The sequence below is a fragment of the Eschrichtius robustus genome, chromosome 3 (genome assembly GCF_028021215.1).
Source record: "Eschrichtius robustus isolate mEscRob2 chromosome 3, mEscRob2.pri, whole genome shotgun sequence".
Classification (NCBI taxonomy): Eukaryota; Metazoa; Chordata; class Mammalia; order Artiodactyla; family Eschrichtiidae; genus Eschrichtius; species Eschrichtius robustus.
In genome coordinates, this window is record NC_090826.1 from 127,568,514 (window position 1) to 127,690,409 (window position 121,896).

The 121,896-nt window shown below is 39.2% G+C and overlaps 3 protein-coding genes and 1 pseudogene across 7 annotated transcripts; 1 reads left to right on the plus strand and 3 right to left on the minus strand.

The window, feature by feature from the left end:
- Window positions 1-27,470: 27,470 nt before the first annotated feature.
- Window positions 27,471-29,916, minus strand: METTL18 (methyltransferase 18, RPL3 N3(tau)-histidine). 2 transcript variants are annotated; one of them, XM_068538376.1, is made up of 2 exons: window positions 29,792-29,916; window positions 27,471-28,851 (listed from the first exon to the last, which is right to left on the minus strand). In XM_068538376.1, exon 2 carries the CDS (start codon window positions 28,638-28,640, stop codon window positions 27,519-27,521), a length of 1,122 nt encoding a protein of 373 aa, XP_068394477.1. In that variant the 5' UTR covers window positions 28,641-28,851; window positions 29,792-29,916; the 3' UTR covers window positions 27,471-27,518. The 2 variants fall into 2 exon arrangements, with proteins under 2 accessions (XP_068394477.1, XP_068394476.1); XM_068538375.1 differs by having other exon boundaries at window positions 29,750-29,916.
- A 100-nt stretch (window positions 29,917-30,016) lies between these two features.
- On the plus strand, window positions 30,017-73,557 carry FIRRM (FIGNL1 interacting regulator of recombination and mitosis). Its single transcript, XM_068541218.1, has 24 exons — window positions 30,017-30,168; window positions 33,653-33,692; window positions 34,867-34,955; window positions 36,530-36,634; window positions 37,353-37,493; window positions 39,784-39,949; window positions 41,682-41,766; window positions 43,509-43,647; window positions 48,471-48,551; window positions 50,535-50,599; window positions 53,642-53,790; window positions 54,393-54,522; window positions 55,618-55,804; window positions 56,661-56,743; window positions 57,099-57,150; window positions 58,759-58,848; window positions 63,546-63,731; window positions 65,527-65,649; window positions 66,773-66,868; window positions 68,279-68,392; window positions 70,094-70,198; window positions 70,854-70,934; window positions 71,861-71,980; window positions 73,195-73,557. Exons 1-24 carry the CDS (start codon window positions 30,058-30,060, stop codon window positions 73,384-73,386), a joined length of 2,730 nt encoding a protein of 909 aa, XP_068397319.1. The 5' UTR covers window positions 30,017-30,057; the 3' UTR covers window positions 73,387-73,557.
- SCYL3 (SCY1 like pseudokinase 3) lies at window positions 73,533-113,409 on the minus strand. 4 transcript variants are annotated; one of them, XM_068541221.1, is made up of 15 exons: window positions 112,960-113,409; window positions 107,424-107,641; window positions 98,524-98,709; window positions 96,554-96,667; window positions 94,538-94,594; window positions 93,334-93,436; window positions 92,011-92,122; window positions 89,991-90,068; window positions 87,711-87,850; window positions 86,869-87,053; window positions 78,873-79,044; window positions 76,263-76,421; window positions 74,750-75,447; window positions 74,152-74,219; window positions 73,533-74,035 (listed from the first exon to the last, which is right to left on the minus strand). In XM_068541221.1, exons 2-14 carry the CDS (start codon window positions 107,586-107,588, stop codon window positions 74,160-74,162), a joined length of 2,229 nt encoding a protein of 742 aa, XP_068397322.1. In that variant the 5' UTR covers window positions 107,589-107,641; window positions 112,960-113,409; the 3' UTR covers window positions 73,533-74,035; window positions 74,152-74,159. The 4 variants fall into 4 exon arrangements, with proteins under 4 accessions (XP_068397322.1, XP_068397321.1, XP_068397320.1 ...); XM_068541220.1 differs by having other exon boundaries at window positions 73,533-74,219; window positions 113,075-113,409; XM_068541219.1 differs by having other exon boundaries at window positions 73,533-74,219.
- LOC137763108 (5S ribosomal RNA) lies at window positions 79,424-79,541 on the minus strand (annotated as a pseudogene).
- Window positions 113,410-121,896: the final 8,487 nt, after the last annotated feature.

A 121,896-nucleotide genomic window follows, 5' to 3' on the forward strand; every position in this document is an offset into this window, starting at 1 on the left:
GAAATTAAAGATGATACAAGCAGATGGAGAGATATACCATGTTCTTGGATTGGAAGAATCAATATTGTGAGAATGACTATACTACCCAAAGCAATCTACAGATGCAATGCAATCCCTATCAAATTACCAATGGCATTTTTTACAGAACTAGAACAAAAAATCTTAAAAGTTGTATGGAGACACAAAAGACCCCTAATAGCCAAAGCAGTCTTGAGTGAAAAAAACAGAGCTGGAGGAATCAGGCTCCCGGACTTCAGACTATACTACAAAGCTACAGTAATCAAGACAGTATGGTACTGGCACAAAAACAGAAATATAGATCAATGGAACAGGATAGAAAGCTGAAAGATAAACCCACGCACCTATGGTCAACTAATCTATGACAAAGGAGGCAAGGATATACAGTGGAGAAAAGACAGTCTCTTCAATAAGCGGTGCTGGGAAAACTGGACAGCTACATGTAAAAGAATGAAATTAGAACACTCCCTAACACCATACACAAAAATAAACGCAAAATGGATTAGAGACCTAAATGTAAGACCGGACACTATAAAACTATTAGAGGAAAACATAGGAAGAACACTCTTTGACATAAATCACAGCAAGATCTTTTTTGACCCACCTCCTAGGGTAATGGAAATAAAAACAAAAATAAACAAATGGGACCTAATGAAACTTCAAAGCTTTTGCACAGCAAAGGAAACCATAAACAAGATGAAAAGACAGCCCTCAGACTGGGAGAAAATATTTGCAAACGAGTCAATGGACAAAGGATTAATCTCCAAAATATATAAACAGCTCATGCAGCTCAATATTAAAAAAACAAACAACCCAATCTAAAATGGGCAGAAGACCTAAATAGACATTTCTTCAAAGAAGACATACAGATGGCCAAGAAGCACATGAAAAGCTGCTCAACATCACTAATTATTAAAGAAATGCAAATCAAACCTACAATGAGGTATCACCTCACACCAGTTAGAATGGGCATCATCAGAAAATCTACAAACAACAAATGCTGGAGAGGATGTGGAGAAAAGGGAACACTTTTGCACTGTTGGTGGGAATGTAAATTGATACAGCACTATGGAGAACAGTATGGAGGTTCCTTAAAAAACTAAAAATAGAATTACCATAGGACCCAGCAATCCCATTACTGGGCATATACCCAGAGAAAACCATAATTCAAAAAGACACATGCACCCTAATGTTCACTGCAGCACTATTTACAATAGCCAGGACATGCAAGCAACCTAAATGCCCATCAACAGATGAATGGATAAAGAAGATGCGGTACATATATACAATGGAATATTGCTCTGCCATAAAAAGGAATGAAACTGGGTCATTTGTAGAGACGTGGATGGATCTAGAGACTGTTATACAGAGTGAAGGAAGTCAGAAAGAGAAAAACAAATATCATATATTAACGCATATATGTGGAACCTAGATAAATGGTACAGCTGAACCGGTTTGCAGGGCAGAAATAGAGACACAGACATAGAGATCAAATATATGGACACCAAGGGGGGAAAGTGGCCAGGGGGAATGGTGGTGTGATGAATTGGGAGATTGGGATTAACATATATACACTAAGATGTATAAAATGGATAACTAATAAGAACCTGCTGTGTAAAAAAAAATTTTTTAACTTCCAAAAAATAAAAAAGATATACATATAAAAATTTGCTCATTGCAGTACTATTAGTAACAGCAAAAAGAAAAAATCAGAAACAACCTAAACTATGGTACATATAGGTCATCAAAATACTACACCACCACTAAAAATGTTAATATAGACATACAATTTGGTGAACTTGGCTTAGGTCTTCAGCAACTGACTTCTTAACATTGCACCTAGAATTGGACTTACCCACTTAGTCTCTGACCTCACATGTCCAACACAAGTCCTGTCCTGAAGGGACAACACCTTATACCATATATCACAGAGTAGGACACAAGTTCTCTGTGGGCAAGCAGATCCCAAAGAGAAGGGAGGGAGGGACTGAAACACTGTGGGGTCAATTCCTTCTCCTGATCTCTCCAGTGTAAGGAGGTGGACAGTTGCTGAAAGAATTCCTCCAGTGAACCTCTCATCATAATAACACAATAGCCTTTTGCCTGCATCTCTAGTGTAGCACTCATTTCATGCCCTTTCAAGAATAACATCCATTTCATCTATTTTCTACAGCAATTAACACAGTGGCTGATACAAGGAAAAAAGGCTCCATAACAGCTGGGTGAATTAACTAATAAAAACCATCGAAGATGGGAATAGCAGACCTCATAAAAAGAAAACTATAGCCAAATATTGACATCATCCTGAGAGCAGATTTAATATATGCAGATAGCATGTCTTTAGAATGTAGGAAATATGGGTTTTATGGTCAGTAAGAAAACATCTTTGTATTATCTTACCCAACCACATTATCAGTTCCACAAGTCACTGAGCCTTTTTTTCTTTTTCTTTCTTCTTTTATTTTTATTTATTTATTTATTTTTGCTGTGTGCAATCTTTCTGTTCTTCAGATTGAGTAATGCTTATTTAGCTAACTTGAAGTTTAATAATTCTATTTGGTCATCGCCAATCTACTGTTAAGTCCACCCAGTGAATTTAAGAATTTTAGACACTATATTTTTTAGTTCTAGAATTTCCACACTTTATTGTAGTTTCCATTTCTCTGCTGAGATTTCCTATTTGTTCATTAATTATGACCATATTTTCATCTACATTTTTGAGCATAATTATAATAACTGATCTAAAATCCTTGTCTCAGTTTCCAACACCTGAGTTATTTTGGGGTCAGTCTCTATTACATTGCCTTTTTTAAAAGTGTGGGTCACATTTTCTTGTTTATTTAGATGTATAATAATTTTTTGTTGCCACCTGGACATTTTGAACTGCTCATTGTGGAGATGCTGGATTCCCTGAAGATTATGGAATATTTTTTCTACCAGGCAGGTAACTCAACTGAACTCAAACTCCAAACTCTAACTCCTTCATAATGGGCAGCAGCAGAAATCTTTGTTCAATTCTTTGAGCCTTAGCCATATGCTTGACCTCTACCATCCACACAGCAGTTCATGAGCAGCTAGAGATTTGGGCACATTATATACAGAATTTGGGACTCCTTTCTCTGGAGTTCTCCTTTTCTAGATTTTTTCCCTCTAGCTGCTATGGTTGCCCTGAACTTTGCCTTCTGATTCTTCAGGTCAGTAAGATTTTGGATTTTCTATCTAAGTTTTAGCCTTGTCTGAGGCAAAAATTTGACAAAAATGGGAAAATTTTTCATCTTGGTGCTATTCCCTTCTTCCAAGTGTAGATGACCCCCCCCCCAATGTCTACCTGGTTTGGGTTGCTCTCTGGAGTCCAGAGTTTATGGTTGTTTTCTCTTGGAGAGTTGGTTTGATAGGGACTACTTCCCTGTAACTGGAAGTTGGAATCTTCCAGATATAACTGGCCTTTGAACAGCATTCTTCTCTGGAAAGGACTTTTAGCTACTTCCTGTGTAACTCATTATTTTCCGTTTTTCTCAGCCATAATCTTTTTATTTCCTTACTTCTTAGTCAGGTATTTTTTCTGCTTGAAGATTCAGTGATTGTTGTCGTGTCCTCCATATTGTTAAATATAATGCCCCCCCTTGTATTTATAAAAAGGAATATATATTCTTGTTTATTAGTGAAAATGATATCATAAAAAAAGTACAGGTCTTTGCAGCCAGGGAATCAAGGTTAACATCTCAGATTCTCACTTATTAGCTGAATGACCTTGACAAACTCGTTTATTCTGGACAAAAAAACAGTTTTCTAATTTGTAGAATAAAGTTAATAACACCTATTTTACGGATTGCTGTGAGGACAAGAAATGGCTAACATAGCCTGGCCTGGTATCTGGCACAAAATAGGTGCTCAAAAAATAGTAGCAATAGCATTTTTAAAAATAGGGTTTATTTTTAGAGCAGTTTTAGGTTCATAGGAAATTTGAGCAGCATGTACAGAACTCCCATATAACTCCTTACCCCTCCCCATGCATAGCCTACCCCATTATCCACAGGCCCCACCACTCTGGGGTACATTTGTTACAACTGATGACCCTGCATTGACACATCATTATCACCCAAAGTCCATAATTTACCTTAGAGTTCGCTCTTGGTGTCATACATTCTATGGGTTTGGATAAATTTCTAATGAGAATGGACTTGAGGATATGGGGCGGGGGAAGGGTAAGCTGGGACAAAGTGAGAGAGTGGCATGGACATATATACACTACCAAATGTAAAATAGATTGCTAGTGGGAAGCAGCGGCATAGCACAGGGAGATCAGCTCGGTGCTTTGTGACCACCTAGAGGGGTGGGATAGGGAGGGTGGGAGGGAGGGAGACGCAAGAGGGAAGAGATATGGGGACATATGTATATGTATAACTGATTCACTTTGTTATACTGCAGAAACCAACACACCTTTGTAAAGCAATTATACAACAATAAAGATGTTAAAAAAATTTCTTTTAATTTCTAATGATATATATCCACCTTTGTAGTATTATACACAATAGGTTCACTGCCCCGAAAAGCCTCTGTGCCTCCAAACCCATGGCAACCACTGAACTTTTTTCTGTCTCCATAGCTGTGATTTTTCCAGAATGTCATGTGGTTGGAATCATACAATATGTAATTTTTTTTAAGGGAACTTTATTATTTTTTATTTATTCTTGGCTGCGTTCGGTCTTCGTTGCTGCATGGGCTTTCTCTAGTTGCTGCGAGCGGGAGCTACTCTTCGTTGCGGTGCATGGGTTTCTCACTGCGGTGGCTTCTCTTGTTGCAGAGCATGGGCTCTAGGCACACGGGCTTCAATAGTTGTAGCAGGCAGGCTCTAGAGTGCAGGCTCAGTAGTTATGGCACACGGGCTTAGTTGCTCCGTGGCACGTGGGATCTTCCCGGACCAGGGCTCGAACCCGTGTCCCCTGCACTGGCAGGCAGATTCTTAACCACTGCGCCACCAGGGAAGCCCACAATATGTAATTTTGAAAGATGGCTTCTTTCACTTAGTAATATACATTCACGTTTTCTTCATATCTTTTCATGGTTTGATAGCTCATTTCTTTTTAGCACTTTTCCATTTTCCAAGTGTACTATAGTTTATTTATCCATTCACCTACTGAAGAACATGTTGGTCATTTCCAGGTTTTGACAAATATGAATAAAGCTGCTATAAACATCTGTGTGCAGGTTTTTAGGTGGACGTAAGTTTTCAATTCATTTGGGTAAACACCAACAAGCAGGATTGGTGGATCGTATTGTAAGGATATATTTAGTTTTGTATGGAACTGCCAAACTGTCTTCCAAAGTGGTTGTACCATTTTGCATTCCCACCAGCAATGAATGAGAGTTCCTCTTACTCCACATCCTCACCAGCATTTGGTATTGTCAGTGTTTGAGTATTATATTTTGTGTAATTTTTCCTAGATTTTCTTTTTCAAGGAAGATAACAGATAACAGAGAAAGGATATATAATGACAATACTATCTTTTATTTGTAGTCCATCAATTAATGAGATGCTCTGGCCACAGTTGGTATTGAGAACTCTGATCCTTCTCTCCCACCTCCACCACCACCCCTGCTGGTGACATACACAAGAAGGAAAGGAAGTTTTCCTACATCTCAAGCTTGCACTGGTTGTGCCCTTCTTAAGCTCCCTGTAAGTGAAGCATGACTTTTGCTTTAATGAAATGCAATATTGCATTGTCATCAAACTATTTGAAGTGCCATATCTCCTGAATTAAATTGTAAGCTCTTGTAGGGAAAAAACTGTATTTATGAACGCTAGTGTGACAGCATAGCACGCATCATAAGCCTTTATGTATTGTTACAGGAATTGATTCTTGCTGAATTAAAGATAACTCCCACAATATACATCCACATCATTAATTCCTCATTTCACACCCAGCCCCTGATCTGTGAAAAGTGAACTGAATCAGCATAGGAGTTAGAGATGGATGACCACGCACCACAATTATGGTTGTCTGAGAGTCTCCTATGTTGTCAGTTCCCTCCCAGGCCTCTTCTCCTTGTAGACAATATGTGGCACAAGAGAAAATTCAGCAGATAAATTTGCTCAATGCACAAATTCTTTATCACCTCTCACAGTTCACAAGTGAAATAGGACAGAACATCCAATGCCTCGTAAATTTTCTGGTATATAGTAGGCACTAAATAAATATTTGTTGAAAAAAATGAATAAATGAATAAGTCAATGAATGAATTTTTACCTTTAGATAATTTAGTAGGCACAGTAATGGACCTCCCAAAATGCCCAAACTCTAATTCCTGGAACTTGTGATTATGTTGCATGACATGGCGAGAAGGAATTTCCTGATGTAATTAAGGGTACAGACTTTGAGACTGTGAGATTATCCTGGATTACCCAGGTGGGCCCAGTCTAATCACATGAGACCTTAAAGGCAGAAAACCTTTCCTGGTTAGGTTATAAAAGGATGAGATAGAGGAAAAAAGAGAAGAGATTCAAAGTGAGAGAATGAATTTACCCACTATTGCTAGCTTTGAAGATGGAGGAAGCGGGCCACAAACCTAGGAATGTGAGTAACCTCAAGAAACTGGGAAAAGCCCTCAGCTGACAGCAAACAAGAAATCAGGGACCGGGACTTCCCTGGTGGCGCAGTGGTCAAGAATCCACCTGCCAATGCAGGGGACACGGGTTCGATCCCAGGTCCAGAAAGATCCCACATGCTGCGGAGCAACTAAGCCCGTGCACCACAACTACTGAGCCTGCGCTCTGGAGCCAGCGAACCACAACTACTGAGCCTGCGCTCTGGAGCCAGCGAACCACAACTACTGAGCCCACGTGCCACAACTACTGAAGCCTGCGTGCCTAGAGCCTGTGCTCCACACCAAGAGAAGCCACCGCAATGAGAAGCCCGTGCACCACAACGAAGAGTAACCCCCGCTCACCACAACTAGAGAAAGCCCGCGTGCAGCAATGAAGACCCCAACACAGCCAAAAATTAATTAATTAATTAATTAATTAAAAAAAGAAATCAGGGACCTTAGTCCTAAAACCACAAGGAACTGGATTCTGTCAACAACTCAGATGACGGGCTTCCCTGGTGGTGCAGTGGGTAAGACTCTGCGCTCCCAATGCAGGGGGCCTGGGTTTGATCCTTGGTCAAGGAACTAGATCCCACACGCATGCCGCAACTAAGAGTTCACATGCCACAACTAAGGAGCCCGCCTGCCACAACTAAGTAGCCCACGTGCTGCAACCAAGACCCAGCACAACCAAATAAATAAATATTTTAAAAAATAATAATAATACTCAAATGAGCAAGGAAGTGAATCTTCCCCTAGAGCCTTCAGAAAGGAATGCAGCCCTATGACACCTTGATTTTAGCCGGGTGAGACCTGTGTCAGACTTCTGACCTACAGATTTGTAAGATAATACATTTGTGATAATTTATGACTGCATCAATGAAAAGCTAATACAGGAAGACTTAAGCAAGAGAGAGTGAGCTCTTCCCTGAAAACTTTGCAGGTATATGGGCTTACACTGGACAAACTTTTCAGAAGATTAGCTGATTCCATGGCAAACTATTATGTGTAGTCTTCCAGCCTCACTTTCTTAGACTCACTGTATGTCCGGTATATCCATAGGAAAGTCCAAGCTGGACCCTGCCTAGCTGGGAAGAAAAGATGGGGATTGGAAATGAGCTGTGCTCCAAGCGACAAGACAAACGGTCAGAGTCTGGCCTCTCTTTCTCATGTCTAAGGCTGAAGTCTTGTGAGTGTTTCTCCTTCGCGACTGTTGTTGACAGTCCAGTAACCTGATGGAACTTGGATCATATGAAGGATATGACAGTGATAATGGCTCTGACTTCCAAGGATTCCAATGTCCCATAGCACTCATTGAACAAATCTGGTTGGAAATGAGCTTAAATGGGGAATTTCCTGAACATACTCCCTATTGTTACAAAGCCGGTTTGGCTTCCTCACCTACAATTATGCCAAGCAGTCACTACACAGTCTCTAGGGACATGGTATTAGTGATTCCTTTCAAACTAGCAACTTCTTAATAGACATTTATAGTAAATGCAAAAGAGTTGATGGCTTTTCCACCAGAAGTGGAATTGGCTACCCAACTGGAAAAGAAGACAGGGTAATCTCCAAGAAGCCACTAAATGGATTGGCACCTGACTCTGCATTGTACATTTCCTTATTTTACTTCTCAGCACTGACAGGGCCTTTATTTCAGAATATCAATTTGATGAGTATTAAGTCATGTCTCTGAGAATTTGGAAAATTTGTTCCTTGGACAAGAAAGACCTAGTTTGGGGTCTGGAGTCATGTGGTTGACCTAACTAGATAAGTATAGTGAGTAACAACAGTGAGTTATGACTCTCAAATTCTGTTGAACAGCCAGAGTGCTGACCAGAAACAAGTGTGCTCTGGCCCATCTCACAAACAACTTGAAAATTTCCTTCAAAAAAAATTTTTTTTTTATAAGTTTTTTTTTAAAATTTATTTATTTATGGCTGCGTTGGGTCTTTGTTTCTGTGCGAGGGCTTTCTCCAGTTGTGGCAAGTGGGGGCCACTCTTCATCACAGTGTGCGGGCCTCTCACCATCGCGGCCTCTCTTGTTGCAGAGCACAGGCTCCAGACGCGCAGGCTCAGCAATTGTGGCTCACGGGCCTAGTCGCTCCGCGGCATGTGGGATCCTCCCAGACCAGGGCTCGAACCCGTGTCCCCTGCATTAGCAGGCAGACTCTCAACCACTGCGCCACCAGGGAAGCCCCCTTCAAAAATTTTAAATGTAGACACTTAGTAGCTAAGTCATCAAGGCACAGTTACTATTAACTAGACTCCTCGGTGACTTTAACAGACTTTTACACATTATTATAGCTAACAGTGGATCCAAGCCAGCAGACTATGCCATATATGATTGACAGTCTCCACACTGCTAAAATACTTGTTTCATAAATACAGTAGAACTCATTTGCAGTTTTGAACCAGATGTTGGGCTAGAACTCTGCCCCAAATAAATTTGTTTTCTAATCTGCTACTACGTAGAGGGATTTGAGTTCACTTGGCAACTTAGACCTGCTTATATGTGACCAGCTAATCTATTTCACTTCTCCAAGCCTTAAGCATTAATGTATCAACCAACTCTAAAATACCTGCTCTTAACTTGACAAAAAAATACCCCAAGCTAGGACATCATTATGCGAATGCTTAGATAGTTATAATTCTTGGTGGCTGATAATGATCTGTCTTCTCTGTTTGAGAGATACGAGATAAAATGGGCCTATCCAAGTGATGGATTTAATGTGGGAATAGGTGAGAGAGAGGAATCTAAGGTGGCTCTCAGTGTCTGGATTGGGTAATAAATGGTTATATTAGTGAAGACAGAAAATAAAGGAGGATTACTGGTGTGTAGGGGAAGATAATGAACTCACGTTTTAGCATACTGAGTTCCAGGCTGTGAGACATCCAGGGCGATTCACCCAACAAACAATTGGAATCAAAGGTCTGAAGCATAACCTAAAGCTGATGGGACTGTAAAATGGAATAGACACTCTGGAAAATAGTTTGGCAGCTTCTTAAACTAAACATGTACTCACCATACAACCCAGGAATTGAAGTCTTGAGCGCTTATCCCAGAGAAATGAAAAAACATCTGTTTACCAAAAACCCATAAATGAATGTTTGTAGAAGCTGTATTCATAAAAAACTGGAAGCAATCCAAATGTCCTTTAGTGGGTGAATAGTTAAGCACATATGGTATATCCATTCAATATATACCATGGAATATTTACTCAGCCTTACTTAAAAAAGGGAATGAAATTTTGCCATTTGCAACAACATGGATGGACTTGGAGGGCATTACACTTAGTGAAATAAGTCAGACAGAGAAAGACAAATGCTATATGTTATTACTTACGTGTGGAATCTAAAAAATAAAACAATTGAATGGATATAACAAAACAGAAACAGATACAGTGTACCTGTACACAGGTACAGTGGGGAGAGGGAAGGAGGAGGGGAAGATAGGGGTAAGGAATTAAGAGGTACAAACTACTATGTATAAAATAAATAAGTTACAAGGATATATTGTACAGCACAGGGAATATAGCCAATATATTTTAATAACTTTAAATGGAGTTTAAAGTTCTTTCACAAATGAAGAAACTGAGTCACCAAAAGGTTAGGTAATTTGCCCAAGATCACACAACCAGTAACTGGTAGAGTTGGGTTTCTCAGGAGCCAGGAAAAACTGGACTCAGCCCCTCTCCCTGTCTACCAGCTGTGTGACTCAGAGAGTCCTCAGTTTGCTCATTTGTAACATGGGGACAATAATCCCACCGTGAGCACTAGTGACAGACAGGCAACAAAAGCTATGAGTGCTGTACCAGTGTGCCCAGGATTGCTGCTTCTAAAACCTGTCTTGATGATATATGTGTGGGCTGTCCCCCATACCCCCTCAGAATGCAATGGAAATGTCTTTTGGCCTCTTTTCTGTACTGTGGATGCTTGGGTGCCCATTCTCATCCCCATCTCCTAGAGCCAACAACAAAAACCATTTATCGAGTACCCACTTATGTGCCAGGCACTGTGCTGAGTCCTTTATTCACATTATCTCAACTTGGTCCTCACAACAGCTCTACGGGGTCTTGTCTGACTATAGACCTGGAACCAAGGTTGAGCCCCTTTGGGCTCCTTGGCTCTCAGCAGAACCTTGTGTCTTTCCACATGTGGAGTAACAGACCCAGCAAAAGGAAATGGCCTGCCCAAGGACACCTAGCTGGTAATGGCAGAACCAGAATTTGGCAGATCTTTCAACTCGGTCTGCTGACCTTTCCACAGCACTAGCTTACGGTTATCCTTCCTTGGCTCACAAAACTTGCCAAGGATGAGCAGAGGGAAGTGGTGCCTGAGAGGCTGCCTTCTCCATCTGCCTCTCCAGTGCCTGGAACCTCCCCCTCCCCAGCCCACCCCATTCCACTCCCACTCTCCTCTCAAATGTGAATAAAAGGAAGTCACAAAGTGTCAAAAAAAAAAAAACTATAAAAATATTGAATCACTATGTTGTATACCTGAAACTAATATAATATGTAAATCAACTGTACTTCAATTTTTTAAAAAAAGAAATGAATTGTAGTTATGAACTATAATATGATTAATACACGCAAGAACATGGATGATCTTAAGGTCATTCTCAAAATGGTACGTGTTGTATGCTTTCATTTATATAACATTTTCAAATAACAAAATCATGGAAATAGAGAACAGATTGGTGCTTACCTGTGATTCGGGATGGGGAGTGGGAAAAGTGTGGGTGTAACTATGAAGGGGTAGCAAAAGAGAGCCTTGTGGTTGAAGAGTTCTGTATCTTGATTGAGGTGGTAGTTACATGAATCTACACTAGAACAAAATTACATAGAACTACTCACACACACAAGCATGTAAAACTGGTGAAATCTGAATAAGCTCTGTGTATTATACCAATGTCAACATCCCAGTTTTGATATTGGACTATAGTTATACAAAATCAGTTGATTTTAAGTAAAGGAGATTACTTTCAATAACGTGAATGAACCTCATGCAATAAGTTGAAGGTCTAACTTAAGAGGAAAAACTGTGGTTTCCCAGAGAGGAAGAAATTCTGCCTCAAGCGCAACATCAAGTCCTGCCTGAGTTTCGGGTCCACTGGCCTGCCCTACAGATTTCAGACTTGCCAGTCCCCGTGAACACATGAGCCAATTCCTTAACATAAATCTCTTTGTACATGCTGGTACAATGATGATTATAACAGCTTCATTTGTAATAACCACAAACTGGAAACAACCCAAATGTCCATCAATAAGTGAATGCATAAACAAATTGTGGTTATCCATAAAATGAAATGCTACTCAGCAATCAAAAGAATTAAATTATTGATACACACAGCAAGGATGGATCTCAAAACAATAACAAAGGTAAATGAGAAAGAATACATACTGTATGATTCCATTAATATGAAACTCTAGAAAGTGGAAACTAATCGATAGTGACCAAAAGCAAAACAGTTGTTGTCTAGGTGGGGATAGGGGTGAGGTTTGCAGAATTTGTGAGGAGGAAGAATGGATTAAAAAGGGGGCACAAGAAACTTTGGGGGCAATGGATGTGCTCATGATCTTGTTTGTGATGAGGTTTCGTGGCTGTACACATGTGAAAACTCACCAAGTTGCAGACTTTAAATTAAAATATTCAGTTTGTCATATATGTATTCTTCTGTAAAGTTGTTGGAAGGAAAGAAAGAAGGAAGGAAAGAAGGAAGGGAGGGAGGAAGGGAGGAAATTCCTAATCTTAAGAATTTTAGAGTCTTGATTTAGAATTGATGAAGGACGTTGAGACTTGGTGTGTATAAAGAATATAGGGAGAGGAGTCCACAAAAGCACCAGAAGTCCAGCACATTTACTCTTTTAAGGAAAGGACTTATGGACCATCTCCTCCCTAATGTGTTGCATCACCACCATTGGTGGCTATCCTTCTCCTCTGAATACTTTTTTCCAAGCCACTTGCCTAATTTAAGCCTTCCCCTTACTACTTCTTACTACTACTACATGAGACACTTCCAGCTAGTTTCTTCACCTCTAGTTCCTCCTCCTTCCAATACAGCCTGCATTCCATGACAAGATAAATTTACCTTAAATTGAATTTGCAGTATATTACTTGTACAGTTAAAGATTTTTAACATTTTCCAACTATCTATGGGTAAAAGGCTCTGACCCCTTAGCCTGGACATCAGAGCTCTCCCTAAGCAGACCTCAAGCTGATTTCATGGCCCTCATTCCACTGCAGTACTTATGCCTCTTGCTTAAGTTTGCTCTGCCACTGACTGTTTCTAGAGTAGTGTCCTTTCTCCATCTGGGTTACTCAACTGTATTCAACCTCCAAAGCCATTTTCTTATCCCACCTCCTACAAAGCCTCCCTTGACTACTTCTGCCCACAGTGATTTTTACCTATTCTGAGCTTCGGGACATTCTTCTGACTCTTTAATTCACATTTACCCATAGATGATCTTATGATATTCCATGTTGACCTGTTTAGTTTCAATTTTCATTCAATAACCCATACATTCAACAAGTATGTATTAAATTCCAAGTCAGAATAAGATTACTGCCTTTAAGTAGATTACAGACATGTTTGAGATTTTATCTGCTAACTGACAAGTAGAAAAATAATTATAATGTAGTAAGTTTTGTGATAGAAGTATTAATGAACAGAGCAGGGGAAACAATCCAGTCTGGAAGTTGAAGATACTTGTAAGATTAGAGTGCACTGGTATATATGATGATATTTGCTTGTTTTTTCCTCCTCAGTTGTCTTCCCTGAAGAGATGTCTCATTCTTAAGTTCAAGGATATTTCCTGGTTTAAATTAATCGTATGTCTGACTTTGACTTAGAAATACGCTCATGAAACTTGGTAATTAAAGACCAATTCCTGAAAACGACCACTCCTTAGAAAACATGCAGTGAACAGCAAAGGGGCCCAAGGGCAGAGGGGTAAGGAATTAAAACCCATCAATTTGCACAGGAAACATCTTGCTCAACCTAACCTTCAAAACTTTTATTACTATATTAGTCACTACAACTATTTTCTGATTGCTATGGTAATAGACTATTTAAAACAAGCCTTCATTAAGAATTGTTACAACGGGCTTCCCTGGTGGTGCAGTGGTTAAGGATCTGCCTGCCAATGCAGGGGACACGGGTTCGAGCCCTGGTCCAGGAAGATCCCACATGCTGTGGAGCAACTAAGCCCGTGCGCCACAACTACTGAGCCTGTGCTCTAGAGCCTGCGAGCCACAACTACTGAGCCCACCTGCCACAACTACCGAAGCCCATGTACCCAGAGCCCGTGCTCCACAACAAGAGAAGCCACCGCAATGAGAAGCCCATGCACCACAACAAAGAGTAGCCCCCACTCGCCACAGCTAGAGAAAGCCCACGCGCAGCAACAAAGACCCAACACAGCCAAAAATAAATAAATTTATAAAAAAGAAAGAATTGTCACATCATTGTCTCAGTCAAATCTATCAACATTTTTCTTGTTATTGACATTTATGGAAATATTCAATTCCAAGAAGACAAGGAGACCTCTGAACTTTCTAAATGAGGACTCCAAGCTTTCTGGTCTGAATAGGAAGCAGTTTGGCAAGATTATCAACCACCATCACCAAGGAAATGAACTCTAAGCTAAGAGTTAAAAGGTAAGTAGAAATGAGTCAGGCAAAGATGAATATAGAGGGGGAAGAGCATCCAAGGAAAGAGAACAACATACATGAAAGTCCAGAATTGGTGGATAGTTGACAGTATATGGTCAAAGTCAAGAAGAGTTCGGAGAATCTGGGTAGTGAAAGATAAGACTAGATAAGGAAGCAGGGACCAGCTTGTAAACCCTGTGAAGTACCCTGAACCTAATCCTAAATGCCATAGGCAGCAGCTGAAGAGTGTCAGTCAGTTGTTCAACAAATATTGATTGAGAGCCTTTTATGTGCAGGCACCCTCCTAAGCACTGAGGATATAGCTGTGAATAGGACAGATAAAGTCCCAGATCTCACGAAACTGACATTCTGAAGAGGGAGAGGAAGACAACAAATAAGTAAACATATAATTGAACAAGGTGATTTCAGGCAATGATATCTATTGTGAAGAATATAAAACAAGGCTATGGACAATGAGAAGGTGAGGGAAGGAAAGCTACTTATCTTTGGATAGTTAGAATAGGTCTCTCTGAGAAGGTGACCACATTTGAACTGAGACCCAAAGGATATCAAGAAGCTAGGTGTGCAAAGATGTGCGACAGACATTTAGAGTGAATAGTAAGTGCAAATGCCCTGAGGTGGGAGCAAGCTTGGCCTGCTCAAGGAACAAAAAGAAGTTCAGTGTGCCTATAGTGTAGTGAGCTAGGAGGGAAAAAATTGGATGCAATTATTTGCTTAGAATTTCAAAAAGTGAACATTGATATTAACATGTTTCTGGTGGAAAAGTTTTGGTGTTTCATTGGTTGTGGTTAATATCTTGCAAAGTTGTTTCCTGTTCAGGATAAAAATCTGGAACTCCCATTTGGAAAGTCCCAAGGTTCACCAGAGTCCTTAGGATTAACTGTTTCCAAAACTCTGTCAGTAACAAGAAAATCGTTGATATACTTGACTAGTCTAGATGATGGACAGATAATTCTCAAACAAGATTTGTTCTAAGACATTTTCCATAGCAATCAGACAATAGTCCTCAGTGACTAATATGGTAAGACAAAGGGTGTTAGCTGTTTCCCCCAACCTCTTGGCTTGCTGTATCTTACTTTTCCACCCTTTGTTCCTGAAATTGTCAAATCCATAAACTTACCAAGGGTTGACTAGCCTCTGGGGAATTGCTGTACATTCAACAAACTGACAATGGACAGATTTATATACCATGGTGATAACTAATAGGAAATAGCTTGAATGGAAAATAAGAGTTTTTCATTTGCAAATGGGTTCCTTTTCTCAGAGCAACTACCGGAGAAACCGTCATGCAAGCAAAATTAATCTTTGGAGTCCCCTTTCCCTTTTTTTGTGTGTGTCTTCTCTTTCCATAGGCACCAGAAGTATTGTGGTCACTGAATCTCACCTTTACAGAAAAAAAAGTGATTTGATAAAATAATTTACATGAAAGTATTATTGTTCTAATGTAATTGTATTTTCAAAGGGATCCCAAGGAGAGAGACAATCTAAGTGTCCATCAATAGATGAATGAATAAAGAAAATGTGGTACACACATGCACACACACACACACACACACACACACACACACACACACACACACTGGAATACTACACAGCCATGAAAAAGAAAGGAAATCCTGCCATTTGAGACAACATAGATAAACTATGAAGGCATTATACTAAGTAAAGTAAGTCAGGCAGAGAGAGACAAATACTGTATGATCTCACTTATATGTGGAATCTTAAAAAAAACCTAATAGAAAAAGAGATCAGATTTGTGGTTGCCAGAGGTAGGGGTGGTGGGCCGGGTGGGAGAATTGGATGAAGGTGGTCAAAAGTTACAAACTTCCAGTTTATACCTACCTGGAAGATAAGATAAATAAGTACTGGGGATGTAATGTATGACATGATGGTTATAGTTAACACTGCTCTATGGGATATTGAAAAGTTGCTAAGAGAGCAAATCCTAAAAGTTCTCAACATGAGGAAAAAAAATACTTTTTTCTTTCTTTTTTTCCATATTTATATGAGATGATGGATGTTAACTAAACTTGTAATCATTTCTAAAAGTATGTAAGTCAAGTCATTATGCTGTACACCTTAAACTTATACTATGCTGTACGTTAATTATATCTCAATGAAACTGAAAGAAGAAATAAAATTTTTATAAAGAGAGAGAGAAGGAAGCCCAGGTAGTCGTAATGGGGTAAGTAACCTTTGATAATGAAAGATTGCTTTAGGAGAAATAGTTATAGCAGTGTTCTAGAGACACGATGCAAATGGTAGTTTTGGCTAAATTAAGGAGAGTCTTGAATGTAGACTAAGAGATTTGAACTTCACCCTTGAGATAATAAAGAGTTACTGAAAGTTTTTGAGTAAAGGAGTGATGTAATAAAATACTGACCCATTTCTCAGGCACTTAGGCCTTTCTCCAGAAGTCTGGTAGGGGGAGGTTGCCCTTGGAATAATCAGGGCTACCAGAGTAAGTTCTCAAAATTTCCCCCAGAAAGTCTTTTATGGTGACCCCAATTTTACCACTTCTTTATGAAGACATCCTGAGTCCTCTTTTCCATACACATGGTCCTTATGGTTCTGAGATAATGTAAATAAAGACAGAAACAGTTATGTTGACAGAGTATTACGAGATTATGGTGAACTCCTGGTGTGTTTTATGCCATAGGAGATAAATCAAGAATTAATTTCTTTCTTTTGTTTTAGATTTTAAAAAAATGAATGCAAATGTATGGTCTAATATTTTCTTCCTTTCTCCTTACAATGAGGGGTCTTATATACCCACTTTGGAGACCACAGTCTTTGAAAATGGGAACCTATTAAAGATTTTAATGAGGGGAGAGATGAGAAGATTTTAATCAGGTGTGCTATGAAAACTATTATCTGGTGGTATGGGTTGAATGGATTAGGATTGGTCAAATTAGCATTGGGTGAATGGGGGAAATCCTTGATTAGAGAGAAAAACAAAGGAAGCAATTAACTAAATAAGGGCAGTGGCAGCTCTAGAAAAGTTTGTTTTAGCCAAATACGGGTATGAAAATGAAACATGAATCAAGAACAGTGGTTTCAAATAAGACTAATGTCACATGTTTATATGAAACTTTAATGTACAATATTACATTTGAAACTCAGAGCTCAGTGCGGATAAACAGAACAAATACCCAATATTTTACTGAAGAGGAGATATTAGAGAGATTTTGGTCATTTGCTGAAGGACATGCTCACAGTTACTCAGGGCAAGGGTCAGGTCCAGGACTCAGGTCTGTCTGACTTCTATTCCAGTGGCCTTCCCACAACACCATGCTACCTGCTGCTTCCTTGTATGTGTGTCTTTGCTGTGTGCTGCTGGCTCTGAGACGTGCTTAGTGATTAAGAAACAACAGAAAGTCACAACACTGGTATGAAGATGCCCCCAAGAAATATTCAGGCGTGTAAGGTTTCTATTGCTTTCCCTGAGAATTTTATGGATGTACGAACGAAATAAACACATCTTCACAGATTGATTATTATGTGTGGTAAGTAAAATCCAAGGACTTATGCTCAGAGGTCTATTACAGGCTTAACAGGTAGGAAGGGCGACATTTTCCTTGAATCTTGGGTGTAGGTTTTTAAAAAAAACCCACTCTCTAAAATATTTTTTTCTCAACACAATTTAAAACTACAGTAGTAAACTGTATTAGCTTATTTTAAAAGAATGCCAATTTGTAATGTGCCCATAGAACATGTAATTTAGATTGGTAAGATCAAGTTCTGAAGAAATATAATTGATGGCAAATTTTAACAGGAAAAGCATTGAATTTAAAAGCCTTTACCTGGGGCTTCCCTGGTGGCGCAGTGGTTAAGAATCCGCCTGCCAATGCAGGGGACACAGGTTCGAGCCCTGGTCCAGGAAGATCCCACATGCTGTGGAGCAACTAAGCCCGTGCGCCACAACTACTGAGCCTGTGCTCTAGAGCCCGCGAGCCACAACTACTGAGCCTGCCTGCCACAACTACCGAAGCCCATGCACCTAGAGCCCGTGCACCTAGAGCCCGTGCACCTAGAGCCCGTGCTCCGCAACAAGAGAAGCCACCGCAATGAGAAGCCTGTGCACCGCAACGAAGAGTAGCCCCTGCTCGCCGCAACTAGGGAAAGCCCTCGCGCAGCAATGAAGACCCGACGCAGCCAAAAACAAATAAATTAAAAACAAAACAAGAATTACCTGTTACCATGAGTCAGCTTCACATCTGACTGAGGTTATGTAGCGCCATGATTTGGAGCTTTGCTTCACTATGGTGCCAGCCATAGTCTAGCAGCAGCAGCGCCTGAGCTTGTTAGAAATCCAGAATCTCCCCCTACCCACCTCCCGCAGCACCTAGAAATGTGCTTGCCAGATAGTAGGTGCTCAGTGAATATTCAATGAGTCAAAGAATTAACATATTCTCAGCGTTCAGTGCTTTTTCACAGACCAATCCTTCTGCCCTCCCAGCCCCACTCCTCTAGCAATCTGATAAAAAATCTACTCACATTTGAGTCTGAGATCAAGTGTTATCTCTTCTGAGAAGTCTTCCCTCACAGGCCCAAAGGAATTTCTCCTGTGTGTTAGCCCTGGCTCAAGGGTGACTGCTAGTATTGCTGCTCTCCTCTTGCATGTTAACTGTTTGTTTGCATATTTATGTAAGGAAACTAGTAACTTCCTCTAATGAAGTAAAACCCCTAGCCTTTAGGATTGGCAATGGGGAAACTCTTAATTAGGAAGGGAGGTCGTACTCACCCCACATTCCCCTTATGAGATCTAGGTTACTCATCTTTAGCCTATGGTCTCCCTTTTCTTGCCTCCACTTGGAAGAGGCCACCTGTCCCTGCAGCACTGTCTCAATTTTTGAAGGTAAGATTAAAAAAAAAGAAAGGCAGGATTTCCTAGCTCTGTGACCAATCTTTCAACTTCTGTATCTATCTGAAAATCTACTAAGTCACCATCAGATGATTGACACTAGGAAATATCCACCTATCCTCTTCCCCATCCACTTTCTCCCTTATACACCCCATTACAGGCAAATGGTCTTAATCTAGAGCTTGAAAAGACAACCCTGTCAGAAACCCGCACAGTATGTGTGACATTCGCACAAGAGGTTCCCTAGTTGTGTTACTATATCTACCCCAGATTGGAAGCTCCCTAAAAACACAGAATGTATCATTTTATCTTTACATCCTGTTGTCAAGCTCAGTGTCTGACATATGATAGGAAGAGGGGCATTTTTCTTGATTCTCGGGTGTAGGTTTTTTAAAAGACTGAACTTGGAAGTTAATACTGATTTATTGAGTGATTTTTTTTTTCGATTGTGACTTATTCCACAAAAGTATAAGGTTAAGGATAGTGCTACCAAATTGGTATAAATGGCTAACCATACAATTATCATCCAAATCAGCAGAGGTTTGAGAATGCTAGAATGTTAAACTAGATGGGACACTGGGACAACAGGTATGGACCTGGGACTGTCTCAGGTAAACTAGGATGTATGGTTATTCTAGGTTTGAAGCTCAGCAGTGTTGCCCCATAAACCAAATCTCCACCTGGGATGAAATGCTAGGGGTACAGCCAGGTCACTTGGGCTGCCATAAAATGCTTCTCCTTGGCCTCTTACCCTGGTCACATGACCCAGTTCCTTCAGTGTCTTCTCCGCTGTGAGTCACCAGCAGTCCCACTTTTAGTCACTTGTTTAAAGGTTCAACTATTGTGCAAATTCCAGGAAATCTCTTGACTCCCTGATTGGTCTTTTTCCTTGGGCTCCAACATCTTACCTTTCCCCAGACTCTTTCTAGTGCTCTAAATTTTAATTGATATAATTCCATATATGTCTCTCTATCATTCTTCATTTCTCTCCTTTCCCTCTTACCTTCCCAACTTTGTTTGTGTTGCTTTCATACATCTCTCTTCTTCTGAGGCTTGAATCCTATCAGTTATCTATTGTTCTGTTTCCCATTAGTTAATCTCTGACCCTTCATAAATTAAATTTGACAAAGCCTCTTGATTAACAAAGGAAATGCACAAGTCACAGTAAAGGGGGCACACAGAAGTCAAATATAATTGGGGACTTGTTGACTCATCACACCATTTCTATAAAGATCCAGGAGAAAAGGGGGGTAACTGGAAGTGTGTTTGGTTACCAAAGAACCCAAGAGTAAACTTTTCTTAGAAGTATTACATGTCTTTGAGAGAAATTATTACAGATGGAAATAGTCTTTTCTACATACAATAAGTACTTGATGAATTCTTGTTGGCAAGAGAATGCATTTGGGCTTTAGAATAGAGCAGAATTCTGTTTGATTTGTTAAGTATTGGACAAGATTAAACATGAATGGATTGGCATCTAGGAAGTGGCTTCTAGCGGGGGTCTCAATTCTTCCTATTACTACAATACTCCTGAGAGGTAAAAACTTCACGTGCATGTTTATGTGTGACCAAACAGTGGGATCATACAAGGTGACTTTTTTTTTAATGGAAATATTACTGACATACAACATTATATAAGTTTCAGATGTAAAACCTAATGACTCGATATTTGTATATATGTTGAAATGATCACCACAATAAGTCTAGCTACTATCTGTCACCACACAAGGTTACAAAATTTTTTCTTGTGATGAGAACTTATAAGATTTATTTTCGTAGCAACTTTCAGATTTGAAATGCAATATTATTGACTATAATCACCATGCTGTACATTACCTCCCCATGACTTATTTATTTTATAACTGGAAGTTTGTACCACTTGATCCCCTTCACCCCAACCCCCTTCCCCTCTGGCAATTTGTTCTCTGTATCTATGAGTTTTGTTTTGTTTACTTGTTTGTCTTTTTTAGATTAACAATGAACTGTCAGAAAGAGAAATTAAGAAAACAATCCCACTCACAATTGCATCAAAAAGAATAACATATCTAGGAATAAATTTAACTAAGATGCCTCTTTAGACCAATTATGGGTAGAGCAATTTACATTCAGCCTCTGACATCTGGCTTTGTCCTTTATTATTAAGGAATTGGGTAAAATGTCAATATGATAGTAATAGATGTTAGGAAACTAAAATTATCAGAGACATAAAAATGTCTAATGATTTTGACTCTAAAGTTATTTCTCTTTATGCTGAATTATAGGATTATAGGAGACAGGACAGAAGAGTTTCTGAAGTGTTTTGGGAAGAGAATTAGATATTAATTACAGAATAAGATATTTTTCCTACTCTGAGAAAATGAAAAATATTTAAAATAAATTAAACATTAAAACATTTAACGTTTAAAATAAAAGCCGGAACACATTTCCTGTTAAAGGTACTAAAATGTCTCCACATTAGAAACATGTGGGCCACTCTTCCGAGAAAATGTTTCTCTGAGGTATTTTCCTTAGAAGAGAGAATCTTTTTGGTTCTTATTGTAAAAATCTTGGAGAAGCTTGAAAACAGCAAAGCAAACAGGAAACAGAATTCAATTTGTGGAAAGCTCGGAGAAGAAAAGCAAATCACTGAAAATGTAGCTCCCTCTGAAGATTCTTTAAACACAGAAGGTAGGAAAGCAATGTTAATAAAAAAGCTGGCATAGAGATAAGTTAATGAGAATATGGTGTGCCAGTGACTGACTGGTGTGTTTTTCTAGGGCTTTATTCTACCCTTTTACACAAAGTCTCCTCTAAAAAATGCACCCCAAACACTCTTTTTCATGCTATCTAAAACAAGTTCAGAGTCAAGTTTATAAAAATTCACCAGAAATAATTTAGCCCAGAACAGCAAAGATCTAGAAGAATTTTGAGTTCTATGACATTATAGACACACATAAAGAATGTGGTCAAGTCTTGACCTTTCCTACCTCAGATTTCCATTAATAGAATGAGGATGATAAATTTTTCTATTTACCTCTTTGACTAAATAATTTTCTTAGGGTGGGTGGGTTTGTTGTCAACAGGTTCTGAGGCACTGAGTTCTCTGTAGCCTCAGATCTGAAAGATGACTGGGCTGGTTGAATGATTGTTGTTCATTACATTGGGACCAGGAGTTGAACCTCACTGACCTGTTGAATTTCAGAATAAGCTGAGAAAATTGCTAGAGCTACCCTCGTGCTATGTGGCTAACTAGATATGTTAGGAGGCTTTCAGAACTGTGCAGCTGCTACTGTGCAGCTAGGGCAGCCAAAGGCCTCTGAGACTCCTGGATGGGGTGCTAGGGACAGGTCTCTGAGGCATCTGCTTCCAGTACTCATGTTGATAACGTCCGCGGCAGTGTCCAGCGTGCAGGGGGAGGTTACGTGGGAATTCTTGTCTCTGTAGCTCATACCCCAGTTCAAACATTCCTTCTGAGTTCACCTGCTGTAAAATAAGATCCCTAAGACCTTACTCCATAGAACTGTGCTGGTTGCTCCTGACAGAGAGACTGTAAATCACCGTGAGAAGAGAAAAGAAAAGCACCGTATCTGACAGCCTCCACTTCCTGGATTTAGTGGATGTTACATGATCCTCTGGTGTTCATCAGTTTATTGCCCATTTTTCAATATTTTATCAGTCAGAAAGTTGTGGAAGTTTGTAAGGCTAAGGCACAGGGCTACTAAGAAGTGCTGAGGGGGCAAATGGAGCTGAAAACAGCCCTGTTCTACCTGCCCCATCCTGTTCTCTAACCTGAAGCTGTGTCTGCCTGGAGGGCAGAGTGTCTTTTTCTTTGCATAAAGGCACCACAGTCCAGCAGCAGCATGGCCGAGGCACTGGGGGTTCTGTGACAATGAGTACATCTGATTCTACTGCAAAAGCTTATGATACACACACACACTGTATTTTATTTTTACAAGAGATAAATAGACTGACACCAAGCATTACATGGATGACCACAACAAAAGCAACAATGACTGCAATTACCAAACACGAAACACACTCATACTATGTCATAATATTGACATTCAGTCCAGTAATCCTCCACTGTAACAGCTCCTTTACTTTGCAGTGAACATTGATTTATATATTCTTTGCCTCTGAGTCCTTGTGGGATTTTTTTTTTTAAATTCAAACAGAAAGTCACAAAAATTATACTCATCCTCATTAGGATGAGTATAAAAAATAAATAAATAAATTACAAAAAAAAAAAAGCTTATGATACATACTGCCAAAAGCAAACCTTCACATCGACTTTTTCCATCCCATCAGTATACACCACAGAAAAAGATAGCAGCAGCATTCCCTTCATTGTATTTTTAAAGATCATAACCTTCTCGGCCACTAATCCTGTTGTGTAAGGGGTAAGAGTTGTCCTTTTTGGATGCTTTGGCATTGCAGAGCATTAAGGATGAAGATGAATGCATCTTGTAAATGTGTTGCTAAAATTCAGTCACATGCAGGCTATGTTCTGCCTTTAAACTTCCCGTTTCTCAGATGTGCCTGTACCCTTAGTTCCATTTCCCTTGCCCCACAGAGGCTCTCTGCCCGTAGCTCATAAACTGGGGAGGCTGAGGTCTCCATGCAGACCAGGAGCTGACACACTTCCTTTACAATACTTTCTTTAGTAATCTTTAGGTTACTAAGTTGCTTGTTATTATTGTAATTTTTACTGTTTCTTTCAAACAGAGTATTAATCTTTCTCCTGAAAAAGCACTTTGACAACTTCCTGTATAGATGATGAAGCTACTTTTAAGGGTTATCTGAGTTCACTTTTAATTCCTTAAGAAAACAGCAATCGGAATTGTGAGAGACTATCTAACGGTGATAAGGGTACTGTAGCTTCCCCCAACCAACCTGGTTGACTAGAAGCTGCATCCCACGGCTACAAAAAAGTATTCTTTTATGGCACAGAGAGCTTTCTCTGCTGGGCTGCACCCAAGTTATGATGGTGATTTTGAATGTGTATTTTCACCCATAGAAAAGACTTAATATCAGCAAGCTCAGTGCCACCACAACACAGTATGAGAAGTTCAGGAAATTCTAGCTGAGGTGTAGGCAAAGAATCAAGTTTATGTTGTCACATAGCTTACTTGCTATTTCTTTTTTTTCAAATAGCTATGTATTAAGCTATAATAAAACCTGAATAAAACACTATGGAGGGTACTGAAAAGTGAAGGCATATTTTCTCCTCTAGATGAGCAGCTGACCCCATCAGACCTCATCTTCCCTGAGGACAGTACAGCACATGTGTCATTGGCAAATGCATTTGACAAAGGAAGTGTGTCAGCTCCTGGTATGCATGGAGACATCCCCAGTTTCTGAGCTACAGACAGCCTCTGTGGGGCAGTGGAAATGGAACTAAGCGTACAGGCACATCTGACAAATGGGGAGTTTAAAGGCAGAACACAGGCTACATGTGAATGAGTTTTTAGAAAAAAATTTACAAGATGCATTCTTCTTCATCCTTAATGTTCTGCAATGCCAAAGCATCCAAAAAAGACAACTTGGAAACTGCAAGGTGAAGTTTGGGGAGGGTTGTGGAGGGAGAGAACGGGGGTGGGCCTTGGGCAGTGAAAGTTCTGGAATCTATTTGTTTCTCCAAGTTCTGAACTGGGATTTGTAAACTGTAAAGTCACAAACCCAATTTTTAAGAAAAGTGAACAAGGCTTCCTATTTGATTGTGAAAACAGGATGACAGGATGAAAAATATTATGAGAATTCATGAACATAATAATTTCCATTTATACCTAGGAACCAGGTGGAAGGAACCATGATAAGTGCTCAATACTACCTTTATTTTTTTTTTTTTTTGTAGTGAAGGAAAGTGCAGCATTTATTGTAAGGCACCAGTGCAAGGAGAATGGGTGGCTCATGCTCTAAAACTCCAAACTCCCTGAAAGGTTTCCAATATTAACTATTATTCTTTAAAAGAATTCTGTTAGGGAGATATTACTATAAACCCCATTTTGCAGTTGGGGAAACTGAATTTTAACCCAAGTATTGGACTCCAAAGCTCATTGTCTTAACATATATGCCTCTTTAAATGATTAAGCTATTTACATGAGAAAGTGCACTATGCATCCTTCTCCTGGATTTATATCCATAATTTTCTCTCAAGTCTCTTTTGCTGCCAGCTATCTTGGGTAGATGTGTCCCTGTTTGGCTGTCACCTCCAGAATTATCTTTAATGCCCAGGATTATCTAGTTCCTAGGACTGGGCTTCTGCTTTGACTCCTGCTGTTTTCACTGGACCACCCTCCTGTTCAGGGCCTGTGTCTCTTCTACTCCTGGAGATGCCTTCTAGATGACACCTCTTTGGGTATCTAATTTGTCATGGAGAACTGAGAGATACCTGTTTGTCTCAAAATTATTGATGCTGACTATTGTTATGGGGCTCTATCTAATGCTTTGTATGTCCTCAATTAGCCAAACCTGCTGTCAGGGCCTATTCTACCTTATCTAGTAGGTGGGTCTGGAATTGTAGCTGTGATACTTGCAGTAACAGTATCCTAGGTACAAGCATCTGACTACTACATGTCCTCTCAGCAGCTACACCTGTGCATTTACCTGATGGAATACAAATTATTTGATTATAAATGACTTTCTTCATATTATAGTTTTATTTATATATATATATATATATGTACATACACACACATATATGATATATATGCATTAGGGATTTATGTATAATACATATAATTTTTAATGATGTGTGTAAATAAGTTTCTTTAACAATGACTTTCATTTTGGAATAATAAGAGGGTGCTAAGAAATATATGTGATGAAAAATAGGCATTGTAAGACTATTGGGGTGGTGAAGAGTGAAGCTTTTAAAAAGATTTCAGTTCAGATTCTGATTCCGAATGTGAGGAATGTGATTGGGATCAAGTTACTTACTTTCTTGAGTCTCAATTTCTTTTTTTTTTTTTTTTAGTTAATTAACTTATTTTTGGCTGCGTTGGGTCTTCGTTGCTGTATGTGGTCTAGTTGTGGCGAGCGGGGGCTTCTCTTGTTGTGGAGCATGGGCTCTAGGCACGTGGGCTTCAGTAGTTGTGGTGCACAGGCTCTGTAGTTGTGGCTCACGGGCTCTAGAGCATAGGCTCAGTAGTTGTGGCGCATGGGCTTAGTTGCTCTGCGGCATGTGGGATCTTCCCGGACCAGGGCTCTAACCCATGTCCCCTGCATTGGCAGGTGGATTTTTAACCACTGCACCACCAGGGAAGTCCCTCAATTTCTTTATAAAATCTAGATAGTAATTATAACTTAATTCAGGGCTGTTACGAATATTATATGTTAGTATATGTAAATCTCTTCTACCCTGCATATAGTAAATGCTGAAAACTGTTAGCTATTATGATCATTATTAAAATGGGGATGATATATACTTTATGAGGTTATAAATATTAAGCAAGATATATACAAAGTGCCTAGTTAACAGATGTCCAGTAAATATCACATTTCATTGAATCCAAGTCGTACCATTATTTTAGGTACCTTCAAGAAAGAAAAAAATACTGCCAGTTGTACAATAATTATTAGACAGTAAGGTAGACCCCAATTTTAGATATGTTAAGTGTGAACATTTTTGCATTAGAATCAAAATACTTTTTCTCCCCTTCTTTGCCCTACTTAACTAGTGAAGAGTCTTTACTCCCCAGAATCCGGAATTCTGTTTCCTATTCTTTTTCCTCCTACCAAGACCCTAGTGTCTCCTACTTCCTTGGCTAAAAAGGGCTAAAAGCACTGTAAGTTTTCTGTACCACCTTTATATTCTCTATCATGATTCCCCTTATTTCCTCCATCTTAATGTTGAATTCAACTGCTCAGCATTCTAATTCTTATTATACAAGATAAATGAATATGAAAATAAAACAAAACAAAAACTTCTTCCTAGTTGCCCAAGGCCTTCAATCTAATATTTAGATTCAGAATCATTTAGTGATGCATATGTATGTCTTTAGAATTAACAGCATGGTGATCGATCAGGCACTTCATGTGAACAGAAACTGACAAAGACTGGGAAGAAATTCAAACTTGAGGTAAGAAATGGCAGATTTTCCTGGGAACAAATTTATATGTCAAAGGTGGTAGAAAGGTCAAATAGAATGAAAGTGGAGAACAGAAAACTTTCCCACAAAATGATTTCCTAGGAGATCTTTTCAAATACTGAGGAACACTATTTTTTCAGTCTCACCTAGCAAGTACAATGTCGCTAATATAGTTGGTCTCTTATTTGGATAAACAAAACTAAACAAACACCATAATTTCAGAAAAAAATAATAGCAAAGCAGAAATGAAACATTCAAAATAAGGTTTTGGTTATTTTGTTTATTTCACTTAGGACACTCAGTGGGCATTAACTGGGGTACTTAAAATTCATCTCAATTAGGAATCTCTTTAGTCCTTCATCAATTATTTCAAGTGTTCTCATCTCAAATACATTCCTTTCTTCAACAAACTTCTGAAAGAGATGAGTACCTCCACCCACACCAAAATAATGTGCTTTGCTGGCCAAAAGCACCCGTCCATTTTTATCTAACAATCTAAGGAATGTTTGGTGCAAAGGACCGTAATAATCTGGATTGTAAATGGTTTCTGAGGTAAGAATGAGATCATATTTTTCAAAAAGTTTTTCACTGCTTAGTAAAAGCTTACAAAACTCTGACCACTCCCCAGAAAAGAACCGGAATTTACATAGTTCTTGTGCTACTTTTGATTTCCTGCACCTTTTCACATCTGGTTCGTTTACATCATTTTCTTCATCTTCCGAAGTGGAGTTAGCCACTACATTAGGTAAGGTTACTTCATCAATCACCACACTGTTATAATCTTGAAAATGAATTTCTTTGGCGCCTCCCTTGAACGCCATTATACCCAGCAACCCTGATCCACAACCAAGATCCAACACTTTTTTCCCAGCAAATTTCACTTTGGCCTTTGTAAAATACGCCAGGAGGTCAAAGGTACATTCCCAGATTTTTAAGCCTCCTTCATAAACACCTGTAATCAGATCAGAGTGAGAAGAAAAGCTTTTTGAAATGATGTTTTCTCCAGGGAAGTTCTCTTTCAACAAGATGGTTTTCACTACTGATATGTTCATATGCTGGAGACCTGGTAATGTTTCTATGACTTTATTTTCTAACACTTTCTTTAAATCTTTAGGCATAGCATGCTCTTTGGCAACTCTCAAGCAGGGCTGTTTTTCATGTGGCTCCAAGCTACTTGAACTGTTAGCTGCATTGAGTGACCTGTCTGTGTCTTGAGAGGGACCTGCATTTCCTGCTGACTTATGTTCCCACAAATGATCCTGAAGCAGGTCAAACTGTTCTGTAGAACATTTTTTGTCTCTATGTGTACCTTTTTGTCTTTCTGAGACTGAAGACTCTTTTGAGGAATCTAGGGCCAAGGCTCCGTCTCCAAGGGATGTTAATTCATCTTCCAGACGGTCTTCTATAGTGAAATTAAATTGAAAAGTCATTCTCTCATAAAATGAACACAATCGTTAAACTCAAACGAAGATTCTTCAACTTCTGGATAGAACTGGTGACACACACGTAAACCTGCTTTCAATTATTCTGTTAGTTTTGCTGGAGATCCATTTCTTTTTAGCTGCTTATACACAGTTACAAATATTCAGAGATATTTCCAAATGACTTTTAAGAGGTCTTTGCTCTTTTTTCAATTTAGCTCTGGAGAAAAAAAAAAGGAAAATTGTTATTAAAAAGCAAAATGACACATTTTATGTAAATGTAATATTAAACAGTCCCCCGCTCCACCCCCAGCAGCTGCCTTTTCTATGAAAGCGGTGGAGGGACAGGGAGATAAAGGAGACTTGGAAACACACACACCCTTCAGGTTTCAAAAGCTGGAGAAGAGAATAAACCGTAAAAACAAACAAAATAACAGCAGCAGCAACAACTAGAAATAACGTAAAGTCCAAAATTCTCAGGCAGGAAATGACAAGCCTAGCTATTTAGTGTGTTTCATCTGTCACGACCCTGCCCAAACATATTAACCTCCTAAACTGCCAGAATCTCTTCAGTCTGTTACCGTTTCAAGTAACAGGACTTCAAGATTGTATTTTGATAAATGAGCATCCCTTTAAAAACAGGAACAGGTATGCTCTGATGTGTGTAAATTCATTCAGATGACCTCACTACAAACATTTCGCGGAGACCAGCAGCCCTAAGTGTACTGGGAGTGAGTGAGGTAACTGTGGAGTAATTAGTAAAGATTAGCTTGACACAGAATAAGGGCACTGAACTGTGCGGGGAGGTCCGTAGAAAATGGAAGCAAGTTAATAAAGAGACTCTTCTCTGTATCTACTGTGCTAGACACTTAAAATATACCGTCTACTTCAATTTGCACAACAATTCTGGCAGGTGGGTCTTTATCCCCATTACATAGGATGTACAGAGTAGGGTCAACACATTAAATGAGTAGGAAGGCGCCTGTTTCTATCCCACTTCACCGCGGGACTTGGAGTCATTTCTGGCTGTAGGTCCCAGGTCAAGCCCGACACCAGATGTGCCACCTCAAAGCCCCAAGGGACGGAGTGTAGCAAATCTGGGGACCTCCGGCACTCACCTCCCCCAAAGCGTCTCAAAGCAACGTTACAGCGATCCAGACCTGGGGACGCTAGCCCCCCGGCAGGTTCCCAGCTCCCGAGTACTCCGGCCAGACCCTCCGGACTGAAAGCGCGCACCAGTGAGTCGAGTCCTCCGCGGGCCAGACAAGCCCGGCTTTTATGCCCAGTCGTGTGGGGCCCGGGCTCACTAAGGAAAGCGGCGCCCTTCCTCTCTATGGTTTTGGCTCGCAAGGCCTGCCGGGACGGTGGGAGTTTCCGGTCTTGGCTCTGGCGGGAGTGTTTCGAAGCTTTGGTCTTGGGCGACAGCATGTCTCAGGAACGCGCTGTCCCGGCGAGCGCGGTTCCCCTGGAAGAATTAAGTAGCTGGCCGGAGGAGCTATGCCGCCGGGAACTGCCATCTGTCCTGCCTCGTCTCCTTATATCCTTCATTGTCACTTCCACCTAGAGAGGGGTGTGGGGCCTGTCTCCAATCTTCTCTCCTGTCTCATCACACCCGCTGCCGGGCCGTGTTGGGGTCCTGCGGCTTCAACCCTCTCCTTTCTCTGTTGATGAGCGAGATGAGTAAGCGAGGGAAGGAAGGGCGAGCGAGAGCCGTGGGTGCCGGGACCGAAGGCATGCCTGGCTTTGGCATCCGAAGGGCTCGCAGAGATGTTCTGCCAGTGGTTTTTGGCAGTGGATGTGGCGTTTTCTGCCATTCCTCTGGGCCTTTGAGTTGCTCTGTACGTGGTTAAGCGTGAATACTTTTCCATGGGGCGGGGGGAGCGGGGGCAGGCAAGTACTCAGGCTTGAGCTGTAAGGTGAGCTGACTGGATGAAGTAGAGAGAGCGAGGTACTCTGAGCTCTCATCTCTAAAATGGGTGGTGAAAATGAATACCTTCCTCACTATTTTGAGAATCAAATTAAAGGACGTAGTTCTGACATGGTGCCAAGTCTGTAAGATGTTCAGTAAATGCAAGTGTTCTTCCCCTCCCCTTTTTGAACCTCTTTCGGTTTATCGCTGGTGAGAAGGAGTTGCTTCCTTTGCTAATTGGCTTTCATCTGCTGGGTGTGAGGTACTTAATGTCTCCGTTGTCCAGATGCAGGCCATTTAGTAGTCGAATCCCTTTTTGGTTTAAGTGTACCTGGAGTCCTAGCCCTTCATGTTAAGGGGTAATTTTTTTTTTTTTTTAACAGCTTTGAGCACATAAAACTACGCTCAAACGAAAAAAAAAAGACCTTCACTTGAGAGAGTCTTAACACTGCAAAAATAATTTTTTTTACAGCTAAAGCCAAATTTAAATATTACGGTCACGTAGAAATCATTCACCTGGGCATTGGCAAAGTCCCACTTAGGTACCAAAGCGCTTTCTTAGTTATCGAGTAGATATGGAACTGCTGTCCTCAAGGATTTTTGATTTCGGTAGCAAATAGCCATCCTCCTCCTCAAAAAATTTTACTAGGTACAGAATATTATATGTACCAGGCAGAGTGTTAGGCTTCGGGGGGAACGAAGATAAGAAACACGGTTCCTCTTTTTCTTGTCAAGCTTATAGGGGGATTTCAGTAATTGAAAGTCAAGCTTTTTTTTTTTTTTTTTTTTTTTTATTTATTTAGTTTTGGCTGCGTTTGGTCTTCGTTGCACATGGGCTTTCTCTAGTTGCCGCGAGCGGGGGCTACTCTTCGTTGCGGTGCGCACGCTTCTCATTGCAGTGGCTTCTCTTGTTGAGCACGGGCTCTAGGCGTGCAGGCTTCAGTAGTTGTGGCTCGCAGGCTCTAGAGCCTCAGGCTCAGTAGTTGTGGCGCACGGGCTTCGTTGCTCCGCGGCGTGTGGGATCTTCCCGGACTGGGGCTCGAACCTGTGTCCCCTGCATTGGCAGGTGGATTCTTAACCACTGCACCACCAGGGAAGTCCCAAGCTTGTTTATTTACATCAAAAAAAAAAAAAAAAAAAGTCAACATTCCCACCTGGTTTTGCATCTCAAACTTAAAATTCAAAAGAACCCAAACCTGTTCTTCCCCCAGTCTTCTTCATCTAAATAAATGGTTTTACAAGCCAAAACCTTCAGTCCTCTCTCTCTCTCTCACATGCAATCAGCAAGTCCTTTTGTTTCTGACCTCAGACTGTATCTTGAATCCGAATGCTTATCTCCATCCTGGTTGCTACCACTCTTTCAGACTTCCATAACCTCTCACCTGAACTATTGTTAATAGCTCCCTTGCTTCTACTCATGTCCTCTTATAATCCATTCTCCAAAAAAAGTTCACAGTGAAAAATATGTTATTCCTTTTTAAACCACTCCCTCCACCCCAGTGGCTTCTTAACAAATTAGGAAGAAAATCTAAACTTTTACCTTCAAGGAGCCTCATGGTCTAAGCCTTTTCCTCGCTTACTTAGCTCACTACATTGTGTCCACAAATACATGAAGCTCACCTGCCTCAGGATCTTCATTTTTGCTGATCCTTCAGCGTAGTTTGTTCTTCTCTCAGCCTTTTGTCCATCTCATTATTCAGGTCTCAGCTCAGATGTCACGTCAGCAAGCCATTTTCAGCGTCCTCAGTCTTAGGTGGTTCTCCCAAACCCAGTCTGTAATACTTATCTCATTGCCCTGTTCAGTTTTCTAAAGAGCAGAAGTAACCTTAATAGAAATTATCTTGTTTACTTTGTTTCCTTTTTACTTTTCCTCGCTATACTGTAAGGTTCATAAAGGCAGGAATTTTGTTTTCTCCAGCACCTAGAATAGTGCCTGGCACATAGTAAGCATTCAGTGAAGGGCTAAAAAATATTGTCAGGTTTTAAAACTGCCTGAAAATCTCATTAGATAACTTTTTTTTCAGCTTTTGGTTTTACTTCAACACTTTTTCAACAAATGAAAGAAATTTTCAGTAACTCCATCACCCAAACGTAATTATTTTCATGTTTTGCATTTCACACGTTATTTTCCAGTCTTTTTTTGGGGGTGAGGGGCCGCGCCGCTCGGCCTGCGGGATCTTAGTCCCCTGACAGGGATCAAACTTGTGCCCGCTGCAGTGGAAGCGTGGAGTCTGAACCACTGGACTGCCAGGGAAGTCCCTTATTTTCCAGTCTTTACGTGCATGTCTGCATAATCATAACATGTTTAATTTTGGAAGAGGCTAGAATTTTTTTGACCTTTACTGAAATTTATCCACGAGGCAAATTCTACCCTACTGAACTAAAATGAGTTAATGACTATATCTCATTTTGATTGCTGCTGTAAGATATGTATATGCAAAGTAAGATTTCAGAAAAAGAATCAATTCCTGTATTACTGTGACGGAGTTATGGCTTATTCATTTTTCTTATTGACACATACTTTAATAATTCCTATATTATTTTTACAGGAAAACATTTCTAACAATTATTCTGAATGGTATAAAAGTGTATAGTTTATAATGTGATTAACATTTGTAATGAACATAGCATAATTTATTATGACATTTGTAAGCTTCTATGTGCAGAAGAGTTTCTGTCTGATAAGGTGGTAAGATAGATATGCTAGTAACATGAAAAGAAGATAGGAGGTGATCAGTGACTTAAGACAGGTGCAAATAAAGTACTGTAGAAGTGCTGAGGAGGAAGAAATTTCTGTTTCAGAAACCAGAAACCCATGGATTATTATAGACTGTTTCTCATCTGTCAGAAGTAAGTCATAAGTACACATAGTTTGAAAAGATAAGTTTATCCCTGAGCAATTTTGAAGACATTTCCTTAAAGTATTTTCATTATATTTCATTATACCTAGTAAACATTATATTTTTTACAGCAAAATTAAGCCAGTAATTTGAGTCTAATTTCAATCTCTTACTGATCATTGCTTAAACTTCAAGAAGGGTCCTTTTAAAATCTGTTCTCAGTAGTGAATATCTTACTACTATAATACTAGTATCTTCCTTAATTTTTTTACTCTATGTATCAGCATTCTGACAGTTGGATTGAGCATATTCGTAAGTAAAATTATCTTAATTGTATGGTTACTTTGATGTCTTTAAGGCCTGAGTCCCACATATCCCAGTTTCGTATTCCCTTTAAGTTTATTCTTCCTATTGTAGCGTTACAGCCTTTGTAATCTTCAGTTACTTAAAATGACCGAATTACTTCAAATTACAGTACTTAAAGTTTTAAATTCCATTTTGGATAGATACCAAAAGTTCTGTTTGATAATGTGTGTATAAGCACATTGTAAATTTTAAATGTTAGTTGTTAAACTGGTTAGACTAATATAAAACATAATTTGCAGTCTACTTAATAACTTTCAGCCTCTTCACATATTAGTGTCAATTAGAAAATACTTTCTAAGTTACAAAAGGCTGATTGTTTAGGCATGACAGATTTGTCATTTGGAAAAGTTGACTTTCTTCATCTGTCTTCACTAATCTTACTTGACGTAATTTATTTATTTAGCTAGGAGGAGAGGTAGAGAGTTAAGACTATCCTGCAGAGTTTACTCATATATTTTGAGTTTTCTATTTACATTTCACTTGGTTGTGGAATATTTGTTTATAATCTTGAATCTGTGTGCTGCCTGTGGGGTCTGATTTTTTTAAGGAACAGTTACTTTTTATCCTGTGTATGAGAGTTGTACATATTCATTATAGAAAATTTGTAACATGGAGAAAAACAGAAAAGATAATAAAACAATCATTAATCTGAAATGTTTAAGATTTTGGCATAGGACATTCTCATCTTGATTCTATATACTCCTGCCAGCCTATCTGTTATTCTTTGTATATACATGTTTATATATATTAAGATTGGAATTACACTATTTGGAAGTTTTTTTTATTTTAGCTTAATGTATTGTGGACATTTTGTCATGGTTTTAAACAATCTCTAACAATCATTTTAATGATAGCAGATCCTATTCAGTAGATGTACCCACATCCATTAACTGATGTTCAGTTGCTGGACACATACATTGTTTTGTTTTTTTAAATTTTTCTAGTTTTTCAGGTTGTTTAATTGTTAATAGTTTCTCTACATAGAATATGGCATTTTGAAATTATACAAAGCTTTTGATTGCTAGTACTTAATATGCTCAAATCTGGGAAAGGGTAGTGATCTTTGTTGGCTGACATGACTTAATATTGCTACAAAATATGTTACTATTTTCCTTTATAGAAATTCTGAAAATTATTGTAGAAATGTTTTTACCTCATATGAACCACCTGACACTGGAACAGACTTTCTTTTCACAAGTGCTGCCAAAGGTATAGTACTATTATTATCTTAATCAATTTACTTGTTATAAAGGCTGTTAAGATCTGGCCTCAGTTTTAGACCATTTATTCTTAATTTCTTAATGTATCACTTTTTTTTTTTTGGCTGCGCTGTGAGGCTTGTGGGATCTTAGTTCCCTGACCAGAGATTGAACCCGGGCCCACAGTGGTGAAAGTGCTGAGTCGTAACCACTGGACTGCCAGGGAATTCCCAATGTATCACATATTTGAAATACAAATAAAATAGTTAAAAGTAGATCTCATATGAGAATATGATGGTGTTAGTATGATTATTAGGTAATTAAAAAAACATTTTCAGAGAGTATGGATCCTTTACTAATTGAATTTACATTATTTGTAGTTGGTTTTAAATACTCTTGTATTTTAAAGCTATTCATTGAAAATTGGGATGGATGATGAAGTTAAGTCTCTTTATCTTCTCTGTAGAATTTATTAATAACTGTTAAATTTCATTGTATGGAAAAATGGAGCCAACATTTATTAAAGAAGCCTTAGAATAAAAATGGCTGGAAAATTGGTAAAATCAAGTAACTTAAAAGAAAATATCAGATTCACCAACTGCATTGTTATCTTTTAGATATATGTGGTATAACTTTTCTCTGAAAAGCAGAGTCATAACTTTTTTTTTTAATTGTGGGAACTAAACATACTTTGGTGACAAAATGAAACATTTTTTTTATGATAACTTATCTCTTACTGGAATGGATTTCTAAGTTTAGCTTTGAAACCAATAATTATCAGAACTCCTTTTACTCATATTCACTCGATTGTTCTCTATCTAAAAAGTTTCTTAAAATTTGTTGTTGACCGCCAAAAAAGGTCCCGCTAATATATAGATGAAAACGAGATGTTGAGTGTTAACAGGCTTATGGGAAACAGCACCCTCTTTAATTACAGTGTGCTGCTGACTGTGGTTATTCTTGTAGTGTAGTGTTCAGGCCATTTAACTTGTTTAGAGTATTAAGATCTTAGGTTGGCTAATGTTTCACAGACAAAAACACTTAGTTCTGAGGTCACGTACTATGTCTCTAACCCAGGAATAGTATTTTGAGTTGGTCAGAAAGGGGAACTGGTTAGAAAACAAGTGAATAGGTAATTCAGCACAAATTCATTACCACTACCAGAAAAGATCCATGTAAATGTTCACATGGATGTTGATTGGTTAAGATCATCATCTTTTATTTATTTAAGTGTAAGAGTAGCACTTTTGTTACATCACCAAAAAATGAACTTTGATCTTTTTTTATGGATGTTATTAAGTAGATTCAAATCACAGAAGTGGAAGACAAATCAATTTTTGTTGGAGCCTTTTTTTTTTAAGGAGATTCTATTGTAGAAAAATAGTATACAAAAAATAGAAATACTATAGAAACATTATATAAAATATATATTTTATTAACTTTATTAGGTACAGTTGTTACACCAGACAATATCCCGTGGCTGTTAATAATGCAAAATCAAATTAATTTATTTCTTTGAAGATATGCCTTTCCTTTTTTAGTGACTTCTGTTACTACTATTTATGACCTGCTTTGTTTTCACAGACTGTGAGATTATTTGATGACATGATGTATGAGTTAACCAGTCAAGCCAGAGGACTATCAAGCCAAAATTTAGAAATCCAGACCACTCTAAGAAATATTTTACAGGTATGTCAAATATATTAGAAAGGGGGGTGGGAGAGCTTAAAGAGTGTGAGATATTAATTAGCTTTATATTCTCTATATAACGCCCCAATGCTAGAATTAAATTTATAGAATTAAAGATATAAAGATATTGCAAAAAACATAAATTCTGAATTTCTTATACAATTTCATGCTTAGTAAATATCTAAACTCCTATAAGAAGACAAGTAATCAAGATAGCATGCCCTACCTGTAATTCTAAAGCGTATGTATGTAGAACACCTGCCATATACTTTGATGTTGTGGGTTAGGATTCCAACTTCTTCTTCTTTTCTTTTTCTTTTTAACCAAATGGCTAGCCAGTTTTTTTTGGTTTTTTTTTCTAAGATTTTTTCGATGTGGACCATTTTTAAAGTCTTTATTGAATTTGTTACAGTATTGCTTCTGTTTTTTAATTTTTGGTTTTTTGGCTACAAGGCATGTGAGATCTTAGCTCCCCGACCAGGGATCGAACCTGTACCCCCTGCGTTGGAAGGCGAAGTCTTAACCACTGGACTGCCAGGGAAGTCCCTAGTCACTTTTAATATTTGTAGTTCTGACAGACTGAAGTTTATGTGTAAGGAGGAACAGAGAGAGGGTCCATTTTGCTCACTGCTGTATCCCTAGCACTCAGCATATTGTCTGACACCTTTTAGGTACACAGAAAATATATTCTGAATGAAACTTCTTTCCGTATTTCCAGACAATGGTACAGCTATTAGGAGCTCTTACAGGATGTGTTCAGCATGTCTGTGCCACTCAGGAATCCATCATTCTAGAAAATATTCACAGTCTTCCCTCCTCGGTCCTACATGTAATCAAAAGTACATTTGTACATTGTAAGGTGAGTGATGGGTCTAAGTACACTTTATTTTTTTTTTAAACATTTTTTTAAAATTTTATTTTGTTTATTTTTTTCTGGCTGCGTTGGGTCTTTGTCGCTGTGCGCGGTCTTTCTCTAGTTGCGGTGAGCGGGGGCTACTCTTCATTGTGGTGCGCGGGCTTCTCATTGCGGTGGCTTCTCTCGTTGCAGAGCACGGACTCTAGGCACCCGGGCTTCAGGAGTGGTGGCTCGCGGGCTCTGGAGCGCAGGCTTAGTAGTTGTGGCGCATGGGCTTAGTTGCTCTGTGGCATGTGGGATCTTCCTGGACCAGGGCTCAAACCCGAGTCCCGTGCATGGGCAGGCGGATTCTTAACCACTGCGCCACCAGGGAAGCCCTAAGTACACTTTAAATGGCCTAGAATCCATGGGCAAAGGGGCTGAGTTTGTGGTGCTTATAGTATTTGTTCATAAGTTTACATTTTAACCTATATTATTGCAGTGCATTTTTCCATAGAACAAAGAGCATGTATGTAAATATTTGTTTCAAAATAAGTAGTTATAAAGAAATCGTAAGAAGGGGGCTCTTGCAGTTTTGCTGTTGTTGTCTTATTCTATTTCCTCTTGATAAGGAAAGAAGTGATACAGATTTGTGTCAAGTCACAGGGATCCTCAAATAGTTCTGTCATGGCATTGGTGGCTCAGATGAATTGCTTAACAATTAGGTGCCTATTAAAGGGACACTGACCCTTATTTAGTCCTGAGACAGCTTTAAAGCACAAAAGCTGGCCTAGGATTTGTGGGTCACAGGAAGTTTTGATAGTGCTGTTTGTTGGGTGAATGAAAATTGCTAGTTAACTCATGCTTCTCTTTGGTGACAGGATATTGAAATGTCATGCACCGGGCCTAACGTTATTTAGCTCCCTTTTAGTTCTATATTTGTAAGATCTTGGAAGTCAGAAATCATATTTTATACATACCTGCATCTCTCAAAGTACACTATATATAATGGAGGTTCACTAAACATTTGCTTAATGAACGAATATGTCATTCACTAAGAAGCATTACATTTTTTTTTTTTTTTTTTTGCTGGTGAGAATTCTTTTCTTTAATTGAAGTATAGTTGATTTACAGTGTTGTGTTAATTACTGCTGTACAGCAAAGTGATTCAGTTATATATACATGCACCTTACTCTTTTTTAATATTCTTTTCCATTATGATTTATCATAGGATATTGAATATAGTTCCCTATGCTATACAGTAGGACCTTGTTGTTTATCCATTCTATATATGAAAGTTTGCATCTGCTAACCCCAACCTCCCACTCCACCCCTCCCTCACCCCCCTCCCCCTTGGCAACCACCAGTCTGTTCTCTGTGATTCTGTTTCTGTTTCATAGACAGGTTCATTTGTGTCATATGTATATATTTTTTATTTTATAAATTTATTTATTTATTTTTGTATGCGTTGGGTCTTTGCTGCTGCGCACAGACTTTCTCTAGTTGCTGCGAGTGGGAGCCACTCTTCATTGCGGTGTGCGGGCTTCTCATTGCGGTGGCTCCTCCTGTGTCAGAGCACGGGCTCTAGGCGCGAGGGCTTCAGTAGTTGTGGCTCGCGGGCTCTAGAGCGCAGGCTCAGTAGTTGTGGCTCACGGGCTTAGTTGCTCTGCGGCATGTAGGATCTTCCCAGACCAGGGATCAAACCCATGTCCCCTGCATTGGCAGGCAGACTCTTAACCACTGCGCCACCAGGGAAGTCCCTGTGTCATATTGTAGATTCAACATATAAGTGATATCATATGATATTTGTCTTTCTCTTTCTGACTTCACTTAGTCTGATAATCTCTAGTTGCATCCATGTTGCTGCAAATGGCATTATTTTGTTCTTTTTTTATGCCTGAGTAGTATTCCATTGTATATATGTACCACATCTTCTTTATCCATTCATCTGTCGATGGGCATTTAGATTGTTTCCATGTCTTGTCTATTATGAATAGTGCTGCTATGAACATAGGTGTGCATGTATCTTTTTGAATTATAGTTTTGTCCAGATATATGCCCAGGAGTGGGATTGCTGAATCATGGTAATTCTATTTTTAGTTTCCTGAGGAACCTCTGTACTGTTCTCCACAGTGGCTGCACCAGCTTACATTCTGATGCTATTCTGCACCCCATGTTTTGCATATGCTCCCCACCCACCCACTCTCTAAAAGCATTACATTTATGAGCTCTGATAGAATGAATTAAAATAAATTTGGCTCTTGAGCTTTTTTATGATTGGCTTTTTCTCTCGTTTTTATTTCTTTGTGATCAGAATAGTGAATCTGTTTATTCTGGGCGTTTACACCTAGTCTCAGACCTTCTGCAGGCTCTTTTCAAGGAGGCCTATTCTCTTCAAAAGCAGCTAATGGAACTGCTGGATATGGTTTTCGTGGACCCTTTAATAGATGAGAATGATGACATTTTGAATATGGTAGTAGGTGAGTGAAGAAAACTTACTACTTAGTATATGATGTATATTGACTATAAACTGTACATCAGTTAAGTTATTGAACTCAATGTTGTTTCTAATGATTCATGATATTATGTGTAAAAAAATTTAAATCCTACCCAATAAACTTTTAATCTCTTAAATTTTAGATTTTGTAAAATTGATATTTGATGCATTAACATAGATTTATACATTTAGTCAATGTTCAAAGTAGGTTGTTTCTCCACAATGATTAACAAAGAAAGTTATGCAATTTTATACCCTCTAAAGTAGCCCAAATTCTGAAGCAGTAGCTTTCAGAGTTTTTAAACCATACCTTCATAGTAAGAAATGAAGTTTGCATTTCTTCCCGGAACGCATATAATTACATACTTGTATGTATGTTTGTGAATGTGTATGTATATACTACATTTATTTATTGTACTTGAAATAACATACTCTATTATAGTCTATTTCATTTTTAAAGAATTGCTGATTGCTACTTTATTAATTTCATCACTTACCAATGGATCATGGCCCAGAGTTTGAAAAGCAGTACTCTAATGAAAAGATTGCATTCATAGCTTCAGCATAAAGAGAGTAAGGTGGTTTTGTGCAGTATTATCAGGTATCTTTTGCTCTGTAACAAACCAACCCAAAAATCTATTACATTAAAGTAACTACTAGGGAGTTCCCAGGCTGCCCAGTGGTTAGGACTCGGTGCTTTCACTGCTGGGGCCTGGGTTCAATCCCTGGTCAGGGAACTAAGATCCCGCAAGCCGTGTGGCATGGCAAGAAGGAAAGAAAGAAAGAAAGGAAAAAAGAAAGAAAGGAGGGAGGAAGGGAGGAAACAGAGATGGAGGGAAAGAGAGGGAGAGGGAGGGAGGGAGAGAGGAAGGAAGAAAGAAATCAAGCAACTACTGTTTCATTTATTCATGATTCTGAGTTAGTGTTTTAGGCTGGGCTCAGGTAGAACAGCTTTCTCTGCTTCACATGGTGTAACTGGGTCACTCGTGTGTTTGTGGTCACTGACCTTATTCATGGTCGTTTGTCGGCAGAGGGAGAGATAATGTCCTGAGCCAGTCCCGTGTAGCCCATCATGCAGCAGGTTAGCCCAGGCTCAGCTACCTGCTGATGGCCTCAGGGGTCCTAAGAGCAGCAAGAGAGGGCAGGCCCCAGTGTGCAGGCACGTGTAAAGTCTCTGCTTGGTTTATGTTTATTTTTGTCCTGTTGACCAAAGCAAGTTATGTCGCGAAGCCCAGGGTCTTTGGAAGCGAACTGACTAAGACCGTGGACACAGAAAGGGGGTTTATTGTGCTCATTTTAACAAGTAATCTACCTCAGGCAGAGTACAAGCCTTAATGAGTACTGTACAAATTCATTTTGATTCTTCCTTGTTAGGTTTTCTTTCCTTAGCAGTATATTTTGTCATTTTTGATTCGAATATCTGTAGAATATTTCAGTTATAATAGGGCATAATTTTTAGTCCACTGAACATTTTTAGTTTTATTTAGGTCATAGAGTAGGTGTAAACATCAAACTTAATTTTCTGTAATTTATAAAAACCCTAAATCAAAAGCCTGACACTTACTTTCACTAATTATTTTGAGATAATTTTTTTCAAACTGTATTGCCTGTTTTAGCAAATGTCAAAATTGTTCAGTAGATATTTTTAAATATAGAAGAAACTCACCCCATATGACATTTGAATGTCCTAAGAGTTCTGTTATCTTTCTTTGTAGTTATTCATTCATTGTTGGATATCTGCTCTGTTATTTCCAGTATGGACCATGCATTTCATGCCAATACTTGGAAATTTATAATTAAGTAAGTTTCTGTTTTGTTTTGTTTTTACTTTTTGTAATCTATTTTCCTTATCCAAAGTCTTAATTATTTGTAAGTTTTCTTAGATTGCATTTAAAACATTTTGTATGGGTGTGTACAATATTTACTGACACTGCTCTCTTATAATCCAAATGTTGTACATGTAGCTCCCAAACTAAATCATACTTCTTTATCCTGCTCTCTCTAAAATTAAAAAAAAGTTCTACTCAGTTAGCTAGTACCTCTGAAATAATGGGCCATGAGTCTTAACCATTTGCCTACTGCTACTATTGTTTAACTGACTATCAAGTATCCTATTTCCAGGCTTAGATAAATTAATAATCATAATTAGAGCTGAATATAATCCCCTCATTATATACTTTTGAGTTGTTCAATTTTAATTCCATTTATAATTTTAACTAGAGCATTATGAAGGGTTGCTAGGGAGGGTGTCCATAGCATTCATCAGATTCTTGGGGGTGGGAGGAGATATAGTTGAGATGTAAAAATGGTTAAGAACCTCTACTTTATACATATGCATAAAACATTAAAGGTAGTGTAATACTTTCAGGTCTTAGGTGTTTTTCTTGCACCACCAGGTCATTACGTTGCCAACAAGTAATAGTGCAGTGGTTCAAAGTGTCAACTCAGAGCCATACCGCATATGCTTGAATCCATTCTGAAATCACTTACCCCTCTGGAACTCTTAGGCAATTTGGTTAACTTCTCTGAGTCTTAGTTTGCTCATCTGAAAGTGGGAGTTATAACAATAGCACCTTCTTTGTGGGGTTATAGTGAGAATTGAGTTTATCAGTGTGAAATGCTTGCAACTCTGCAAGTCACATAGTGAGTGCTCAGTGGATTAGCCACACCATCACCATCGCCATCGCCATCGCCATCGCCATCACCATCACCATCACCATCACCATCACCATCACCATCACCATCATCATGGAATATCTTCCAGTCTTGCCCCGCTCTGATTTATTTTCTATCCAGCATTCAGACTGATCTTCTAAAAATGTAAATCAGATCATGTCACTCTACTGCTTAAAATCCATCCCAGTTTACTAAAAGTAACAACCTAATCCTCTCTGGCTCCCGCCTTCTTCACCAGCCCATCTCCATCGCGCTATCCCTGCTCTCAGCTCCTCAAACATAACACACTCTCCTGTCCCAGAGCCTTTTCACAGCTTTTCCCTCTGCCTAGGATGCTTCTCTCGTGTACTCTACACCTTGCTAATTCCTGCTTATCTTTCAGTTCTCAGTTTAAGTGTTACGTCTTCGTGGTAGCATTCTTTTCATCCTCACCCTGAGAATCAGTTAGATTAGATCTCTCTATTGTAGCACCCTGGACTTTTCCATCTTGGCATTCATCACAGCTGTAATCAATTAACTACTCTTACATTATTTAATGTTCTCTTTTGTGCTAGACCAGAAATTCCATGCAGGCAGGGCAGAGGTTGTGTCTTTTCATTCACCCCTTTATCTCCAGGGCTTCACAGAGTGCCTGGCATATAGTAAGAGTTCAATTAATATTTTATAAGGAGAAAAAAAAATTATCAACTTACTCAAACTAACATGACAGCTTCAGAGGTAACGTCAACACATCTTAATTATGCCGTGTCTAATATATATGATGCATTTTGATTTTTTACATGTTCTTTCAAGTCATATTTTTATGGTCCTAAGTTACTTGATGTGTTACTTGTGGTGATTATATTCTTTTCTTTTTATTCATTTAGGCAGAGCCTTAAGCACCAGTCGGTTATAAAGAGTCAGCTGAAACACAAAGATATAATTACTAGCTTGTGCGAAGACATTCTTTTCTCCTTCCATTCTTGTTTGCAGTTAGCTGAGCAGATGACACAATCAGATGCGCAGGTAAAAATATGGTCTAACAACACTGTGAACTGTAGCTCTTTTTCTTTTGGCAGTTACTAAATCTCATTTAGATCTACGGATCAGTTTACCTAAAAGGGTTTTAATTTGTTTTGTTTTTGTTTTTAATCTGTGGGATTATTTACAGCCCATAATTACTTTTCACTCAGAGCATTGCATTAGACCCCTATCTGCTTTTGTTCCATCTATAGTCTATCTGTCCCTGCCTTTTTATATACTCACTGGTTGGTCAAGGCATTCTCCTCAGAATCTTTTCTACCCTTTGGACAAAAATCTAATTCCTTAGTCCTGTATTTATTTAAGGTCGTCTTGATGATATAGCCACAGTCAACCTTTTCTTCACCAATCCATTACAACCTGTAGAGATGCAGTATACAGCTGTGTGTATACTTGGTGTATACTTACATTTATATTGATTTCAAAAAGTTATAGTGTTGAATTGGCATCCCTTTTATAAAGCAGATTGTATTCTAAAAATCTGTAATATGCTTATTGGGAATTACAGTATATTTTCCTATAACAGTGTTTTATACATAGTGCCTTCTGTTCTCAGACTAGCTCTTTAAAGTTTGTTTAACTCGTAATAGTCCTAAATTATAGGATTAATAGTACTCAGGACCTAACAGTTATAAGCAATAATTTCAGTGGGAAAATGAGTTAAATATTTCTCCGTAGAATAACAGTAACATCCCTTCCTGTTGTGGACCTGCAAACTGATACAGGGTATTCCTTTGTACCTGTGCTCTTCCCTGCCCAGCAGCTATGCAGGTGGACATGTAAGGATTCATCCAGTTCCTAAACACTGGTCACAACTCATGGGGCAGGGCTGATCTGGAAAGACAAACCTGAGAGGAGGGTGGAAGTTTGAAAAGGGGTCCTGAAGTTGGTAAGAGGGAGTGAGGAGTAACTTTAGGAAGGGGCAAACCCTTTCCTTCTTGCTTCTCTTCTATTTCTCTTTATCTATCCTTCCCTTACATTCTTTCGTTCTTTTTTCCTTTTCTTTTGTGTCCTCACTTCCTTCCTATACCCTTTCTGATTCCCCTCACCTTCCCGAAAGGAGAAGGCATTTTGCTGGGTATCCTGTGTCAGTGGCAGGAAGGACGTTCCCCTATCCACCTTTATCCTATACATCTGTATCCTCAACCTCCACCTCCTCTTTTTCCAATTTCCATCTTGCTTATCTTGACACCACAGATCCCCCAGCTAGAGTTACTTGGAGAGTAAGATTAGACAGAGATTCCTGGACAGGAGTAAGTTGGGGAAAGCCCAAGCCACAGTATAGTCTATAATGGAAGAAGAAAGAGAAGTCCCGAGGGTACCTGACCAGGATGGCTATTTGTACATGAAGTATTGAATACATAAGTTCAGTGTATATAAACTGCGTGTATATGAAAATCAGAGAATTTAAATCGTAAACTTTCCTAACTGTCCAAGCAAATTTTCATGTTTTGCCTTACTTGTTTTTCCTTACTTACTTGGTACTGATAAACGAAAGTAGCACTACTTACTGTCCATTGCCTGAAATGGAGCTTTGAGAAGGTCTGTGTAGTTTCTCCATTCTTAACTCTAAATTTTGATTAGCATCGCCCTCTGCTGTTCACTATTGATATTTGTTGAAGAATCAAACTATTTCATTAAACTCTTCCAAGCAGTTTTTTCACCTTGTTTTTAAAAGCATCAGAATAAAACCTCTAGATTTCATAGGTAATATGCTATTTATGGAAGCATGTAGATGTATCAGTCCCTAAATTAGGTTCCTGAGGCTGCTATAACAAATTACCACAAATCAGGTGGCAAATTTGTTCGCTTGCACTTCTAGAGGATAGAAGTCTAAAATGTGTCAGCAGGGCCCTGTTCTCTTGAAGGCTCTAGGGGAGAGTCTGTTCCATGCCTTTCTTAGTTTCTGCTATCACTGGCATTCCTTGGCTTGCAGCTGTATAACTTCAGTCTCTGCCTCCATCATCACGTGGTGTCCTCTCCCTGTCTCTTCTTATCATCTTCATAACAGGGACACCAGTCATGTTAGATTAAGGGCACATCCTACTCCAGTATGACCTCATCTGAACTAATTGCATCTACAATGTAAAGGTACTGGGGGTTAGGACTTCACCCTGTCTTTTTAGGGGACACAGTTCAACCCGTGACAGCCCCTAAAATAGATATTTATTCTCTCTTAAGTCTTGAACATGGTTTCAAAATGAGACTGTTGTATTAGACTTTGTAACAAGCTTTTTAGCCACAAATAATTTAGTTTTTCTATAAAGATAGGGAAATTTATTTGTAACGCTCTTAGATATAAATTTAATTTGCACTGTAATTCCTACTTTTGTTCATATAATGCTTACTGAAAGTTATATTCAGAAAATAAACTCATATTTTTATATCTGTTGCCTACACTTAGATTCATTGCTCACTACATTCAGATTTTATCGGTATTTTTCTTGTTTTATTTAAAGAAAGGAAGACTGGATACTCAATATTTTGAAACATTAAAAATGGTTTTCCTTGTTTATATCCCCACCCCTTTTTTATTGGCATTGAGATGCAAACTTTCTGACTTAAACAGTTGAGTAAATCAAGGTGGGATAGTATTTGTGTTGTATACTTGCTTTTTGAAAATGTGAAAATCAGTTCTAGATTTAATTGGTATGCTATTTAGTAATGAAGTAAAACCAGAGTCTTCAACCAAATCTTATACAATTTCCTCTTGAATGAGAAAGAAAAATTTTAAGTAGGCAAACATGATAAGTTGTGTGTCAACATTTATTCATTTAATTCATTTATCAGCTATCTCCAGAGTCCTTACTGTGTGCCAGAAAATGTGCTGGGTACTAAGCCAGCCACATCTTTCTGCCTCCAATAACTTATAGTCTAGGTTGGGAGATAGTATAAGCAGGTAATTATAGACTAGTGTGATCTTCGGAGAATTGCGGGTTGGCCTATGTGAGTAAAGGTAGGAACCCAATCATGAAGTCAAGAACAGTTTCTTGTGATATGACATCTAAGCCAAATAAAATTTCTTATTGAGTATCTTATAAGTATCTTAGATTCATTTTTAATCTCTGTCCTTTTAAACTTCCATAGCAGTGTATGAGACAGTTCATATTCATAATTATCAAAGAGGTGAATTTTCATCTAACTTACTCTTGCTGAGGAAAATTGACTATTTCCAAATATTTTTCTAAAAGGTAAAAATGAAGGGTCATACTCAATTAGTGGATCATTCAATTCCATTTTGATTGGTTTAATTAAGGTTTTGATACATTTTTGGAAAGAGATTGAACATACACAGTTAATAAAGTTATTTCATTTGAAATTATTCTCCAAATTAAAGATAATAATAATAATAAAAAAATAATAATGTATCTGTTTGACTTAATTTTAAGGTACTAATTTAAAGCTCTTTGGATTATAGTGTGTATTACACATTTGGATGACATAACAACCAATATTTATTAAGCTAAGTTGCCTAAGTGTCAGACACTATTTAAACCTCACAGTAACCTTAGTGTAAGCCACATTGCACCCTCATAGAGAGGCTTGGTAGCTTTCCCACGATCATGCAGAGGTAGTGGTAAGGCCAGGATTTTAATCCAGGTAGGGTGACTCCACTGTCCTCTACATCCCCTGTATACACATAGATATCTTGGCATTACCCAGTGTTTTATCAACTTACAAATGCTCAGAAAACCCTCACACATTACACAAATACCTAACATGAACAGTGAAATCCTACTTTCATCTGCTACAGAGAACCACAGGTAAGATTTCGATTTATTTTGGGAGGGTTAGGGAGGAAATATTAACACATAACACACATTTAAAAATAATAATAGGATGATATTATACATATTGTTTTGCAGCATGATTTTTTTACTTAATCTGTCTTAGGGCTTTCTATATTCGTGAAGGTATATCTACCCAATTCCTTTTAATAGCTCTATGCTACTACATTTTATGAATATACCTTGAATTTTTTTTTTTTAAATAATGAATCTGTGTATTCATCATCCAATTTTATACCTTGAATTTATTTAACCATTCTCCAGTTGATGGATACTGGATTTATTTCCATTTTCATTATATAAGAAAGATTGCATTGCATACCTGTGCTGGTATTTCTATAGGATACATTTCCAAAAGTGGGATTGCTGCTGGGTCAAGGAATTTATAACACTCTAGCTTTTAATAGTAATGCAAAGAGTGTATTATTTTATGCTCCCATGAATGTTAAAATTAAGTGCTTACTACTCCACTTCCTCAACTTTGGGATATTGTCAGTCTTAGATCTTTGCTAATCAAATAATCCTCTCCCCTCCCCCTTCAAAAGATATGTAATTAGGTTGTAATTTAGAGTTTTTCAATTTTAGTTTATTGGAAATTTGTATTTTCTGTGAACTGCCTTCTCATGTCTTACCTGTTTTCTTTTATATCTCATTCTTTTATTTGTTTGTAAGACCTTTTTCTTTTGACCATCTACTGATCCCCATACAGCAAAAAACAATAAGGTATTAAAGTTTCTTTCACTTTCAGATCAATCAAAAATGATCACCTCTTTTGCTGTTATAGATTAAGATTTCTTTTCAGTGATGTAGAGTTTAATTTTTTGACATATCTTTATCATCATTTGTTGTGTGTTCGTATTGCTTCTAACAACTCAGAGAAGAATTACTTTTTTATGGAAAATGTTTACACTCTGTTTATTAAGAGATCTTTTTAGAAAATATTGTCTCATTTACAAGTTTAGCTAATTTCATGTTCTTTTCCTATTTATTGTGCTTTCTTATTTCCTTTTTTTGGAACAGGATAATACTGACTGCAGATTATTTCAGAAAACACTCAAATTGTGTCGTTTCTTTGCCAACTCCCTTTTGCACTATACTAAGGTAAGGCTTATTTTTTTTAATAATGCGTGAATGTGAAATCAACAATACATTGTAAGTTATCCTGTTTTTATTATTCCTGCCAAAAACAATCTTTTGAAGTTATTTAGTCAAGAGTATATTTTGTAGGGTTTTTGGTTTGATATTGTTAATTGTTAAACATTGAGCATCTGTTATATCATTTAAGTTGCTACCATCATATTGTTACTAGATTTGTTTTTTTTTAATTTTTTTTGAAGATTTATTTATTTACTATTTTTGGCTGCATTGGGTCTTCGTTGCTGCGTGTGGGCTTTCTCTAGTTGCGGCGAGCAGGGGCTACTCTTTGTTGCAGTGCGTGGGCTTCTCATTGCGGTGGCTTCTCTTGTTGCAGAGCACGGGCTCTAGGCACGTCGGCTTCAGCAGTTGCAGCACGCGGGCTCAGTAGTTACGTCACACAGGCCCTAGAGCGTGCGGGCTTCAGTTGTTGCGGCACATGGGCTCAGTAGTTGTGACGCGTGGGCTCTAGGGTGCACAGGCTTCAGTAGTTGTGGCACGCGGGCTCAGTAGTTGTAGCTCATGGGCTCAGTAGTTGTGGCTTTTGGGCTGTAGAGCACAGGCTCAGTAGTTGTGGCACACGGGCTTAGTTGCTCTGCGGCATGTGGGATCTTTCTGGACCAGAGCTTGAACCTGTGCCCCCTGCATTGGCAGGCAGATTCTTAACCACTGCGCCACCAGGGAAGTCCATATTGTTACTAGTTTTATTCAGTTTTCTGAAAAACTTATTTCTGTAAGCATAAACAAAATTATTTCTATAAGCACAGATCAGTTTTCAGAAGGTAATTCAATTTGCCTTTAAATACTGTTTATAAATTATTTCTACCATATTTCTAAATTAGGTTGTTAAAGTTTAAATGTTCAAACTGTGTGATAATTTTAAGAAGACCTGTCTATTTGGGAGTCATCAGGATAGCATAGTGATTGTTGAAGATATATGAATAGAATAGATAAACTGTCTAGGCAGATTATTTGGAAAAAAGAGGAGAGAATACTTATAGCAGCCAGTGAAAGAAATACCAATAGTAATAAATATTTGTAACTAAAAGAAAAAAACAAAACTATTGTCCATGTTGAATTTGTTTTTGACCTTGTCTTCCTCCTTTCTGAGGAAAAGATAAGGATCTCTGATGACTGTTTATTAGTCAGAACGCCATGGCAGGCTCACTGACTACTGGCACATTGCCGTCCTTATCGGTGTGCTGTCCGAGTTCATCCTTCGGGGCCACTACCACTTACCGTAGTTGGCTGCTCTAACACCGGGCTCCCTACAGCTCTCAGGGTGTGTATTTCAGTGGCAGAGGTACAGGGTGGGAGGGTCCTGGCGCCAGTGGCACTTGTTGAGCAGTTACCCATCTGATATTTGCCGGAGTTGTTAGGAGGCAAAATTGTGCCTAATTATACCATTTTTAAACCAATTCTTTTCTTTCAGGGGAATTTAAATTTTTTAAATAATTAACTATCAGCTTGTTTTCTATATCATATAATACAGTTAAAACTATTTCTTTGACATTCTAAGAGATAGCATAACCATAATGGATAGAGCAGTCACAACTGTACTTGAATCCCAGCCCTACTGGTTTTTAGTTATGTGGCTCAGGTTGCTTGATACCTTAGCTTCAGCTTTCTAGTCTATAAAATGGGGACAGTAATATGTCATAATATTTTTGAGAGGACTAAAATAATGTACGTAAAGTCACTACATGTCTACTGAGCACTTGGAGATATTCAGTAAATGATAGCTCCTAATTGTGGTTGCGTTGATAGTTTTAACAGTAAAGAATTTGAGGTGCTTTTAGCCTCATCCCCTTTTTTCTTCTCATGCAAGAAAATTTTTTCCCTATGTAGCACATCTGGGATTTTATTTTATTTTGCATGCCTTTGATGAGATGATCTATTTTAACAAAGCACATTGTGTATAAAGAGTGAATAGAGTTGCTTTATTTTTAGGAATTTCTTCCTTTCCTGTCTGATTCTTGCTGTACATTGCACCAGCTTTATCTTCAGGTACACAGGTAAGAAGACTGCTATATGACCATTAAAATGGAATAGAGCCATTTGAGCCATGCAAACATTAATGTATATCATTTAAAAATAAAATATCACAGTAATTTTTTCTTAATGTTTTAGTGAATTTTTATCTGCTTGCTTAAAATTAATGGAGACGGAAGCTTTTAAGGAATAGGTTCCGTATGAGTTTTACTTACCTTTATATTCTTAACTAGTACTTTATACCCAAGTGATGAATATTGGTATGATGATAAATACCGAAGGAAAAAAAATGGAGGTTATATATACGTGCATACATTTTGTATCAGCATACCGTTTTTTATCTTTCTTAATTTTTATTTTACTCCTGTGAGATTTAATTCAAGTAGTAGTTGACTCCATCTCAGAAAAAAAGTGAGTTACAGAAAGGGTGTCATAATTTAGATGAGGGCTAAATGACATCTAAAATTGATAGTAACCTCAGAAGAGCCCTTGATTTGACACTGAAAGACTCTGTCAGCTCATTCATCAGCAACCCTCTTATACTTCCTTAATCCATTTAGTCTCCCAGACAGCTTTTCATACCTCTCCCTCTTCAAACATCCTAAATCTCCAGCACCACCTCCCCATTTCTCATTGTCAATTAATGTCCTCACTGTGTGTGTCACTGAGAAAAGTGGAAGCAATTGAAAGAGAGCTTCCATATTCTCCTTCTGACACATCAACTATTCTATCTGTATCTAGGCCCATATATTTCCTTGTCCCATGAGTGAGCTGTCTGTGTGCCTATCTAAGGCCAGCGTCTATTTATTCATTGGATTTCACCCTGTCTCACATGCTCAGAGACCTTGCTTTAGCAGGTGTTCCTTTTCCCTCTTGCATCATCAATCTTCCCTGCTTTCTCGGTCATTCTCATGAGTATACCAACATGCTGTTATTTTTCCCATCTTAAGAACAATATAAAACAAAATCTCTTGACTCTACGTCCTCCTCCAAATAAACACCTTCCCATTTTTCTGCATGTGTTTAGAAAGAGTTGTCTTTACCACTGTCTCTACTTTCTTTTTTGAAGCTACTCCCGTCAGGCTTTCTATTCCACTATTTCACCAAAATAGCTCTTGTCAAGGTCATCAGTGACTCCATGCTGCTACATCTAGTGGGCAGTTTTAGGCTTCATCTTATGTAACCTGTCAGCAGCACTTAACCCTTTCATTTGGACTCTTTCTTCTGTTGGCTTCCAAGACACCTCTCCCTCCTCAGCAGGTTCCTCCTCATCTCTCCAGCTACTTTAAGTTGGGTGTGCCCCAGCACTCCGTCTTCAGGCCTCTCCTCTCCTCTATGGTCATTTAGTCTCAAGACTTTAAATTTCTGTCTCTCCCCTTTAATGTCTAACTGCCAATCAGGACATCTGTACTTAAACTGACGCAAACCAAACTCCTGATTCCAGCCCATTTCATCTATCCCCCACTCCCCAACCCCCCAGAATCTGCTCCTCTTGTAGCGTCCTCATTTCAGTTTAAGTGGTAATTTGGTTCTTCAAATTGATCAGGCCAGAAACCTTCCTGTCATCTTTGATGTTTGTCTTGCTCCCATACCCCTCATCTAGTGCATTAGCAAATTCTGTCAGTATCACCTTCAGTATAAGTATGTATATGCAGTGTATATAAACAGAATCCAGCCACTTCTCACCACCTAAACGGCTACCATTCAATCGCATCCACTATTATTTTCTTGCCTGCATTTTTGCAAAAGAACATCTTATCTGCTGTCTCTGTTTCCACCCTTGCCTTGCTCTGGTCTTTTCTCCATACAGTAGCCGAAGTGAGTGATAAAATATAAATTAGATCATGTGACTTCTCTGCACAAACTCTCAAATGACCCATATTCAAACAGAATTCAATAGAATTTCAAATAGAAATTCAATGGAATTTCCTGTCCACCTTAGCAATTATTAACATCTACTGTATTGTGTATTTACTTACTCACTTACTTGTTAACTTCTTCCCTTCATTAGAGTATACACTCGGTAAAGGCAGTAACTTTGTATATTCTGTTTACTACTGTATCACACTCCTAGAAAGGTACATGGCATATACATAGGCACTTTATAAACATTTGTCAAATAAATTAATTTAAAAATGTATCATTTGATTGAAAAACACATACTTGCTTTGATGTTAAGTAGCTGTAGTTCAAATCTATGGAGTTTACTTACTTTTGTTGTATTTTATATGTCTTTCACCTTATAATTTCACTTATAATTTAGTCCTCACAACTCTGAATCAGTGTTACAAGTGAAGAAAGTGAGGCTCAGGGAGGTCGAATGAATGAACCAAAGTCACATAACTAGTAATTGACAGACTGGTGCTTCTTCCATCACACTACAAAGGCCTCAAGTGTTAAGTGCTTCCTTTTAAATGCTGTCATCCCCTGCTAGACAGGGTTTTCTCATGTACTATCAAATTTGCCACAGTTAAAATAACATGGCAAAAAATACTGAATACATATCTTATTTCACATAGGTTTTGATCGAAGTTTAGTTTAAACCTCAGTTACTGAGACATTTTCCATGAACTTCTTTGCATCTCCCTTCAGTGTTAGTATACAGTTTGTTCTTATAAAGCTCTTGCTTCTGAGAAACTGAGCATTAAATTCATAGTAAATTCAGCATTTTACCTATTTTAAAATAACTTTCAATGGAAGTAATTACCGCAGAATTTATCAGAAATATCTTTTTTACATATGTTTTTACTAGTTATTTGATTCATATTTTTACAATATTTTTTAAGACTATCATTGTCAACAATGTATTAAAATGCATCAAAACCATACCAGCATTTTCTTTAAGATTATACACTTTTAATTTTATAGAATTATAGCCATGTTATTTAGTTCAGAGGTTCTTCATAGAATTATGGTATCAGTTCAGTACTTTGAATTTTGTTTTATAAAACACATGCTACTTAATTTTTAAATATATTTTCACTGCTGGAAGAACATCCGTACTTACCTCTACCTAAAATTCGAAGATAGTTATTAATGAATGAGTTTTTTCCCTCCCTTCCCAGTAAGTTTCCTCCAAGCCTGTATGCTGCTGGGATTTCTAAAGCACAACAGGAGGAAATAGCAGGTGCTTTCCTGGTCACACTGGATCCACTTGTCACTCAGCTTCTCAAATTCCAACCTTTCGTGGAAGTGGTTTTGGACAGTAAATTAGGTAAATTTCAAAACAGATTTAGTGTTGAATCATCTCTTATTAATTATTACATGTTAGAGACAGGGTAATTTTCTCTTATACAGTTATCCTGTTTCTTTCTTTCTTTCTTTCTTTAATTTTTGGCTGCGTTGGGTCTTCATTGCTGTGCACAGGCTTTCTCTAGTTGCGTTGAGTGGGGTCTGGTCTTCATTGCAGTGTGCAGGTTTCTCACGGGCTCTAGGATGCACGGGCTTCAGTAGTTGGGGCACACGGGCTCAGTAGTTGTGGCTCGTGAGCTCTAGAGCACAGGCTCAGTAGTTGCAGCGCACGGGCTTAGTTGCTCCACGGCATGTGGGATCTTCCCAGACCAGGGCTCGAACCCGTGTCCCCTGCATTGGCAGGAGGATTCTTAACCACTGCACCACCAGGGAAGTCCCAGTCATCCTTTTTTTAAGTTTTAAAAATTTTATTTAAAATTTCTTCTACTTTCTTTTCTTGGAACATATTTCTGCTTTTTAAAAATTATGCCTCTAATTTTTTTATGTATTACAATCAGATTTCTGCTGAAAGTACGTAGGGTATGTGTTTACCAATTTGTTGTAACTTAATTTTACCACCTTAAGAGCTGCCGTGTGAACTACAGTTTCCACAGTGTCTGCTGCTGGTTGTCATCATGGATGAGCTGCCCTCTCAGCCTGAGGACGTGCAGACCCTGTGGTGCACAGAGAGCCAGGTCTCAGAAGCTACAACCAGGTAGTAAACGTGTTGTTGATATCCAATCACATTACCATGGTTTAGAATGCCCTATTTGTTTGCAATGACCTTGAAATTAAGTTCTTTGTTATGTCACATATTCTAATTAATAGTTACTGTGTAGACCTCATGCATATTGCTACTTAATAAAAATATAAAATACATAAATCTGCGATAGGCGCTGAAAATAATTTAATTTTGTCCACTCTTTTAGAAGGTATTGCCTAATAGTGTTATAAACATTGAGTGTAGCAGACTAGATGTAGTTAGTAACATTTAAAAATGAGCTCTGTTAAATAGAGTGCTTAGACACTATAAGTTATTTCCTGGGAAATTTCACTTGTATTCCTCTTCCTTGCCAACACCAGGCTCTAGTTTCTTACCTCCTGGGTTATTGCTGTGCCCTAGTTTTTTATCCTATCCTTTAGTGGCATCCTGTGTACCACTGCCAGTTAGTCTCCTTACACCCCAGCTCTGAGCTTCCTGTTCTCCTGCTCAGTAACTAAAGCGTAATATCTCAGCTCCCCAGCTTTGCATTTAAAACCCACCCATTCTGTTGTCATCATCTACTTTTGCTCCTTATCGTTTCACTCATTTTCTACACATATACCTTGCTTCTGTCAGACTGGTGATTCCTGTCTACCTTATACTCAGGCTTTGTCTTCTTTACCTGTTATAGTTTGCCTATTTTTAATTTGTTATTTAAATCCTCTATGAAGAATTCTTAAATCATTTAAATCTTAAAATAACCCCTCCCTATCTGAATGATAATACCTAGTTTCTATTTTATATATGCTACCTAGCTTAGCTATTTAAGTTCCTTGATGAATTTTGTCTTAGACTTTGTATAGTTCTGTATTATGATAAACACTTGGTAAATGATAAAAGATATATATGAAAATTCTTCTCCTTTAAGGGATTTCTCTATATTTTATTTTTACGGATACATATTCACACATATTGGAAACTGTTGTTGATATATACATCTTGAAACATTTGGCTTTGCTAAGATAAACCTCCATATGTCATATTATTACACCTGCTAATTGTTAAATGTTAATAATCTTGGGTTCAATGTTCTCAATTTCCCTGCAGGGTGTCTCTACTCAAAGCCATTTTCTCCAGTTTTGAGCAGTGTTCTGGTGAACTGTCTCTACCTGTTCATTTACAGGAAGTAAAGAGTAAAGGGCAAACTGAGGTTGCTGTCACCTTATATCAGCACGTTTGTGTTCATCTGTGTACATTTATTGCTTCCCTTCATCCCTCACTGTTCCCTGAACTGGTAAGTTTGTTACTTGCTGGGCTAAGCTGAGATTACACTTTTGCTTTCTTTTCATTGAAATTGTGATCCAGATATAGAAGAAAGTGTGGGGTAGTAAATGTGTATTTATTTTTGAATGTCATTCCCTCAGCTTGCACATTTTACCCTTTAATTCAGTTGGCTCCTAGGAAATGGTAATCCTAGGGTCCTATAGTATTCAGATGTAATATTTAGCTAAAATATTTGAGGAAACATTTTGGGTGGGAAGGTACGGAAAGACAGTGTGAGAAGAGGAAAAATGGGTAGGATTTCACCTAATTCAGTTTCATAAAAAGAAAAGGAGAAGTAAATAGTATGTAGTACCAAGTCTCCTATAGATAGATCCTAGGCTTAATGTGGATTTTTTTTTTTTAGTGTAATTGGATTAGAAAAGATGTTGATAAAATTTTAGGGAAAACATTCTTAGAATTTACTTAAGGATCAGTATCATTTAAGATATTATGCAATGGATAATATTCAGCACATATTAAATATCGTATTTGAATGGTTTATGGCAGAAACAAAAGTATAGGCGTGTGTATTGTACATATTGTTTTAAAAATTTCAGCCTACATAGAGAATTTCTCTGGAGTCTTGTGATTGAGTTACCACATTGAAAACCACTTTTGAATCTCTGTAGCCCAGCACAATGCTTAACATTGTAGTAGGTGCTCAATAAATGTTGAGGGAATGGCAACATAGGTTCTTTCAGATACTAGAAAGTAGAGCTTTCCTACTGAGGATCTGTTGTTTTTTGGATTGTGATAGTATTTTGTTGTTTTATTTTGAGAAATGCAATATTAATGATAATTTATCATAGCTTTTTGTTTTTCATTAGGACACTGCTCTGTTGAATGCTGTGCTTAGTGCTAATATGATCACCTCTTTGCTAGCTATGGACGCATGGTGCTTCCTTGCTCGGTACAACATACTTACTTTTTTTGGGGTTTGGATTGATTTATAGTAGTGATTGACAGTAAATGACTTTATACTTGTAAGTTTATAGAAAAATTCTGTCTTGATAATCCTTTAACAGCCCCCCAAAATGGTTTGATTTCATATCATAGCACTAAATTAGAGACTGAATTCCCTCTTTCCTTTCTTTGGTTCAAGTCAATAGAACCTATTGCTTAGGTAGTTTTGTATATTATGATATTCCTTGGCCATGGAATAACTGCAGTTTAGAATATTTAGTGCTTTATGGAAGTCATCTCCTTGCTTTTCTGAATAATTGTATAAATAATTGTATGAAGATTGCTTTCTCTTTAAATCACAGATATGGGACTGCTGAACTCTGTGCCCACCATGTCACCATAGTGGCTCATCTGGTGAGTAGAATTATAAGGCCTAAAACACCCACTTTCCTTGCACTTCCTTTGGGGATATGATATCTTAAAGTGAATATCAAAAGGAGAAATAGCATGGTAGCTAAATTGTTTTGACGGGTTCTTTGCTCTTCATTAATGCTGATGCTTTGAGAAAGATATACTAGAAAGAGTGTAACACTGGGGAAATTGTCTCATATTTTCAAAATTTTATGGAGTTTCATTGATTGTTCTGGGAAAGAAAGACTAGGTTGATTGAGGATAAATTTAAAATTGAATGTGAAGTAGAAAATAGGAGTTAGCTTTAATGTTGATGACCAAGAGTTCTTCTTACTGTCTCCTCCCCCCTTTCTCTCTCTCTCTCTCTCTCTCTCCCCACCCCGCAACCCCCCTCTCTGAAATGACTTAGACAATCTGACTCTTGATTTTGTTATATCTCTTTCTGAGAGGGACTAAATGTGATAGTGATCGATGCCTTTTGGGAAAAGAAGTAATGCTTTGTGCAGAAGTAAAAACACAGACGTAGAGAACAAACGTATGGATACCAAGGGGGCGGGAAGGTGGGGTGGTGGGATGAATTGGGAGATGGGGATTGACATATATACACTTGATACTATGTTTAAAATAGATAACTAATGAGAACCTACTGTATAGCACAGGGAACCCTACTCAGTGCTTTGCGGTGACCTAAATGGGAAGGAAATCCAAAAAAGACAGGATATACGTATACGTATAGCTGAGTCACTTTGCTGTACAGTAGAAACTAACCCAACAATGTAAAGCAACTATACTCCAATAAAAATTTTTAAAAAAAAAGAAGTAATGCTTTGTGAATGGATACAAAGAGAAAATTATTTAATGACAACTTATGTTAATCTTTTCAATGTTGGTCTTTTTTTGCTTTTAAATTCCAAGATGTTTATGTTCCGTATAAGATGGTCATGACCTGATCTTATGTGGGTCCATGTGTCTTTCGTCTTTTAGTAGAGTCATTGTGTCATATATTTCTTGGTTTACCTTACAAGGATATTGTAGACTAAATCCAGTGAGGTGTATGATAACCAGACAGCCTGACATCTATATCTCCATGGCTAATGGTCTGGAGTGCTTACCTACTTTACTAAATCCTCAACACGTCTTGCACAAAACAAAGAGTGATTTTTATGTTATGTGTATTATATCTACTTTAAATAAAAGCTCTCCTAGTACATTATGATAGGAATTTATAAAATCTTTTAATGACGCTTCCATCTTATAGAGATTTACCTCTGCACTTTTGTGCTTAGATCTAAAAAAATTCCATGAATTATCTTTGAGCAGGGGAATTAACATACCAAGTTATAATCAAAATGGTAATTAGAAATAGAAATTCCAAAGTATTGTTCTTAAGTAATATCAAAATTGCTTTCTTATTATAAAAGTAATCTAGGTTCATGGAAGAGAAAAAATTAAATAAAGAAAAGCTCCAAATTAAAAATTAAAATTACCCAGGTTATTTCCCAGAAAGAGCTGCTGTTAATATTTTGGCATATAAAAGCTTGTAAAAGCTCTTTTACAAGCTTATATGATTTTAAGTCAGTCAATCTCTCCTCTCTTTCCTGCCTTTCCCAGATAAAATCTTGCCCCGGAGAATGCCATCAGCTCACCAGCCTATCAGTACTATTGAGGCGCCTCTTCTTCTTCATGACCCCACCCCAGCAGGCAAGGATACCATCTGCGTCACTGTCTTTGAGCACCTGAGGAGAATTGGATCCAGATACTTTGGAAGGCTTTTTGACCCCCATTTGTTCTACATTTAAATGCTGACATGATCTGAACATAAATTTTTAATGTCTTCATTGCTTTGGTTATTGCTTTTAGGTGTGTTTAGATTTTGATGTTAAAGAAAAGCCAGAGCTATACAGCAGTTAAAGTGACAAAAACAGATTTTATTCGGAGCTGTTGCAATAGGAGCAAAGAGACTTCAGTGTAGAACTGGGCTCATTTCTGAATACAGCATAAACTAGTGTGGTTCTGTGATCAAGGAGCAGCGTGGGGGTCAGTGGATAAAAATTACTAAGAAGAAGCATCAGGAGTCAGGGGGTGATTCTGGCTTGACAAGATTCTTGCTGAACACAGACCAGGGTGATCAGATACCAAGGGTGAGGGATTTTTTCTAAATTGACTTAGCAGGATTCTTGCCAAAACTGGATGATGCAGGCCCAAAAAAGATGGACACAAGCCGGAGGTCAAAGGCTACTTGAGAGGAGGGCTAAGAAAAGCCTGACGTAAGTTTGGTCAAGGAGAGAGTCCTTATTAATGTCTTTGCTGCAAGTTACAGATAATCATTCTATTGATAATTCTGTCTTCTTTCTCCTTGTTTCTCATAAATTTAAGATGCTTGAAATGAAGTGGTTCTATATCCTCTGCCCCTTTTAACTTATTTTGAAGAACTAGAATATTAATTATGCTCTTAATGATAATGATACCTTTTTTTTTTAAAGTAAATAAGTTGAACTTTTTGGGGAAAACTGAAAGTATGAGCCTTAGTTGTTTGCTACTGTGAGGAAAACAAACTCTGCTGTGACAGAGGAGATTCTACAGTTACGGGAACCTGTGTAGCCTTGCATAGTCCCTTGGACTAGTCAGTTTGGAGCTCCTATGGGAGCTTTTTAAAAAATACAGGTTCCGGGACCTAAACCTGTGAATGGAGTGGGTATAGAGTGGTGGCTCTGAGGTGAGGCTCATTAACTTGTTGTTGTTATTGTTATTATTAAATTCCTACATGATTCTGACATGGATACAAGCTGGGGAAACACTGGGTTAGTGAAGGGGGTTACAGGCCTTGGTGTCTTGGCAAGTCATCCTATCTGAAACTATTTCCCTGTCTACAAAGTGACAGATATGTGTAACCATTTTGAAAAATTTTGTAAAGACTTAGAGATAATATATACAAAACACTTAGCATAGTACCAGGCTCAGAGGATGCTCAATAAATGCTGGGAGTAATTTCTGACTAGAGTGTTTACCCCAAGCCCATGCCTGCCTTCCTGCCTGAGAGAGGTTGGCCAGGCACCAGAGGAACCACACTGACCTCCTAGCCCTCTTCCTTACCGGTGTCTCCAAGGCAAAAGGCATACCAGGCCCACCTCACAGCCCTCTAGAAAACATACTAGGGTTGCTGTTCTTCCCTCCAAAACTCCTCAAGAGTTGTCTGCTCCAGATCTCTTAGAATTTTAATACCTTTCTCTCCTCTATCAAATGTCTTACTCCTGGTTGCCAGTACACTGTTCTTCCTAGAAGCCCTGTTAACTGGGAGGCCCTTCCTGAAGAAGTGGGGTCTGGAAGAGATCCTCAGTTTTCTCACTTACAAAATGGGAATAAGATCCTTTTCCCAGGGTTGTGAAATTTTAATTTTTAGGATAATACAACTCAGAATGAATTAACCCTGAGTTCTAGAAGCTTTGTTATAGATAAACTCTGTTTAGAGATCTCTTACATACCTCTCAGTTTTCTAAATTTTTCCAAATAATTGCAGCTATCAGATATGTAAGTTATAGATAAATGAGGGGTTACTATTAATTTTTTCCTTCAGTTATCAAATACTGATTTTTCCTGCTGTGGTCAAGTTACTGTACTAAAAATTAAGGGACAAACCTGAATTTGAATCCCTGTTCTGAGAGTCCTTGGGAGAGTTAGTTAATCCTAAAATTGAAATACTATTACTCAGATGGCAGTTGCGAGACTGGAGGAGATAAGAGAATGTATATATATTATACATCAAGTGAGCGTTTAACAAGGGTTAGTTCTTCTGTCATGCTCAGCTCTTTTTCCGTTTCTCTTAAGACTTGATCCCTCTTCTTAAAGTAGGCAGGAAGGAAACCTGTATTTTTTGAGACTGAAATATGGACCAGGCTTTGTGCTAGGCACTTCAATTATTTTAGTCCTTACATCAGCCTTGTGGGATAGATGATGATATTATGTCCACTTTACAGATGAAGAAACAATAACTCAGGGAAATTAAAGAACTACCCCAAACTCAAACATAATAAATGACTGAGCTGGGATTCAGATCAGATCTGTCGTGCTCGCAAATCTGTGCTCTTTCCACAGCTCCAGTATTCTTTTCAGTCTTCATGCAGCTACTTCAGGGGCCTCCTCTGTCTGTGGGCTGTTGACTCTGCCTCCTTACTCCCTTTTACCCTAGGAAATCTGCTTTTATTTAGACATACAAAGCTTGCTCACAAATTTTTAATAGTGTTTTGTTGCTTAAAATAAAAAACCTGGACTCCACTGCACTATATCATGACATCTCAACATACAACCTAGTAGAAATAATAAATTTATAAAAACACTCATAATAGAAGGTAGTATGTGATGAGTGTCAAGACTGAGGTGCAAATCAGGTTTTGTTGGGTGTTTATTGGGGACGTGTGGTGTGGGAACAGGTAGGAATAGCGAAGCTGTTGGAGATGGTGGCATTTGAGAGTCATGCTAAAGGAAGGGTGAACTGGGAGGGAGTCGGCAGGAATAGAGAGCAAAGGTGAGAGAGCACATCTAGGGGAAAAGGAGAGGCAGGCAGTGAAGCTGGAAATAATTATTCAATTCTTTTGCATACAAGATGGTGTCTTTTTAGATAGTGAAATAAAAACCCAGATTTTGGATCTATGATGCAGCATTAACATAAATGAAAATAGTTAATCTCAGTATAGTGGTGGTTTACTTTAAAAAGTATGGTGTCTGTGATAATAATTTGGGGGGGGGAATGCAAGTATATAATGTGATTAAGATGTATCCACTGTTTCAATATGGGGAGTAATTATTGCATATCCTATTGTTTCTTTTAGTGTGTAAAATTAACAATATTCCTGTTTTAGAGAAACAAGGAAAAGTACCAGGAGGTTACCTGAGGGGAAAGGATATAATATGCCGGATTTAAGCACACTGTAGTTGTTCTACCATATTTATGTAAAGGAAAGATTACTTTATATATTTGCATTTTAAGCCCACTGGTGTATTTTTCCTCTTAGTGTTAAGGAGGGAAGTCATAATGCTCTGCGCGTCATCCCCTTATGCTTCACTCCTTGTAAACTGTCAGCACTCGCAGTTTTAAATCTTGGAAATGGTGTTGAGGCCAAGGTTTTCAAACTCAGAATAGTAAATCAGTCAATCAGTCTTTGTATGTAACAAATCTTGGCAACACCTACCCTTTAATGTTGCCCAGGATGTTATTACTTATAGTTCTATTTTGGGAAGGGAACTCAGTCACTCACTGGACTTCATTATTATAAAGAAAGGTCTTGTTTGAACAGATGTTTATTAGTTGGCACAATTCTCTTGGCTTTCCTGGTGCAGTTTGGTTTCATGAATAAAGCTGCTTATTATAATAGACATAGCTCATGAAGGGATCCATTTTTCCAGCTTTATCAACTATCCCAAAAGTTAGCCACATGATTTTTCCCTTGTTTTGACAGCTAAATATTTTCTCTAAACAAAATAAAATTCAAATATAAATTTAATATATAACGTAGAAGAGTTTCTCGGTCAAATTTAATATAGTGGGGTTTTTTTTCATTTTTGATGTAGGAAAAATTTCATTCAGTGAGTAGATCTTGGATTGTAAATTGAATTATTCTTCTAAAAAAATTACATTAATATTCCTAGTTAGAGTATACCTAAATTAGTAAGTGCACCAGTTTTTGCTGTTTTTCCACAAGAAACTAATTTAATATTTTAACTCTTTTTTTTTTTTTTTTTTAGAACTTTTGTTTTCCATTTTTATCTAGTCTGTTGACAACACGTTTTAAAACAGTACTGTTTCCCTATTAACCTGGCAAGCACTTTGAATTATTTCAGTGGTAGAATGGATTTGCCAACCATACTATCCTGAACACTTGTGAATGAGTTTCCTATGTTGTCTAAAGTAGAACCGAGCTGGCGGCTAGTCCATTGGAAAACTGAACCTATGACCTTTGCTTCTCTATGATAATCAGCTGAGTAGTAAGCCACAAAAGTTGGCTAAATCAATCTCATTGGCATATTTTGGAATATTACTTTTGACTGAGCTGTGCAAGGTGATGAGTACACAAATTCTTAGGGAAAAATAGAATTATTGGGTAGGAGCATGTAAAATAGCTGATGTGACTAATAATGAAATACATTATTTAACATTTCTTAATGCATTTATATCGTGCTCCACTTAACCTGTGTTTTTCATTTTGGAAACAAATGCAGCAACAACAAGAATAACGGCTAAAATGTGTGTTCATTTAAGCTACCTTGGTCTGGTACCTTGTGATACTGCTATTCAGTTAAGAACTTTTTAAAAATATTAAATATGGAAGCTAATACTTAGCTTTGGTGTATCCATTCACTAGACTGTTTTATGTTACTTTTGTTTCTTTAACAATTTGTTTCAGGTGGAGTTTATCCAGAAATTTTCCCCAAAAGAAGCAGAAAATCTGCTTCTGTGGCAGTATATTTCCTTTCAGGCATTACCTGCTGAGCTTAGGAAACAAACTGCACTTGAGGTCAGCAGATCAGGCACCGCAGAGTGCAGGAAGTGGCTAAGCAGCAGTCGCTCGTTGGGAGAACTTGAGTCTCTGGTAAGATAATTTTGATGGCCTTGGTTCATTCAGTAGCTGTTTATTAAGCTCAGTTACTGGGGATGTATTGTTGAAAAGACAGGTTGTGCCCTCAGGTTAGAATCTAGCAAGAGGTTCAGATTTCTACATTGTAAAAGTCTTTGAGAAACTACTATTACCTTGATTGATGTAAATGTTAGGGGGGGAGGGTGTCTGTAGCTCAAGACACATTGGAACAACATGAAACACATTATGAAATACTTTATTTGTAGTATTTTTGCTGACATATCTCTGGATTAGGCAGGCATGATTCTTCTGTTTGATGTACAACCCTCATTTTATGCAAACCTCTTCAGAGCTTTTATGAACCTTTCTATTTAGAATGCTCCCTCTTAAAATAATGGAATAAAAAAGAAATTCATCTGTAAGTAAAGAAAAATACAATTTAAAAAACTGAATATAGTACATGTAGTTGCGTTTATTTGCTCATTCTTTGATTCATTCATTCATATTTTGAGTGCTCATATGTGCCAAGCTCTGTTTTAGGCATTGGAGATATAAATATATCAGGGAACAAAACAAACAAACAGAAAAAACAAAAATTCCTGCTCTCATGGACTTACATTCTAGCTTAGCTGTGGACAGAGAAGTAATAAATATATATATTAATAATATATATATTATATATCAGTTTGTGATAAGTAGAGAAGAATCAGGCAAGGATGAAGACAGGGCATTCAAGGGGATGAGGACCTATTTGCAGTTTTAAATTATGAGTTCAGGGTTTTCTCAGGACTTATATTTCTATACTGAGTGTAAATGTTCTGATAGTCTGTTACATAATGGCACTTGACCATAATCATCAAGATAATTTAAAACATTTACATACATTGAAAGGAAATATAAGTTTTTATGTGCCTCTATTTTGGGAAAACTATTAAATACCTAGTTAGGAGTAGGTGAACTTGTTCAGGTTTTGCAGTTTTTGTGCACAGATTTCTATAGTAAGGACAAAAAGTCTTTTGTATGAAATAAAATAAAAGCATCTATTTTCTAAAATTCAGCAGATCTTTGCTCTGTGACCAAAACTTTAGTGCAGCAGGTCATTTAACATGCTTATTTGTAAAAGGAAATAAGTAAATCATAAATTAAAAGCTGTATGGTAATTACATAAAATTAAGTGTGGTTGTTGACGTGTAATGGATGAAAGGCAAGGTTACTGATTGTTACCACGACCAGACCAACCCCATTCCCGGCCAGTCGGAGAGAGATGTGATGTATAGATAAGAGCGAATCCAGGGAAAATTGTCTTTAGTTTCAAATTCTAGATAGTGCACTTAAGTACTATATTTGTTTACTGAATGCAGTGTTGCTGAAAAATTTTAAAGGTTATAAAAACAGCAGCAACAATAATCTGGTAACTTTAAAAGACTGCTAAGTACCTAATGTAAAAAAACTAAAATTTTTAGTTGATGAAGATTATAAATTAGCTTGACCGTACTGGCCATTTGTATCAAACCTATTTATTAAAATATGATGCTGTTTCCATTTTGTTAAATTTTCAACCTAAAAGGAAAAAAAGTTTCTTTATTTAGAAAAATGAAGCAAATGTTTCTGTGTATAAGGAAAATTAGTTTTAGCAAAATATACATGTATTAAAGAAATCGCTGAAGAGATGGTTTTGGGTCTTAGAAATATAATTCTACGTGGGTTTTTATGAAGAGTGGTAAGTAACTCAGAACCTCCAGGTAACTGGGTTCCAGCTCCTTTCGACTGGTATCTAAACTCAGGTCCTTTCCCTGCCTCTCCCCTCTAGAACCCAGTGCTCTCTGCTTTGCTTGCCGTGTGTAATTCTGCTAGCGAAGCTCTGGATATGGGACAGCAAACTGCAGTTAAGGAAGTTGGGAGTCAGCTTTGGGCTCTTTTAAACATTAAACTGGTAAGGAAAGCAACTAATCATTTCCCTGAAGAACAAATAAAATATTGAAAAAAGAATAATACTGAAATTTCCCTGTAAAATGTATGTAATTTCTTTAGGTTCTTGGTAGAACTTGCGGTTAGAACTTAAAATACCTACTTGTACTCTTTCAGCCAGTTCTATTTAAGAGTGTGATAGAATTAAATCAGTAAAACTAGAACCTACAGAAGTGACAGTGATCTTCTAGCTAACTAGTTTCAAGACCAGTTGGATCCTGTTTTTTTAAAAAATCTCTTCTATTGTTTTCTCCTCTCTTTGGTTGGTATAGCTTGTTTGTTATTCTAGGGTCTTTTATAAAAATCTTTTGGGCAATGGAGAGTGATGTGGCTTAAAGGTGGAAGGGGCAAGTAAATGGCTGTGGCTAATTTGTATTACTCTTCTCCAGAAAAGCCGGAAAGCCAGGTGATGATCAGGCTAGAATTAGAATGATGTATGTTCCACAGATCATTGTGATTTAGAAATCGTATTTAGTTAAATATCTAAATATGACATTTAAGTTGAAATAAATGTGTGACCTCTGGTTGTCCCGGTCAGTGGAAGCTGAAGGCAACATTCACACTTGGGAAATAATAGAAATGGTTTTGCAGATGATGTTTTATCATTAAAGTTTATGTATAAGGTCAGATTTCACTACTGCAGCATTTTGACTTCACTGAGTACTTTCCTCTGATCCTTACAAATCATTCTATAAATATTCACTGAGGACCTCTCCTGGTGATATAGCTTGCAATATCATGATAGAAACAACAATTATGGAGAGGAGAAATGGAATTTTAAGAAGACTAAGGAATAAACAAGCTTTTTCAGTGACTTTCAGATAAAAGTAATTAGATCCCCATCTGAGTTAAATCCTGGTTTGAAACATGGCTCTTTTTCCTAGCTCTGTGATCTAGAGCAAATTATTTAACCTTTCTGCCCCTTTTTCTTATTAAAGTGAGGGTAATAATACCTATCTCACAGTTATAAGGAATAAGTGAGGTAATAAAGTGCTTAGCATATCGCCTGGTATATAATAAATGCAAAGGTTGCTATTCTCATGTAATTGAAAATTTTCACCAAAATTATTTTGTGCTTCTTGTTTAAGGTAACAGGTCAACCTTATGTTCAACAGACACTCAGCCTTTTACTTCCACTGCTGGGATTTTTCATTCAAATTCTAGATCCTCAGCTGATAAGTCAGGTAAGAATAGTGAGCAAGTTATCGGTTCTTCTCTATCTCCTTGATGCTGAGTACTCAGACCTTTTTTATTGTTGCTGTTAACTGCTCGGGAAAAATCCCTGAGGTTAGGAGTCATAGTTTACGTGTGAACCCTGCGTTCATAGCATTTTCAAAGGCATGCCAGCAGCTGTGGGAGTGTGGAATATAACCACCAGGGACTTAAGGATAATCCCCATTGTTTCTTTGAAGAAATAAAATGACCAAGGAGGAGCACTCCTGAATTTTCTCTCTGGCCCTCAGCTTGCGTGGCAGGACAGGGGTCACCGGGGGATCCATGTGGTGTTGCCTCAGGTGTGCCTCGCTTTTGGAGGTTCTAAGCGTTGGAGAGAGGGGAAAATCTTACCTGAAGTGATTTGAGGCTTTGGAATGAGTCCATACTGGACAGACTTGATCCCCTAATTCAAGAGTGGCTTAAGCTTACAGTCACTTAAGAAACAAAAACTGTCCCAAGGTAAAGCTAACCTTTCCTATTTAGGAGGATGAGAGAAGTAATACCCTGTCACAGCATATTGCAGAGTGAGACTAGCAACACTTCATTTTTAGTAGCTCTGGTTTCTGGTTGTGCACATGAAGAACTTAGCATTAACAAATATTTACTAATTAGGTATATTTTAAATTACCGTATGTGTAATTACAGAGAATGAGAATATAGTTAAAATAATTGACTGAAATTATGTTGATTCTGAAGATTCTAATATTTTTTTGAGAAATTAAATAGTGATAGTTTTGATGTAAATAATTTTGCCTACCTTCAAAAACTCCAAATAACATTTTAAAATGTCAACATAATTGTTCATTTAGATATTGCCTCCTTTATAGACTAGCTCAGTGCTCCTTTAAACCAAGGGTTGGCAAACTATGGCCTCCTGGCTAGATTCTGCCCTTCTGTTTTCAGCACAAGTGCTAAGGATGATTTTTACATTTTTAAAGGTTTGTTGAAAAAAAAATTGTGTGTGTGTATGTATATATATGTAACAGGGAACATGTTGCCTGCAAAGCCTAAAATATTTACCATCTGGCCCTTTACAGAAAGTTGGCCAACCCATGTTTTAAATAATGAACTTCTCTCTCTAGAATTTAAAATACAAAATAATTTTTGAAGATTTAAAAGAAGAGCACTGGTGTATCATTTTTCAGAAACACATGGATTTTTCATTTTTTTACAGTGGTTGGTAGGACTAATGTTGTAATGATTGACTCAGTCATTTTGTTTTATTCAAACTCCACCTGTGAAGTGTAGGCTTTGTGGAATGTTCGACTGTCCTGGGTTTGGTTTTGTTTCCCCTCCTACATACCCATCAAAATCTTAGTCATGTCTCTACAAAGCATTTGTTTTCATTTATAACTGTTCTTTGGTCTTTGTGCCTTTAGGTAATAACTTTGCAGACCTCACTACTCAAATCAGAGCCTCCTGACCATGTTCGTTTGGCAGTTCTTGATTTTCTGTCTTCCCTGGGAAAACTTTTTATACCTCAAGCCATCCAGGTAATACTCGCTTAATTCGTTTGTTCCCATGTTAACAAAATCTCTAAGAATTACTGATGGATTTTCAGGCTTTGATTTCTGAAATTCTGTGGATTGTTGACAAAGAAAATTGGGGGGAAAATATATTTTGTGAAGAGAGGGTGACTGTCAAAATAGAACTCATTTTATTTACTTTTAGAAAAATATATGTTGACATACAAATAATTTATAGAGTTGGCTATGGTGTGAGATTTATTTTAGTTGGGCTCTAGCACACAAAGTTCCTGAGGAAGGAAAACATATTTATGTCTTCTAGGGAATGGTGTATAATGAGGAAATTGGGTGATTTATAAAAGTTATTCTCTTGGTTTTAGATCCATGAAAGGCAGCCTGTTTGTTTTTTAAGACGATATTTTTGAAAATGTTGCAAAGTATATGTAGAGTTGACAAATTGATATTTATTTATAAAACTGTAAAGGCCTGGCAATACACTTCTACTGAATTTTATGACATGCTTCACAGCAAAAGGAGGTCTTCCTCCTAAATTGAGTTTTTTCTTCCTTATTACTGTCTGTGGTCAAAACAACAGTCCTAGACAGTTGACCTTTTTCTCCCACCTCCACGGGAGATATTATTTATACTATGAAGAGTTCAGTGATGAGAACTTTTTACGTTAACTTGAGCAAAAACATGATGGATGGACGTTATCTCAGTACATGTTGATTAAAACCTTTGAAACCAAGAATTGAACTGGTTAGTTTCTAAAGAGCTCTCTTGTTCACAGGTAAACAATACCATACCATTTGTTTTCATCACGTAAGGTGTCTCATGAGATAGGTGTGTACTTGGCAGCTTCTTTTCAACTCTCTGGACAAAAGTATTCAAAGATACTTGCATTTGAGCTATCTTCTTTTTAGCATAAAACGAATGTAATCTAAAATGCTGCTTCATTAGTGCATAACTACTGACCCTAATGGGCCCAGAACCTATGGAACAAATGTTTTATTAGCAGACATTACCTTACATATTCCCAGGAGTAAAGCTCAGGTGTGAAGAAATTTTGGGGATTCATCAGCATATGAGAGGCATTTGAAGCCACATGATGAAATTGATTCATTTATTCATTCAAGAAAAAACGGAGTTCTTGCTATGTGTCAGGCACTATTTTAATCACTGGGGGTTCAGTAATGAATGAAACTAATAAATACTGACTCTCAGCCTGTTGTGAGGCAACAGACTAATGAAGTGGGGATATATGTAGTGTACTAAATGGTGGTGAGTGCTATGGAGAGAAATAAAGCAGGGAAGAAAGAATGTGTATGTTGGGGGGCAGAGCCTTAAATCGAACTTCGTCACTGGAGTCCTCACCACAGTGACATGTGGGTAAAACCTGAAGCTGAGGGAGCAAGCCAAGCAGGTATCTGGGGTAAGCATTTCCAGAGCAGGGGAAATAGTAAGTGGAAGTCCCCGAGATGGGAGCACGCCTGATAGGAGAGCTAACGCAGAGGCAGTGGGGCTTTGCAGGCTGTTGTGAGGACTCTGGTTTTTACTCTGAGGGAAACGGGAAGCTACTGGAAGGATTTGAGCAAAAGAGTGACATGATTTAACATGTTTTAACACGTGTTCACTGGGACAGAATTATGGAAATTTGACAACGTTAGAATAATCAGTGTACTCTGCTGAGGTTTTCCTCTATTTAATAAGGTTTGGTTTTCTTTTTAGGACAAAATTCTGCCCCACCTATCTTCTGTTTTTGCCTCACTGCTAGCTGACAGGAATTGGCTACTAGAACAACATTCCTTGGAGGCGTTTACTCAGTTTGCTGAGGTAATTAGAAGGCCAGTCTATCACAGTGACCTCTAAAATAATTTAGTATCTCAGATATTCCAAAACATTCCAAAAACATTTATTGAGCTGCTTTTGTATCTTAGTCATAAAATTTTCTGCTGGCGGATATATTACTAGTCATCTATTTTACAGGACCTAAAAATGAGGCCCAGAGAAGTGAGGTGACTTTCCTAAGGTCCTATGAATAGTAACAATCAGATCAGGCATTCAGACCAGGTGTACTAACTCAGACACTATGTTGGGGTCGAATGAGAATACGTTTCGTCTCCACCTATCAATCACAGGGGCTAGAGGTTGATGAACACAGACCTGTTAGCTTGGTTCTGTAGAGAAGGCGACCCTGCCCTGGGTTACTTTTACCCACTGTAGTGCAGCGTGCCTGTGGTCATAAGGGGGCCCAGAGATGTTCGGATGACCGGGCAGAAGTCATTACAGCTTACAGCTCTACACTTGTGCAGAATATTGTATTATCCTAAGGCACCCTGAAATAACTATGAGATTATCTTTTGAGTATCCTCTGGCACTATTTTCTTTTAAAATGCATTTTTAATTAAGGTAGCTCTTAAAGCTCATGTACTTGTCTTTGCAAGTTGTTGAAATATATTGAAATTAGCTTTGTCAAATCTTTTAATAGGGAACAAATCATGAAGAGATAGTTCCACAATGTCTCAGTTCTGAAGAAACTAAGAAGAAAGTTGTATCTTTTCTGGAGAAGGTATTTTATTTATATAGAATCAAAATAGTAGTGGCACATATTTTGTTCTGTATCATGTTACTTTTCTTTTTTCAAATTATAACCAAGTTGAATATCTTTGTTAGCTCCAGTTTTTCACAGTGCTTAACACAGTGGTGACCCACATTATTATTAAGCAGTTGGGACCTCATTACAAGTCAGAAGTAAAACACTTTGGAGTCCCTCTGCCTGTAGTTTGGGATACTGTTGCACTGATCACTCAGGCAGTGAGATGAAGAATGGGGAGCCCTCACCCGTGACTCATCATAATTAGATTCACGTGTAGAGTCGTAGGCCTGAGAGGATCATGTTCACTGCTGTAATTTAGTCATGGCTTTTCCAAATAGTGACCAAACTGTTGAATCATATGGCTCCCATATTTGTGCATGCTTTGAAACTTATATGGAGATAGATAGTGGTAGGATGTAAGTTAAAGGTTAATTGAAGCACTCATAGAGCAGTTAAACCACAAATTTAGAACGCTAGGAGAAAGTGAATTATGCTTAAGTACTTAATTTTTTAATCTCATTATTGAACTGGGCGGTGTCTCTTTATTATTTTTATATATGCATATATTACATATAGGCTGGATGGTAAGTAAGTGTGTGCACATGTTGCTTTTAACAATTTCTCACCCTATTCAGTAAAGGCTAGCAGACTATCATTTTTCTGTAGGGAAGGAGAACACTGTAGAATAATTTTACCCAAATTACACTGAGGATACATTTACAGATGACTCCAACTTAACTTCCAAAATTTGCTTAGTTCACAGGCTAAGCCAGAACAGTTTAACACCCGGCACTTAAAACACGCAGGCCTTTTCACCTTCTGAATATCTCACACCATTTTAATATTGAGCAGAGAATGCTAATGTTGATGTTTGCTTGGTTTTTCATGGTCTCTGGCAGACGGGGTTTGTAGACGAAACCGCAGCTGCCAGAGTGGAACGTGTCAAACAGGAAAAAGGTACTTTCTGGGCGCCCTTTGCTAAAGTTACTGTAGAAGAAGCAGAGAAGTCATCTTTACAGGTATGGACTGCTTTTCAGTGTGGATCAAGCTTTAATAAGAAATTCTGCCTTATTACTTACTGATGATAAAAGTAAAACAGAAACTAGCATGGTTCTTGGCCTCATACTGAATATCAAAATAAATAGGTCTAGACATGTAAAATTGTTTTATGGTAGCTACTCTTTTAAAAATCACATTTCTTCTTCCTGAAAGGTTATCAACACATAGAACAGAGGAGGGACTACAAAAAAAGTTTTAAGCATCATACAAAATATACTCTTCTAACATAACTGTCAATTATTTGTAGTAACCTTTGGGAAAGTTATGTCTGTCTTCGTACCAGTGATGCAACAAATGCAGTAGTTTCTGAACCACAGAAGAAAACCAATTAACTTACCTTCCAAAATGTTTACTTTGATCCTTTGCCTCATTCATCAAATCAGCCTAAGAGTTTTTGGCACTGTCTAGAAATCACATCTACCGATTAAAAGGCAGAAATCTGATACCTCTAAGGATATTCAAAATTGTTTTGAGCAGTAATAGTATATTTGGAACGGTAATCCACAATGGTAAATTTGAGTTACAGTTCTCATTAAAAAAAAAAAAAAAAACTAACTTGTTTGTTTTTAAGACATGTTAACTTTTATGCCTTACATCTGTAAAGTTAAATATATCAGTAGTATAAATAAGCCCTCAAGAATTTACATGTTACGATCTTCCCTAGGAAGACAGGGATTATAAAAACTGTCTTGGCCTCAATCCTTCCTCCCCTTCCTGGTGCGGTGATGTTAGAAACCCTGACAATTTACTGAACTGGCTCCGAAAGCATCATTATAAACTCAGCATTAAAAGGAAAAACAGCAGGCATTTAGAAAATTTATATTTGGGGCTTTTTTGTAAAAGACAGATTATATGGCCAAAGAATACTCACTGGAAGTTACTGGACAAGGCAGCACTTCTTAGTTTCCTTCAACCTTGAGCATTAATGGCGGTAGCAGCCTGAATCCCTATGACAAACCAAAAATGCCTTCACATCTCTCTCCAGACGCTTGCAGGGGGAGGGTGCCCTCCTGCCCTTGTGAACCAATGACTAACGAGAATAAAATTTTCATATAAAATTTAACAGGTTTAGAATTTGTCCTTATAAGCTTTACTCTAGTCCAGAAGGAAAGTTCGTTATTTTTACCATTTTGGAATGGGTACCATGGCACTACTTGCTTTTCTCATCTGCCAGCCTTCTGCAAAAAGAGCACGTCACGAGCTCCCCTTGGAAGAAGAGGAGTACAGGTCAGCACTCCAAGCAGCAACAGCGGCCTTGGAGGCAATCGAGTCGTTACTCCAAAAGTCTCCTCCTCCAGACTGGCTTCTGACGAAAATGGAGACACTCCAAGAAAGGATTGATAAGCTAAAACATCATGTATTCTAGGGTGAAGACTGAATGGACTGGACCATATTATCACTAGGTAGAGTTGGATGATTTTTTTGTCATCCTACAGTGCATTTCACCTACAGATGAAAACATTGATGTAATTAATTATGTCTGTATATTTTCTAACAAACAACACATAAAACTTTTCTAAAGTTGAATCTAGTTAAAATAGTCTTTATTGGACATTTAGAGAACAGGATGGTGGGGCATATGTCTCATGAAGAGCTTTGGTACAAGGTAATAATACAGGAACAGTCGGTAACTCACTCAGATAGACAGTACATCTGTAAACAAACAAATAAGCTGCCTAAGGAAACCTTAGCAATTTAAAATCATTTATATACTTTATAGCTAAAATTTTTTCAGTAAGTTGATTTCATAATAGAGCTTACTCTTCTGACAAAGAAATAGCACAAAATTAAGCTAATCAGCTTGAGTTTTTGTATTTTCTTTACTTCCAGAATTGTTCTGGAAAAAAGCAGTAAGTTCAACCTTTCCACAGCCACTTGCTCTTCACAGAAACTGGCCTCAGTCAGACACACAGCCTCCTCCTCTGAGAAGGGCTGGGAACCTCTGCACCGCCCAGGGCTCCCCGCCAGCACGCCAGGTCTCACACTTCCGTTGGCACTGACTGGAAAAAGAGCTCCTGGTATGAGAAAAACAGGATGCTTTTGGGTTTTCTTGTCTGCAGAGCCTGCTTTTGAGGTATTAGTTTGATTTTTTAAAAAAGGAATCCATTTTCCTAAAGAAAGATTAACTCACACCCGTTGTCACCAGTTATTGTCTTCCCAGTTCAGATCGCCGTCTTCTCCCCAGCCTGCAGACTCTCCCTGCAACAAGAGAAAGCAAGCCAAGGGCAACCTGCTGAAACAAATCATGTTCAGATTCGAAAGATCAGGAATTTAAAAGGGGCGCAACACGTGTCTTTTGATGCCAGAATACATCTCCTTGTACTAAGTAAAATAATTTACTGTAACAGGAAGCTGAAAAGTAGAATTACTTTGGTTCCAGAATTACAAAACCACAGTATTGGAAAATAACTTTCCAAGGACCATATAAGCCAATAAAATCAGCTTGATGACACCACATTCTTGGTTTAATCCCTTTTCCAGACAAAAAGATTATTATTGTAATAAGTGGCCCATTTATTAGCCCAAGCACTGCTACATTTTTCTAGGGAACAAAAGATGCCACTTATAGGAACTGATTTTATTCATTTTATGCTTGATCATGTTATCCAATTGTGGACATCAGTCTTTTCTCTCACTGGGAAAACAGCATGTTTGTTATCAATGGGACAGTGCAGCTGCTACCTATGAGGGAAACACATAAACTAGTAGCACAATTTAATAATCCTCACCTCAGTAATTTCTGCTGCAGCAAATTTTGAGGAAAAGTGCATCACTGATGAGACATTATCCTTGGTGGGAGCTACTGTTTCTGTCCTCAGTTCAGGTAAAATAAGAAGAGCAGCTGAAGGCTTAATTTCTGGGATCATATCAGCAAACCAATCCAACTCTGGGTCTTTTACTGGCTTCTTTTTCACCTGAATGGTAAACTCCTCTCCTAAACCAAGTTCTGATGGAACTTTAAGGCGCCTTTCTTGTGACAACACTTTTGGTGGCGTGGTTTGGTCTGGGTCATCCCTGCTTCGTACAAGACTGGTGTTTTGGGGTAGGCTTGATTTCAAAGGCTTGGCCTCTTCAGTGAGTGGAAGCAAAGTAGGAGTGGCCTTTTGCTCCCCTGAGGTAACAGGTCTTGCAGCCGTGATTCCACCTCCTGGGTTCATTTCAGTATCTAAGCTGCTGGGCTCAAAGTCATCCCAAGCCGCCTCCTCTGCATTCAAGTTAGTGAGTGGGGACCTGGCAGCAGCATGGGGTTCTGCGGGACAGATCTCTATGTTGACAGTTTTGTTCTCAGGCTCCTCAGGATCGCTCCAGTCAGGCCACTCCTCAGACTTTTTAGAACTTGATGGGAACTTTTCACTGTCTCCTGAGGTAATTTTCACATCTGAGATTCTGTTGATGGGAAATCTAATAGGCTGAGAAAACTGATCGCCTGTGGGGGATAAGTACAAGAATTATTCTCATAAAATGTTGGTTTTAAGAACAATATATTTAGGAGAAAGGTAACACTACAGAAACGTATAGATCCAATTCCTTGGAAATATCCATGTACACTGAAGTATGAGATATCCCAGCAGAACATAAATCAACAAAGATGTGATGTAAGTTAAACAAATACTTCAACTGTAATTTGATGGAAGCATCCCAAGCAACAACTAACTGGAGCATCTAATCCTTTACTAAATATTCAAACATACAGTTTATTGGCATAACTGTCTATAAACAAATATAAAAATGTTCTAACCCAGGCAGTGTTACCCTTGAGATGTTAATTACGTACACCCTGAAAAAGTGTTGTGTGCTCAAATAAGTTTGCCTCGCCCAACATATCCTCATTTTAAACAGATTTTCTTAAGTGTAGTCAAGTCACTGAAGTCTTGTGCAGTGTGGTCTGGTTCTGTGCTCAATTCCCCAAACTTATTTAACCACAGAACTCCTCTTTCATAGCACACCTATTAACATCTTCCAGAACTATCATTCTTTGATACAATTTGGAAAAAGTCCCAAAGTAAAGTATCTGGTGCAAAAAAGAATTCAAGCAACGTCTTCACCAGTTATGAAGAAAAGACAGGTATATACCCTATAGTCCAGGGAAAAAAGACAGACCCAAGCTGACTACATAATTACAAATAATAAAAATCAGTCTCAATATTCCCAAAGTGCCCTTAAGGTTCAGAATTTAAACTTATTACTCAGGAAAACATTCACCCAAGCAGTGGAACAGCTATATAAATTTAACGAATCTACCTGTCTGTAAAAGAGTACTGTAGTAATCTCGCTGTATGTGCTGCTTGCTGGTGATGGGCATGTTGGCAGAAAAACATTTGGGGAATATGCTAGAGGAGGGGTTCTTCAAGACGGGCGAGATCGGACTGCGCTGGCTGCGGACGACGTGCGTGGGAGAATCTGAAGATAAATAAAAACTCCAAAAAAATGAAAGGGGTAGTAAATTGCTTCTTTTCCTATCCCGTGTTCGGTGAGCAATGGTTAAGGGAAAAGGGTATATTTAACACAGATAAAAGATAAGTTGCAGAAAGAGGGCACCTCCAAATATTTGAAGAAACATAGCTACTAAGGAAGGGACTGCCTGTCCTAGAGGCATTTAAGAACAGGCTGTGTCCACATGGTGGTAGTGGAACAGAAAGGTTTCAAGCATAGGTGAGCAGCTGAAGTAGACAGAAAACAAAACCTTTAGGATACCTAGTTATAAAAGTTAACAGCCTTTAAAAACATCTTAGTGGTGATTTAACATCATACTTGATTCTACTTACTTTCCTTTTAAGAATAAAGAGTACAAACACACCAATGTGAATGTACTCAATGCCACAAGACTGTACACTTAAAATGTTTAAAATGGTAAACTTTGTTACGGACATTTAATGTCCAACTGGGAAAAGGAAAATGTTTTAAGAAAATGTTGTCTTTAACAGCTTATCAGAAAGTTCATACTCAAGAGTGGGTATTGCTCAAAAGGATTCTGGCAAAATTTCTGGCTGAATACTTCCTCTGCCTCAGAAAAGTGAGGGTGAGGGGGAAGCCTGGGCTAACTCATCACAGGCCACAGCTCCCCTCCTCAGCGCAGTCGGACCTCTACAAGCCCTCCACCCTCTTGCTTATTTCTGCCACTCTCCTCCCTGCTGAAGTCCTACTGATTTTTCTTACAAAATGTCCCCTTCTATAAATTGTCTTCCCTAACTCTTGTTCATGCAGACTTATTTCCCTTAGGTACACTTTTCACTAACCTCCATATTAGCCCTTATTCTTAAGTCTGACCATGCAGGTAAACTGTAAAAGAACAGAAGGAAAAAGATCAAGTCTAAGAGTACCTCTTTTACACACGCCCCTTCCCCAGCAGCCCCCCATGTCCTGTAGAAGAAGGGCCTCTCTTTTCTATAAACTTGGAATGTAGGCTGCCACCAGGGCTCCCAGCCATCTTGGATGAAAAGCCTAACGTGGCAAGTCAGTGGGATTAGACTCATAAAGTTTTCAGGAAAATCTATTTTAGTAAAAACTTATCTGCTGTTGCTGCTTTTGGTGCCTTTTCAGCTTTCTATTCAGATTACAGAGTAATCCAGGTAGATAGTATATAAAACATCTAGAACCAGAAAACTCCATCCAGTAAATAAAAAAGATGTTCGGAGTGGGGACTTCTGCTAATTCAACATGTAAAGCTGCCCCCAGAGACTGACCCCGAAGCCTTATCTCAAAATTATACATACCCTCTCCTCCTGCCAGAAATTCCTCTGGGATGAAATATAAATAAATCTTTCATCTGCTCTTTGTGCGCTCTGCTAAAAGAAAAACTGGTAACAGCAGAGCTCACTCAGTTTGGTATGGACATTTCGTGGCTGAAGAGGAGGCGACAGCTTCTCCATCGCCCTCTTTAAGCTCCCTGGAGCCACACTGACACTGATTCATTAGCACCAAGGAAGAACTGAACTCTCTTCAAAACGTCAGGAAGTCAGTGTTGCTTTAAAAATTCTCTTGGCATCAAAACTAGAGAACAGTCTATCTGACAATTCTTTTCTACTAATAATAACTGTTTCCATGCTATCTACTCACTATGATTGAGAACCGGATTAGAGATCCAGAGCTTCATAACACGTCATCATCCTTCGGGGTTATACAAAGGAGCAAAGAAGCAATGACACTGTTGATAAAGAATTCTTATTCTTGACTTTTATAGCCTACAAAGATCAGAAATCACTGCTACTTCCATGTAGCATCCAATGGGAACATACCAGAAATACGGATATTTTTTTCTCTTGATTTCTTGAAGTACCTAAAAATCAAGAGCTTGTCACCTAATAGGCCATCAAAAGCAAAAGAACTTAAACATCTGGTGTTGTTAAGAGCTGCTACAACCTTTCTGGAAACTGACACTATCTTAAAATTTTAAGTATTCAATATATTCTCTGACTCAGTAAGAAATCCAGAAATGAGTGCAATAGCCATCAATAGGGAAATCACTGAATTATATTCAATGAAATATTAGGCAGCTATCAAAAACAAAACAAAACTATTAGGCAGTTATGTACTGACCTGGAGACAGATCCCTGATAAGCTGCTACAAGAAAAATATCAAGTTATAGAATTGTGCATAATATTTTTTTTCTTTTTTTTAAAAAATCCTATGTGTGTGTGTAAACATACACTTGTGTGTCTTTGTGGGCTTAGAAAAAAGGAGGAAAGAATTCCCACTAAGCCATTGTTACCTTAGACGCCCCAGAAGGAGCTGGGGGAGGGAAATTATTAACTTTTTCCTTATGTATCATTTGAATACAATCTGCATTATCTGTATAATGTTTAAAATCTAATAAATTAAAACAACACACTAGGCCTTTTAATCATTCTTACCTTCTGCGGAAAGGTCCATAGTTTTAGTAAAACTTGGGGCAGTGCGTTTGAAGACCTTGGTTCTTTCTCCTCCCACAACCACCTCTGGTCCAAGTAGAGAGACCAACACTGCCAGGCTGTGAAGAGTAATCGCCACAATGGAATCGCTGGTATCACGCAGGCCCAGTAATACCTAGGAGTGAATTGGGTAATAAGTGTACACAGCCGTATTGCCTGTCTCTTTCTCCCCCCGTAAACAAGTAGTTGGGCTGCAATCAGACTGTGCTTGCTCAAGTGAACTTCATTTCTTAAGACACGTGTTCTAGGTCAGTAGCTCACAACCTATCTGTGGTCAAGGACCAATATTTTCCGCTCCCAATCCATCACAGCCTGATACTTTTTCAAAAATAAAACAAAAATGAAATTAAGTAGATAAATACATTAGAAATATATTAGGAATAAGATGACTCTGTTAAATTACTATAAAAGGTTTTAAGATTTGTCCATGATGCCTGTTGACTCTTGCCTCCAAACCAAGGCCACAGAGTCCTCCCAAGAGCTCAGTGCTTTTAAGCCTACAGCACCAAGTATTCCCAGGTGGTCTTCCATCCAAGTACTAACCAGGCCTGACCCTGCTTAGCATCTGAGATCAGATGAGATGGATGCATTCAGGGTGGGAAGGCTGTAGACAATTCCCCAACCAAATTCTTCACGAATCTGAATACTCCCAACTGAAAGACAGAGTTGCTGAATGGATTAAAAAACTGAGACTCATCTATATGATGTCATAAGAGACTCACTTCAGGTGTAAGTACATACATAGACTGAAAGTGAAGGAATGGAAAAAGATGTTCCATGCAAATGAAAACCAAAAGAAGGCTGAGGTAAGTTATATTTGTATCAGACAAAACTGACTTAACACAAAGACTGTAATAAGAAACAAAGCAGGCATTACATAATGATAAAGGGGTCAAATCCAACATTTATAACATTTATAAATATTTATACACTAAACATAGGAGCACCTAAATATACAAAGCAAATATTAAGAGACCCTAAAGGGAGAAACAGAGCAATACAGTAATAGTAGGGGACTTTAATATCCCATTTACATCAATGGACAGATCATCCAGACAGAAAGTCAGTAAGAAAACACTGGCCTTGAATGACACATTAGATTAGATGGACTTAACAGATATACAAAGAACATTTCATCCCAAAGAAACAGAACACACATTCTTCTCAAGTGCACACGGAACATTCTCCAGGACAGATCATATGTTAGGTGACAAAACAAGACTTGATAAATTTAAGAAGACTGAAATCATATCAAGCATCTTTTCTGACAGTAAAAAAACTAGAAATCAATTACAAGAAGAAAACTGGAAAATTCAAATATGTGGAGATTAAACAGTATGCCACTGAACAACCAATGATTCAAAGGAGAAATCAAAAAATACCTTGCAACAAATGAAAATGGAAATAAAACATACCAAAATCTATGGGATGCAGCCAAAAGCAGTTCTAAGAAGGAAGTTCATAGTGATAAGTGCCTGTCTGAAGAAACAAGAAAAATCCCAAATAAACAACTAATTCTACACCTCAAGAAACTAGAAAAAGACGAACAAAGGAAGCTCACAGCAGAAGGAAGGAAATATCACAGCAGAAATAAATGAAATAGAGACTAAAAAGACAATAGAAAAAAAATTCAATGAAACTAAGAGCTAGTTTATTCAAAAGATAAAATTGACAAAACTTTAGTGAGATTCACCAAGAGGAGAGAGGACTCAAATAAAATCAGAAATGAAAAGAGGAGATGCTACAACTGATACCACACAAAGGACCACAAGAGATTACTATGAACAATTATATGCCAACAAATTTCACAAACCAGAAGAAATGGATAAACTCCTAGAAACATACAACCTATCAAGACTGAATCATAAAGAAATAGAAAATCTGGACAGCTCAAGTAAGGAGATTGAATCAGTAACCAAAAACCTACCAACAAACAAAAAGTCCAGACACAGATGGCTTCACTGGTGAAGTCTACCAAACATTCAAAGAATTAATACCAATCCTTCTCAAATCTTTCCAAAAAACAGAAGAGGAGGGAACTCATTTTAAAAGGCCAGCATTACCCTGACACCAAAACCAGAGAAGGATACCACAAGAAAAGAAAATTACAGGCCAATATCCCTGATGAATATAGATGCCAAAATACTCAACAGAATTAGAAAACAAATTCAACAATACATTAAAAGGATCATATACCATGATCAAGTGGGATTTATTCCAGTGATGCCAGGATGGTTGAACATCCACAAATTAATCAATGTAATACACCACATTGACAAAATGAAGGATAAAAATCATAGGATCATCTCAATAAATGCAGAAAAAGCATCTGACAAAATTCAACATCCATTCATGATAAAAACTCTCAACAAACTGGGTATAGAGGAAACATACTTCAACATAGTAAATACCATATATGACAAGTCCACAGCTAACATTATACTGAAAAGCTGAAAGCCTTCTCTCTGAGATTAGGAACAAGCCAAGGATGCCCGCTCTTGCCAACACAGTATTGGAAGTCCTAGCCACAGCAATTAGGCTTGGAAAAAAAAAAAAAAAAAGATATTTAAATCAGAAAGTAAGAAGTAAAATGGTCACTTTTTGCAGATGACATAATACTGTATGTAGAAAACCTTAAAGACTCCAACAAAAAACTTTTAGAACTAATAATGATTTCAGTAAAGTCAGAGAATACACAATCAATATAAAGAAACCTGTACCATTTCTATACACTAATAATGGACTGTCAGAAAGAGAAAGAAAACAATCCCATTTACAGTTGCATCAAAGAATAAAATACCTAGAAATAAATTTAACCAAGGAAGTGAAAGACCTGTACACTAAAAACTATAGGACACTGATGAAAGAAACTGAAGAAGACATAAATAAATGGAAAGATATTCTCTGCTCATGGATTGGAAGAATTAGTACTGTTAATAAACTGCCCATACTACCCTAGGCAATCTACAGATCCAATGCAAGCCCTATCAAAATTCCAATGGCATTTTTTCACAGAAATAGAACAAACAATCCTAAAATTTGTATGAAACCACAAAAGACTCTGAAGAGCCAAAGCAATCTTCAGAAAGAAGAACAAAGCTGGAAGCATCACACTCCCTGATTTCAAACCGTATTACAAAGCTATAGTAATCAAAACAGTATAGTACTGGCATAAAACAGTCACATAGGTCAATGGAACAAAACAGAGAGCCCAGAAATAAACGTATAAATATACGGTCAATTAATTTATGACAAAAAGAGCCAAGAATATACAATGCGGAAAGGACAGTCTATTCAATAAACAGTGTTGGGAAAACTGGACAGTTACATGCAAAAGAATGAAACTGGACCACTATCTTATACCACATACAAAAATTAACTCAAAATGGGTTAATGACTTAAATGTAAGACCTGAAACCATAAAGCCCCTAGAAAAAAACATGGGCAGCAAGTTCTGTGACACCAGTCTCGGTGATGAGTTTTTGGATCTGACACCAAAAGCAAAGGTTACAAAAGCAAAAAACAAAGAAGTGGGACTACATCAAACTAAAAACCTTCTGCACAGCAAAGGAAACCATCAACAAAGTAAAAAGGTAATCTGCTGAATGGGAGAAAATATTTGCAAATTGTATATCTGATAAGAGGTTAATATCCAAAATATACCAAAAAACTCATACAACTCAAAAGCAAAAACAGTTTGATTAAAAAAATAGGTTGGGCTTCCCTGGTGGCGCAGTGGTTGAGAATCTGCCTGCCAATGCAGGGGACACGGGTTCGAGCCCTGGTCTGGGAAGATCCCACATGCCGCGGAGCAACTGGGCCCATGAGCCACAATTACTGAGCCTGCACGTCTGGAGCCTGTGCTCCGCAACAAGAGAGGCCACGATAGTGAGAGGCCCGCGCACCGCGATGAAGAGTGGCCCCCGCTTGCCGCAACTAGAGAAAGCCCTCGCACAGAAACGAAGACCCAACACAGCCATAAAATAAAAATTAAAAATAAAAAAAAAAAAGATGGAAAGCTGTCTTAAAAAAAAAAAAATAGGTTGAAGATATGAATAGACATTTTTCCAAAGATGACAGAAAGATGGTCACCAGGTACGTGAAAAGATGCTCAACATCATTAAACAACAGGAAAATGCAAATCAAAACCACGGTGAGAGATCACCACACACCTGTTAGAATGGCTATTATCAAAAAGACAAGAAACAACAGGTGATGGCGAGGATGTGGAGAAAAAGGAAACTTTGTGTGCTGTTGGTGGGAGTTTATATTGGTGTAGCCACTATGGAAAACAGTACAGAGGTTCCTCAAAAAATTAAAAACAGAACTACCATACCATCCAGTGATTCTACTTCTGGGTATTTCTTTGAAGAAAAAACTACTAACTCAAAAAGATATATGCACTCCCATGTTCACTGCAGCATTATTTACAATAGCCATGATATGGAAATAATTTAAGTGTCTACTGATGGATAAAGAAAATGTAGTACCCACACAGGAAAACTATTCAGCCATAAAAAAGAACAAAATCTTGCCATTTGCAACAACATGGATCGACCTGGAGGGCATTATGTTATGCTAAGGGAAGTAAGTCAGACAGAGAAAGACGAATACTCATATGTGTGTGTGGTGGTGGGGAAGAGGACAAACAGAAAAACGAGCTCACAGATACAGAGAACAGATCAGTGGTTGCCAGAGGTGGAAGTGAGGAGGTAGGGAGGAAATGAAATGGGTGAAGAGGGTCAAAAGGTACATACTTCCTGTTATAAAATTAAAAAGTCATGGAGATATAATGTACAGCATGGTGACTATAGTTAATAATACTGTATTGCATATTTCAAAGTTGCTAACAGAGTAATTCTTAAAAGTCATCACAAGAAAAAGATTTTGTAACTCTGTATGGTGACACATGGTAACTGGGCTTATTGTGGTGATCATTTGCAATATATATACATATACACACATATCAAGTCATTCTCCTGTATACCTGAAACGAATATATCAATAATGTACCTCAATTTTTTAAAAAAAGGTTTTAAATGTTAATTTTCCATATCTGTACTCACCTCATTGCAGAACCATAACAAACAGTTCATGGACTGGCAATATTCTGCAGAGCTCACTTAGAAACACTCATCTAGGTCACTAAGAGCTATGTTACCAGTCCTTGGCCTCTTCTCAGTTTTATACACCCATAAGGATAGGACCTTGAAACCTTCTTTATATCTGATGCATATAACACCTGCCCCAAACTGAGCCAATTTTGATCTCTTTCCTGGTAACAAAAACTGGAATTTAGAGAAACTGGTTATCTCTGAGGTTTGCTTAAAATGAGGACAGTGAACTTAGAAGCTATGGGTCAACCATGTTTGTCCATGTGTACACCAAATAATTAAAGCTGGTCTTCAAAAGTCAAAAGAGAAAGGAACGGAATGAAGACCATATGGCTGAGTCCCAGCTGCACTTGATTTCCATGTAAGGCAGAATGACATCCTTTGATTAAAGTCTCTCTCCGCTTTTTTTTTTTTTTTTTTTTTTTTGCTTTAGCTTGTTTAAGTGGGTTTCAGTTACCTGCAACCAGAAGAATCTCGACTAAGACATTCACATGGAGCTATCGGGAGAGATTTTGCTCTGAATTGGCAAACACATACGTAAGGAAGGTGGCAGGCAAAGCATGTGCACCAGCCAGACACAAGCTATCAGGAGTGCTGGGCTCTGGTCCTCGCTCTGCCAGGGCTTCTCAGTATGACTCGGCCAATTAATCGCTTCATTATTCTGGTCCAGTTTCCTCATATACCCAAGATGAAGGTTTCCAACAGGACTCAATAAAATAACTAACAGGTCCAATGCTAACAAACCAGGCACTTTCTCGAAACAAAGCTGTACAAGTAAACTAAATCATGGTTAGAATTCTATCAACTGAATATGGTAATCGTAAAACAAGAAACCACCAAAGCCAAAAACCCAAGAGTCATCCTCAAAACTCTCCCATCTAGTGAGAAACTGAGTCCTACCCCTTCTACCCTTAATCACTGCCGCCATGTTTTCCCCAGTCCTTGTCATCTCTGAGCAGGACTATTCTAATAACTTCCTAGTTGAACTCCCTTAGTCCATCTTCCACACTGCTACCAAAGTGAACCCTGAAATCAGTCAAGTTATTCCCCTACAGGGGAAGTAGCTCCACTGAGAGTTTTCACTGCCTTTCATATGCTGAGTATCCACTTATTATTTGACCTCAGCTCAGTGCCAATTCTGAGACCTGTGATGGCATGTCTATTTCAGAATTAGAGTGCTTCATTCCTCTTCTAAATTTTCAGACACAAACTACAAATAGGGTGACAACTACTGCTGCAGATGTAAACACAAAATGGTATGTTGTGGTAGCTAGGCTCTAAAGCCAGCCCCCAGTGAACCACACCCCCAGTATCCACGCCCTTGTATAAAACCACCCCACAGTGAACCTGGCCTGACTTCTGTGACTCACTTCAACCAAGAGAATGTGACAGAAGCGATGTTGTCAGTTTCCAGTCTATGCCTTAAGAAGGCTGCTTGGGCACTTCTGGTAGCCTTGGGCAGCCATGTAAGAAGTCCACCCACCTTGCTAAGGAAATCATGTGGAGAAGTCACATGGGGGAATAGGGGCCCTGAAATGTCCTGAGACTTTATGGAGAGGGAGCCCCAGCTGTCCCGACGTCCCAGGTAAGCCCACCTTTCAACCTTCCCCTCCAAGGTGCCAAGGAGCTGTTCTGGATGTGTTATGGGGCCCCAGATGACTGCTGCCTCAGCTGACATCATGTGGAACAACAGAACCCCCAAGCTGAGCCCAACCAATCCAAAGAATAGTGAGAATTAATAAAATGATTGTCATTTTAAGGCACTAAGTTTTGGGGTGATTTGCTACACAGACAACAAACATCTATTATCTCCGATCTACTCTCTCCTTGAAAGCAGGAAGTGTGTTACATACCTCTAGGGCCCCAGTACCTAAGCACAAGAACTGGCATAAAACCAGGCCTTATAATTTGTAAATAAATTAATCTCATAGAAAAACAAGTTATTTGAAAAATACCACGTGACCGATAAAATCTTTTAAAACCTTGTACTGACTGAGTTGAACAGCGTCTTTCAAAAATTCATGTACACCCAGAATGTGACCTTGAAATGCATCATACTGGGTTAAATCCAATGACTGGTGTCCTTATAAAAAGGCCATGTGACAACGGAAGCAGAAATTGGAGTGACAGAGCTACAAGCCAAGAAACGCTAAAGGGCTACCAGAAGCTGGGAAGAAGGCAAGGAAGGATTCTCCCCTAGAGCCTTCAGAGGGAGCCCTGCTGACACCCTCATTTTGGATTTCTGGCCTCCAGAACCATAAGAGAATAGATTTCTCTTGTTTTAAGCCATGCAGTTTGTGGTAATTTTGTTACATCAGTTACAGAAAACCGATACAGACCTGGAGCCCTGGCGCGGGCAAATCTAACAGGCCCCCTGTTGGCTGACTGACAGGCTGAAAACCACTGACAGGAATCATCTCCTGTTCCTCTCAGTTATAATTTAATTATCTTACAGTAATTTAATTATGACACTTGCAGTTTATGTTCACAAAGCATCCCACAAACGAATCTCGTTCGTTTTCCCCCAAAGAATTAGCAAACAGAATTATTATAGTTTTTCAGGTTATAAACAGGTGAAAACCAAATATGTTAGTTTAACTGATTTGCCTGTGTGACTGGCCTGGAAATGCAACTTTAATTCCTGCCCTTTGGATCCCAGGAGGCGCTTAAACTGAAGTTCTGCCTCAGGCCTTCTCAGCTGTTCCCCAGACGCTCCAAAGCCCCCCTCCCTTCCAGCTCCCCGGCCCCCAGCACCCGCGGCGGCCCCCGGCCCCGCCTCCTCCCCTGGACAGCGCTGTGGGCCCGGCGCCCCGCCCCGCCCCTACCTGGGGCAGGATGACTTTCTTCAGCTGCTCCTGGGTGAAGTGCTCCACGTAGGCCTCCAGGTGAGACAGCAGCACCGTCCGCACGTGCTCCTCGTGCACCTCAAACAGCCGCAGCAGCACAGGGATCACCCGCGCCTGGAACAGCGCTGGCGAGAGCAGGCGGGGGGCTCCTCCCCTCGCACCGTCTTCTCCCCAGGTCAGAGGGAAAAACAACTCGTCATTTCGGTGAAAGCAGCACGAAGCCCGGCGCAGAAACTGAGCCCAGAGCTTCACACACGTTCCAAGTGCTCTTCTAAATTCTTACGTCCCAAACCAAAGGGAAGTGCTTCTTTTGACCCCAAATTACTCAAGGCTTAACTGTCTTAATCACACTCCACCTTGTAGAAGTGCTTCTGAAATACTCTTATCATACTTAATGTACTATTTACATAGAAACCTCATGTTCTAATAGAATCCTGAGTCGACAGCTCTTTATATATTTACATCTAATCAATGAGGAATTCCATATACTAGATTCAACGGATATGATTGTTGCAATTTTATCCGCAAGCCAGGAAGTGTGTTAAATGCTACAGCAAGAGTTGGTGCCGACAGTCCTCTCCTTCCTAGTAGTTATGGTAGGTTATTGAACAGAGACATGCATCAGAATCATTTGGACACCTTTCAAAATACACATTTACCCATCCTTGCTCTGCCCCAGAACCAGTGGATCAGGCACAGGCAAATTTTTAAAAAGCTCCCCAGGTGGTTCGGATTACCATGAAATAATCTAGCGCTGCTCAAATACGGACTAATAACTCCCAAACTCCGTAATTACCAATAATACTTTGAAAAAAATTCACCTTTTTTGGGGCCAAGGAGGTAGGGAAGAAAACTCTTAACAGCTACTGGCTCTGCAAACACCAACTGATTAAGCAGAAGAGGCACCAGCCGTGAAGCTATTAATTCCTCTGACAGGCAGCTGACTCTGTCCAGGAGGAACCTGAGGGCAAAGAAGGAAAGCCCGGGAAATTGGCTGTGACTGTTATCAACTCACTTGTACAGTTTAGACACACGCAGCTTTATTCCACTTCCATCAAAGTGATCAATCTGAAATGCAGCTAGAGAAACTGTAGCTAGGTCAGTCCCCAGGTATTTAAGAAAAACACAGAAGGTGTGAGGCAAGGCCAGCTAGTCAGTACATACACAACCTCCAATCCAAGCTAGGAAAATTTTTTCAACAAACGGCCCCTCATTAATGGCAAGAGTGTCTTCTTTCCCCGCTAATAAGCCAGAGGCTTTTTAGTCAATAAACGGTACTTTCTCAAGTTTAAAGGATGTAGGATATTACATTATCTAAAGATTCCATGGTAAACAAAATACTAGCTTTTGTTACTCAACTTATTAAAACAAGCTATGTACAAGCACTTAGGAAATACACAGATATCAGGTGTAAGCAGTAGTAACACGCCAATATACAATCACCCTGAGCAGGTAATCCTGCCTCCTCCTTAATCGGGAAACAGGCCCCACCATGCTTTATCTCCTGCAAGCCCCTCGGCCACTATCGGCAAACGGGTCCACACCCAAACTCACTCCCGGCTCCTTTCCAGGTTCCATGGATGCGAGGGCTTCCTCTTACTGAAGGTCACCCCCACTGAGCCACTGCCCCAACACCCCCTTCTCCCCCAGGGCCATGCACCGACAGCCCCCCAACACAACTGCATCTTCAACTCCTCCCTCACTCCCCCACCAGCTCCATCCCCTCAGCCTACAAACATGCTCCAGTCTCTTCCAGCCTTTAAAAACATCCTTGTTAAAAAGAAAAAAAAAAAATCCTTCCTTGACTCCATTAGCAACTCTTTAGCAATTCTATGTTCCTCTTCTCCGAGCTTTTCAGGAGATTTTACCCAAAGTCCACTTTCTCACCTTCCACCCACTTCTCAATTCACTGCAGTTTGATTCGCTCTGCTGAAACAGCTCCAAGACAAGGTCATCAGTGCTCTCCTGACTGCTAAGTGAACAGGTTATCTGTTGACTGCTCCTATCTTTCTGAAATTTTCTACTCCTTTGGAATACCAGCATTCCTGGCTCTCTCTCAACCTCCTCCAACCACTGCTTCTGCCTCATTCATCAGCCACTCCCTCCCCACTGGCCCCCTTACAAGGTTGGGTGCCCCAGGGTTACATTTGGGCCACTGTCCTTTTCATGCTACCCACTTTCTATGGGACAATGTCACCAACTACAGGCTGACGAAGCCTCACATTCGCCTCTAGCTCATCAGCTTAAGACCTCTCTCCTGAGCTTCAGACCCATCTGCCCACATGCCCACGTACATCTCTAGCTGAAGTCCCACAGACACTTCAGACCAACACACTGAATGCCAAATTCTTCATTTTCCCTGCATGAAGGTTCTCTCCTCCAGTATTCTCTAACTCTTTTGGTGATAATCACTAAGGCTTGTCGGTCTGTTTTAATATTTCTTATCGGTGTCTTCTTCACTGTACCATCACTGCCCTTACATGAGGCCTCACATCTACTACCTGGCCTACCGCAGTCTACCAACCGATCCAAGTCTTATGTGAAATAAACCTGTGCCCTCCATAGCAAACAGAGTGATCCACCCAAGAGGAGACAGCCATCTCACAGCCCGTTTTCACTCCTTTGGTGGTTTCAAGGCCTGAAGTCCACTGCTTACCAGTAGTGTCAATACTCCTAACTGCCACGTCCAAGGGTGCCCACCCCTTGCCCTCCAGCAGGACCCAAGTGCTCATCATTCCTTGCACAAGACATACTGTGTCTTGCCTCTGTGCACCGGTTCATGTTGCTCCTCTGCCTAGAATACCTCTTCTCTAACCTCCTTCTCCCCCATCCTCTGTTGTTCTCAGGACGACCCCTCCCCCCCCCCCCCCCCCCCCCCCCCGCCTCAAGCTCCATCACTGTTTAAGAGTTATCAGTCTGTATCTGTTTCCCTCACCAGACCTATCCATCTCAGGGCCTAGAAAAGAGCCTGACGTATAGGAAATGTCACTAAACTTTAAGAAAACAAATGTCTGACTCATTCTCTCTAGGACACCTGAAGTGATTACATGGACTTGGATTCCAAGTTACGGAATTTTAAGGCCTGAATTTTCTAAACTTACTTGAAAAATTCAGCTTTTTCCTCTTCACTCTTCAATGTTAAACTTTTCAAGAAATTCACAACTTCTAGAAAATCATTCCTAAATGCCAAAAAAAAAAAAAAAAAATGCAGGACAACAGATTAAAGATGGCGTGTCAAATATTGAAGCCATAACCACAGACCACACCACAATAATATTCAACAAAGAAACATTCCCCTGTGCCACTTGGAAGATTCTATTATAACTAAGTAGCTTGTAAGACAAATACTATGGAACAAGTCCACAGGGAACTTAATATTTTAAGAATATCAAAGAGATCTGTCAAGGGGATACACACTTAACCACACACACATGTGCGTACACAAACGCTAACAAACACTGCGGTTTCAATCATCATCATAATCATCCAAACTTTTTGTTGTAATAGGATGTGGTTACATGAACTATCCTGGGAGAAATGGTATTACCATTACAAAATAGTTGCTGATTTTCAAGTCTCCTTTGGTGAAAACTATTAAAAAGGGTTGGGGAAAGAGGAATTTCTGGTACAAGTCATAGGGATCTTCTCAGTTCTCCTGCTGTAGTTGTCTGGTCACTTTTGCAGCCAGGCAGGGAAGAGGGTGAGAGGAGTGGTCAGTTTCCTGCAGGGTCTCCAGAGAGTCCCGAGGCCACTCAGCTCCAAGCGAACGTCGCCCCTGGAAAGGAGGCTTCAGCAGCAGCCTGCGGCCCCCGCCAGGACAGCTGACCTCCTGGGTCTCCACTCCTCACATTGACACCTGTCTCCCTCTGGCTCAGCGGCAGAGAAAAAGCACAAATGCCTTAACTGAAGTGTAATCAGATTGGCTCGGCTGCCTCAGCGGGAACTGCTGGCCCTCCTCCTGCTGCCGCCTCTGGCAGGGCTTTCCCCTCACGTGTAACAATCAGATTTGGGGGAGAGGGAGCCGGTGTGTGGTTTTGGCTTCCCTCTCCCGTCTCTGTTTAATACACAATTCTTACTAAAGAACTCTTATCACACATAGTAATGAGAGCATCTATTTACTGTAAAGGATTCTTCTTTGTAGACATTCTGTACCAAGATAAATAAAGTATCACTATGAATCACCCAAAAAGACATGGAAATACCTTGGTTAAAAGACTCATAATGGGAAAGGTTTGAACAGTTTCCCTGGAGCATAAGTGACAAAACCATTGTAACTACAAGGAAAATACCCTCTCTGCCTTGTTTAATAATATACCCCCTCCCCATCCTTAGAGGTAACTGTTCCCCTCCAGGGATAACATTAGCTTTCCCTTCACTCTGGTTTCTCTCAGGCTTTCCGCCTGCAAACACATAGGATTTTTAGTTTCACAACTGACATAAAATTGATTTTGCTAATAAAAGTCATGAATGTGGAGTTAACCTGTGCAGAAGTTCTGCAGTCATGGAAATTAAAAAATAAAGGACACATAATTAAAACTAACCTGGAAGAGAGGTTCAAAAACACCTCTGAATCCAGCGACAGTATTAACAGCTACACTGTGCCCTCCCTCTAAATTGACTTCTTTGCTCTTCCATCACGTATCACTAAACAAAGAAAACAATCTTCTGCCTGAAGAAAAATCAGCTCATTTCCACACCCCCCCCCGCCCAAGTAAAATTCAACAATAACAGACTCATATCACAATGGCAGCAAAAAGGAGAGGCCGTGTTTATTAAGTTCCTCAATTAACTTCCAACTGTAAACCACTGGACACAGCCTAGCTTCTTCCCATTCAGAAGCCCTAAGTAATCCAGCTATAGTTTCTAGACCCAGGCCCTCCCTGACAATCAAGGAGTTCGAAAACTTCCTATCTGTGATAGGAACCTGAGAGGCAACCTGATTTCTCCCTCTGTTTTCCCAGGTGGACATGATTCACTGTCTTCTAATAATGAAGGACAGCAAGAGCAGTGAAAGGGACCGCATCATTTGGTCCTCCAAAACCCAGCGCTGGCGCATAACCCGCAAGAGAGCAGGCAGGCATCGGCGGGGAGCAGCCAGCGTGTCACCCCGGGCGCCCTCACCTGAAGAAGTCGTGGGACAGGAGGGTGTGGAGCGCTGGCCGACAGTTTGGAGTAGGATGCAGCAGGGTTGAGTGCAAGGTCTGCTGAAAGCTGGAGAGAACATCCGCTGAAACTGAAATCCAGAGCGACAGTTAGTTTCCAAGGCCGTCTCCCTCTTTTCAGGACCTCTATAGCTGGAGACTGACGAGAGCAAAAACCAACCTGTAAAAGCCCAAACAAACAAAGCCCTGGCTGTTGCTGAACAGCTTCCTGCTTGCCTGAAGCCAAACTCCTTGGCAGGTGTAGAAAATTGTCCTGCCAACACATCCAAGCCCCTGCTCACGTGCCTCCCCTTGGAAGCCCTCTCATTTCCCGACTGTCAGTTTAACTCAGCTCAGGCCCAGAGGAGGAGGTTTAATAAGCGGCAGGTTTGAGGGCCTTTTCAACCAAGTCTCCTCACCCACAGAACACAGGAAGTTATCTGAATGACTATATTTTCAATTCTCTCGGGGGTGGTACATAATTGCCACCATTCTAGACACAGTGAAGAACAGTGAGTTCGTCATCCACCAAGAACGCCTTAGGGTTTAATTCTCAAGTGTTTAGGCTGGGACAACGCAGAGCTGACAGGTGAATGGTGCTTGTGACTGCAGAGCACCACGTGAACCGGGAAGAAGAAACTGCGTCAGAGCTGCGGCAATGTGAGATACAGGCCGGTAAGGGGCCTAATGGGACATGGACCCCAGTACACTTAAAGGGTGGACGACTGAAGGCCTGGCGTGGCTGGAGGAGAGTGAAGCAGGCTGCCAAGCATGCCGCCAGAGAGCTCAGAAGAGACCTATGGGTTCAGTGGCCTGGGCTTTGAGGGCCAACAAAAGAAAAAAGTATGAGTAAATGAAATCACGAAGAAAAAAATCAAAAGGACTTTGAAAAAATAAAGATAAAGAAACGTTAATCTTGATTTAGAAATTAATAAAAAACTTTGAATCTTCCTCTGCTCTTCAGATCATTACATATACATCAATAACAGCATTCACTTACTTAGTGGCTGGCTTGATAAGGAATCGTCTTTAGACCATAAATACCAATTAATAAGATAATAACATATGATATTCATAGCCATAGTTCAAAGTGCTTCCTACTTAGAATTCTTTTAACTATGCAAAGTAAAGAAACCCAAAGCTTCTTCCCTCACTGCTATGAGGATCTGCCCTAAACAACTTACTTGGTAAGCAACAGCTCCTTACTATGATCAAAGACTGCAGTGCTTTGAATACACACAGAACAAGCCATGGATGATTTTCCTACTTATTCTGTGGATGCAGTAGCGTAACTCCAACTCACCCTGTTCACTTAAGATTGTGAGCAAACTTTCCACCAATGTCCCAAAAGAATACGCATCCCGAGCATGTCCGTGTGACTCTGGCAGAGTTGTGAATTCTGGAAACTAAAAGCAGTAAAGACCATTAAAACCAGAGGATCTGCTTTACAAACCATTTCTACTTTTCTCTGAAGCACTTTCTCCCATTTTCATTATACTCAAAGCTCACTACATATTACCACACACAAATTTATAGGCTCTTAAAACTATTAGTGAATAGAATTTATCAAAGATACTAATAATATCAAACAAGGGCAAAAAGAAAAAAAGGTCAGAATATATGTCTGTGGCTTTCAAAAATATTTTTGACTGCAAACCAGAGAAAAAAAATTATCATAATTATCATTATCAACATATGCATATACATGTATAAATACATATCAGAAACAAAAATTTCATAAAACAGTACTTAGCTTTACTACCCAAGATGTCCAATGATATTTTCTATTTTATTCCTTTCTTTTTCTCCCTTAAAATGCTGGTCAGGACCCCTAAATTGATTCAAAACCCACAAATCATCAGTTTGAAAAACTATGTATATATATACATAGTACTGATTTGAATAAACCTGAGTTATTTCAAGTCTTAGGTTTATACTTAAGTTTATAGTTGGGTTTGTATTTCCTGTAAAGCACACTAAATACGTCTTCGGGGGTCAACGTCTATAGTGGTTAAGAACAAATTTAGAGAAAGCAGCTGCTTTTGAATTTACTGGTAAATACACTCTTTCTTTACCAGCACCATAATATTAATAATTGCTCTTCCTTACATCTTGGAATCCCAACTAATGGCCAGATAGGCAGATGACTGGTTGGGTGAAGCACAGAAAAGGGCTCGGGTCTTGCTTCCTCAGCTCTCATGGCTTCCAATAATGTACAAAGACTTACCATGAAATAGCTATGAAGCGCCAACCCTGCTCACTGAGGTACCGCTTATCTTTAAGCACTATCACGGGTGTCTATATGACCTAAAAATGTAAGCTGAGTGTCAAGAAAAAGGCTTTCTGCTGTGATGATACAATAAATCTTAGAAGCCTTCAAGGCCAGAGGAATTATGAGGCGTCTATAACTTAGCAAAGAAAGAGGTGGGCAGAGGAAAGGTTTTTTTAAAGTTTCATACTCAGTTACACAAAGAAGCCTTCATTACATCTGAAGCGTATCCTCTTACCATCTCTTCAGGAGGGATAGATGCTGGGTCCCTTACTGACCGAATACTCCTCAGAAACTAGACAGAGAAATAAATTAAGGAAAGTAATTCAAGCATATGTTTGGTGAACCAATCTCTTACATTAAGTTACAAAAGCAAAGAGCAATGGAAACAGCAGCAATGAAACCTTCAAACCAATGCCACACATTAAATGCATAAATTTAAAATCTTGATAACTAAAAAATGTAGACACAGTACCTGGCATGGCACAAGGCTTAGTGGAAAATAAATTATCAGTTCCCTTTCCTTTCCCCTTCAGCTGGTTTAACAGAAACCCTCTGGTGTTCAGAGGCATCTCTGTAACTGATTTCCTTATAAGGGAATTAGAAATACTTCTTTCTCATCCTGCATAGATATTAACAAATAAAAGCCTTCTCTAGCGGAGAACAAATCTATCATTAATCTGCTCACTGAGTCAAGTCAATCATAAGGTTTGCTGTCACATGAGATATATGAGGACCTTATAAACTACAGAGACAAAGCCAACATCCACAGAACAAGTACATTCATTCACTGATTCAAAGATTATTTTTCAAGAGCTTATATGTCCCAAGCGCCATTTAGGGCACCAGGAATACAAAATGAATGCAATAAATCCCCGCCCCCAGCCAGGTGCTCACAACCTAGAACGTAAACTAAGAACTTCGATAACGTGTGCTGGCTGAGTGCCATGGAAGCCCAGGAGGGAACTACTCTTGTTGGGTAGGGAACGCCTTGGGGAGGGCTTCATAAAGAGGAGACTTAGCCAGATCTAGACTTCAGCTAGGCGTCAGCCCAATCTTACATCCTGCAGAGAACCCAGGGGAAGAAAGGCATCCCAGCAACAGAAAGAAAGAAGGCACACAAAGAAAGAAGAGGGTGAAGGAGGACCACCCATGAGAACACAGCTGAGCTGCGTGGAACAGGATGCAAGCGGAGGGTAGCTCAATAACTGAGTGGTATACGGAGCTAAAGGTAGGCTGGGGAGGAGACTGTGAAGGGCCTTGTATGCCATGGTAAAGAATCTGGGATGAACCCCACAGGAAGAATTATGTCCTGGTATACTAATTAGATGGAAGCTGACTTCTGAGAAGAAAGTGATCAACAGGGGCAGAAATAATAAAGGAATGTCTTCGTGGTGGAAGGAGCATTTGAATTGAGCCAGAGCCCCTGAAGGTGCACATGCAACAAGGCCCCCGTGTGGAAGCTGCACACAAGGGGACAAGGGAAATTAGGCCGAGCCAGGAAGTCAGGGAGTCACCCTGTCAATAGGGAAATTATGATGGGAGTGGTTTTTCTGTTTTAAAAAGAGTTAAGTCTAGTGGCAACATGCAAGATGGTGAAAACAGGAAACAAAACAGAGAATAGCAAGGTTGCTCAACCCAGGAGGGGAGTATGTAGATCACTGTCAGACAAAATTACTGTTCAAGAAGTACCACAGGCAGCAACAATACAGCCCACTAGGAGGAGCTGAGATGCACAGCTCCTGATGCCAGCTCTTGAGACATGACGTATGACTCTGGACAACTTGAACGATTGTTCAATGAACATTTCTAATGTACCTAATATGTGCCAGGCACTATTCTAGGTGGATATATAAAGATAAGTATACGAGACTATCACCCTCAAGAAGCTCAACCACTAGTAAAGAAGACAGACACATGAAGGTAATTTCAACATTAAACATTCAATGGGAAAATTAAGTACAGGCTACTACAGGAGCACAGAGGACGGGCATTTAATTAAAAATTTGACTAAGCCACTCTACCTCTTTCAGTCTGATTCCTCAACTATAGAATGAGGAGAAAAGAATAAATGACTCCTAGTCTCCCCCTGGAGAGTAAAATCCCACAATTCTATGAATATGAGTATTGACAAAAAAGTCAAGTCTCCGAATCTGAGATCACACTAACATTGAAGGAAAGTCCCTAGGGGAGAACCACACACCAAAATGCTATCAAATTCTGAATAACAAAGAGGGCCTGTCACCTGGCTTACCTCTGGTGTGGCCTGAGGAACTTTACAGACTGTTTCCATTCCTCCCAGCTTCCAGTGCCCATCTTCACTCACAAACACAGATGATAAACAGACATTGTTGTGTGTGAGGTGTCCCTGGAAAAAAAGAACAGAAAGAAGACTGCCACTCCAATTTTCTGAGTAGAAGTTTTAAAAAACTAAGTACTCATTACCAAAAAAAAAAAAAAAAAAAAAAAAATTATGGCAAGTCTTCCTACTTGTGGCATAATAAACAGAACTACAACTTTAAGGAATGACGAATTGAATGAGGCTGCTTAAACATTATGAGGTTAGAAAAAAGGGAAAAAACACAACAGAAAGGCTTATCTCCCCCTGCCTGGTGAGGCAGGTTAATAAAGACGTAAAAGCCACTGCACAGATATTACACAACCCCATCTCCATGGGAGTCAGGAGATACAAGTGTCCTTAAACATAAATTTGCAAGTCTTTTTAACCTACATTGTATGCTTCAAATGCCTTTAAAGGTACAATTTATCTTTGCTCCCACAGGTTATTGTATTAATTTTCTCCTCTAAATTCTTTCTCACCTACATTCTATCACGAACCCAGATCCACTTCACCTGAAATCTTGTCAGTAGGCATTAAAAAAATTCTGCCTGAAGAAGAGGAAAATGGAATGATAAGGACCACCAGAAATATCCCACAGACCCCAACAGAAGAGCCAAATTTAAAACTATAAAAAATAGTACAGTCAAATAAATGAGAGGGAAGAAGAAAACGAGAACAGGGTTGAAGTATGTTTTTCTCCAAACCAGAAATTATTCCAGTAGATAAGTGCATTTTAAATATTCTACCCATCAGATCAAATATGTACACGTTTTTATATAAAACACTCCAAGTTATATATTTTTTAAAGGAAAGCTTAAAATAGTATGCATGGTGTGTTTCCGCTTGAGAAAAAGCAAAGGAGAATAAGCACAGAGATATCTGCTTTCTACACACACGGAATATCTCTGGACCAACACACTGATCATCATGGTTGTCGATGGAGAGAAGTAGGGCGCTGGATTCAAGGATGAGGCAGGGACGTGTTTTTCCCTATCTGCACTCTCATACTATTCAAACTTTTTACCACATTCATGCATTTCTCCAACAAAGAAAATATTCCTCCACAGTGGGGCATTAATAATTCTACTTATGTGAATCTTAGACATACTTTAAGAGATGATAAATCCAAAGTGATATTTGGAGAGTCTGTCTCCCAATAACAGAAAATGTTTTAAAAACACATTAAGATGAGTCAAATGCAAGTGCTTCTAACTTACAACTGGTGTTTTTAAATCTGGGGGGGTGGGGGAGGGGGGCTGCCAAAGGCCTTAATACTTTAGAATGTAAATTCCATTAACAAATAGTAGCTCAATAATACCCTTAAGAAATAAACAAGAAGTAAACAAAATACTCTATCCCCTTCATAGCAAACATTGCCACAGTGTTAGGGGCTCTCTCTCTTTGGTACCACCTACTTGAATGGAAAGGGGTGTGTAAAACTCTGCCTCTTTCTAAGAAATGGTAATTTCTTTCTTTAAAATCTAAAAAAAAAAAAAAAACTCCTGAAAACAAATAGGAACGTTGGTCCATCAGCAGCACCGATGTTACTACACCTTTATCTTGACTTAATAACAAATACCAGCTGTAGCTATTTTTATGTAAAGACTTATCAAAAACTAGAGAGACTATAGTAAACTGAAATAAAGTTCTATAAATAACTGCCCAGGGACAGAGAACTTGTCGCCTGTTCCCCAAACCACCTGTCTGTCTGTAGCATCTTATATGCTGTTTTCCCTCAGGAAGCCTTCTGATAAGAATAGCAACTTATGATTTCTACAGATACCGTAATTCACCAGCACTACCCCATGCGTCAGCCTCCTCCCACCACCCCACCCCTGGTCTACATGAAAGCCTGTGAGGCAGACTGTGTCCAGGTTACTTACTCTGTCATGAAGGAAGATAAGAGCCAGCAATATGTCATAGATCCCAGCACAGACCTCTGCAGAAGACAATGTTTCCAAAGCCACTTCCAGAGGCTGCACTCGCTCAGTGACAAGATGAATACCATCTGCTTCCACAGTGCAAGATAAAAATCTTAGCAAGCACGGGTGACGAAGTGTCTTCAAGTGCTTTAAAAATATAAACAGAAGAGTTGGTGAAGTTAATGACTCAAAACAAGATTAACTATAGTTTCATTAACATTGTAGTCAAGTCAGAAAATGTATTCTTACATTCAAGGTCTTTTCCAGCTCCCTACCTCTCCCACCTACCCCGCCCCCCCCCACCAAGTTTCAAAAAAGGCGGAGAAGAATACGTGACTTGCTCTGACAGTATTCACTTTACCAACATTTACATTACTCTACAGAGAATTCCAGTTCCATTATGGGAGGGTAAGCCCCCCAAGAGCCTAGATCTCCAATGATTACTGCTATAAACTCCTAACCAAGTGCCAAAAACAACTACCTAAGGACTCTGAAAAGCAAACAGAAACACGCAGATTATGGAGGGGAGTCACCCACTGGGGGGAGTTTCCCGGTTCGGGGAATGTCCCTTCTCACAGCTGTGCACTGAAGGCGGTCCCCAGGTGCAGAGCAGTGCAGCAAAGGTGGCTAAAACTCTGAGAGAAACCTTGCCATCCTTCTGGCCAGGAGAACCAAAGCAGGGCTGAGTATGAGGAAGCTGCCCCAGAGGAGAGAGGACTGAGGGAGGGAAAAGGAGATGCCCTAGTTATCTGTATACCTACGCAGGTCTCAGACTAACCCCTGAACCAAACACGCACAGGACAGACCCGAACGAGCACAGCAAAGTTTTGAGAAATGAACTAAGGTTTGAACTACCATGCACAGGAAGGGTGGTAGGAGAGTAGTTAAAAAAAGAAGGAGGAGAAGAAGAAGAAGCTTGAACCCAAGGGGACTGACTGCCTGCAAACAAAAAACATCAATATTCTCCAGAGGATTACAGCAGAACCAAGGTCTATGCAACAGGACATTCAAAACGCCCAGAATGCAATCCAAAGTCACTCAACTGACAAAGAACCATGAAAACGTGAAAAGACAACCAACAAATATCAACCCCAAGATTGACCACCAGATAGACCAGAGAGAGAATTATCAGAAAGAATTTGAAGCAGCTACTATAACAATTCCCCCTGGAGGTAAAGGAAACAGTTATGAGATAAGTGGTAAGATAGAAGTTCTCAGAAGAGACATGAATGTTACATAAAAGAACTAAATGGAAATTTTGGAAATTAAAAATAAAATATTACAAATACAAAATTAAATGGATGGACTGAAAAACAGAATGATGATGACAGAGGCAAGAGTCAGTAAACCTGAAGATGTGAACCAATCTAAAGAACAAAGAGGAAAAAGTATTAAAAAAAAAAGATCAGAGCTTTAGAAAACTGGGTGACGATAACAAAAAATTTAATGCATATAATTGGAGTTCCAAAAAAGAAAGAAGAGAGAATTGGGGCTAAAAAATATAATGGCTGAAAACTTCCCAAATTTGGCCAAATACTTAAGTTTACAGATTTAAGAACTTCAATGAACACCAAATAGGATAAATAGAACTACATTATGATCAAACTGCTGAAAATCAAAGATATATTAAAAAATGTTGGAAGCAGCTAGAGAAAAACAACACAGGTGGAGAGAAATAACAAACTGAATGATACTAATTTCTCATAAGAACACAGAGTCCAAAAGACAAAGGGGAACTATCTTTAAAGCAATGAAAGAAAAAAAAAAAGATCAACCCTGAATTCTGTATCTAGCAAAAATATCCTTTAGGAAAGAAGGCAAAATAAAGGCATTTTTGATCATGGAAAATAGAAAAGTTGTTGCTACAAGATTCGCTCTACAAAAATGTTAAAGTTCTTCAAGCTGAAGAGGAAATGATATCAAAGGGAAACTTAGATCTTCAGGAGTGAAGGAAGAGCATCAGAAATCAGAAATAATAAACCTCAGGATAAATCTGAAGGTTACTTTTTACTTCTTATTTAAAATATAGATGCCTACGTAAAGTACATATTGTTAACACTGCCTGGTGAGATTTTCAATGTGTGTGATGTATATGTATGCCTGTGTGCTAGTGTGCACGTACAGTTGATATATATGTAACCAGAGAACGGCAGGGTTGGGGGCTGGAGACACCTATATGATTCCAAGGCTTCTACATTTTATTTGACTGTGGTACAATACTAACCAAAAGTAGGCTATTAAAAGTTAGTTATGTATACTGAAGTCCTTAGTGCAACCATTTTAAAAAAATAAAGAAATACAGACCCCAAGTCAAGATAAATTAAAATGGAATACTAAAAAATACTAAAATATTCAACCATCTTTAAAACTTCTTTTTATCATCTAGAAAAGTGATCGTCAAAGGTTTTTGTTCACACACTTCACACCAGTAAAAAGGTTAAATATGTAGCTTATGCATGATATATATTATATGAACGTATAATATATATTTTGTATATATATGTTATATATATAAAATACATATACTACTATAAAACACCCACAAAACAGAAAGGACCAGGACTTCCCTGGTGGCGCAGTGGTTGAGAATCCGCCTGCCAATGCAGGGGACACAGGTTCAAGCCCTGGTCTGGGAAGATCCCACATGCCGCGGAGCAACTAAGTCCATGCGCCACAACTACTGAGCCCGCAAGCCACAACTACTGAGCCCTCATGCCACAACTACTGAAGCCCGCACACCTAGAGCCCGTGCTCCTCAACAAAGAGAAGCCACCGCAATGAGAAGCCCGTGCACCACAACGAAGAGCAGCCCCTGCTCGCCGCAACTAGAGAAAGCCCGCGTGCAGCAACGAAGACCCAACGCAGCCAAAAATAAATAGATGGAAAAAAAGAGAAAGTACCAAAATAAAAGATTAAAGGTAAACTCAAATAGACATTCTTGATATATTTTCCCCAAATGGCAGTGAATCATACTGCACAATCCCTAGGGTGTGGATAACCCACTTTAGAACCTCCTAATACGGAGTATTCTCCCCCAAAACACACACCTTTTTCCTTTGTCCTATTTTCTTAGCAGACAAAGAGTATACACAGATGGATGACAAATATAAAACGATTCTGTGTCTGAACACGAGAGGTTAATTCTGTTGAGTTGCTTTCCTTCCCTGGTTGGTTTTATAACAGACTTACGAGATCCAGATTTTTCCAATCTCCACCCATGCTGTTTACCCCCTAAAATTTGCCCTGAGTAACTTAGGAGATCCATAAGCCAAAATTCCCAACCCAGGTAATAATCTTATCATGTATTTACAGCAAAACTTAAATGCTGGATTGGTGGTTTTCCTTACAAATCACCCAGTTTTTCTAAAAGAAATTACATGACTTTAAATCTCCGAGTTCTACCCTGTACAATCCACTGGACATTGGGGAAGCCTTGTAAACCAATCATCAAATTGGGAGGAGACTGATGGAAAATTTCACTTGGAGAACAGCCCCCAATATAATATCAGGTTTCATTTTCACAAATAAGCAGTTAGTTTGGAGTGTTCCAAAACGTCTTCTCAGAAGAACATGGGATAGTTTAAGAGCCCATAACCCAGCATTGGTACAAGTTTTATATCAGTCACCTCACATTTGTCTATTAAACTTCTCCCAGGTAAGATCATAGGAGAATCTTCTGAGTGGATTGATTTGCCCAATTTATTTTCTTATCTCAAATTTTGCCAACTCTGGGGATAGCCCCAATAGGATTTTTTGTTTATTCTTAAGAAGGAAGCTGTTACCCTCCCCTGATTTACTCTAATAAACAACAAAGAGTTAAGAAAATTCTTTTAACTAGCAATTATAAACCATTAATTTGTATATCAGCTTTTAAAACAATCCATACATACCCATATAAATACAGCAAAGGTCCAGATAAGCCAAGAACTGTGCTAGCAGGTTGGTTGAATGCGTGTGTGTTAAATGAAGAGAACTTCCTACAGGTATCTCTGGAGCTGTGGTTTCCAAGTAAAATTATGCAGCCTCTTTCATATTTTCATTATAAGAAACATTTCAAATAATTTGCAAGCCAAACATGAAATACTTCATTTTCGCCTGTTCAGGAAAAAGTCTTCATTCAGCTTTTGTGTCTTAGGGCTCTAATTATTCGAATAATCCTTTGGTTTTAAACCTTCTTTTATTCTCCTTCTAATACTCAGGGCAGACTAGTAAGTCAGAAGGAATGCTACCTGGTTCAGTGCTGGCATGAAAATACACAGTCAATAAATGTTCACCTGATTAATAAATAATATGTTCTATTTTGCTTCTGTTTATATCCTTTTAACCTTACATGACCAGCAAAATTCTTTATCCGAAGTGACTTCTTGTTTGTTGAATGAAGAATGGGATAACTCTTGCATGATTCTGAACAAAGCTCTTAACTTAGCAAAAACCTTACTTGTCACTCCCCTTTGGCACACACAACGTTATGCAAAAATTATGCACAGATTCACAGGAAAGGTTAGCAGTTACGAATCAAATAGATCCAAGCTTCTGCTGCTCCAAAGAACAGAGGGAACAACAAGAGGTATTTGCTAAGTGTAACTAGGATATTTTCTCAATGAACATCAATTAAAGACATAAATGGCTCTTGTTCTGGTGAAGACAGGTGACTGCTGTCAGATGAGAGTGACTTGAAAGCATTTGTCCCAAAGTTACTGAATGCCTATCACATCTCATTCACTGTACTAGGTGCTGGTCTCTGAAAAAGGATTCTGAGTAAGGGCCTTTATTATTAAATATGAGTAGTACTAGATAATGTGCCAATATGTATACTTATCTATGCCCACACAGAGATGTTAAGTGTGTGACTCTAGTCTTGAATATAAACTATCCCTACTTTTCAGGAATCAGTTACCCAGAGAATTAATTCAAGCCTTAGGGGCTTAACTTTTCATCACCATTCTACCTCTAATTTGCTACTTCACTTTGAAAACAACACAAAGTAGTAGTTCTTAACTATAGATCAAATTCACTTGCAAGTTTTAAGACAGGGAGAAAGCCTTAATTTTACTCTATTAAAGAAATAATGACAAAATAACAAGATGCCTATACTAGAGGGCAAGAATCTTCAGGGAGAAATATTCTTCCTTGTACCCTTAAGATGCAAATCTGAGATAAAGACGGTAAGTATGTTCTGTCTTTAAATGCCCACTGCCTGTAGGTTAGATCATAAACTAGGAATAAAATGCAGAAAGGGAAAGGAATAAAGAATTCTACGTTGTTCCTTAAAAAACTAAAAACAGAGCTACCATATGACCCTGCAATCCCACTCCTGGACATGTATCTAGAGAAAAACATGGTCCGAAAGGATACATGCACCCCAATGTTCATTGCAGCACTGTTTACAACAGCCAAGACATGGAAGCAACCTAAATGTCCATCGACAGAGGAATGGATAAAGAAGATGTGGTACATATATACAATGGAATATTACTCAGCCATTAAAAAGAATGAAATAATGCCATTTGCAGCAACATGGTTGGACCTAGAAATTGTCATACTGAGTGAAGTCAGACAGAGAAAGAGAAATATGGTATGATATCCCTTATATGCGGAATTGGAAAAGAAATGATACAAATGAACTTATTTACAAAACAGAAACAGACTCACAGACTTAAAGAACTTATGGTTACCAGGGGTGGGGAAGGGATAGTTAGTGAGTTGATGACATGTACACACTGCTGTATTTAAAATAAATAACCAACAAGGACCTACTGTATAGCACAGGGAACTCTGCTCAATGTTATGTGGCAGCCTGGATGGGAGGGGAGTTTGGGGGAGAATGGATACACGGATATGTATGGCTGAGTCCCTTTGCTGTGCACCTGAAATTATCCCAACATTATTAATCGGCTATACTTAGATATAAAATAAAAAGTTAAAAAAAAAAAAGATTTCTATGTTGGAAAGCCTGCATTTGGGTGCTGCTGGAATACCCAGGTGGAGATATTCAAGAGGCAGGTGGAAATATAGATCTGGAGTTCAGACAAGAGGCTTTGACAGATATTTAGAGAAGAAAGGATGAGACTGTGAAGTCTGAAAACTGTGGTGGGAGCTGGCAAAGGGCCACTTCCACCTGGTGACCCCATCATACCTGAGGGAGGGGGGAATACTTCCCAAGTTCTCCTGAGCCGCTGACGCTCAGAAGCCTTGTAAGAGAACCAGATTTTGATCATGAGGGGAAGGAAATCATTTTTTAAAAGCTGACGATGTAGGGAAGTTGATTTACTGGAATGAGGGTTGTAAGTAGCATAGCAAAGGGCTGGAGAGGGAGAGGAACAGAAAGAAAATGTCAACTTAAGGAAGAGCAGTAAAGCATTTTCCAAACAGAATGCAGGCACAGCATTCATCCCTTCTATCTCTTTCTCGTGCCCACACAATGTGGTTCTCAAATATGTTGACCAACCTTTCCACAAAGCAGCCTGAACCCATCACGGAGAAGAGCATAATGTCTCCTAAGGCACTAAGCAGAGCACTGACATAGCATCTATATACCTACTCCGAAGTGGCTGCTTGGTATAAAGACACTCAGGAATCATTCTCTGAGCCTGTACTCACCATGAAGCCCTAACTAAGCACTTAGATTATATTATAGCAAACCACAGTAACCGAGTTCTGACTCAGGATTTATCATTCCTTATGGGCTATTGGTTAGAAATGAGTCATAATCACCAGTGAGAAAGTTATACTATTGTAGCTAATGAATTCAAGGTAAGATGAGAAGCTATGATGGACTTGAAATATTTCTGATGTTGTTTTGTGGCCAAAGGTTATACTTGCATTTCGTCTTTTTTCAGAGGTTGAACAGTGTGCTGTGATTGTTATTTTTTATTTACAACAGTGGAGGAAGAGTACAATCACTACCTAACAATATTTGGTAAGGAAAACACTGCTATATCTGCTTGAAACGGTCATTAGAACTATCAGTGGTAGAACTAGGAGCCTTAACTCTAGAGAAAGTGAGGCAAGTGACCTATGGTGTTTTAATACTTCAGGTATCTCGGAAATCAAGTTCCTAAAACCTGACGCAATGCCATACATTTCTCAAGTACTGTAACCTACATCTAAACTCCTTATCATTTTGTTGCCATTTCAGATTTCTCAGGTTCATGGCTCAGGTATTCAAAGCCACATAATGGCCTGAAGAACATAAGAGACAAGTATGAACTATTTGAAAAGGCTCAGAAGAGTATGCACAGATACCAAGGGGCAAAAAAATCCTCCCTCTCAAGCTTTGCAATTACTACAGCACGGAAATCCTCAAACATTGAGCGCAGGTCTTTGTTTCTTTCCTTTAGAACCTTTTTGACCTGTGTTGTTCTACTTTCTTGGTACATACACCATAAAGATTAATGTAATTTTCAAAAATCTTATGGTCTTTTGAAAAAAACCCTAAGAATTGTAAATCGCTAGTACTTTACTAGTAACAGTCGCTCTAAATTATTACTAAAAAAAAGTGCAACCTTATCAGATGAAAATAACAGGAAATATGTCAGATATTAACTCTACATACAGTTAATAAGACAGGGAGGCAAGGCGTTTTATCTTTTGCAAAATCACAATAAAAAATTATTAACAATTCCTAGTTGGGATGAAAAGAGACAAACACGTAGTCTTACCAAAAAGCACAATTACTTAGCAATACAACAGCCAGCTATACTTTTTACCACAGTCCATAAATGGAAAATGCATCCTGAGAGGAACGTTTTCCTCAGGAACCACCTTACAACTGTTAACTTCATGCCTGATCAGATACATCAAATACTGAACCGGTGTGACAAACAAAATGCCAAAATTATATTACTAATATTACATATTATAACATAGCCCTTTATAATCATAAAAAAAGGTACAAACCATTTAAACAGACCTATGAAATAGATACCAATGTTTCATTCTTGTTGATAGTACAAAGTGACTCAAGGTACGTAGATCATAACTCTAACAAAATAAAGATACCAAATCAATCTGAAAAGTACGCCTGCCATAGTAAACAACGAAGAGTTAATTAATGCGTGCCTTTTCAGAACCTTCCTGAAGATAATCTGAATGCCTGAATACCCAAAGAAGCAGCTAGCTATCCAAGGAAATATCACCTAATACCTTTGTTTTCACTGAATTTGAAAAGACACTTAGGGCTGTTTTCTTTAATTATATTCCAAGGAGAAATCACTTTTTCTAATAAGAGGCCAGGGTCCCCTGACAGTAGGTCAGCCAGCATGGCACTGGCACCCTTTACCGGGAGGAGCGCTTAGGAGGTGTGAGGCAGGAGGAAACCGAAGCCGCCAGAAGTTAACGCTCTAAGCTCCCTCGGCAAGAAGTAGAGCCCAGGTCACATTCTTTCCCCGGCATCCAGTCCCACATTCCAGTTTCACATTCTTTCTGGGAGCATCACAATGCCTCAGGAAAAGAAAAAACAGTAGCTACAGTTCCTAAAATATTTAATTTCCAGGTCCATCATCAATACACCGATTAAAATGTCCATACTTACAGCATTTTTGCTAAGCTAGATTAAGTCCCTTTATCTTCTATGAGCCATGTAAAATCACCTCCCAAACTTTCTCACTAAAAAAATAAAATAGGATAAGAGCTATCACGCTGAGTTGCATAAAGCTTCTGGCTTACCTATGGTACTTGACCTTGTCGTGCAAGTTAGAGACATTCCCGTGAAGTAAGGGCAACTATATTTTTAAAGGACATGAATAAAAATACTATTCCTTATGACCTACCCCCTTTGAACTTCATTAATTTCATATTTTAATAGAATACAAGACGACAGTAAAAAGTACTAACTATTAGGTAGTCACCTATTACAGTACCTTGGCAGCTTTATTAACCTTGTCTTCGTTTTCTCTCTTATACACAAAAACCGAAGCGAATTTGCCATCCTGCAATACAGCGGGGTAAACAGCAAGTCCAGAGGGTAAGGTGAACGGTGGTTCTTTCAGGGCATAGCTCTTCAAAGCGCTGTTCTCTGAGCCCATCCCTTAGGCTGTGAGGCAGGGGTGCTGCAGCTCCTCCTCAAAGCCAAGCAGACCTGAAAGAAAACAGAAAATATTTCCTAACATTGAGTCTCTATCTGAGACATGAGCTAGAGATAGCCGAGTACCCAGACCCAGGAACTCAAACCTACTAGTTCCTACAACCCTCATAAAGTAGGCTGTTTGACAACAGAAGTAGTAAATGTTCAGCAAGTTACCTGCAATGCTTGTCAATGAACAACTTTCAGCTCTAGAGAAAATACACTTAATCAAACAGACACAAGCAGTTACTGCTGCTCCCAACCCCCCACTGCGCACATGCAGAACTTTCACAGTGGAAAGGCGATCAAATACAGAGTAAGAACTCTCTTGCTCCCTAAAACCACTCATGTCCTGCCTCGCAGAGGAAAGTGTTGCAAAACTTGATCACTCAAAGATGATGAACTTCTGCATGTCTAAAATAACCTATAATTATAAGGAAAACAATACGAACTGGAGAATATTTCTAACAATGATGAAAAACACGTTAACAAATGGAAAGTGCGTATAAACCAAGAAAACACTAAACACCTGTGGATTAATGGGAAAGGAAACAGACTACTCATTGAACACAAATGACAATAAACATAAGAAAAAGTACAATCCCGTAACTGTCTTCAAAGTTAGGCTAAAAAGAGGAAAATGTAAAACTGTATAATCTCAAATGTTAAAAAGACAAGCCGGGGCTTCCCTGGTGGCGCAGTGGTTGAGAATCTGCCTGCCAATGCAGGGGACACGGGTTCGAGCCCTGGTCTGGGAAGATCCCACATGCCGCGGAGCAACTGGGCCCGTGAGCCACAATTACTGAGCCTGCGCGTCTGGAGCCTGTGCTCCACAACAAGAGAGGCCGCGACAGTGAGAGGCCCGCGCACCGCGATGACGAGTGGCCCCCACTTGCCGCAACTAGAGAAAGCCCTCGCACAGAAACGAAGACCCAACACAGCCATAAATAAATAAATAAATAAAATTTAAAAAAGACAACCCACACGTACATGAGATTCCAGAAAATGCAAACTACTATATAATGACAGAAAATAGATCAGTGGTTGCCTGGGGTGAGGGCAGTTAGAGGGGCCACAGGAGAGGAAAGGATTACAAAGGGGTATAAGGAAACTTTGGGGAGAATGGATATATTCAGTATTTGGATTATGATTATAGTGATGAGTGATCTATAGCTATAGCTATCTATATATATACATAGACGTGCATACACACACACACACAGACTAGAAAAAAATATGTAAAGTATTAACAGAGGTTTGTTGTGGGCATCAGATCATGGATGATTCATATATATATATATATATATATATATATATATATATATAAACATAGACATACATTTGCTTGCACCTCCCAAATCTTCCATAAAAGAGCATATCTTTCTTTACAACAGATATACAAACTCACATGGTTACAAAAGACAACGCACAGCAGTGCAGCAGTACTGGTGGAATAGCAAAAGGCCTACTGTGTGCACAGGCACCTACTGACTGGGCTTGCACTCTGACGGGAGCCACCATCACAAGGTTCCAACCAGGACTGCCTTTTCAGAGTTGGCAGGTCACACCATTTACCATACAGAGCCAAGAGCCTGAATAGTTATGTGGAAATTTCCTATTTTCCAACATTGGCTCAAATGTTTTTAAACCTGTATAGGCCAAACAACACATGTCTGAAAGGTTTGTGGCAGTCAGTTTTCAGTTCTGGCTTTACCATTATTTAAAAAAAAATAAAATAAAATAAATGAATAAATAAATAAATAAAAGATAAAAAGAGTTCTTACTAACTCTGGCAGTGTGGGAAACAAGCTGCTAGTTCTAAAAAACAGCCCCAAATTCTATGTGGATCTTTAAAAAATTCAGTTTAAAATCTGTATCCTTTGGGTAAATATAAACCCAAGAATCATTATATACTGACCTTCTATTTGGATTTTTTCCCACTTTGGTGAAGTTCCATACAACGCTTACTAGGGCATCAGAGTATGTAATGCTGCTCAAAACAGATACCCCAAACAGAGAATTTCAAGGGCCTACAGACCCACATACGTCACTGAATAAGGAACACAACACGTATAAGGGCTAAAGCTACCTAAAACTGGTTTTTTTTTTAAACCCAAGAATGTTTCTGAGGATAAGAACTAAGCTGGATTTGTAACAAATTCACTGAGTTCCTACCTACCAAGCAATTTCTCTTTCTTAAGAATGATAGAAGTAAAAAAACAAACAAACGAAAAACAGTATTAAAAAGTATCTCAACTACAGTTGACCCTTAAAAAACGCAGGGGTTAAGGGCACCAACACCCTCTCAGTCAAAAGTGTGAGTATAACTTTACAGTTGATCCTCCACACCTGCAGTTCCACATCTGTGGATTCAACCAACGCAGGGGATTCAACTGCAGATCATGAAGTACTGCAGTGCATATTTATTGAAAAAAATCTGCGTGTAAATGGACATGTGTGGTTCAAACCCATGTTGTTCAAGGGTCACCTGTGTATCTAACACTCACCTTTCTACTGGGACTACAAATAAAATTAGCAGTTATTTAGGATCTTGGAGAAAAGCAATTACCGTTAATTCCCCCATTCTGGAGGTGCTGTGGCGCCTGCAGCAACCTCCCACTCCCACCCCAGTCAGGAGGGTCATGTTTAGCACCTGCCTTCTTCTTGGGCACAGTTTATGGGTCAAGGGCCTACCCTGGGCCAAAGGGCAGTCTAATCACACATGAGCCATCTCTAGGACCCATGACCTGGATGAAGAGCTAAGCTGGACAATCACTGTCTGCCCCAGGAATCTGAATGAACAAGAGATATTTTTGTCTGTTAGCTGCACAGCTGAAGGTAAAAGGAGGCCATGAGGTAGAGTCAGGGCTATGGCAAGCCAAAGCCACGTAAAAGCAGAAAACTGGCAAGTACAGAAGAAGCCAGCTGGCAGCAGGAGAAGGAAAAGCAAACACCGGGAGAGTAACTTAGATTTAGACCGTCACGTTACTACTCCAACTCGAGGCTACAAGAAGCCCAGCTTCAAATCCACTGCCTCACTGCCATCCTTACAATCATGGGTAGCCTGAGGCACACCTGAGGTAGCCTGAATGGGTCCATGTTCTTTGAAACCAACTGCCATTTCATAAGCAGGAGTTCTTTCTAACTCCTCTTGTCTGAAAAACCAGTCAGACTAAAGAAAGGAGCTAGAGAAGTGCTTCGAAAAGTGTATATCTGAAGCTAGTCTAACTTCCTTCTCTCTCTTAGCCACATACAGCTTTCCAAAATCCACACATTAAGGAATTGCTGCAAGAAAATAATCTTCTTGGCAGAAAATCATGCCATTCACTTAGCTTTAATATTAATCTCCAAAGGAGATAAAATGGTCCCAAGAGTCAGGGGCAGGCTCTGGCTGAATGAATGGCAGTCAGCAGAGGTACAGCAATGGACATTCAATGAACTTAGTCATTTCTAAATAGCAAAATACCTTCTTGTGGGAATACTGGGCCTTACAACACCTATTAACCTTTCATTTAATATTCTGAATTCCACTATAAGATCATTAACAATTTAGGGTTATAAAAGCTTTAGGAAGAGGTTAAAACTGGCAGTTTTTCTTAGCAGTATGTATTTGGGTCTAAGACCCCAAGAAATGCCACTTAAAAATTGAAAGGAATGAACCCCTTCCTTGTGAGAACTCAAAAGGCTGACATTTTATTGGTTTGAAAGCATGATTACTGTTGACAGAAGTCTACTGATACCATCCGTGCAATGCTTACAGAGTAGCTGGGTTATAGACTATGTCCAGTGCAAACTTCGCTACGGGGGAAACAAAAAGATGTGCTGTTGACTGCAATCTGATGGTCTTAAAGCAGTAATTCTTAACTTCACAAAACTGTACCCTAAGAGGCACAAAAACGGTTGCTATCAACAGTACTTTAAAAATGGTAATTCAGCTAAATGGACTTACTGAAATGTAATACTGATAAACAATAACACCTGGACTTCCAAAATACTATCATTTTTTGTCTTGAGGAGTAAAAGGGGAAACACCAAATCGTTTAACTTTGAAATTAAAAAGTTACAAAAAGGCAGAAAAGGATATTTTAATATTAGCATGGGTATTTTGCAGAATTTACCATCTCCACTCTCTATCATAAAATGTGGGGTACACAGTTTCTGACTTGAATACACATGATGGTCTTCTCTTTAAAATGCTGTTCACCTATCTTCCTCCATCCTTTTGCTTCCTTGGGCAGCACATCAAGTTTCTGGGCCACCTGTGGGATTAAAAGCCCTTGTCTAGGTCACTGGGCAACTCATACACTAAACTAAGAAATCAGTGTTCTCTGGGGAACTCTCCCTCTGTTCTTTTCACAGCAAGTAATCTAGATGATCGTTATCCTAGCTCCCTCTGCTTGGAAGTTCCAACGATAAGGGCTTGCACTGTGAGTTCAAAGGACACCCGGTATTGACTGGTATTTCGTTATCTAGTGATAACATTACTTCGGGCCCTTTGCTTTGATCTGTTTCACGTATATATTCCCTATATTGAACTCAGTCCGGCAATACATTATGAAGCCTTTGCGTAGCGAAAGAACTAAGTATGATTTCAGCTAAGACATGGGATGTTATGTGGGTATGCACACGGGTCCTTAAAAAGAGCAGTAACAGAGATTCCACAATTCAGGACCCAACTCTAAGTATTCACACGGTTTCCTACATACGATTTTCCCAGAACTGTTTCATCTTCATTCTAAATGCACTACCAAAATGCACTACCCAAAGACAGGAACCAGCTGGGCCTCCGGGGGCCTGGCACTGGTCTCAGATCGAGAATGAAGGCAGCATCCCAGCGCGGGCGCAACCCCAGGCTCCCCGCGGCTCGGCCCCGCCGCGCACACTCGCCCCACCCCCGCGGCGAAGAGGGCGGCCCGGGCGCGGGGGCTGGGGGCCAGCGGGGGTCCGACTGCGACTCCCCTGGGTCTCTGAGGGGCGGTGGCGGCGCTCCCGCTTAGCTGGCCCCTCACCTTTCACACCTGCCCGCCAGGCCGGGCTCCGCGGCTTCCTTCGATAGCTCCGGCCGCCAGCGCCGCCCCGGGCGGGGGTCGCCCGCGAAGCCCAGGTTAGCAGGGCGCCCCGCAAAAAGCAGGGGGAGACTGCGCGGAGGTCGGGAGCAGAGCTCAACCGGCAGCGACGCCACGCCGAGCTCGCCCCCGAGCGGGCCCCAAGTGCGGACCCGAGAGCGGAGCGCGCGTTCCCCCCACCCCCCCGCGCCTCGCTCCCGGCCCGGCCCCCTCCCCAGCGGTCCAGGCCCGCACTGACGGAGGACGGAGCGCGGGGCTCCCTGTTACCTGCGGGAGGGCGGCGGGGGAGGCGGCCGAGGATCTTAGCTTCGGTCCCCTCTTCGCCCCCTGCTGACACCAACCACCCTTGCCTCCCCCGTGATACTCTGGCCACTACACCCACAATCTTCTCAGGTCCGGTCTCTCCGGCACCATAGGGACGGGTCCGGTAGCCGGACAGGATGCCAGCCTTCAGCCCTACAACGCCACCACTGGTGCAAAAGAACCCGGAACCGAGATGGGGCGGCCGCGCCGGTGATTCTCAGGCCGGTGCCATCTTGAGTATGGGCGGCGGTGCTGGCCCTGCGGTTCACTCTCTGTCCGCAGCCGCCTAGTTGGTCAGTGAAGATGTCTCTTCTCTTGGGCTCTGACTTGAACCTGCAACTTTGCTTTGATTTTAATTTTCAGGCTTTTAACCGCAAGGTCTTAACTGGATTTCCGCCCGAACCTAAAATGGCCGCCGGTCGCCTCTGACAAATAGAAAGGGGGCAGGACGGAGAAGAGGAGTACTCTGGGAATTGGCGAGGACTTTTGGGAGAGTGACGTCGCTCACCCCGCAGCCTTGATTGGCTGCGCTGCGTGGGCGGAAGTCGTACGGATCCGCAGCTGAAGCTGGCAGAGGTAGAAGTGATTCCGGCTGAAGCCCTTTCAAATGGGAAATCTGAAGTTATGCTAAAACCAGCAGAGAGTCAAACTGGGACTATTAATATTAATAGTACTTATTATTAATATTGACGGTTTCTACTTAATAGGGTGTTGTGCGAATAGAATGAATATACGTGATAGTTTTAAAACTACATGGCTCAAACCCAGTATATTTTCTCTGTTATCTTGCATATGAGCTTAGTAGTAGTCATCGCTACTATTTAACGCTTTTACAACCTCACAGTTCACAGCTGACCTAAATCATTTGATCACCTAAAAGTTTTAAATTCTTTCTGGTCTGTTACAGTATGGATAAGGATCCCATAGTTTCTTCACTAGATTAAGTGAAAGCAAATATCAAACCCAATTTTGTCCCTTATTCGGAAATGAATATTTATTAGAAAGCAGGCACAAATAGTATTTAATCTGTCCTATTAGCTTGTTGAAAGTCGAGCTCTCCTTCCTAGGTCAGCACTGTCCTATAGAAATAGAATTTGAGCCACATATGTAATTTAAAATTTTCTGGTAGCCATATTTAAAACAGTAAAAATAAAAAGAGGGGCTTCCTTGGTGGTCCAGGGGTTAAGGCTCTGAGCTCACACTGCAAGGGGGTACGGCTTCCATACCTGGCGGGGGAACTAAGATCCTGCATGCCACCTGGTGCAGCCAAAAAAACAAAAACGACAACAACAACAGCAACAAAACTGTAAAAAGAATGAGGTGGGGTCAATTTTAGTATTATATTTTAACACATAGCCAGAAGGTTTTCATTTAAACACGTACCCAAAATAAAAAATTATTAGTGAGATATTTTACATTTTTTGTACTGTCTTCATAATCTGATATGTATGTTTTACAATTTAAACTGACCATATATGAATGCTCAAAATTCACATGTAGATAAAGATTACAGTATTGGAGGGTGCAGTTGTAAATGGTTTGACCACCCTTGCACTAGAAAGCTGAGAAACAGAAGTACAGGGCTGCAGAGGCAGGATTCTGTTATCATCATAGCTACCGCCAGCATCTGGCAACCAGAAATCTTCCAGACCCGTGGTAGAGCCAGGACCAATAGCGATGAAGCCTCAGATGGCATCTCCAAAGGCTGAGGACTCGAATTTTTAGTGCTCACCCTGTTTTTTCAGGAGTGGAGAGCATTCTTTTGAGAGCTCATCTCTAGTATTCATCATGATAATTAATAAGCTGTTACTTTTACCAATCAAAAGCCATTTCTGGCACTCACTCTGATAATTAGCAAAACATCCGGTGTCATCAGAGATCAAGGTGACTAAAGTATTTGTAGCTCCATCTCTGGAATGTGACCTTTCTGGTATGATGCTAGCTAACTACTCCTGGAGTGTGGATTCCTAATTACTAGAATGCCAGCAGCTTCCAGGGCATAGCTTCAACCAAATGACCCACACAGAATATTACACTGTCCTGAAGAAATTTAAAGTCGACCACAGACATCATGATACCCACGTTGTAAGGAATATTGGCCTGCTTTGTAAACTGTAAACACTATACAAATGTTATAGAACTTACAACCTTATGTTACAGACTATGTTTATTCCACGGATATTTGACACACCTTTTCTGAGCCATGCACAGTGCTGACCGCTAAGAAAAGAAGGAGGAAAAAGATAACAGTCATTGCAGAAAAGTGGGTTCTTTGAGGGGTCCAAATAAAACTTTTCTTTTTAAGTGATTGAGGAGGTGCTAGTAGCTTAGTGCTAGGAATGTTACTTTCGCTTTTTGAAGTGCCCTGTGCCACCACCAACAAATAAGTTTCAATCTACTGTGTGTGAAGCTGGGTATGAGCTAAATGACTCTACACTTCCCTGGTTACTCTGAGGCTTTTCTGACAATTGTTTCTTGTTCATTTAGTTAGTCAGCATATACTTTAGAAGTGCTCACTATATGCCAGCCTCTGCTCTAGAGACTGGGGAAATATTACAGCAAACAAAACAAGATAAATTTCCTGCTCTCACAGACCTCACGTCTTGGAGGGGAGGTGGCAGGTGGCGGCGGCCATAAGGGGAGAGACAGATGATATATAAATGAATAAAGATAAATTCAGATAATGGTGAATTCCATGAAAAAAATAAAACATGGTAGTAATAGCAGCTAACACGTGTCGAGTATTTACTGTGCGTTAGTTCATTTAAGCTGTACATCAATCCCACTTTACCCAAGAGAAAAGTTATGCACAGAAAGGTTAGGTAAGCTGACCAAAGTCACACAGCTGGTAATGGCATAGAGTAGTTTGCCTACAGATTTCATTTTCTTAACCATTATGCAATACTGCCACCCCAATGTGATAGAGAGTAATAGGGTAAGGGGGAAGACAGGAGAGGAAAGGGAGTTATTTTAGACGGATCTCCAAAGATGGCCTCTGAAAAGGTGATGTTTGATCTAACACTGAATGATAATTATGTGAAGATCTATGGCACAGGGACAGCAACGGTAAACATCCCAAGGCAGGAACTAGCTTGATGTGTCTAAGGAACAGGAAGAGGGCCAGTGTGGCTGGAGTATAGTAAGTAAAGGGGAGAGTGTTCACGACGAGGCCACTAGGAGAGGCTGGGGCTTGAGGGTCATGGGAAGGCGTTTTGGGAAACCACTGAGGATTCTAAGCAAGAGAGTAACAATCTAGTCTACAGTTTTAAAAACTCACGCTGGCCATTATATGGAGAATGGATCATAAGAAGAGAGAAGGGCAGCAAGGAGACAGGTTAGGGCCTTTGCTATGATGATAACAGAATCCTGCCTCTGCAGCCCTGTACTTCTGTTTCTCAGCTTTCTAGTGCAAGGTGGTGGTCAAACCATTTACAACTGCACCCTCCAATACTGTAATCTTTATCTACATGTGAATTTTGAGCATTCATATATGGTCAGTTTAAATTGTAAAACATACATATCAGATTATGAAGACAGTACAAAAAATGTAAAATATCTCATTAATAATTTTTTATTTTGGGTACGTGTTTAAATGAAAACCTTTAGCAATAGTCTATGTGGGGAATAATAGTGACTTGGGCTACAGGACAAGGAATAGAGATGGACTTAAGTAGTCAGAAATATATTTTGGAATAGAGGGCTATGGACTGAACTGTGTACCCCCAATTCCACCCCCCCAACTACCACCATCAAATCTAGATATTGAAGTCCTAAACCCTAATTCATGTATTGAAGCCCTAACCCCATTTGGGGATGGGCCTTTGGTAAATAGTTAGGGTTAGATGAGGTTATGAGGGTGTGATCCTCATAATGGGATTAGTGCCTTATAAGAAGAGACACCGGAGAGCGTGCTCTCTCTCTATCTCTGCCACATGAGGGCAGGGTGAGGAAGCAGTCATCTGCAAGCCAGGAAGAGAGCTCTCACTAGAACTGTGAAGATACAAACGTCTGGTGTTTAAGCCCCTGAGTCTATGGTATTTTGTTTGGGCAGTGCAAGCCCACTAAGACATAGAATGAATGGTATTAGCTGGTAAGAGGGAGTGAAGTAAGGGATCAAGGTTGCTGCCTTGGGTTTGGCTCTAGCAATTGGATGCATGGTGAAACAATAACAAGTTTGCAGAACCTGTTAAACATCCAAGTGGAGCTATCAAGTCGGCTGATGGCTATAAAGGCTTGAAGAATCACTGCAGAGGCCCAGACAGGAGACAAAAATTGGGGCATCATGGTCTCATCAAGTTGTAAATATCCTGATATACTGTATGATTCAGCTATACTCAACACAGAGAAAAACAACTGTAACACAACACAGTATCTGAACAAATGAATTTAGAGACTACTGCCTCTCTGTGTAAGATTCTTTGTCCATATATAATATTCTTTACTGTAGATTCCACATAACCAGTTGATTCTCACAGTATGCTTTCATTGATTTTTGCCATACTCTTGTGTTCATGGTCAACCTATGGTTGCAACTGGTGAATGAGTGTAGTTTTGATATGAAAGGTGGTTACTATTTTCATTTATATTAACAGTTAAGATGAAAATGAAACAAGAAAGACATATGTTGGTTGTGAGTTATCTTCTATGCTGAAACCAATAATATTTTTGAATACTAGAAGAATATTTCCTCAATTTCTAATGTAGGTCAAGAAAGACTTTTAAGTTTAATTTGCATTGTTATTAACATTCTTCATCACTTTATTAACTCTAGACAATCAACAAAACATTAAACAAAGCCCTGATTTGTAGCATTGCTGATTTCTATAGTGTAAATACTCCCACCATGGCCAACTTCAAGGTATCAATATGACATCACTGAATGCAGAGTTGGGAAGAAATGTGCTCCCACATTATATAGTATTTCCATCATAGAGCTATAAAAGATGTAAATAACCTCTGAGCATAGATAATAATATAATATAGTAAAATAAGTTTTAAGTGATGAGTTCTTAGTCTTTCTTACCTTTAAAAATATAATATATTTAATGATGAGTTTATGTAATTTAATTTTTAACAATGGCTGTGTTTAACAACTGGTTTCCAAAATTCCTGAACATTTAACAGTCAGCTCTCATGAGCCTATATGAGCCACTCTCATGAGTGCACGCTAACTAGGTATTCATACTTTCTGGTTCTACTTCTCTTTGTAAATTAATAAATTACTTCTTGCTTTTTTTTTTAATTAATTAATTTATTTTTTGCTGTGTTGGGTCTTCACTGTTGCACGCAGGCTTTCTCCAGTTGCCACGAGCAGGGGCTACTCTTCGTTGCAGTGCACAGGCTTCTCATTGCAGTGGCTTCTCGTTGCAGAGCTCGGGCTCTAGGCACTCAGGCTTCAGTAGTTGTGGCACACGGGCTCAGTAGTTGTGACTCGCAGACGCTAGAGCGCAGGCTCAGTAGTTGTGGTGCACGGGCTTAGTTGCTCTGCAGCATATGGGATCTTCCAGGACCAGGGATTGAACCTGTGTCCCCTGCTTTGGCAGGCGGATTCTTAACCACTGCGCCACCAGGGAAGTCCCTTACTTCTTGCTTTTATATGCATCAGTCCTTTTTGAGTTTGTTATTTTTTTTCTCCTAGAACTTGATCATAGCTGGTGTCCAAACTCTCAATTCCAATCCAGCAAAGCTGAGGACCAGACACTAGAATCTAGTATGCACGACCATCTATGGCCACCTTTCAGAGACGTGTCTGGGAGACACACGAGCCTTTCTCAGGTCATACCCTACAGTCTGAACTGTGCATCATTTTCAAAATCACAGCACCACTTTCTGACCAGATCCCATCTGGCTAGTTCCCTGTTTTGCTCTCACTAAGACTATTTTCAACCTCATTGCATATTTTCTTCCAATATGGCAGGCTCCAATGTTAGCAGATCTTGGTTTGAGCCCACTTTTGCTACTCACTGTCTGGAGTATTCTTGGGCAAATTCATTTTACTCAACCTCCATGTTCTCAGCTGCAAAATAAGGATTAAAGTAGTACCTACTTGTGTTTGTGAGGGTTAGATTAGGTAAAGCATGTAAAGGGCTACCACATGTCAAACATTCAAACACTATTACATCCTGTTATTGCTGTTCTGTGACTGGCCCAGACCCCAGGGGGCCTGGCTTTTTTCATCAGAGTTCTCATTCCTTTCATTCTTGAACCTTTGCCTTTCCACGGCCTTAGGGCTTCAAAGCCTTAATGTGTGACTCATATTTACCTGAGAGACCCCATTCTATCTTTTTAAACAATTGTATTTAAATGGCTTCTTTCTCCTCTGCTGTGATACAAGTTCCACAAGGGAAATAATTTTGTTTTGTTCATTGATCTAACATTCATTGTAGGATGTCAACAAGCATTTATTGATGAATGGTGAATGGAAGTGTGGAAAGATAGATACTAGTCTGTTTTGATAGTCACTGTGTGGGGTAGGGAGATGGAATTACTTTTATTCATGATATATCTGCATATTTTGTGTTTTTTGTGATATAGTGAGCATAGATTCCTTTTGTAATTTTAAAGATAATTTAATAAAGGAATAAGGAACTGAAATGTAAACTTAGATTGGAAGCTCTTGTAGTCTTACATCAGTACAGTATTCAATAAATTACATGAGATACTCAACACTTTATTATAAAATAGGCTTTGTGTTAGATGATTTTGCCCAATTGTAGGCTAATGTAAGTGTTCTGAGCATGTTTAAGGTAGGCTAGGCTAAGCTGTGATCTTCAGTAAGTGCATCGAATATATTTTCCACTTATGATATTTTCAAATTACGATGGGTTTATCTGGATGTAACCCCATGGTAAGTCGAGAAAGATCTGTGCTGACACATACTAGAACATACAGGACTGTGAAAACTTTATTCTATGTAAAAGAAGCCAAACACAAAAGCCCATATATTATGATTCCATTTATATGAAATATCCAGGACAGGTAAATACACAGAGACAGAAAGTAGATTAGTGGTTGCCATGGGTTGGAGGTAGAGGGGAATGGGGAGTGAATGCTAATTGGTACAGGGCTTCTTTTCAGGTTGATGAAAATGTTCTGGAATTACATAGTGGTGATGGTTGCACAACTGATGACTATATTAATAACCACTGAATTGTACATTTTAAAATGATGACTTTTATGGTGTGTGAATTTTTTTCTCAATTAAAAATGCGCATATAATATGTGTGAGCATGCACACACCTGCACATGAAGGAGGATGGATATCATACTCATCAAGTTGTTGTCAGCAGTTGTAACAAAAGGGAACTCTGTATCGGTAGGTGCCTTATGTCATATTCTATGTTACTAAAAGTCAAGTGTGACAAAAATGGAAAATTAATTGGGGATAGTCATAAAGACAACATTAGGAATGTTAAAAAACAAAGCAAGTGGTTAGACTTAACTAATTTCAATGAGATATGATTGATAGGCTGGGCTTCCATTTTGAAAGTATTTCACTGCATTTCTGGGGTTTGCAGATCCCTTTGAGCTCCCTTCCAAAATTAGGGGTCTCCTTTCCAAAATCACTGTATTAAAATGGATTCCTTCGGCCCAGGATTGGAAATAAATAAGCCCTGAAAGTTAAGCTAAACTGAGAAGTTTCAATGCCTCTTTAACTTGCCCTCCTAGACTCTAGGCCTTAATGCGCAGCTCCACATCCCACCTGGGGCAAACAATAATATTCATGCTCTCTGGGGTTCAATGTCACAATCACGCCCTAGCCCAGGGCTGATGACACAGCAGACTTGAGACACTGGTAAATTGCAGGTAAGGAGGAAAAAGAGCTGACCTCATAAGAGGTATTTATTTTGCTTTTAAGTAGCAGTTACCAACTTCCAGATTCCAGATTCACTTACTTCAGTTCCCCAAACTACCAACCAAACAAGATTAAGAGGCCTGGAAGAGAAAAGAGTAGAGGAAGTTAAGTGCATGCTAAACATTTCTTCTCACAAGTTAATTAACTGCAGGGTTTCTATACTGAGCGGTCATGAGGATCACACACAAGTATTTTATACTGCAAAGCGCCGTATGTTGGACCTCTGGTAATCAAAATATTTCTAAGTGGCCTTGAGAGATCATGATTTATAGGAACTGATAACTTTGCTGGGAAATGAATTAAAATAGTCACTCTACAGGGTGGTATGTTGTTGTTCTTGATTGTTCTTCATTTAGGTAACAACTCTCATGAACTCACAGTCTTCCTATCTGTGGAAAATACTAGTGGTGGTAATAGATGTGGAGAGAAAGTAAAAGGTTTAAGGAAGTCTTAGTACTTGTGATTTGAAGCATTTGTATAGGCCTTTATATATATCACTCTCTGATATAATTTGTATCAGTTATCAATTGCTGCATAACAAACCATCACAAATTTAAGAGCTTCAAACAGCAACATTACTTTTCTTTTTGCTCACAAATCTGTAAGGGTTTGGGCAGGGCTTGGCAGGGCAGCTGATCTTGGCTCATGTGGTATCCTCTGCGGGGGTTTGAGGGTAGGGGGTGGGGGCAAGGCTGGAATCCTCTGAAGGCTTATTCACCTCTAGCTGTTGATCCTACCTGTCTGCAGGGACCTCAGATGGGACCATCTCCTGCAAGCCCTATACCTGGCCTCTCCATGTGGCTGGACCCTCTCACAGCATGGCAGCTGGTTCCAAGAGAACAAGGCAGAAGTGAAAGTACTTTTATGACTTAGCCTAGGAAGTCATGTAACATCACTTCGGCTTAATGCTGTTGGTTGAAACCCAGGCTCAAGGGGAGGGGACATAGACTCCATTACTAGATGGGGGAGTGTCAATATCACTTTGTTAGCTGAGCATGTGGGATGGGATATATCAGAGGGGCCATCATTGGAAACACAATCGGCCA

Excerpts from the sequence above, each read along its gene's own strand:
- FIRRM (XM_068541218.1), top strand. The coding sequence starts at position 30,058 with ATGTCTCAGGAACGCGCTGTCCCGGCGAGCGCGGTTCCCCTGGAAGAA. Across the intron at positions 65,650-66,772 it reads CTCTTTTAAACATTAAACTG|GTAACAGGTCAACCTTATGT; the intron begins GTAAGGAAAGCA and ends TTCTTGTTTAAG. Across the intron at positions 70,199-70,853 it reads CGTTTACTCAGTTTGCTGAG|GGAACAAATCATGAAGAGAT; the intron begins GTAATTAGAAGG and ends ATCTTTTAATAG.
- METTL18 (XM_068538376.1), bottom strand. The coding sequence starts at position 28,640 with ATGACTTTTCAATTTAATTTCACTATAGAAGACCGTCTGGAAGATGAA.
- SCYL3 (XM_068541220.1), bottom strand. The coding sequence starts at position 107,588 with ATGGGCTCAGAGAACAGCGCTTTGAAGAGCTATGCCCTGAAAGAACCA. Across the intron at positions 96,668-98,523 it reads TTATCTTCCTTCATGACAGA|GGACACCTCACACACAACAA; the intron begins GTAAGTAACCTG and ends CTTTTTTTCCAG. Across the intron at positions 92,123-93,333 it reads CACAATCTTAAGTGAACAGG|TTTCAGCGGATGTTCTCTCC; the intron begins GTGAGTTGGAGT and ends TCTGGATTTCAG.